Source organism: Pseudopodoces humilis, chromosome 3 (assembly GCF_049639895.1).
Source record: "Pseudopodoces humilis isolate 2021_Gansu_Grassland_sample_001 chromosome 3, ASM4963989v1, whole genome shotgun sequence".
Taxonomy (NCBI): Eukaryota; Metazoa; Chordata; class Aves; order Passeriformes; family Paridae; genus Pseudopodoces; species Pseudopodoces humilis.
Genome location: NC_142202.1, coordinates 80,082,792 through 80,201,609, shown reverse-complemented (window position 1 = coordinate 80,201,609; position 118,818 = coordinate 80,082,792). Strand labels below are relative to the sequence as shown.

Genomic DNA, 118,818 nt, shown 5'->3' with positions numbered 1-118,818 from the left:
AAATAAATGAAATAATGCCCAAGCATTGCTGTGTAACAGGGAGCTTGGGTTACTGTTTAAGAGAAGCCACTTCAAGTTGCTATTAAAGTAACAGCTGCAAGCAGAGAATGAAAGGCAAAATCACTGAAAGCAAACCAGTGTTCATAGCTCTAAGACAACACATCAAATCTGGAGCTAGCCCTGGGAAATGCTTTTGTAAGCCTTGAATCAACGTAAACACAGGCTGCCAGCTGAAGGAACAATCTTGTGACATCCTTACAAAACAGCTCTGGGAAGCCCTGACAGCTCCTCCTGCCACAGATGCTGATGGAGAGAGAAGCCACGGGCTCTGGACCCGAGCAGCAGTCACAGGGTTTAATCTCTTAGGCACATCCTATTCTCCAGAGGAAACTGTATAAATTTCACAGCAAAAATAGCAATGATTTGAGGCTATTAATCAAGTTATACTAACTGGGCTGCAATTGGCTCCAATCACAAGATCCACTGTAATGACAGTTTCCAATAAAAGGCAAATGATCCCTGACGGGGAGATCTGCCTGTGTGGGATCCACATCTGCTCAACACCTGCAGAAATCTGGCAGAAACTTTGCCAGTAGCTGGCTGTGGGTGATGTTTATTACGCCAGTTATTTGAGCCTACTGCTAAGGTAGTGTCTTGTTGCAGCAGCACAGCCTTCTAGGGCTAATCCAAGGACAAAGCCTGGAAAAGGGCAGTTACAGATGTTTCAGATGGGTCTTGCAGCATTTCTTTGCATACCATTTGTGGAAGAGAACATCACAACTCTACAGAAAGGGCAGAATCTTCATACTCCAGTATGTACAATGCACCTGGCTTCCCTCCCCTTCTCCCCAGCACAATTAAACAGCACAAATTAAAAGCACTGAAAGTACTGGAAAGAACTTAAGAAATGCCATGCTTCATCATATCCCTATTCCAAGCCCTTTCTTTAACACTCAAGGTGAAGCCAGGGCAGTAAGCACAGCCTGCTTGCCAAAGCCAGGCTGGCCCTCATGTGCTCATCCCTTGCCACAGCTGTCAGAGCCCACAGGCAGAGCCAAAATTACACAGCCCTGGGACAGAGGGGTGCAACCACCTACTTTTCAAGGCCACAATGTAATTTTCTTTTTTAATTTGGCAAAGACTAGGCTCCCAGGTAAGTATTTTTAGACACATAAGAATTCAAATTTCTAGATCCAGAAGCCAGCTCCCTCTTTGTAATTTGAAAGCAAAATTTTTGTAAATTTTTAGGCTCGTCTGGTAGCATCACTGTGGAACCAGCTCCTGGTAGAAACATGATAAAGATAGAGCTCAGAGATACAAGACTGGTGGGAAACAAAAATACCTATGGAGCAGATAATTGCTAAAATAATTGCTAAAATAAAATAACAGCCATTCTTAAAATTATTTGACAGGATTTTTTTTTTCTCCTACCTATTGACTCTGTGCATGGAGAAAAATTGGTTTGTTTTATTTTGTTTTGTTTTTATTCTAGTGAGATTCCAATATTGTCTCTTAGCAGAGAGCTTTTAAGGCAACTCTACCAATTACAGAATTAAGATTTCAGCAGATATTGTTACATGCCCTGGGGCAATCCAAAGTCAGTAGGGATGGTGATGATGATCAACCTACTGATGAGAATGGGTTTTGGGAAAAAAACAAACAAAAAAACCCAAAACCAAAACCAACAAAAACCATTCCAGATATTATGGCCATTAGTACCCATGAAACTTTGTATGAGAAGAGAGCAGTTTGGACTTGTGTCCTGCCTCTCACTATTGTTCCTCCCATATTCACAGCTGGGATGGTTTGAAATAGCTTGGTTTTTGGTGAGGATGGTTCTTTTCCTTGCACAGGTTTCTTTTCCTTGCTACCTGTGTCACATACACATGCCATGAAAGAGTGTAACTAGCAAGGGAAAGAAACTTGTGCTCTCAACCTGTTAATGCTACCACCATCCTTATCTGAGGCATCTAAAACATGCTGGGTCCTATCTCTTCCCTCACCTCTCCCATCATTCTCCAGAGACCTGCAGCTGCTTCTTGTTTCTGTCCCTTTTGCCAGGTGCATGAGCAAGCCACGTGCTGGAGAAACAGAGTCTGAGGATCCTGCGTTTGAGGGTCTGAGGAGGATGGATAGTCCCATCTCCCCCAGAGCCCCTCTGCCCTACCCTCTTTGCAGTGTGATGAATTCTCCCAGGACAGTTCCTGATGCAAAAAGGAATACAACCACGTGAAAAGCAGGATGTGGAGAGACATTCAGCCCACAGCTTTCCTCTTCCTTCACAAATTTCTTCTTATTTTATAAAGATTAAGCAGTGTTCTGAGTCTTACTAATGTCACAAAGAGTCCAACAGTAATGGTCTATACTAATATTATTTAAGCAGTCAAATTTCTCCCTTTTAAAGTTTTTAAAAATTATTTCCTTTTAGAATTTTTATTTCTGTTCTTCTTTTCTCTTTCTTTTTTTTTTTTTTTTTTTTTTTCCAAAATGGCTACACACTATGAACCAAAGTATCCTGAAGGGCAATTGCTAAAAATACAGTTCTTCAGGAAGGTCTTTAAGAGCACAGAGGAGCATAGGCTGACCATAACCCAACAGTACAATCCTTATGGGGAAGGCACAGGTGCCACAGTTGAACAGAGTGCAGAGAATACCAGATTGAACCTAGAAAATTTGATCAGCAAGAAAAGTTTGAGGACAAAGGGCATAAGCCAAAAGCATGATCATGATAACTGTCCAAATACCATCACTGCTACTGAAAAGAATTAAGAGGGTATCCCTGTGGACAGAAGAAATAACAATTCAATGTACAGCAAGGAATGGTCAGGTAATACAGCAAAGAAACCCCAGCAGCTCTCTCAGGGTGAAGGTGATGATGTTCTTCAGCGGTGTTTGGAAAGGCTGTGGAAAGATGGAAGTCTTCTAGAAAAATCTGCTTTGTATTACCCAATTTTGGTTTTATAGCAGGGAACTAGAGTAGATATATGTGATTCCTATCTTATCACCCTGCCTAACAGTCCCAAAGTGGAAACTTCACATGCTCTGAATGCATTGCCTTCGCAGTGGAATGCAGAAAGCTGCGTTGGTCTTATTTATCTGTAGCAGGAAGCCAAATTTTAAATGAAACAGTATGGATAGTTATACTGATCTTTTATATCGGCAATCAAATGCTTTGGCTAAGAGAAAAATATTGTATCTCACACCAGAGTCTGTCCCAGGAAAGCACAGACTGGATCAGCTTAGATCTTTAGTTCAGCTAGGGAAAAATGATCTCGTTTCAGTTGCACCTCTCCTCATCTCTGACAGATCTATCAAAATATTGGATTTGCCAGTTCAAGTCTCCAGCCACTGTAGGTTCAGTTTTGAATGGAAAAGTGTGGCTGGAATACTGAACTCTACTAGAAAAATAATATTCTCAAAGCCTGCTAGCTATTTTAAAGTTCATTAAATGACAGAAGCACATCCATGACAGGTTCTTCATGCAAACTGCGCTGAACTTCATTTTAAGATTTCCAGAGCAACCACTTGCAATACTGTAGTGGTTACTAAAGTTAAATTGGTTAAAATATAAGTTAGGACTATTCCTACAGTAGCCTTGAAAGGGTAAAGGTACATCAAAGACAGCATTGCTGGTTTGGGATGGGGGATTTTCCTTGCTAATGACAAAAGAAGTTCATGGGATATAGCCTGGCTTAGGTGTTACTGCTTCCAGGGCTTGCAACCCTTTTGCAGCTCTCTGTTTCTCTAAAATATGCAGTTGAATGGAATGTAGATGATTTGCCCATTTCTCAGTACACACGCCTCATCTAAAGAGAGATGGAGCTTGTTAGTGATATGTTTGCAAATTCTTGGAGGTATTTCTAAAAGCTGTTAAAAGCACAAACCACCCAAATCCAGCCTGCAACATCTGTTGGGGGAAAAGAAAAAAAGAACCTGTCTGAAAAATCCACAGGCTAAACGACATAGTAGGATTAGAGTCAATCTTGATGATCAGTCATGAAGTCAAATGTCTAAAGAAAGAAAATATTTTAACAGATACATAAGCCACTTTATTAGAGTAAATAATTTCCAGGATTCTAAAATCCCAGGGAAATCAATCCTAGATACAAAATACTATATTTTGGGTGGACAGAGCACTTAACACTTCTCTAAATTACATTTTTCTTCACTGAATATATATATGTAAGACATATATATCAAGACCTAATATTACATCTTAGTAATCATCAGGAATGTAATCTGTCAGGTTATGTTTTAAAACCTCCAGAAAACAACTCTTCACTTAGGAACCACAAGATGCACTTTTTTTGAGATACTGGATATTTTTTGAAATACTGGAGAAACCAGGTAGTAAGTATCTGTCATCCAGCAACATGGTCAAAGAGCTGCTCATGAGAAATAGATTTACTTGGTATCTCAGACTAAAGAGTGTGGGGAGCATTAGAGAATTACACACACACACGTTGGTTTTATAATTGCTACTTACAATCCTAAAAAATATATGGGCATTTAAATAGAAAAATCTGTTTACTACGTAATCTTTTTATGTTATATTGAAAAAAACCAGCATTTTTTGGTATGATTTCTCTTAGTGGGAATCAGCACTCTTGTCTGCACACGGACTATGGTAAACAGGTGTTTTCATCTGCATATTTTGGATTTTAAAATATAAAGTTCAAAAGAGAAAAAAAATATTCAAATAAGTAGCCTCATTTAATTTAAAAAAAGTTTAGGAAGATGCTTAAAAACTGTCCATGCACAAGCCCAGATGCACTGCTAGGTGATGTGTATACAACTGGAATTAATGGAACTGTGATTTCAAAATTAGGTTCAGTGTGTTGAATGCTGCCTTACTTCTCTCCTTGTCTGGGCCTCCACCCTGCCTTAGAGAGTAAAACATTTCAGCCATCCTACAGAGTCACAGGCAGACAAATATTTTGAGAGAGAAGCACATTTCCAGTACAATTTGCCTTGGAGCCTAAGGTTCTTACGGCAAATTCTGCACACTCAAATCTTGAAGAAAACAAAAAGAGGCAAGCAGCTGGATTTCCATCAATTACATTTTTGAAATGAGAGTGACAGGAAAGTAACTCAGGCACAACACTGCAAACTTTCACAAAGAGAACTACAATATTTGGGACCCAGGCAGCAAGGAAGTCACCAGCTACCTGTAATCTTAAATGTATTTAATTATCTATATTTATTTTATATTTCAATATATATTCAAAATCAGGACAGCTGACATCCCATAAAACACAGAGCTGGGAAAGCTCAGTGTGTGTGCTCACCCCTGAGCAGCAAGGATGCTAGACAGGTGCTCCATACTGTGATGATGGGAGAGGTGAGCTGGGAAGTGGGGATTTAACACACTGCTGGAAACCTCTCTTTTCAAGCACAAAGGGGATGATGTGCTCTATCTCCCAAAGGCTTGCCCACAGAAATAGATCCTAAACCATAATCTCAAAGTGGCTGTGAGCTTTCGTGCAAAGGAAGATTCAAAGATGCTCTATCACCTAAACAAGATTTGTATAGTAAGACAATCTTATTTATGCAGTACACTGGTTTCAGTGTTACTATTTCCCCCCTCTCTTTCTTCCTTTGTTAAAAACGTAAGTTTTTCTGTGTTTCAAAAGAGAAGCGCTCTATTTTCTGTCTTGATGTTTTTCAAAACAAATTCAATACTGCTCTTTCAGTTGGCTGGAGACAGTGTGGGATTATTAAAGAAAGGAAGAATCACAAAAAACCCTCTTGATTGATCAACTCAGACTGACAGGGTGTAATTACAGACACATCGTAGACACATAAGGCATAATCTTAAAATTAACTTCAGAATTTAACTTGTCCTACACTTGCATTTCAGTGGGATTTTAAAAAAATCCCTTTTATTTATATGCAGTCACACTTAGAGTATGAAAGACTATTTCTTTTAAAGCTTGGTGCCTGCTTGCAGCTGTAAATTGTTCTTGTACACAAAATCTTTTTGTTGACATTTAATACCCACACTGCAGTCCTGCAGCAGCTTACAAGGCTGAGGGCACAGAGCTGCCCCTCCCTGGTACCCACAATGTACCCTGTATCCTGTACCTCTGTACCCACAATGTTCCAGTGCCCATCTCCTTCCTCAGTTACAGACAGCCAGCAGCCCCAAGAGCAAGAACACACCATCTATCCCCCACAGCATTCCCTAGTGCATCCATCTTCTCCTTCCCCTCCTTAACACAATACTATCCCCTCTCCCACACTGTCAGCCTCTTTCTAGGCTTGGGTAGGCAAATTACAGACAAAGACTACGGAAAGGTGATGTTCTTGGGAGGGCAGGGGAGGATTCCTCCTACCCTGGTGTGTCACCAGATCTCATCAGTCCCTGCACTTTCCTGGAAAACAACTAACCTGTCTCCAACTACAAGTTTAAGTCTGAAAGATTGGCTCAGATTGTGCAGGATGTGCCTCCACTGGTGCACTCAGTGGTACCAAATCTCTGCTTCCAACAGAGCGGGATAGTGCTTTGGCAGGACCTGCAGGACCTCTAAAAATAGATGGCTACTTTAGAATTTGAGGTAAATGGAGAAATCTCTCCCAGCATAATAAACTATATTTTGAACATATTTTAAAAATATGTTCAACCATGAGCATTTTAACGTAGGTGCTTTACCGTGCTGGGCAGGGTGGACATTCACCAACCCTTCCACAGGTTCTCCAACACCATCAGAGAACAGGTTTGCCCTCTTTAGTTATTGCAGTGGATGTCACAACCAGACACATTTCTTCACTTGTTTCAGTTTCTGTTTCTGGTCTACCACCTTTGCTAACTCTCAAAGGCTACTATTCTTACACCTCTAATTGCATGCAGAGATGTCTTGGACAATGAAACAAGCATTGGGCTTCTGCTGCCCATATCACTTGCAGAGTTTAATTAAGGGTAGGGAAGAGGTGGTGATGATTTAGGAGCCAAGATCTGGAGCAGAAAAAATAGCAGTGTTGTCTGCTTTAAAATATGTATAGCCTCTCCTTCTGCAGTCCCATTTCTGAAATTCTTATTTCAACCCCTTGTTACCACTCTGTGTCTGCCACTTCCCACACTGCTCACAGCACTAGCAGTGTATAACACATGGAAAAAAGATTTTCTATTTTATTAAAATTTCTGATATATTTCAGGTCCTGGAATATCTGAATCACTAACTCAGTGTATTATCTTTGTGTCACTGCCACTACTCCTACAACAGCAAGTTTCACTTGGCTTGGCATTAAGAATTATTGGGATTTTTTTCCTTCCCCATGCAGAATAAGTTATCTGAGAATGCAGCTCTTATTCTGGGATGAGAGATGGGGAAGGAGGGGTAGGAAAAAATGTTCATATCACAAAGACAAAACAATGTCAGCTGTGGCTACAGGACATTTCATGAACTAGATGCACTCTGCTCCTAGTAAGTAGTACCCCATAATATCAAAGCAAATTGGAAGCAAATCTTCCTTTCTTCCCCTTACCCCAGAACAGCTTTTGCTCTTGACTTTCCTACTTGTTTTTAGGGCAAGTCACTAACCTTTGCAGCTGCCTTACTAAATTTTAAGAATGGAAGTTCAGGTAGCAGCCGGATTGTGCAACCAGCCTGAAAGGCTAAGGATCTTAGAAGGCAACTTAGAGATTTAGTTCTCACCATCCAAGCTTTCATCTGTAGAAACACATCAGTCTAGATCAGCATCAATCTAGAAGCCACCAATTCAAGCTACAGTATATTTACAGCTAAAACTTTCAAATAAAGCCAATTACAAGTAATGAACAAATCAGCAGTGAAGTGCAATAGGAGGAAATGCTAGCTCCAAACATTCAAAAAATATGAGATCGTTCTTCAGAATGAATTTGATTTTTTTTCAAATCTTTACAGTCCTCTGAATGCAGGTTCTCCAGATGTTTACCACTATTTAAGGCACTCTTTAGCTTAAGGGGGAAGCTACAAAAGCCTCATGTGGTCAGAGGTGCCAGCTTTTAAAGAAGTCAGCACACAGGTCAGAAAGAACTTGGATAAAGGACATATCAGCTGTCTGAAATCTGTCCTCCCCTCATGAAAAATGCAGGGGAAGGAGACAGTTTCTTCTTTCCACAGATGGGAGCACTCCTTTCCTCCCACTCTTCCCCACAGCTTGTATTGAAAAGTGGTTAGTCATAGCAGGACACAGACACGTTCGTGCCTGGATGATGAAACTCAGATGATAACAAGAACATGTTCTTGTCTACAGTCCAGGAGACAACCACGTGGTTCCCTTGCAAGCCAGATTTTACAATTCCTTTGTGCCAGGGAGAGCAAGTCACTTTTGTTTAGCCTTAGTCAGCATTCAGGGAAATACACCAGTTTTACTTCCCACAGTGAGCAAACTTCTCGATGCTTTTCCTCCAAGTTTCCTTTTTGGCCAGGCTTCTATTTGCTCGCAGGGTAATAAATCACACACACACACACAGACACAGCTGTTGGCCATGACATCTACAGAAAACTAACCAAAATCAGGATCAAGGGCTGTGGACATTGATGAAGCTGATGCAGAAAGTCAATTACTCTGCAGCAGGGGCATGTACCTGGCAAGGAGAAATCCCTCACCCTGAGGTCTGGCCCCTTGAAATATGTGACATTGTAAACATTCATTTGCAATTCAGTGAGTAGTAGCTCATCATCTGAATTTGAGTAAGATACTAATGAACTGCTCTAAATATATTTACTTGTTTGGTTAAGATTCTCCCCTGAAAATGCTGTCCTCACTTTGAGGAGACATGCACAACACAGTGGTAAGAAGTTGAGCGTTGTCTGCATTTGGCAAGACACAGGACACAGGCAGGGTAGGAAAAACCATGGTGAGCCCTTCTGGGGGCATTTACTGACTTTGTGCAGGTCCTCAGGCTCAAATAATGAGGAAACACAGCGATTTCTGAACCTTACCCATTTTTAGTCCAGAAAATTGGGATGCAACTGAGAGCTCATCATAAGGCTGATGTAAAATCAATGCCCCCTTCATCCTGCCCCAGGGCACTGTGAGTGCAGCAGTGCTAGGTGGTGGCACTGTGACACGAGGGTTCTGGGGTCCCTCAAGTGCAGCCCCCCAGGCACCATTCCACCCAGCACCCTTCCAAGGAAGGCCTTCATGGTTCTGGGACAGTCCCTGTGTCCAGGAGGCTCAGGGGCTGTTCCTACCTGAGGCTGCCACACACTGGGCACGGCTGAAAACAGCTGGGAATGGTAGCGAGATGAAATTACTTTTGGGGTTACTCAGATACATAAAGGAAACTACAAAAAACAATCCTCTAGCACACACTTGGAAATTACTTGGCTGCAAAACTGGTGCAATGAGTGCAGAAAGCTGTAGATGTGGCACTTAGGGACATGGATGAGTGGTGGAGGTGGCAGTGTTAGTGTAACTGTTGGACTCTACGATCTTTGATATCTTTTCCAATCTAAATGATTTTATGATTCTATAAAAATCATTCCCATATGCAGCAGACTCATCAATCAGTATCAGGACCTAAACACATTTTCCCCCTCTCAAAGTATGTTATTGTGCTCAACATCTTAATGAGTATGAAACTGGCAACAAGATAGTTACTTTGATCAAGGTGTTTATTGCATCTCAGAGGGCACACATGCACTGGGGTTTTTTGTTTTGTGGGTTTTTGTTTGGGAATTTTTTAACTGAAATACAAAGAAAAGCCATTTTGAAATTAACTTTTTATAGAACTTTCCCATTACAGTGTATGTTATCCCCACAGCAAATTCAGATACAACCACTTTTAATGGTACCATACATTGATTAAATAGTTCATTTGAAAGACTTTAGGTGAATATCTTTCCAACCCAATATGCTTTTACAGAGAACTGCCAAGCCACTTGTAACACTGATCAACAGTGACCTCATTGAAGAGTCAAGATCTTACACCAAGCCATCAGCAGAAACAGTATGAGAACAAATAAAAATTAAAGAAACACAGTATGTACAGTAAAGGGCATGGATCTCTGGATCAGAATTAAATCTAATCACCAATAGTACAAAAGCTACTCACAGCGCATTCGGGGCAATGAGAAAACACTATCCTAAGGCATACACAGGTAAGCACTAAATTAAGAGATGTACGGAAGAACTCAACAGAGATGAATAACATCACTTGTAATGTTTTGACTACAGATATACCAAAAAGTGCTCTCGTATTTGAAATCCCTTGATGCCAGCACAACTATGGTTGCTTTTTCCCAACTACATGGAGAGAAACTGACCCTTTACTTATTTTCAGTGCATTTAGCAAGAACTGATAAATATGCCAATTACAAATGCAAAAAATTAAACAATTAAAATAGGTTTAAAAATAAAACCAGCAATAAATATGGTATTTTTTCAGATATGATTTTTCATTCTTGGTAAATAATTGGAAAAGTATTTGTTATGGAAATTTTCCTTTATATTACTTTAAATTATTTTAACATATACAGTGCCACAAAAATAAAACATTTTTTTTCACGACAATTGAGATTCCTGTGACTGGAAAAAAAAAGTATTCTGCACAATTTCATAAGTATTTTCTTTACTATCTGGTATTATCACACACTGTTTTGTAACAGATAAAGGAGAAATTGAGTCCTAGGGAAACTTTGGGTGTCCTCAAAAAGTTATATACATTGAAACCTTCAAAAACCACAGACATTGCTCCAAATGGCTCACCAAACAACAGCTGCATAATCTGCCCCTGTGGGATAGGTTCAGAAAAGCACTAGAAGGCATCAGAAACATACATCCATTGTTTAAATTGTAAAACACAAATAACCCAAGTACACAAATTTCGAGAGAGTAGGGATAACAGCTAAGGTAGTACACATTCCTAATGTTCACTTTCACAGCTGTGCTACACGTTTCAGGAGGAAGAGAAAGTCTGAGTAAGCACTGGGTTTGGTACTGGTGGCTCACTGAGAAACTCTGAGCATCCATTTGTAGACTCCAAACTCATGTTTTTAGCATCCAGTCAGAAAAACCGCAGCTGTGGATATAGAAAAGTATTAGATGAAAACTGATAGAATGCATTATTACTAAAGCACTTTCTACAAAGAGCACCAAATCTGCTCATCTCTTCACACCTCAAAGGATTTGCTATCAGATTCTGGTGAAGTAGCAGTCTTCCCACAGCCAGTTATGAATCTCTCTATTATAAATACAAGTTGAAAGCAGTGAGTCCCAGCAGTGAGGGTGTCTCCACTCCTGGCTGTCTCTGCCAAGTGCCAGGTACACCTCCCTGGGGCAGGGATTTGGAGAAGGGTGAAGTGGGACTGGAAGATGCCTGCTAAGAGCAGCCTGAATCACTGCTGCCAGCTCCAGTGCAGAGTGGGCTCAGAACACATTTTAGAATTAAGCTCTAGGAAGGAAGAAAAGTGACTCATGAAGAAGGCTTTAAAGTTATGTAATGATTGTCCTCTCCTCACCTTACTCTAGGCACATTATTCTAGTCCTAATTGCAAAATGCGTACCTTATTTCTGCATTATTATTTTTTAATTGGCTTCAGTGTTTAATTCAATTTTATATTCCTACTTGGCCCTCCAGAACCATCAGAAAAATGTTTTGGCCTTTATTTCCTTCCATGCAGTATTTCTTTTTAGCTTCTCCTCTACTTTTCTTTGCATTTACTCCTCTGCTCTTCCCCATTGCTGCTCTACACAGTGCTGCTCAGGACCCCACAGCCTTAGCATTCAGAAAAGCAGTTCCTTGAAAAATTGCATGGCAGGGGAGAACATCAGCTGGCAGCAGTAAAGAGCTGCAAACAACCTTACCTTGATGACAAGAATACATAAGTTTTTCTCCTTTTGATACATTCATACCTATGATACCAAATGTGTTTCAACACCCACAAGACTGGAACAAACCTCTTTGGCACCATTTCCCCCCACCAGTATTTGTACCTTGTTATCATTCCATGTGTTTAAGTAACAATTTTGAGAAAAAAAACAAACATGAGTGTTGGACTGAATGGAAACATGGCAAAAATGGAAGTTATACAGTGAAGATACTTTTTTTTTGTTTGTTTTGCCAAAAGCAACTGTCAGGAAAAGTTATCTGTGAGTCAAGATTTCAGGCTAAAGATGAGAGTGTGGACAGAGAATTTGGTTTTCATTACAGTGCATGTTTCTATCTCTGCAGCTGTGATTTTATCTGTCAAATTCAACCTAAACAACATCTGTGTGCCAGACATGTACCGCAGTGTGACATGCTGGAGCAGACAGCCACAGAATACCTTATCGTTTACAAGAAATCCTTGATGTTAAGATCCGCTAATGGGTCCTTTGTTGGAGGTTTCTTGGGGCTCTGAGTAGCAGGAGTTGGGCTTGGAGAAAGCTGACAAGATGCCAGCCAGGAAGGCAGGAAAAAAACAAAGCAGACAAGAATACACAAGCATTAGATAGACATAGGCAGTTCTCACACAAGCACATTGCAAGCATATAAAGTTCTCATTTGTCCATGAGTTCAGTGTGGTGCCATTTTGCCCAAGCATTGTCTGGATTCCATCCTTACTACAGGGTTAACAATGTTTGGCAGATTTAATGGACAGGGCTATAGACACTGCAGATCCTAATTACCATAGCTTCAGATCACTCCCTCCCTGCAAGACAGAATAAACCCAGACAGAAGACACAATTGTTAGATGTTAAAAACCAAGGTTCAGAGCAAGCAGAGTGCATCCTGCAGAGTACAACTGAAAATCCCTGTGATTGGCAGTTAAGTACAAATAATTTTACATTGAAATAAGGGTCCAAAACAAACTGGAAACATGACTAGGTCATACTAGGTTCCTCCTTTGATAGGTGTAAAAATTGACAGTTACTCCATAGAAAACGTCAGTTTTGACGTTCCCCACATTTCTGACTATGGTGGTCAAATGATTCTCCCATTCCATCCTTATTCCTCCCCATTCCTATAACTCAGGGTACATGAGGTATTTTATATGTAGCCCTGACACCTTGATGACCACTCTTTACGAAAAAATTCTCTGTGTCCCATCATAGTATTCTTGGTAAGTTCAGAGATATTTGGAAGTGGGAAGAAAAGCAAGACTAAGTATATTCTTAGAGCGCTTTCAAGTTCTTTCCATTTCTACACAGAAAACCTTGACAAGGTTCATTGGGAATTTAGTTCCCTACTTTACAAGTGTATTTTGTTATATGTTAATTGCTTAGTATTTGCAAAACAAGGGAGGGAGCGTGGTTTCCAGGGTTACCAGTGAGATTTACAGCTGCAGCATCAACTTCCATCTCTCTCCTTACTTGAAAGGCAAGATGGACTTCTGGCTCACAAAAATCAAAACACTACAGCTAAATAATTTCCTGCCTCTCCTCTGGAAATTCTTTTTCAGTGTTATTACAAACCAAACTCTACTTGAAGTAATAGCCTGGGACAGGTGTTACAGCTTATTCTGCATCACCTGCTGAGTGTAGCTATAGTAAATTTTGGTAGGCTGTAAACAGAATAGCAATGCCTGAGAGTTCCACTTGGAGCTTTACTCAAACATCCCCCCAAAACCAGATCTTGGATGTAGTTTGCTGTAGGAGACTTTTCAAACCTGTTCCACTGGCCTCATACAAAGCAACTGAAAAAAAAAAATCCAGGTAGTTCATGTGATCTGCTGCAAGGCAGGCAGCTGATCCTTTACAACATCTTATTTACAGACCCAGAGCTAGAGATGAGCTGAGCTAATGCACCCACAGGAGCTGCTTTCTGGAGATGTGGAGAGCAGTTAAACATTCGTGTAGCAGTACAGCTCACCTGTACACCAGGGCCAGTGGCGGCTCCAAACGGGGGCCTCATCATCGGCTGCCCGTACATCACCGGCTGCTGGGGCATCATGGGCACCCCTGCACCTGCTGGGGGCTGCAAACCAACACCGAGTCAGCAGGGGCTGGCTGAGGGAAGGAGAGCAGTGTAGCAAAAGAAACTCACCATCCCAAATGCTGCTCCTGGCTGTGGGACAGGTGGAGTACCTCCTGCGGCAGGAACAGCACTTGCTGGAGGCACAGCTCCCGCCTAAAAAATAAATTAAAAAAAAGCAAAAAAAAAAGCAAAAAAAAAAAAAAAAAGCAAAAATCGAACAGCAACCATCTGGAAACCACACAGAGTTTCCAGCATTCTCAAAGCTGTTCTGGAAAGTGGGACTGTTATGCAGCACATATGCAGCCCCAAAACCACAATGCTTCAAAGAATGAGAGCTGAATGAGTCCTTATGCTCAGTTTTCTCCATAAGAAAGCAATGGTGACAGACTCCATTCTTTCTCTCCATGAACAGAGTCCATTTACTGACTACAACTCAAAATAGGCCCAAGAAAACACAGTTTTCCTCCCCTTTTACGAGTGTAAGAGAGCATCCCAGTTTCATAACAGCTTACACACTGTGGCACTTATTGTATCACTGTATTTTAGTTAAAGCTTAAGTAAATTGTAAAGCTAAAGGAAATAGCTGCTATAACTAGTTTACAGTGAAGAAGAAATAATTATACACCAAGATTCATCGACATTAAAGGCTAAGTTCACACAATTAAACCACATTCAGAACCATTACATACTAGGGACAGTTTAGTTTATTTTGCTATGATTTTCATTCATATGCTTGACTTGTTATGATTTTCATTCAAATAATAAAAGGCAAAGAAAAAGTTTATATTCCACTAGAATTCAGGAAGACAGAACTGTTAATTTTATAGTCTGACTGGATATACAGCACAAGAGCATCCCACAAGGCCATCCCACCTCGCTTATCTAGCGCAGCCTACACATTATCCCTTTTGGCTCCCTTCTCTGTAACTTCCCATGCACAGTCTCCTTACAGACTTGAAGGCATCTAAACCTTTCTTTTTCGCAGATATATATGCAATCCAAATTATTAACAACTCTGAAGAGAGGCAGAAAGCATTCAAGGGAGGGATGTAAAAATGGCAGTAGGATTTCATTACTGCTCTTGTATGGCCTAAGCATTCAGGCACAATTTCTCAAGATGTTACAGGAGCTGTATGGTCGTGCCTGTGCCTCCACATCCTTACCACCCACCCAGAGTCAGTAACATCCCGCAACACTTGGAGAGCAGCTAGCACACTCACAGTTCAAAGTAGAGTGTGTCTCTGGACACTTCTGTGAATGCTGCATGAGTGCCCTCGGTTGAGCTTTGCTTCCAGACTAAAATATGCCAGTTTCTTAAGAAGCTGGAGACAAGTCAAGATAACCTGTCCCAGATTCGTAAATCAAAACCACTGCATTTTCTGGCTAAGAATTTATGAACTCTGTTCCAGTCTGAAAGATTTCTGGGGAGCATTTCAGTTAAAAACTGTACTGTGCTAACACAGTCCCCCAAACTAAAACCAAGATCTGAACACTCAGGTATGAAAAGCAAGAAATTAAACCACACAGGTCAACGACATTAGATGCAGTGATCTGACTGCTTTTACAAGAACATATTGTAGCTCAACATCCAGCTAGGCAGATGCCAAGAAAATGGCCATACAAACTGAACCTTCTTTTGCCTCTAAGCAGTAGGTCATTGGAGGGAATGGGCTTTGATATGATTCTGCCGATTTTAATCCTGGATTTGAAAGATCAGAAGAAAGGGAAGAAGTGTCCAAAACTTAAGTGGGTCAACACTGACATGAAGAAAAGCTTTATTTTTGTCTTCATATTTATTTTGCCTGTAGACCTGGGTTTCTTTGATTTCAAAAAGTAGCTAAGGGCATGAGTTTTAAGAAATATACACAACACATATGTTTCATGAAATGCTATGAAAACTACCCAGATTCCCAGAAAAACTAGTTCCTTATCAGATGGTAAAATCAGTAAAAAATCAGACTGATGCTGCAGAAGCTTGAAGTTTCAGGCAGTACAAGTTATCAGGTAGTTCACATCCAAGTTAAGCAGCAAAGAGATCGTTTTCAAGGTTACAGCACAAAAATGGTTAATCACTACTGCCATACTCAACCCACTGGCTGAGAATTGTCTGCTGGACAGACAGTCCAAGAGGAGCCATGTTAGAAGCTTCTAGCTAATTTTAAGCCAGCAGTAGTAACTGTAGTGCAGATGAGGTGCTGTTAGTATCTTCATGTTTAGTAAGTGCAGTAAGAGATGAAAAGAAAAAAAAAAATTCACTTACACTGTACAGTATTGCCCAGCCTTTCTATCAAGAAAAAAATTTGATGTTACAACTAACACATTACTGAAGTACAGAGAATTAGTGTATCTTCCATAATGTTATGGAACATTCTGAGAGTCATGTTAACACCTGGCTGTGGCTGCATGGAACTGAACTGGCCACAGAACCCCTTCAGAATTCTTTCTTTCCTTTGCTAACCCAACCTTGTTCAAATGGAGGCTGTTTGGAACCTTGTGATACATTTGATGAGATGTATAACCCCTCTTCAGATTACTTTTTGTAGATTACTCCTGATCAAGCTGCTCATGTGCCAAGTTTAGATTTTTAGCTCAACTCGACCCTCTTCTCTCAAAATAAATGCTGTCTGATACTATTTACAGGGTAATCTTAACTTTTCCGACTGCTTTACCCTGCTAAATAAGCTACTCACTCCTGATCTAACATCAGTTACCTGATCAGTATGAATACTGCGCAGTCTTTTGATCTACTTCATTCAGTAAATCTTGAGGAAAACCTATTTATTTTCTTTCCTTATAGTTCATCAGCTTTGGATCAATACTGTTTTATTTTGGGCACATGACCTTGGCCTGATCCTGGGCAGACCTATGTGGCTAATCACACACTTAGAAATGCCCACAGGTATTAAATGTACAGGAAGGGAAATTTCTTGACACATATGCCAGTATATTTTTCATTCACTACTCGATGGTTTATTTATACCAGCTGTAAATCTGTTCTTAAAAAATGTGACTTGAAATACTCATATCATTTACACAGAAGCAAACTCTTCAGCCTCAGTAGAGTGGAACAGACCCTAGAGGTATGCTTGCACAGTCTCATCAAATATTGGAAGTCCAATACCAGTGTTATCTATGGATTAACCACCTACCAATGGACCACCTGGGACACCACCAGTTGACCATGTTGCAGGTGCTACTTTTGGCTGCCAGTTCGCTCCTCCTGTTAACTTTTTCTCTCCAGCATTCCACTGAAGGTCTCCCCTAACAGAGAGGGAGAGAGGCAGGCTATTATTTGCATACTTCCACAGTGGAAATGAAAACCAGTTGCAGCATACGTTATTATTAGACGTGCAGCTACATTAGCTTATGGTGTATGCAGTTATTAACAGAAAGATATACTTTTAGTGACACTCAGTTTCAAGGGCTGTTAGCAGTAGACACCAGAACACTCTAAGCTGAAGTCAGTTACATGATTATGGCCTTTGTGGTGAGAATTAAAGAGAAGTTTTACTTAGTATTGACTGAAGGTAAGATATTGCATATACCCTTGCAAAGTAGGAAGAGGGACTGCTACTGCCTATTCTACTGGGGCCAGGCAGGAGAGCTGCCTGCTAGATGTCTCTGAAAGGCCATTTCAGTGCTGGAAATCTTGCTCAGACAGCTGAAGAAGGAAAGCATTCAGTTCTGCAAAAAGTTGATAGATACAAGAGAAACAAATCATTCATAGAATAAAAGAAGGGCTGCTGCAAAACCAGGTTTTGTTAGTGGCTGCTCTACCCAGAATAAAATACACCATTTGAACAAAGTAGATCGAAGGAAACTACATTTTGGGGCTAAACCTCATGATGTGTTTGTACATATCCCTCCTATCGTCTCCACAGAGGCACAAAACATTTTGAAGTCGTGCATACAGAGGAAGACTCAGGGCAGAAGCAAGAAATTAGGTTAGGAGGATGCAAAAATAAATCCAATGCTGTAAGTATTTCTTTTTGCAAAAAGAAGCTTATCGCTGCATGGAATGAATCTCTTTTCTATTTTGGAAGTATTTCAATGCCTACACAATAAGTACATCCAGCATCTGTAAAAATATAACAAAACTATTACATATTAGCATAAATTACTGAGGGGAGCTGCACAAATAAATATTATCTGGACTATTTGTTCATTATAAACTGTTTGGAAATCAGCTATCCAACAGGAAGACAGTAATTTGCAGGGAAAAAAAAAATATTTCTAACACTCAGATGAAAGACAGCAAGTTCATAAACTGTATCAGGAACATTGAACCTTAATTATTCAGGGAGCCTGTACAGAAGAGAATACTTGCTTCAGAATTTTTCTGGACTGGGAGACTGGGGTATAGAACCAATTCATTATCTCTTAATAAACAGTGAAATAGATGTAGTGCTATACAGAAGAGGAGAAAACTTCCTTTTATCTTTAAGCACAGTTGAACTTACTTTTTAGAAGTAGTACCAGAAATTCCAAGATCTGAAAATTGTAAGCAAAAAAAGGAAATAAAAAAGAAGCCATATGTTCAGTAAATTGCAGCATGTCAAAGCAACAGCTTACATTTCATTGCACCTGGGCTTATCAAGAGCAAAGAAGTTTTGGCTGTCTTCGTTTGGACAGCAGAGGACTGGCTACATCTACCTATTCTTTAGAACAAACATCTAAAAACCTTGGAGATGTTTTTTGCACTTGAGAAAGTAATTTTTGCTTCATAAGCAAACCAAAGTAACTGTATTTAAGTCTACAAAATGTTAAGTTATTTAAGAGCACCAAACTATTTACCATGAATGACAACACTAGTTTCTGTTCCTCATTACACATATGGAAATAAAAAGCTGTATTCCACATACACATAAATGTATTGCCTGTAAGTTTTACACTGTTTTATCTGTTCTACCATACATGGAAATTCCAAATAGTTTCCTTAATTACCCTTTGGAAGAAGTCTTAAGTTAAATTTTGAAGAGTACACTTCTCACAGGACCAAAGTAAGTCCTGTAAGTCATAAACTTCTGTTTGATTTTCTCCTCCAAACTTGGATATAGCCGATGACTTGCAGAAGATGTTTGAAGGGATTAAGAGTCTTGCTAACTTCTAAGCACAGTATTTTCCCCCACATCTAACAGCCATGTCTGCATCATATGTATTTGTTGTGGTGTGCTTACATATACAAAGGGAGTATTCCTTTTATACAGCTCTCCAAAATACAGCTTCAGCAGGATTACACCTTAGCCTAGGTGGGCTTCCGTTAGATTTTTTGAGGGGGTTGCAGCTACTCATCTCTAATTACAAAGGCCTTTCCCTACTACAGGAAAGTGCTTACTTTAGTTTTGCATTTCAAGAAGATGTTTGGTAAGTTCTCTGCCTAAGAAAAGCTCTGTTCTTGAGTGCACACATCTCCTCACTGCAACTCTTTCTCTCATTAAACATGCAGTCAGCTATTTTTGTCCACCAGCTTTGCTGCTTAAACTGCCATCAGACACTTTGGACAATTTTCACCTTTCCATCTATTACAGAGGGGCACATCCATTTAGAGTCTGATGTGCCTCTGGCATGTACCTGGGACAGTCACACACTATGAATCATACCTACCAGACAAATGACATTATTTGACTCAAATCCTGGGCTCCAAGAAGGACAAACCCAGACTAAGTGAATCAGCTATCTGAACCAAGCCTTATTCCTGCTGATAGCTTCCCCAGTTTCCACAGCAGAACAGGAGGATACTGAAGCAAGCTTAAACAGACACCTATTTGGCTCCACGGAAAAGCAACACGCATGCCACACCACTTAAAACCAAAATTTGTCACTTACTGCCTACTAAGTTTGCAAGAGATGAATCAAGATCACTTCCAAGGCCTTTGCTTGCTGCTGCAGCAGGGACTGTTGCTGTGGCTGTAGGTGCTACAGGTTGACCAGAAGGAACCATAGTTGGCATAAGAAGATCACCTAAGCCATCAAACACTGGAAGTGAAAGAAAAGTGAGTTAGAACAGCAGCTGTGATCAAAAATGCACTGCCTGCTACTCTGCTGTTGCTCAACAAATACAGCACAGACAACCACATCACAAATCTTACCGAAACACCATTTGACATTAAAAGTAATGCCAACAAGGGCATGCATGTCATTTTACTAGACACTGAATGTACAGTAAATCTCAAAAAGCTTTACCAATGAAAACTAGTACGAGAAGACATGCCTAAAAGGGATTTAATTAGAGAGTTGAATCTACATAGATACAGCACCACTTCCACATGACACTATTTTTCTTACAACCATCCTTACAGAGATGTCAGATACACACACATTTGTCAGGAGATATTCATTTAAAGGTTTTTAAAATGAACATCTTGCTGCAAACACCAGTCAGAGTTACTGGGGCAAAGGCAGTCTTATACCTTGACATCTCACAGCAACAGGATTGGCAGTCTCTATTCACTTGCAAGCAGCGGGGAATTGGGAAAACCTACTAACATCTTAGGAGATCAGAAGGAACCAGAACCATCTACACAGACAGTGCTATTCTCCTTAGTCCAGTCATCTAACTCAGAAGTTCAGTTTTTTAGATCCCTTGAAGTCAAACTGCTTGGTACATCTCATGCCTGAGTTCTATCTTCTGATCTGTATTTCAGGTACATGCTAATGTTAAGTCAACAGGGAGGGATAGCATGTGCACTGGCAAGCAACCAAATAACCAAGCAGCAGTACTATTTCCATCTTTTTTTCTTGTACGGATGTAGAACTCACCAATTTTAAGTTTGTAGCAAGGACCCAGCATGAAAAATATAGAATGGAAGAGATGCAAACAAAATGATAGCAGTGATAAAAGTTTAAGCTTATAGTCAGGCAAAAAACTCTAGGCCAGTTTCTGTTGTGTGTACCCTCAGGTGCCATGCAGGCTCCAGAGCACCATCAGCAGCAGTGGCAAGATGACTTGCCTGTCTACTTGATTTACAGAGTAGTGCTTTCCTTGTGCAATTCCTGATTCATGCTATCAAGCACATGCAAGGATGATGTATACGCTAGTTTGGTTTTTACTGGCATGGTCAAAAATGCCAAAAAAATGGTTACAGAATACCAGTGGGTACAAATACCCAAAAATGGATACAGAAAGTTCTTGGGCACACACCAGCCTTATCACCACCCTGAGTCCTTCCAGTAAGAAAGAAAAAAGAGGTCACTGATATTGCTTGTACTCAGAGCCTTAATATGGTGTCATTAATTCATCTACCACACAGTATCCATGTGAAAATTAGAAAATTCACAGGATGTAACCCTGTGGCTCACCTGATGCATCAAATGAACTGCCAGTTGTTGGAGCTGTTGTCCCAAAAGCTGCATCAAAGTTAGGCTGTAGTAATCCAGTTTGAGCTGGAGTAACTGGGGATGGTGATGGAGAGGGAGCAATAAAAGAACCCCCAAAGCCTTTAAAAAAAACACATAAGAGAGGTGAGGACATTAGAGTCTGCCCTGTGTTTACCAAAACCTCAATCTGTAGAGGGCAGAATGATAAAGACAATTCTTACTAGACCGTTTTAAAATAAAGAACATTTCAGCAGCCTAGGTGAGCTTGCCTGTGTTTATTAGACTTACTTCAGTAAAATGGAACCAAGAAGCCCTTATAACCCAAATCCTAGCCCACAGCAAGTCTCATGCTCACAGTTGCTAACCCTGAATATGGAAAAATTCACTGGCATCAGAGATCTGCCCTCATCTCTCCATGGTCCGTTCTTGACACGAGCTTGTCATGGAATAATGTAGGTTGGAAGGGATCTCTGGGGGTCAGCCAGCCCCACACCTTGTTTAAAGTCAGTCTAATAAAATCAAGTTGCCCAGAGATTTGCCTTGGCACCTACAAGAGGAGATTTTACTGGCTTTATGGGTGGCCTGTTGTCATATCAGACCATTACAGTATTTAATGAGTTTCACACACACATTGCTGTTTTTCACTATCTTTGTGCACCTCCAAGAAGAGCCTGGCTAGTCTTCTCTGCATACTCCTGTGAGTTTAGATATCTCTAAGGATTCCCTTTGGCCCTCTCAAGGCTGAATGAGCCCAGTTCAGCCTCTCTGCACATGTCATATGCACAAGTCACCATCACTTTGTCTCTCCATGGAACTCACTCTGGTATGCCTTGATCCACATCAAGAGATTCTCTAATACATTCCAGACTACCCATGCCCAGCTGCATTCCCTATCTCCCTTCCAGCACATACTATGGTGGTTCCAGTTGCCCTAGTGCCAAAGCTTGTGATAGTGATGCTTTCTCCAGCTGCCTAAAAAAGTCTTCCTGCACTCGCCTCTTCTTGAGGAGGTGGTCTGCAGCAGATACCTGCTAAAACATGACTGATGCCAGATCATCAGCTGCCTAGGGCAAAGCTCCATGCATTCAACCACCTGCACAGAAGTACTAATCTCCACAGAACCAGACCAGAAGCAGGTTGACAGATCCAGGGATGACAAAGGTGGTTCACTGCAGCAATCCCTAAAGCACAGGAGCCATCTAAAGAGCCTGTCTCTCCATTTCCTGAGTGAGAACAAGGAGCCTGGCAGAAGGGTGTGATCCAATACCTATTAATAAGATTCTGTTTAGAAAGTTCTGTAACCTTTTGCAAAGCCCCATAAAGTGTCTGTTTTTCCAGCTACAGAAGAGACTGCTCCCCAGCTTCTGGTGAAAATTTGTTTAATGACTGACCTTAATTCCATAGCTTTTAGCCTTGCACAATTTAAGAGGAATACCTGGCAGAGAAGCCATAAAAATTCTTTAACAAACCAAGTTCCTAGTTGTCTAGAGATTTCACAAGATGCCAAGAAAGTCTGCAGAAACAGCGGCAACTGAGTTAGATGTGTTGTCTGGACACTCTCAACTGCTTGATTTTGGGGTTGCTTTTACACAGTCAAATAAGATGCTATTAAAGTACATACCAGGACACATAAGCACACAGTTTAATTGGATAGAAAGATCTAGAAGGGAAAATGGCTAGACTGTTGTATTTATCAGCATAGTTCTAGTTTTGTCTGTTGAAAGGCTTGGAGTAGGAAAACATTTCTTCCAAATTTCCTAAGCAAGCCAAGAGCAGGAACTTATTTGACAGCAGAACACTTAAGACAATTATGAGTAGTAAGTATACTCATAATGTTATGCATATAAACACTTAGTACCACCAAACACTCATAAACCATGAAGGACAAGCCTTCAGCCACCATACAAACTCCAGACACTCTTAAATTTAAAACTGAATTACACTGCAGGCTATACATCTGCCATTATCTAGAGTGAACAAATGCTTAGCAATATGCTGCAATGTTTATAGACTCCCTCCATCAGCCAAAAAAAAAAAAAAATCATCTACTTAGAGCCCTTTGGAATGTATATTCAAAGAACAAATAAAATAAATTTTAGAAAACATCATCTACTCACCCCAACTGCTTCAGGTCTGTTTGAGTATTTAGACTTAAAGCATCTCTTTTATAATTTACGTTTTGATTTAATGCAACTCATCACATTCAGTGAGCACATTGCTGAAGTTTAAAGCCATCTGGAGCACAGTTCCTACTTGCATTATTACAGTAGTTCCTACTTAGTTATGGATAACAACATAAAATATTTTATATTGTAATATTTGCATAAGCAGAATTAGCTTCTAGTCCAACAACCGCATTGCACCCAGTCTTCTGATAACACGTCACTGCAAAAGACTGTCATGTTCCAGAATCTATTAGTTAAAAAACTGATCTATGGCCTTAAGCCATCCATAAACTAATACAAAGACCTACTGAAGCAATATGAAAAAAAAAGGTAGTCTTCTACCTTAAAATCTGAAGCAGTCTGTCGTAAAGCTTTACAATGCATTTACACATTATGTCCCAATTTAAGAATCTGGCTTGCTGATTGAAAATAGATGTATATCTTATTGTTATCTTTATTATATATTATTATTATCAACTTCTTCCTTCCTGTTGCACAACTAGACAATGTCCACACTCTAAGCAGGTATTTGAAAATGTGGAGATAATTACCCACCAATTCTACAAACTGCGCTGGTTTTGGCTGGGGTAGCATTAACTTAAACCATGCCACAAATTCCTCTTTCAGAAACATGAGACAATTTAAGACAACTCTTCTACAAACCAGAAGTGCATGTGTTGGGATTTTGCTCTCTACAAACTTCAAACTGGAATGGGGATGAGTCACAGCTGTTTAGCACAATCACTACAATACATGGTATAGCACGAAATCTGTACACACAGAATTCAGCTGAAGCTGCTTATCCCTAGAGTGCAGACTAAAATAATAATTATTCAACCTTTGATACAGGGTGTAACAGTGATGCCACATTCAGCACAAGCAGAGACCTCATCTCACCCAGCAAAAGGAGAGGGTCTCTACCACTTCTCTGCCCTTGCACTCCGAAAAGCGTGCTTTTACTGTCCCACTCTCCTAGGCTAAATGCAAGACTGCTATCAAGTCAGTCATTCAAGCTAACATTTAAGCGTTCAATTTGCCCCAATTAAAGCAACCAAACTGAATTAACTCAAAGTTTAATTAGCAGTAAGGAACAAGAAGCACAGCCTGAAATATTGCTTAACTTTAGTACTGTTACAGACAACCAAAGAAACTTTATGCAGACACTCATACTCAGTGAACAGTACAGAAAAATAAGGCTTTGTGGGAGGTAGGAAAACAAAGAATATGGAAAGATCATCTAGGAAGATAGCTTGTACTTCAGTATATTGCCTCTATTAGAAGTTACTCTAGCTTTAATTAAAACATCTAAAGTACTAAGAAATCTTGTGAATAAGTATTTTATTTCACTATCTACACCCAAGGAACATAAAATATTTCAGACACCATTTCTGAGTATTGCTCTAAAATAACAAGTTTTTAGAAGTTCTTTATTACCAGCAAGTAGGTCTGCAGAAGCTGAGGAACTAGAAGCAGCCTGGGTTGTGGGCTGGGGTTCAGAAGCACTACTTCCAAAAGCATCTAAAGGGAATTCCAGAAAGCATCAAGAAAAAGTGAGGAGTTCAATATTAAATACATCAATTCATCGCTTATCGTAAACAAAAGATGACGAAATAACCACTTCATACATCAGAAGAAGAAAATGAAACTGCCTGGCCATCCTTATTGCATAGCAGTACCATGGATGCAAAGTTCAGGTGGAAAAAAAGGATGTACAACAAACCAGCACTTGAAAAAATCTCTTTTATTTGGGCCTCTTCTCAGATACAAATCACAGCATTCAAGACAACAGAGGTTTGGAGATGAATGCATTAGCTGAAAGACTGGAGTAATTCCAGCCAGAAGCCAGTGGCTCACATGAAATCATTTCAGAGGAATATCTCACTAATGCCTGAAATCCACTGCTTCTAAGCACCATTTCTGTTCTTCAACATGCTTATGGTTGGTTGTGCATCCTAATTTCCACCTTGTCAAATCCTGTGATTCAGATATACCCAGTTTGAGACAAGTCACCCTCAAAACTTCAGCTGCTTTGAGAAACGGAACTGAGAGAAAACAGCATGACCATGGAGATTGGCAAAGAAGAAAAAGGACAGAGGAGAATTTCACTGGACATCTGAGGGAGAGCCACACATGCACTGACTGGGGACAGAATGGCAAATGTCAGGACAACAGAACGACTGACAGCTTATTTGCAGTTCGTTATGGTGCAGTTTTAAGAACCAGACATGCCAGACTCAGCTCTTAAGGCCACACAAAAAAGTTGTGAGAGGGGGAAACCCGCAGCTTTAGCAAAGCGCAAAGGTAATTGAAATGAAGTGATTCAACTCTGAAGTGGTGAGGAAATAAAAAATACCCACCACCAAATAGGTCAATCACACCTGAAGAATCCACCTTTGCTGGAGAGGCAGTGGGTAGAGGAGAGGGGGCTGCAAATGCATCCACTGCAGTAAGCATAGGATAAATAATATTTAGTATCAGCAAGACAAAAATGATAGCTAAATATTTCAAAGCCACATGGGCTCCAACAGATAGAACCACAGGTTTGGTAAATTTGGGTAATAGTCTCCAGAACTGCAAACACAAAGTGTTACATTTCTCACACAGCAACTGAAAACCACAGTACTTTAAAGAAAACATTACTTATTGAGCATTTTCTTATGCTTAGAGGAGGATTTCCTCTCTCAATAGCCACATCACTTACTTACTGAACTTCAGCGTCAGACACCTCATGATTTGCATCTTCAGCAAGTGCACATCTTGTGACCAAAGCAGCAAACCCAAAACTTAATATTTCTTGATATTTCAGTTTAAAGATGTAAACTGGCAGTTAGTTAATTTTTTTTTAACTTTTGGAAAAAAAAATTCAAACCCAGGAAGTCTGTGGAATGGCCTGTGAAAACAAGCACTCACCAGATAAAAGATCACCAGTGAGAGAACTCTCAGGCACAGGAGAAGCTCCAGGTTGTGGAGATGAAAATGTATCTTCCAGAAATAAAAGAAAAAACGAGAAGTAAGTATCACTGAAATCAGTTTACACCATTGCACAGCCTCAAAGCAGCAGAGTATTGGAAGAATTCTCTCTTTTACCTGTACCAAAGAGATCTATGCTAGGAGTAGCATCTGGTTTAGGTGCTGCAGGTGCATCAGGAGCAGACTCAAATAAATCTAAGGCCAAGAACATAACACATCTTTAACTCGTTTTTGAAAGGCAGGACTGAAAAAAGAAGTTTCCAATTTTGCACATCATATTTGAAATTAATAGGCTCTCTGGTCTGAAAGCCTAGCACACAACACGCATGCAACAACGAATTGTTCATTTGGTACTCCTGACAGATCAATCCACCAGAATCAAAGAGTTAAAAACAAAATTACCACCAAATATATCTAGAGCAGGAGGAGCGGAGGTGGTGGCGGTAGCAGAAGTGGTGGCAGTAGTGGTGGTAGTGGCAGTAGCTGTAGTAGCAGTAGCAGCAGCAGCAACAGCAGCAGCTGGAGAAGGAGTTGTTGCAGGAACTGGAGTGGCTGCACTAGTTGTAGGGGTAACTACAGGAACAGCAGTCTCTGTTGGCTTCATAGCAAAGAGGTCCAGCTCAGGAGCAGCCTCTGCACTACCTTCGGATGGGGCAAAGGGGTCTTGTAAAAAGGAGAGGGGAAATATATGTGTATGCATACTTAGGATCAGTGAGGGAGGAAGTCAAGAACAAAGCAACTATAGGCAATGCACATACTGCAAATACACTCACGCACACAGAGGAGGTCGCTCTAACATCTAGCTTACTTATCCAGACATGTTACTTAAGTTTTTCTACAACAAAGGCTGTCTGAAAGGCTGAGTAGTCTAGTTACTAGAGGGCAAAACTTTCAAAGGCTCTTTGACGAGGCCAAAGAACCAAATATGACAAAGGACTATCCAGGCTACTGCTTACAACTCAGCACTGATAGAACTGTTCATTAGCACTACCAAATAAACACAAAGTCACTGGGACTCGGAAACAGGCAGTTTCATTAGGCATGCTCTTCAGTTTAAGGTTTGTTTTTACCAATTCCAAACGCTATGAAATTTTCAGAAAAAACACACTGCCATGTAGTTTAAACAACAAAAAAACCCAAACAAAAACCAGCAAAACAAGAGACTATCTAATGACATAAAACCCACCATTTCCTGAACATGCATCAAGAGCTGCTGCTACGGGGGTTGGGGTAGCTGGTGCTGCTGCCCCTTCAGCTGCTGCAGGGGCTTCCCCAGGAGAAGCTGCAAAGGCATCTTGGGTGCAGTTTAGGAACGGAAATTAAAAAAAAAAGAATAAAGAGAAGAAAAATATAGGAAAAGAACCAAGTTAAATTGCATAGGTAGATCCCCTTATACAACATGAATGTAATTACTCCAACAGCAAGACAACTCATGCAGCGCAAAACGCTTTGTCTCTCCCCCAACCCCACACAAGCAGGTTCTAGAAAGGGTTTGCAGATGGAGCTTCTAGGGTTGCTCACAATAAGCACAGTGAGTGTAAAAGAAGGCATTATTCTCATTGTATAAGGGTTCAGAGCAGCATGCTCATGTACTACCCAAAATCAAGTAATTAACAAAATTAACTTAAGAGCAGATATTACCAACTTGCATGCTCAAAGCCTGTATTACATGTGATCAATCTGCAACTGTGAGTTTACTTGCATAGTGCTTTTCACTGCTATGAATAACAATCCAATTACTCTGGTAGATATCTGCATCTACCATTTCTAGTCTTTGAGCCAAGTCAGTCATGCAACATCTGAAAAATTGAACTTACTTGTTTCTTAACAGTATTCCAACTGGATCTTTCTGAAGCCATAACCTGATGCATAGGTTATATTTACTCAGCTTGCTTCAAACAGATCAAGATTGTTCATTTTAAGCGATGGTTGGTGAGCCATAACCTGTCTGTCCTTTTAGGATCACTTCTAGGCCAACCAGCCAAGTTAGGGAAAGCAACTAGTTTGGGTTTTTGGAATGACTTGCTCATCAGGTTTTTTTTGAATTTTTTTTTTTTTTGTTTGCCACTTGCTCTTTGTCCGTTTTTTTCTTTTTGTTTGCCAGTTCCTAAGTGGCATGCTTAAATTTCAAGCTATGAACAGCGTTATTTCTAGGCTTAAACCAGCATTTGGACTCTTAATTCTATGAAGTAGTCCTAATGGACAGTGCCATTTGGACTATCCTCATAGGCAAGCATTTTCTTCACAAAAAAAAAACGACTGCACAATGAGGACTAAATACTTCAAGATGCTTGTAAAGGACATTTTTCTAATGCTACAAAAATTAGCAAGTTTAAAAAAATCTGTTGGGGAACACTGCAATTGCACTGTCAAATTAGCACAGGAAAAAGCTTGACATGCTTTAACTTGAATGTCAATTTTAAAATGAAAACAACCATTTTAAAAACAAATTCGTGCCAGGTAATCTAAAAAGCTCTAAAGAACATGCATCAAAACTTCAACAGAAGAGAAGAAAGCCCACTAATCTCGTACAATAGAATTAAAATGAGTTAGTAGCAAAAAAGACCTGCTAATAAGCCATTTCAAATATAATTCTATTTTTCAAGTAACAGGGTTGTTCAACAACAAAACTGGATGGCAGTTGTCCAAGTAAAAACATCAGAATGAGTCAAACATCCCAGTGTTGTGTGTGTACCAGACACTGGCGTGCACCATGTAGAAGGAATTCAGCACAGAACTGAACTGAAGAGTTTTGCATCACCCTGCTTGAGAAGATGTTTTGTGTAACATCACATGTGCTCAGTTTAGCACTACAGGGACAGCTTTCAGATGGAGGGGCACCCTGGGCTCTTTCAAAAAAACATAATTGTGCCCACACAATCTTGTAGGCCAACAGCACAGGCACTGGTCAACCCTACCTACAATTATTTTTTACTGACACTTCTGAGTAAGGTTCTTGCCAAGCACTAACTTTTTTTAGCATCAGACTTGGGTTAAATGGCAAGTGGAATAAACACCTAAGTTCATACAGGAATCTAAATGAAAAATGTCATAGTAAGAACTCCTAATATTAATTACTCTGATTAGTTCAAGAAACCTATACGAACATAGAGACAAACCAACCTGAACAGGTGACCCTATAACTCACAGCTTAAACCAAGGGTTTGCCATTGGGTTTTACTTAAGTTAGTGCTGATTAAGTTCTTTCCAAAAGTCTCTGCTGCTCCTGCACAGTTGCCCTCTGCTAAAATCTAGCATAACATGCAAAAATTGATACAATTAAATCTGCATATTTTATTATTAAAGAAAAGGACAGTTTATTTTCTTTTTTGTTCCTTCATATTGGTGTAGTAAAGCTATATTTGCACATTCAGCAGTGTAAGAGATTCTCTCCCTTTAAAGTAGCTACTGAATTCTTTATGTTCTTGCATCTTCTGTTTAAAAAGTGAATTTAGCTTTTGACTTCTAGAATCAAGTAACATATGGTCCTCACTTGATTTTCTTGACATCCTGAAAACTTAGAGATGTTGCTGAAACCTTTGCAAGTTCACACTGCATGGAACATCTACCAGGAGTGACAGGTATGTATTATGTACTGCATTACACCTGAATTCATTAAATCTAGTTCTTACTGAAATAATGTGCAAACAAGGGGTTTTCAAAGTTGTTAAACACTGAAGTGCTTCAATACATCTTGTCTGCAGCAAAATAAGTGTTCCTGCAGAGTGATCTCTTTAATCTCATAAATTTGGGCTTTATTTGATGCCATGGCATCAATACATGACAAACTTACTCACACAGATGATACAACTGACTTATAATCATTAATGCATTATGAAATATGTGAAACAATCCCATGGAAGTCATGAGTAGGGGAAAGATCATAGAACTGAAGTGTACACAAGAAACTGTTTCCAGAGATTTTTCCCTCTTCAGTCACCCTTCATTACTTTTTGACATAGAAAACCTGACCCAAGTTATAATGAAATATTTCACTATGCCCAAAGCTAGGAAATAATAATTATGCAAAGTGTTTGTTGTTTGTTTGGTATTTATCAGTGAAGTGGTAGCTTGCTATACCAGCCTGTACCAGCATAAGGGACATTCATCAACCCTTAACTGCCAAGAGTCTTCATCACTTTGCCTGTAGTTTCTTTACAGGAAGGCCATAGTTCTGCCCTCTTACAACTCAAGTTATCTTAATGCCTAATAACTAACATTTGCACAGTGCCTGCCATGACTTGTTACTTGCACTGACTACTGAGTAATCCCACAACAAAATGTAACTCAAGAGCACATTACACATGTCCAAAAATACTGTGCCCAAATTCTGTTTCTGGGTGACATATCAAGTTATTTTGCCTTTATTCTTCCTTTGCATTTCTCTTTCACAGGAATGATTCCAGCTGCACTTTGAAAACAGCCTCCTCTTGTTTATCTTTGAAACACAATTAGGAGCTCCTCAAGTTGGCCCAGGTATCTGAAAGCTTGCCTATTAATCAGACAGAGTTCTTTAAAAAAGCTGTGCTGGATCAATTCTGCATTTCTCATCTGCTTTCCAATACCATATCAGCAATGAACACATAATTCAGAGCTTATCTCTCAAAGCCCAGTCTTAGGCAGCAGGCAGGCTTCCCATCAGCTGAAATATCAGCCATAGAGTGTAGTCAACAGTTATTCCAGAGCCTCCTCTACTGCTTCTTCCTTCAGCTTGGCTACCTTTTCCCTGCAGCTTTCAGCCTCTTTCCTACACAGACACTCCCTCAAGAACCTTTACATTCTTTCTCCTGAGATCACTGCTCCCACCTTCTCCCACCATTACTGACCACAAGAAATTGTGTGAAACAACAAAGCACTGGCAAACTGAAAGAAGTTAATGTGCCCTTGAAGACTGTACCTCCAGCAGACCTCAAAGGTGAAATACCTACTTAATAGGATTAAGTGTAAGCATGTCTAGCACCACAAAAACTAGAGAGCAGCAGTGTCTGCACAAAAACAGTCTTAAGGCAACAAGGAATGTTAGTATATGATGCTAGAATATACTTACAGCACAGCCTTCAGGAGAAAAAAACACAAAGAATCAAAAAAACTCAAACCATGAGCAGAGATGGAAGTTCAACATAGACTCATGGATCTTAAAAGGGTCTGTCCAAAGTGTCTTGAAGGCACTGCAAAAGTATCTTTACTGCTTGGTGCGTTTTGAGCTTTTTCTTATTGAGAACTAGAGGTTTTCTGCTGTCATAAATAACAGAACCTTGCTTCATTCTGAAGTGTTCCAGGAAAAAAAAAAAACCCAAACTGTATGCATCTAATATATAATCCACTGGAGATTTATCACATTTGAGTGACAAAATACATTCTCTTTAAAGGAAGAGATCAAGTCACAGAAGAAGTGTGGAATTTTTTCCACATTGAAGGGTGAAGCTCCACTGCGTCACTAAGTTATCTAGTGATCAGTTAAATCCCTAGAAACTAAACACATCCAGGTCTTTGCCTGACAAGCCTGGAAGCAGGCACATGACTTGGCAGTAGCTGTTTTTCCAGGCACAGAATAATGGAAAAGATAGAAAAAAAAATTGCATCTTGTTACTGTAGTAATGGAAGAACAAGAATAGTTAGATGTTTTTCTAATCCTGTTTTAAGTTCACAGTGATTTCTATCAATTTAAATATCCTTTCATTTTTCATAAAGTCCTATACCTATTACTAAATTAATTACTAAATTACTAAGTTAATGAATTAATCATGCAATTTGAAGGTGCAGTATCGCAGACTGGCTCGACCTCACTACTTACATACCGTAAATTTCACACTCTATGCATCTGCAGGGTTGTTAATGAGCACAGGCCCTGGCTTCTGCAACAGGCTCCTGAGAGCAACCAACATCAGACTCTCTCTTGCTCCTAGTGGCATCCAGAACCTTTTTGGACAACAATTTTTCATGTTCAACCATTTGGAAGATGCTTCTCAACTGGCTGATCTTGTGGCACTTGGATTATTATCAATCTCTGTAAAAGGAGGGGTAAGCAGGAAGTAGCAGTTGTATTCCTTTCTTACAGCTTTTCATCACTTTACTGGGGGATATTTTGGTGCTCTCTGTTGAACTCAGCCATAAAAAAACCTTCTAACTAGGAATTTTCAGTCTTAAGGAAACACCTTTGTAGTCAAACTGCTTATACATAAGACCACTCTGGCACTCCTATCAGTACAAGTGGCAGATAAACACACCCCATAGAGAAGACGCTGGAATTCAGTCTTGGTAACAAATAAGTCATTACTTATTCCTGACATCCCCTGTCATGCTGGAAATACGCATGAGATAAGAGAAAACTAAAAAAACACAGTGGTCAGGTGATCTTAAACAGTTTGTAAACAAGAAGGTTTCTCCATTACTGGGCTTGTACATTGTTCAAAAGAAATTAATTTCTGGCATGCTCTTGGGAAGCCTCCTGCACCACCGAAGTACCAAGAAACTGACAACATACAGTGGGAAATGTATTCTTACTCAGGTGGATAGCAGATAACATTAGAAACTGAGTGAGCATAATTAAACTCTGCGAATATTTTTCCCATTTTTTCCCTTTACATATTATTATTTGCATAGTTGGCATGTAGAACAAGTTCATCACTCCTTCAATTCACTGCAAATATTTCTGAAATAAAGCCCAGATTCAAGATTGCTGAAATACAGTAATTTCAGCTGTCTCGATACTCTGTTTGCAGGAAATACCCAAAAGAAACACAACACAGTAAAAGCGTGACAAGGGGCAGACACTGTCACATCCATCCTCTTCAACTACAAAAGCACAGCTGCTCTTCTCAGAAACTCTGGTAGAGTGCATAGTTATTGAATAATATGGAAACAGTTCCTGCTTACCCCCATGTGGACTGGAGAACTACTGTTCTTAGCTGTTCAATTATAAGGTAACTCAGCCTTAAGGTTTACAATTTTCCATATACTTTTCCATGTATAGGCAGAGGAGTCTATTAGCTAAAAGCACAGCAAACAGAGGTAGTTGGGCAGTTCATATTTCCTGTTCCATCTAGCATCCAACACACAGGCATTTCTGGTGCAGCTGCTTAAACCAGAGGCCTCGTTACACAGCTGAGCTCAATTACTGCTTCCACTGCGTCATGAACTGGTGTAGAGCACTACAGCAACCAGACTAACCTCCAAAGAGATCCACTTCGGCAGTGGCAGCAGTGACAGTGGTGGCTGTGGCGGCAGCAGCCGTAGTAGTTGTAGTATCAGTAGTTGGAGCAGTAGCTGCAGTAGGCTCTGGGGCAAATGGATCTGAAATCTGTGGCTCAGAGGTAACACCGGAAAGCGCAGCCAGATTATCTATATGCAACCATGTAATGAAGATCAAACAGGAAAGGTAAGGGGAAAGGCAAAGACCACAGTTGCTCAGCTCCAGAAAGCTGGAGCTTTTAGTAAGGAGTCTTAACATACACAGGTCTTAGAAATCAAAAATACTACTCACCCTCTCCCAAGAGATCTAGTGATTGTCCATTAAAATGACAGCAAAATAAAAAAATAGAGTAATTAGTAGAACTGCGAGATTGAAGATGTCCATTAGCCAAATGTTCACTAAATCACATGTCTAGGTTATGTCTGGAACATAATTTCTACACTTGCATTTCTAACATTCAATAAGTTATTCTGACACGACAAAGCACATTCTGTTTAATAACTCCTCAAAACAGAATCAGTCCATCCCTAGAACCCTTCACAGAATAGGCACTAAAGCAAGGGTACTTTAGCAGTGAGCAGCTTGCAAATAGTGCTACTTCAGGATATGATACATGGCATTCCTAGTCCCCAAATATAGTTTGAGAGACAGCCAGGTGGCGGTTCTTGGACTTGGGACAACTGTTAAGTGCAAAATAAATAAATAAATAAATCAACAGAGCAGCTCCTCTTCAAAGGCTTTTTCTGCATTTATGTTAGAGCAAACATGCTCTGCAGGAACAACTAACTCTGTTAACACTTGCTATGAGGAGTATGAATGTTGACAGCCTAAGCATAAGCACACTGGCTCTGCTCCAAGTCTGGCTCTGCAGTCAACGGTTTCTGGAAGCCAATGAAGCATCTTTAATGACACACTTTCCTACTATTTGATGGCCTCTAAGATCAGTCAGATTGAGCTCAAACACAGAAGTTTTGCCTACATAAAAATAAACTATGAGATATAAAAACATGTGAAAACTAATGAGTTTTTCCTATTAAATTTTTATTCTGTAGTTAGGATAGTCTGAGCTCAGCAAACACCTATTTATTAACCAGTATCTCAGTGATGCTCCTAGATTCTTTGTACACATGACAGGGTCATGGGTTCATCTGATCCACAACGAACAGCAAGCAGAGTCCTGATGCTTTACTGTGAGTCAGCATTTGGAAGCAAAATGATTTAAGCAGGCGCAGCCCTATCTTCACAAATTTGTCTTTATTTTACACTTGTAAAACACTTGCAAAAAAAGGCAGAGAAACCCTACATTTAGCTTTTTACAATTTTCAATTTTCTTAATTGGTTCCTTGGGCGAGCTCTTACTTGAGACTGATGGCACAAGCTGAACTAAGTCAAAATACCATTCTGAAAGAGCAGAACAGTACATTAAAAATGCAGCACTCTGCTATCCCATTACCGCACACCAGGTGACTGTCTCACAGCTAGACTTGAAATAAACAACTGTTGGCAAACTTTTAAGTTCCATGACCTTAGTCTTCAATGCCTTTTTGTTATCCAGTTATGTTATAGAACTCAATGCAGTGAAATTACAATTATTCAGCACAGCAATCTACACTTAGTCTTAATATGGGAATGATTGAAAACAGTGGATTTTTGTACATTAATATTAAAGTAACTGTTAGCAAATCCATGTTTTAAGGCACACTGTAAGGTAGTTCAGAGCAAAAATTCAAGTCAGTTTGCTTTTATATCAAAGAGTAAAAACCTCACAAAGATGCAGACTTTGACCTACTGTATTTTTTTGTAATACTATAGTCTACTTGCTAAATGGCTATCTATTCTCCTTGCAGTATCCTGCAGGCACCATATTACCCTATCTTGATGGTCTCTTGATAGCACAGAAGGGTAAATTTTCACAAGTTCTAGGTCATTTGCCAGGTGACATATTGTGTACTCAGAAACACAGTAGGTATACAACAAAATATACAGTGTACTCTACATAACCCCAAATATAATCCACTAGACTAAATATACAGCATATTCCAAAATACATAGAATCTACACTGCCAGTGAGACTGAGAAAAACAGGATTGCTTATTGTTGATATGTACTGATGCTGCAACATGAAGTATTTGATATTCAGATTTTTCCTGGCTATTCTGAACTGCAGCACTCCTTCCAGCTTCATCCCTCTAGTACTATTTTCTCATGAGTTACCACATTAACCTGCTGAAGCCCAGAAGAAAAAGCAGCTCAAGTAGCAGGGAGGCATGGTTACACAGCCTCCCAAAAGTCCTGGCTGGAAGGAAGGTCATCTTGTTCAGCCTTTTGTTCAGAACAGTGCTCCCAACACCAGAACAGGTCAGCCATGGCTCAGACTAGTCAGGTCTTGAAAAATCTCCAGGAATGGAGAGTTTACTAGTTCACATTCAGGGATCTACTTCAGTACTGCCCTACCCTCCAGGTGAAATATTTTCAATCTTTCAGAGAGAAAAAAACCAAAAAACAAAACCAACAAGATTCCAGTGCACTAAGTATTCTGAAAGATATGACTGAGGTATACTTGATGAGGGTAGTGACAATTCTGTCTGTTGGAAAATAGTTAGCTATCCTTTTCTGTCATGGAATAACACTGAGTGCATTACTAGTCAATTTTAAATTTTTTAGTAATTTGGAAAATAAAAACACCTAAGTTCCAAACTATGGTATTTTGTCCAAAAAGAAAAAAATCCACAACAAATCAGCTTTCAATTTCTAAGCAAATCAATACTTTACAATATTACTGGCTACTTATTTGTATTTCTACTGTTGCAGGAATGAGCAATTGCTTTAAAAAGTTAGCTCTTTCAAACATCTCACAAGTTTGTATTCCAGTTCTTGGCAATGACAAAGTAAGACAGATAGGATGCAATCAAAATACTGCAGAATAATTAGTCACAGGCACCCTAGAATAGATGACTCTGGTCTTGCTGTCTGGGTAAGATTATATTTCTGTTAATAAAATTGACATTTGTGGGAAAAAAAAAAAGAAATTAATTCAACAGATTAAACTGGAATATGCAATACAACGTCTACATCACTGCCCTAGCTATCCTCTCATAATGAAGTGGCTGAAATACAGTGTCATCTTTAATGACCTACAACTAAGAAACAGGGACTGCAGAAGCCACCAGCAGCCAGGATGAGCACTGAGAGCAGAGTCAGCATGACTCAGTGTTGCATTCCTGCCGGGAGAGGGCTGACGAGTTCATTAAGCTGCCACACAGGATCTCTGAAGATTACACCACAATGGGTTTACAACTGTGTAAATTAAATCACATTTACTGGCGTAATTCCTTGTTTTAACAGGACAAGAGTGAGCACTGCCCACATTTACTGTGGCCCTCCAGATCACCAGCTGCTACTGCTGCCTGGAACAACAGGGTCAGATTTCAGAGAGCTGGTTAGTTATTCCTGCTTGAAAGCAGTTAGCCCTCTACTTCTATTTCCATATTAATATTCTAAGCACACAAGCGAGATACTTTATTAAAATATGTTAAGGCTTGTCAGAGGTAATCACACTTGCAGCAGAACTAAATTGCCACCATTTGCTTTACATGCATTTTTGTTTTAAAAGCTATTTTTGTTCCTCCTATTGATCTGTGGGCTTTGCTCCAGGAACAGAAGAGCTGGTTTCTGCCCCCACCTTGCCAATAAGCACATAAGCAGTTCTGGTTCTTCTGTTTTGAAGTGCCTACCCTACCTGCTCACCTTCATGCATCCCCTTCCTGCTCACTTTTAGTCACATAATCCTGGCTCCCTCAGCTTTGCAGTCAGACCCTTATAAGCAGCTTATACTATTATGCATATCCCTGGAAAGAAGAAGTAGCCTTGTGCTGCAGAGGGATGCCTGACTTTCAGGTCAGCAGGAGCCTGGGAGTGAGCTGGGAACATCCTGTGCTAGCAGAGAAAGAGGCAGATTTCAGTTCAGCCAGGCAAGGAGATGGAGACTGCAAGAAGGGATGCTGATAGTGAGGTTTCTCTACCTCCCCATGAAGTGCCTCCAGCAGCAGCAGCAGCAGCAGTAGCAGCAGCAGCGCCCGCAGGAGCAGGGGCTGGAGCTGCCTGCCCAGTACCAGCGAAATCTGGCTGAAGATCCAAAAGATCACTGGATGGTTTGGAAGAGCTGCCAAGAAAAGGAAGAAAGACATTAAATACTGGAGGAATTTTTCCATTTTAATAATTTTTTTTTTTAAACATCATGACTGGATTAAGGAATCAGCCTTAGTTTGGATGAAATAGAGACATTTTGTCAGGCTTTATGATTAGAGCAGTGACCGTAAGCACCTCTAGTATAGTGAATCCCAAAAATATGCTACAACCCAGGATGGGAACTTAACTCACTTCCAATTCCTGATAATGGCATTGCAACAGATCTACAAGACTTCAAATCCTTAAAAAAAACCCCAAATAACAAAACAAAAAAAAACAAATAACAAAACAAAAAAACCCAAAAAAACCAAAACAAAACCCAAAAAACCCCCAAACCCCAATCCAAGCCAAACTAACCAAACCAAAAGAAACCCCACCACAACACACAAAACAGAAAATGCAAAATTCCGGGTGGTCCCTAAAAACAGAGAAAATAACTGTTGTGACTGAAACCACCACCTTGAAACCATATTTCATCATGCCATGTCAGAAAGCAAGAAACCTGCATTTCCAGGCAATGAACTGGCTTTAGGTAGAAGAGAATTGGCAAACCTTCTGTGTATTCAATTAGAAAATTAGGTATTTACTTAGGAAACCAGATTTTATTCATCTAGAACGTTCAAATAACAAACAACAGAAGCTCTTTTTTTCAGTGAAGTGCTTCACTTGACACTTAAATTAGTGACATCTTACAGACAAGAGTCTGTCTCTAAGCTTGAAGCTTAGAGTTTTTACATCTCTAGAGTTCAATCACTTCTCCACTTTACAATGAGCAACAGCACTTTGTTCTGGCTTTGACTTGAAAGTAAGGTTCAGATTTTCTCACAGACAAAATGTTTGTTTTTTATTTTAACCTTCAGAAGTTCATTATCTTTGTGCTTCATTAACTGATTTGAAAAGAAAGAAAAGGAAATTAATTCAGCAGTTTTAGAAAGAATTCTGAAGATCAGCGAAGATTACTGTGGACTTGCACATTACTTCAGTCTATTCAATTAGAAGTTTTTATTTTTGTGATTAAGTAGAAGTATTTTTGTGGTTTTTTTGAGTGGGGTTTTTTGTTTATTTGTGTTTTTTGTGGTTTTTTTTGGTTACAGTTTATTTGTGATCTATAGTGGTAGAATAATGTATCCCATTGAAAACTGATATACACTACTTGTAAAATAAGCAAAGCCTCTCATGCAAGCCTCCTCTTACAAGTATGACTTTGGTAGCTACAACAAGCTCAGTAACTCAAACACACTTTTTAGCTTACCTGACTGGAGCAGCTGTAGATGAAGTTGCAAAAAGATCAACTGGAGGAGATGTATCAATAGTTTTTGCTGGAGTAGAACTAGGAGATGTAACAGTCGTGGCTGGAGAAGACTAGAGAAATATTTTAAATATACATTCAATATACCAGCATTTCTCCCCAACCAACTCATGCACAGATTCACCTACTTCAAAACCAAATTTTGACATCAGGTCTTTTTATTGTGAGCTGTTTTCTCCTCTGAATGAATTTAAGGAAGACTGGGCTATGTTTTCAGATGGTAGTAGAGCTGAGAAACACCAAGGTGACTCCAAAGAAGGAAAAAAAGTTTCTACAACTCCTTTATTCTAAAGGAGTTGTTTCTGTAATTGTAAGACTCTTCATTTTGTCTATGGAATGAAATAGCTGTTTGTCCAGAACAGCACCTCAGTACTCTAACCACAGAAATGGTGAGAGAAGAGAAATGGTTAGCAACTAATTAAAAGTGTTTTTTGTAAACCTTCAGAAGAGAGTTTAAAGAGCCATCAACAGCACTCAAGGTTAAGTCCTTAGGAAGATACAAAAGACAGCTCATCCTATGACTTTGCTTCATTAGCTGCACCAATTCTGGATAAAGATACTTCAAGTATGGCAAGGACAGACACCCAGGAGAGTATATTGCAACTCCTCTGTGAACTTGAAGACTCAAGTTACCTTGTGGAGTGTCAATTTAATTCTAAAAGACACTGTAAGCTTTGGTACAGCATCTCACATGCTAGAGAGATTCTTTTCTTAACAACTGAAAACAAGTCCTAATTTTAGAACTTTTTGCCATTCTGACCACTTCCAAGAAGGAAAAAGAATGGCAAATTTGAAGGGATTTTCTTCTGAGTCCTTCTACTGCCATCCCATCATCATAACTCTACCAGATGGGTGAAAGCTTTCTACTCTCTCCTCAAAGCTTTAGTAAGGTTTGAGGCTATCATGGTCTCAATCCCTCATGTGCAACAAGGAAGATGTGGCTGAAGCTGTAAGAACACTTTCTGAGCTGTCATGTAGGTCTCACCAACTGCTCTCATATTAAACAGCAGAGTTGGGGGGGTTACATTTTGTTGTTTTCATTTGGTTTTGTTGTGGGCTTTTTTTGTAAAGGGCCTTTCAGAAAGAAATTTAAGAGCTTTCTCTAGAATCAAATATTGAACCCCCTGCATTAGAGTCAGAAGATTTCATTGAGTTTTTCCTCCATAACACCTATTATGAGACACAGCTATGGTACCTGGCAATGCTCCAGGGATACCAGGAGCTATCACTAACACCATAAAGCTCATTAGTTTATTTGACACTCAATTCAAGGCATTTTCAACTTGGCAACTCTTGCTTTAAATTAAGGTCAGCAGCCTCACTAATGAAGGTCAATTCTGAAAATAGATATATTGGATGAAAATTTTCTTCCCTTCTTCCTGGTTTTTGGTTATGAATGTGGTTTTGAAAGAGTCAGAACTTCCTCCTAAAAAGCCATGGAGGGAGTGAAGGAGTGAAGGATTTGGAGGAGAAATACCCTGGAGCAAGTTTCTTGGTGACATGAGAATTAAGGGGAGTGAAAGGAAAAAAAAAAAAAAAAATGAGATAAAAATACATGTATCTTTTATGCTTTCACAAGGAGCAATCATCACATCCAGGTAAAGTTCCTTAACATCCTGACTGGTACAAGCACTGCAGCCCTTCAGATCACTGACATGCTCTTATGGAGCCACTATTTATAAAGCCATTGAAAGATAAAATTTTGTCTCTTAGGAGGCAAAGTCTAAAAAGTAGATTAAGAGATGGAAATTTAACTCCTTACAATGTTCTAAACCATATCACCTGAACAAGAATTATCTAGTACAGCAACTGGCAGTATTTACCTTGCTCAGAGGAGAAGGAGCCCCAGATCTAGGAAAAAAAAGGGGGTTTTCAGATAAGTACAGCTTTGAAACTATGTTTCTGGTCAGCAAAACTCTTGCAAAAAGACCAAAACCTAAGCATGAAAGCTTTCTGAAGATCTCTTCAATTGCATGCCCTCCACATTTCTCAAACTTTCATGTGCCACTTTAGACAAGGAATGTAAATTTTACTTTAAATCTTAAATTAATCTTTTAAGCAAACTGTCATCGCAGGATTATTCTGCCTTTTAAATAAGCTCTACTAAATGGAGGAAATGCAGAGATGCATGCAAACATCTTGCTTTGGAGCTTACAGGACCCAGCAGGAAAGAGTTACTGGGGCAAGATGTCACCATATTAGAAAACCATGCAACAACAGCAAAGAACCACCAATACTGAAGCAGTTATCTAACATAAGCCTTCTGAGGATGTGTCAGCAAGTTTTCAAAGTCTACTTTTAAAGAAAGTCTGAGTTACTTGAAAATAACTACATTTAAAAGTATGAAAACAGTGAGTTGGAAAGTTCAAGCTGAAAGTTCTCCCACATGCACAAAAATCACACTGACAGAGCCTTAATCATAACTTAAAATGCACGTCAGTGCATTTGTTTGCTTTCATTATGAGGTATGAAAATGCTGCTACATATTTTTAGAGCTGCTTTGATCTAAGAGATGAAAGGAGGAGTTGAAGATAAAGCTGCACCAGTATTGAACTAGCATCCATCCCGTAAGTTACTTGAATTGGATAAGTCCTAGGAGCTGTAGAACAGATTAGAAGATTTCCAGATCTTTTAATCACAGAAATGACAAAAAAATAACTTAATGACTATATACAAAAGCAAAGAACAGTTTAGCTCAACTCAAAGAAAATATCTAAGTGTCCGAGAAAATCTTTTAAAAACACACATGACCATGCCTGCAAGCAAGTGATATGTAAAGGTATGTACTTACCCTTCACTAAATTGCAAGGATAGCAACAGTAAAAGAGAAAAACAGAGGTTTAGCTTAATCCTTCCTACACTTAGCCATGGCAAGCATCTAGTATGAAGATGTAAAACCATTAGAAATTAAATAAATTTTGATGACAGAAGCCTCAGCAGCATGCAAACTCCCAGTTCCTTCTAGTTTTCTTCAAATAATTTTAGTTCATTTTGGAAAGCGTCTAGTTTCTCTGTGTGCTTCCCCCACCACCATTAACTAAGATTAAACCAGCCATTAAGATGACTTTGTAAACAAAAGGAAAAGCCTTGTCTCATTTTCTAAGTGACAAAAGAAGGTTGGGGAGGCAAACCTAAACTTCAACTAATCTCACACTGTCTATTATGATACATGGTACAACATATATACCTACTTGTTGCCAGGTTTTTTTCCTTCCAGTGAGTTTAGATGTTGCTCAAGGGTCTCCATGAGACTGCTGGGAGCCTTGAAAGGGAAGAGAAAGATACACACCTCAGTGTATTGCAGTGATCTAACCAGACTTTGAAATCCAGCACCAACTTCCCTGAAGTCCATTATGTGCGCGCTCATGCAGTTACTTTATTTACACCAGCGTGGAAACAGTGGATTTCTATGCTAGAAGTATTCAGGCAAAGCCAGTTTTCAAAAATGTATTACTTCACCCAGATTTGCAGAGAGAAAACGTTAACCTCCACTATACAGCACCTGAAGCCTAAATCCAGGATGTGCTGCTCATCATGGTGTAAATCAGTATTAAACACTGACAACAGCACAGGCACCCACAGGGTTGATTTTAAGACTCAAAGGTTCAAACCTTCAGTTTGGCTTGAAGTCAGACCCTCCAACACCTCTTTCATGACCAGAGGGTTAGAAAGCATTTGCAGCCTAAACAAAACAAAGTCCTTTTCAACGCCCCCCAGAAGGAGCTACCTTTGGCTCAAGACTCCCAACATCACAAAACCTTACAGCTGTTCTCAAAATGGTACCCTGGCACAGGTTACTAGCTTGAAGTGAAGAAAGACTGCTATTTCAGACATCTATAAAAAACTAGGCTTTTTCAGACATCCCTGATCTTAGGCTTTATTTTAAGCAACCGTTTTGTGGTCATCAGCCAATACCCACAGGCACTTGCTGTTACAATGGCAGATAGAAAAAGTAGTCATAAATGCACACTGGGCTTAGTTATTCCAGTATAAAAATAGAATCTGGATAAGTAGACTCCTAGAAGACCAACAAGCAGGGAAGAAATCCTTGAGAGACACAGTAGCATATAATAACTGAATATTTCATCAGGGTTACAAGTTCATCAGTCTCTAAACAGGGAATTCTCTTTATCAGTCTCTTTCAGATCAACCACGATTCCTGACAGCAATACCTATGATGTTTTTCATAAATAACTTCTTTAATTTCAGGGCAGACGTAATTACCAAACAAGTCAGTGTGTGATGCTCGGAAACAGCCTCTCCACTGCTCCTGTACTGGAAAACCAGCTAGCTGGCTGCATCAGATATTTCAGGATGCATAGCACCTGCTAGTACCAATGCACAGCTGGGTACTTGCAGTACACATTGATTTGCAATGCATATTGATTTCAGCATTAAACCCAGTAACTTAACACATCCAGAAATTTAAAATGCTCAAAATAATCTCAAATGACAGATTGAGTTTAAATACATCCTACGTATATAAGCAATGAAGAGACACCTTGACCTTGCTTCTTTTACAGGCATATTTATTAACTTTTAATTCATTTGGGCATAATAAGAATTGGTTAAACACAAGTGACCTAGTTATAATAACTCTTCAGCAGGAAGTAAGGCAAAGAAAAAATAAACTAAAAAATCCAGAGAGATTCAGACTTTTACACACTCAAAAAGGCTTTATTTTAAGATACACATTGTGAGACTTTAACATGCAAGTAAATGCTATATTTTTTAAAAAAAAAAAATTTAAAAAAAGATTGCGTGATTTACTGTAACCAGTTACCTTTAGACATTTTAGATAGCTTTCCAACATATACTAATATGAAGATTTCTTAAAAACCAGCAGGGCAATATAAAACTTATCTATCAAACAGAACTCAGAGAAGCAGCTTCAGAAAATTTCTACCCAGATGCAACAATTTGGAAAGGCAATACTATCTGGTACCCAATTTGCAACAGTGGACATCACTTAATTTCTTCTAAATACTGCTTTGACATTAGATAATCTATCAGTGCTGGAACTTCAGATACGGGTTCCCCACCAGCTAATAGCAGCAAAACTGTCATACTTTAGGAAATGGTAGTAAATAAAAATGAGCCAAAATTTTTAGCTGCTAAGATGCCTTCTCATCCTCCAAACCTTTGCAGCCAAACTATGAAGTCCAAAGATGACAACTATCAACTTGAATTACACAACTGGGACTGCTTGTCTAGATTTACGGAGTATGTACACACGGAGTGTCAGCACAACCAACTTCTTGCAGAATATTATTGGCTATTGCCACGGCTTGCTACAGGAACTTGGGTATACCATTGATACTACATAGAATTATGTACTAATTGCTAGATGAAATTCAGTTTTATTATCCACCTTTTACTTATTTCTCTCTGGAATACGCTGCTGAGATCTTATATATAGGCTATACAACATGTTTCAGGCTAGCCTTAGCAAGTGAGTCCCAAGCAGCCTTTGGGAGAATAGAGCTGCGAGGGACTACCTGAGCAGAGACTGAAGTGGTCGGGAAGTTGGATGAGATGGTCATTGTAGACCCCTTCTTTCCAAAAGAACTGATCTATTTTAAAGTGTTGGCTCATGGAGTGGAAGGGACCGTCTGGTAATGGTAACTAAGGTGCTGCTGAGCAAGTGCAGCACTGACTGATGATGCAGAACAGGCTGGAGCAACAAAAGCAGAAGCACATAAAAGTGCCACAGAAATCTATAAAGTAAATTTCATTTACTGGGTTCCAGGTGATTTCTCCTGGTTTAAGGACTTAGTTCATCACTGACTGCATTGTGTTAAAAAAGAGCCCCTGAGGTGCAGAGTTAAGGGAAGATACTAAGTCAGCTCTTTCAAGATTAGTTCTGGTATTGCACATGCTGTTTTTGTCTGCTGAAAGAGTGGCCAGGCTTTATAGCCCTGTTGTATTGGAAATCCACAAAGATTGATTATCTCCACCTTCTCACAATGTCTCACTTTGCAGAATTTTTAAGCGGCATTTAACTAAAAAACTATTCTGATGTTAATTTAAACCAGGCTTTTAAGATGTTACCAAAAATTGCATGAACAAAAACTATATGAACAGTTGGGGTTTGCAGCTGCTAAGTAGTTTGGGTTGCTCTTCTGTTCCCATTTTACTGACATCAAAACTGCCACAGGTAAACTCTTCAGCATGTATCTCCTCCTCTAAGTAAATATCCTCTTCACATTAAACACAAAGCCAGACACCCAGGCCAATTTGCAAGTGATACTTAAAATAGACCAGCAGCTACAGCATGTTTGGTGGTATGACTTCACCCACATTCACATTCCTGGTGTGCTTTCCTAATTACAGAACTTTTATTTATTACACAAATCCAAGAAGACTACAAGAGAAGCTTACCTGTGTAAGATCAGGGATATCACCTTTGTCAATTCCAACTTGCTGTGGAGATAAAATAGTAAAGGTAAAATCTAAGTGCATCATTCCACTGCAGCAGGCATTAATTTTGAGTAGAACTGCTCTTCAAGCTATAATGCACCCTGTCTTTAGAAAAATACTACAAGGTTAGAAAGGACATTTCCATCCTTCCAGTAGCTACCTTCAACAGCCTGCAGCAGTCTTTTTTTCCCCAAAAAAATTAAATATCCATTTAAAATAAAAGGATAAGAAAATGGAGCTTGATTTCACATGCATGAAACTCATACTCCACTGAAATACACTGGTCATATATACCATTGTCTCAGAGGACAGCAAATTAAGGTCTAAGTCTGCAATCTTCTATTAGTAGCCTATTAATATTAATTAATATTCTGTTGCTTCACACTATGGCTCTTTAGAGTGACTGCTAGCTCAACTTTTTCAGAAGAGCAGCAAGCTCCACTGCACCTTGTAAATCTGAAGCAGAGTCACTATAACCCCTGTCCAAAAAGTTGACCTGTGTCTCTGAAGTACTTTGCTCCCTCAAATTCAATATTCATATCTGACATTACAAGTCATTAAAGAGCTTATCAAGCTTCTCCGTAGATAAGTGAATTAGCAAAGAAACAAACTTTTTATTCAGCTCATTACTACTGTCCATTATAATAAAGTATGAAACACAGAAAATGTGCACCCTGTGCCAAAGAGCCAACTTCCACAAACGAGAATCCAGCAAAGGAGTTAATTAACCATGTAATATTCCAATTATCCACATAAGAGGATGATAACAAGGAACAAAGCCAGGAAAATCTCACATATACAGTTAACTTAATGTTGGCTGCACAGACTAAAAAAACAGACTTAAAATATCTGCAAGTTTCTATTCCCAATTGCTGTATCTTCCTCTAATGTTCAACTCTGTCCTAGAAGTATGCATTTATCACAGCAGTTCTCAAAAATATTGGAACATTTGAAGTCATGTCATCTGTTAGTTTAACCAGGAAAGTTTGGGTTTGGCTGCACCATAGAGACATGTAGAAGTCCTACGTGGGCTTAACTACAAGACCTGAAGAAGCAGATCCAAGATCCAGATCCACTTGGATGTATCCAGTGGATCCAAGAGCCCTTAGGACAGATGCTTAACAAGTGCAATTAATATTTTACATTGGTGCTAAAAAACCAACAACAACAAACCCCAAACAAAGAAAATCACAAAACACTTAAGTGCCAACCTCCAAAAGACCAAAAGCCACTTACCTCTGCAACTTTAAGAAACTCTGATACTCTGGTCATTCGAGTTAGAAATCGTTTGTAGATTTCAAGAGCATCTTTACATTGTCCCTTTTTCATTTCAAAAAATTTCTCTGAAGAAATAATATGGTAAATGTCAGTTGTCTTTCATTAGATGTTGTACCAGCAAGTCTCATTTTCAGAAAAATCTTGTGTCAAGAATATGACACTACATTAACATTTACTACTTGGACATTAATCTAGTGGCATCTCTTGCCTAGTATAGTTTAGAAGGTGGGCTTGCTGAGCTGCTAAAGAATTACATAGACCATAAAATTGAACCCCAGCTAGCCATAGCATTGTGTGTGACGTCAACTACTTTCTTAAAAACGTTTTTTAAAAGTAAAAACTTTTTACTTTTTTAAAAACTGTAAAACTTTGTAAAAAAACTTTCCTTTTTTTAAAGTAAGAATAACTACTCAACTTAAAGTTTAAAATAATTGAGGATACTTAAACACATATTAGTATATGTCCTCTCCAAATTATCTTCACTCCAAAGAACTCTGTTTTTTCCACTTAAGTAAGTCTCTAAAGTCCATTTATGTCCATTATTAAACACAGCTGCCACATATTTAAACCCAAACTTACGCTTTATGTAGCAGTAGACAGTGAAATTTCAACTGAATTTTTATGCCCAACCCATTGTGTCGTGATCACACCAGGCTGCCTGAGCTTCAGAACATGCTCACAGCCTCCTTTACACTTTGGAGGTTGATGGTAGGTAGGGTTGCAGATGAGGAATGTTATTCAGGAGTATATTACTTCATACAAGGCTATCACATAACATTATCACCCTCAACAACTACCTGAAAGGAGGTTATAGCCAGGCGAGGGCTGGTCTCTTCTCCCAGGCAACTAGCAAGAGGACACAGTCAGACATAAGCTGTGCCAGGAAGGTTTAGGCTGGACATTAGGAAGAAATCCTTCACAGAAATGGTGATCAGACATTGGAATGGGCTGCCCAGGGAGGTGGTGGAGTCACCATCCCTAGGGATGTTTAAGGAGAGACTGATGTGGCACTCAGTGCCATGGTCTAAGTGTAAGGTGGTTTTCAGTCACAGGTTGAACTCAATGATCTCAGAGGTCTTTTCCAACCCAATTGATTCTGTGATATATAACAGAAGAATGTGAGCATCTTAAAAATGCAAAGGCTTCTAACTTTGCAGGACATATTACACATGCTCACACAGCACTGTACGTTTTTTTAGCACAGAGATGGCCACTGTCCAAAGTATCCATCTACACACTTTTAATGACATGTGATGATCCAGCCTCAGATAAACACTAATGTAAGAGGATACAGCTTAAAATTTTCCCTCATTTCAGAATACAAGGATCAAGAAAAATGTAGCTTTAATGAAAGTTAAGTAAAAAAGAGCAGATCTGAAACTGACACTTCAGTCACGTATGGTATGTGAGATAACAGCCAGGTTACTCACCTAGTAAGTTAATAACCCCATCATTGTAGCAAGCAAAAAGTTTGATGAGATCTTTAAAGAGAAGCATGAATGCAGCATTTATGACACCATTTGTCAGTTCATTTGGATGAACCTACAAATAAAACATCAGTTATATACAAAACAAGCGTCAAATGCAATCAAACATTTTGGCTTGTACCAATTATTTGATGCTGTTATAGACAGAATCAAGCACTGAAGCACTAAGACACTAAACAAAAGCTTTGGTTAGCAGATCAAGGATTGCTTTCTTCACCACTCCAAAACAATCCCCTACATCAGAGGAGCATCCACATCAACAGTAAACGTCTTAGTCTTGTCTCCTTCGCCTACCATGAAGAAGAGGAAGGCAGGGATGCTGTTTACAGTTTTAATGAAATGGACAAAAGATGTCAGTTTACAGCAGAGCTCAACAAAAACTTAATAGTCTATGAGACAATGTATTTGAACTAATGATGTCAAGATCCTTTCTCACATTAACTTGGAAAGAAAATATGTACTCATTAAAAGTTCTTTCTTTTATTAAAAATATCTCCTCTTCTGAAAGAACTATCACAATTCTTATGCCATTTAAGGAATGGAAAGCAAAATGAGACATGCATTTCAAAGCCTTTCCTCTGAGAGCTGTAGTAGGCTCTGCCTTCCACCTCAAAGTGTACCTTGCTGGCCACCAACAACAGAAGAACCAATTCCTTCAAAAACCTCTTTGAAATGTTACGCTGTGGCTCCACAATTGTTGTGGCTACAACAATTGATTCCTGGTTTTATCCTTAGGTCAGATAAACAATCCCACCAGCATTTATTACAGGGTACACAGTAATTTCTATGAACAACCCATATTAAACTTCAGCCGATTCAGTCCACAGTTGAAAACCAGATGAAGATTTTGAGGAAGCCAAACAATGTATATGTGGTATTTTAATGGGGTTTTCCCCCCCCACCAAAAGAAGTTGGATGCCAAGAGACAGAAAATAGTGTTCATCCTCCTTGCTTTGTCCATTTCTTCCCCCTCACTGATGCAGAAGATGAAACTCCAAGTTCTCTCTCTCTACAAAACCAAAAGTGCAATCTTTACATTTCATACATATGGGCAAAGGCCATCCATATCTCAGTGGGACACTGAAAAGGGGATTTTTTGGCCCTCACTTAGGGATGATGAGTAAAAGCATTACCTACAAGGTGAAATGTGTTCATTATAATGCATCATTTATAAGTCACTACCCAGTGTTAATAGCAGGTCAGCTTCAATACATACATCAAATTCAAGTAGTGCATCAATTTGTTCCTGTAATATTGGCATACTCTTCAGCAGCTTTTCAGGAGCCATTGTTCTCATTACACCTTCAGCTCTGCAAGAGGGAATACAGATCAGAAGCTATGCTCTTTCCTCTCTCCTTTTCCCCAAACTGATCTATGGTCTAAAATTTATGCTTGAAGCACCTATAACTCATTTCAAACCATCTCAAAAGCACAGTCTGATTCTCCTGCTTCTCATGCCATCATGAGAACACGAAAAATCCTTTATCCAGCCACCCTTCCTAACAGCAAGTGAGGAAAGGTTTTGTGTTAGAGTGATGAATGCAGGAGATTGATCTCTTTATGGAATGATGACACTGGGAGCTTAAATGACAAACTAGAAATACTGCCACGGAAGTACTTAGAGAACTGATCTACTTTGTGCACAGTTTGTTATGAATAACCAATGACAACTCACAGCTGACATGTCCATGGATGTGTAGCATTTCTTAAGTGTCATCCACAGTCTTATAGCAGTCTTCAAGCATGGTCACTTTTATCTCTGATTATGACAAACCTGCACAACCATCATTATGTATTGCCCCGTTCTTGCTGCAGACAGGTATAGGTATATTTGTGCAGACTGGAAATGCATACCACTATTCTTACTTATTTTATGCTACATTCTGAGGCAGCACCTTGTTCTGAGCACCAGAAATAACAGGTAGAGAAAACCTTTCCAGGAATTCAGAGCAAGGCAGGAACAGTAGGATCCCCAGCAGCCCAAACTTAAATTTGTTTAACATCAATTGTTCAAGAGCAAACTTGTATGGTCCTCACTAAGGGAATAGCATCCAGCTACACAGCAAAGCTGCCATGGTACACCCTTACACTTTCTGGCTGTTTCAGAAGCAGGAGAGAACAGCCTGGTTTGCAGTGATGCCTGCATTAACAGGTCAGAATCCCAAGCTGCAGAACACACCAGAACTGCCAGAAGGATCCTGTATGCAACTCATGATGAGCAGGAGCATCTTTAGTATGCACTCAATCGAGCTGCACCTTCATTAAGCCACTTGCTGTGTCAACTGTGCTTCAAGAGAGCATCTAGAGCCCTTAAAGTCCCAGTTAGAGGAGTCAGAGACCAGAAAAATGCTCTCAAAAATACCAGCACACTACTCTGGGCTGGGCCAACTGTTTTTTTAACACAGCTCTTGTGAGAAATAAAACCAGCAGTTTGCAAACTTATTCTGTTCAGTTTATAACTGTTTGCTCTGCTGCCTGCTAAGAACTTCAGGTGTTCACTTCAGGCTTTGTTTGCAATCAGCCACCTTTCTTAGGGAAAGTGTCTGGAGAGTAAGGAAACATCCTAAACATAGTTTCAGAGTGTTTCCTTCTCCAAATCCTAAATGCAGCCTCACTGCAGCCAAATTTAATTAGGGCAAGATTTAAAACTAGCAGTAAAAGCCCCCAGTTTTGCAAGGCACCTTACTTCAGTCTTTAATATTTGTCTTACTACCCAGTCTTTCCTCTCTTCTTTAACCAATTACAAGTACTTTAAAAATCAGATTTTTCATTGTAGCTACACAAAGCATATAACAACAAAGTCACTGAGAAACTAAAACTAAGTGTAATGCCACAAATAAGATTTTCATGGTTCAGACAACCTTATTAATTTACATATCTAAACTTTGCTTACCCTTTCTTCACTCTTGCAAAGTCAAATGCCATTTGTCTGTAGGAAAATGCTTTTTCATTCAAGTATCTACTATAACGCCTTATAAAGGTGGACATGTCATAACCTGCAAAAAACAGTTTCACATTTTACATTTCATTTTCATGCTTGTTCAGAAGTTCTTTAGTAAATGTTAATATACAGCCAACAGACCCCAAGATTATGTGATTTCTGTTACACTATGAAATTTCACATACAGAACAGGCATCACAAGACATCTTTCAGCTTCTGAAGAAAGATCAGTAGTGGTACACCAAAACAATCTACCACTGTCCTCTGTTTCCAACTGATTCATGCAATGCACCAGTGGCATGGTTCTGGGGGAAACCTGACAGAGGCCCCTACATAGTTATGGGGTAACACTACTTGATGGCCAAAAAGTTACCCCTCTATTAGCAAGGAAAAATACCAACTTAACAGAAAGTTTTTACTTAACTGGCACATGACTTCCAGGACAAAGCTCAAGTTCAACTTGAACACTCTTGATGTTTCATGTATGTTAGCCACTCTGACTCTTACAAGGACCTTCAAGATTCCCCTGACTTGGGTTTACCAGAATGAAGAAATCATGATGACATCATCAGAGATTATTGCCTTCCTTGAACCGTTACACCAGAAATACTCAAGACACATAATATTGTACAAGGCACCTCAAACTTCAGTGATTTTCAAGCCTATGACATCTGAGCAGTTAGTATTACAGCCTATCCTCCCAAGTTTCTTCCTCTAAGCCACAGAAACGTGTGTAGAAGGCAACTCCTCTTCAGTTCAGGTCCCTTTTTGCTACCTTTCTAAAAATCCACACCCCTCAATTTAGTCATTGACTGTATTTTCCCTTAATATCTCCCATCATTCAGTATCCCTGCCAACTCAAGCATAGCACTACCAAATCTCATGCCTCATTATCTATGATACACTGTGTATTATCTATAAAATGGCAATTTAAGTTTAAAGAAAGTGGTGAAGAACACAAATGCATGCATTTAACAGAATTGTTGCCAAACACCAGTGTCTTTGAGTATACATATATGAATGACATATATATATATGTCATTTGTATATACACATATATCATGTTTAGCTTAGATGAACACACTCTTAGTATTTGTTTAGCTTTGTTCCATCTGTTACCACATCTAAAAGATGCTGAAAGTGTTTTTGGTGTCACATGTCTACATCAAGAGATGAAATAATGTGGCATTGCTTCGAATTTGCCCATTATTGTAGCATGTCTGTAGACTGCATACAATTTACAAATATTCTCTGACAGCTGAGGAGTTATATTTTCTCTTTTTTCTGGTAGAGCTACCATGAAACAAGCTTTTCCTCTATTAATTGAGGACACAGGAAAATTCACTAATAACTCCAGAGGGAAAAGTAGAAAAGCTTTTTAAGATTCAGAGGGAACAAGTCCTTAGCTTCTGCCTAGACCTTTCTAAATTCATTTACTCAAATCAAATCAAATCCAACCGGTTCTTTTGGTGCCAAGAGCCCTACCATTAAGAAGTCACAGATAATGCCTAAAAAGCACAGTGTCCCCAAGCAAACGAATTACCATTTAAGACTGAGTAAAACCCAAAAAAACTAAACAAAAAGTTCTCCATTTCAACATTTACCACCCATAAGAGCTAAGGAGATAGCTGACCCAGCCCAGATTTCAACCAGCACTTAAAGAATTTGTACAGTTCCACCTTCTGTGTAAAAATATTGCAGGAGATGAGAAATATTATTCTGAAGTTATCTAGCAGTTCACTTGCATTCCTGTATTTGCTAAGTACTTATAAAAAGGCTTCAGTAGCACATTTTTATATTATTTATATCTTATGAATGAAGGAGCAAATTAACAATAGTATCTTATTTAAAATCTTGTTAAGATTCTAGATATAAGTAGGCTTACCATGAGATCCACTTTTGTCCAGAAAATTGCTGAGATTGAACAATGTGTTTCTAGAGGCCAGGTACTGAATAAATCTCTGCAACACAAAGCAATTTTTCTTATCACAGGTTGTATCTGAAGGCTTTGTACCTTCTAGCAGCAAGATCACCAGTCTACTTTCAGCATACAACATGAAACCACTCATTTTTTTCTTAGCCTGCAATATCGTCCCCAAAACATCCTGTCCATTCAGATTAACTACTTTTAGTCAGAATCCCTAGTAAATATTCTACTGTACATATATATATATAAAGATTATGTGCAAAACACAAAGAATATTGTGAAAGGAGCAATAAAAATGTTTAATTATCAGGGATCTGAGGGAGCTCAAGACTTAACTACTTAAAAAGCACATATCCAGGCTATTCCCAGGCTTCTCAACCCAGCAGCCCTCAGTTTCAGCCAAGCTGAGGGCCTGCTTTAACAACAAGCAAAGCCCCTCATCAAATAAAAGGACTTACAGCTTGAAACAGGTAGAGAAATCAGATGAGAACATTGAACAAAACTTGGAATGGAAAAAATAGGAGTAAGAATTTACACTGTGAGAAGTTCATTGCATGAAAACACTTTATATACAGACAGGGAGGAACTGTTTCACAGTCATACTGAAGTTGTTTCACAGTCACACTGAAGTTCCTTAAATGTGCTGTCACTTTTTATGCAGACATATCTGCTGTCTATACAGATCAATAAGAAGCAAGGATAAGGAGAAATTGATCTAAAAGGCTATCAAGTTAAATTTATACCTCTAGGAAGATTTTAACATTCATGCAGAGAAGGCAACTATTTGGATGGCAGAATACATGTGCCAGTACATCAACTTTGCCCTTAGTCAAAAAAATCCCAGGTAGTGTTTAATCCTGTGTAGCTGTTTTCAAATTCAGTGCATAAATTGTCAGCATCCTGGCACAGGCTGCATCTGGGTCTTAGGGTTTTATAAATGGAGAGACAAACAAGCAGTCCAGCTCTTTGTTAACAGTAAGTTTTCCCTTAATCAAGAATCATTCTTGCCCCAGCTCCTTTCTGGTTCAGACAAGATGCCTCTGCACTACTAATGCTTTTGGTTTGGAGTGTGTTCAGTGCCAATGTGGCCTTGAGAGAGCTGTTCACACTTACCTCATTGCCATGGACCATTAGATGATGTGTGGTGACTAAGGCTTTAAATACGACCACCCAGCTACTATTCGTTGCTCGCTCAAAAAGCGTATCAGCCATCTGAGGGATATTCACGTTTGTTTCATTAGTTGCTTGGATCAAGTCTGTAGGAGAGAGAAAAGGAAGGTGTTAGGTGCTACAAGTATGATAAAAAGTTTGCAGCATGGCCAGGTTCTCAGACCACCAGGCTGCAGGCCATGGTTGTGACAAACAGGAAGTTCAGTGTTAACATTCCACACTAAAAAAAAATAAACAAAAACAACAACAAACTCAAACTGAGATTGTATTAGTACATTCTGACAGCAAGACTGGTCTAACTCTTTCATTGAAAAATAATAGTTTTCCAACAATTCTGTCCCAAGCTATGACCAAACATTTCTCCGTCTTTATCCCAGATGAAATTAGGGCGCTCAACATCATATGACTTTACTGCTTGCGGGTTTTTAAGTTAATTGTCTCAGTTCATTACCTCTGGGTTAGAGAAATAAGGACCACTGAATTCTTCACTTACAGGTAACATGTCAAGCACACTGAACCCACTCCCACCAGCAAAAAGAGGCATCGCCAGAAACAGATACTCTGTCTTCCCAGAGGTTGTTTTAATCAGCAAGCTCCACTGACCTCCTAGAGTTTCTACAGACCCAGAAAGCAGAAAAGTGCATTCAGGCATGCATTAAGCTCTCTTCAACAATGAGAAAGAACACAAGGAACGACATCAGTTTATACTGAAGCAACTGCACCTTACATAGAAGAAATAAGACATTAGACTGTCTCAGGGAAAAATGATAACATACAGCTTGGTGCCCTGTACATTAAGAACATGTAAACTTGCACAGAAGAGTGCAAGAAATTAAGGTAAGCAGTTAAATCATAAACAGTAGGGCAGCAAGCTTTCCACTATCCTCTACATCCCACAGGATCTAAGATTTATTACATCCCCTTTTACCTACTGACTCCAATTAGCAGCCAGCAATTATCTTCTACTTGCTATCACCTATTTTTAAGACACAACTGGAAACTGCACACTGCAACTGCATGCCCAGAACATGTGTGATTCCAGACACAGCCCTAGCAAGACTCAAGAAGACAACTTCATGCAACACAAAGAGCACAAAACACAGATCTAATTGTAGGGCTGAGGCTTAAAATTTGAAGACCTAAGAAGAAAAAAAAATAAAAGTTTAACTACTAGACTAAGCATTATCTGAAATTAAAATAAAAATCTGTTATTTTCCCTCAGATTAATAATTGTTAATTATTTCTTCCCCACCTCCAGACTAGAAGTTTTCCTCCAACTATTCAAGTCATTTCATGATGACAGGTATTTACCTCAAAAGCAGACAGGATATTTTGTGACTGATCCTTGCACACTCAAAGGTATACAGGAGTTCAGTTCACTTGGGCAGTAGGGTCACCACTTGGCAGACTTCCTTTCCCTCCCCTACATAATCCCAAGCAATGGAGAGCATTAGTGTTGCTAAGAGTGGAAAGTCAAGGCTCAGCACTAAACTACTGATTCTGCCTTTGCATGACACGAAAAGTCCAGAGGACAAATCTCTCTAAATCAATCAATGAGTCAGTCACATCAGCAACTGAGACCCACCTGGTGTGTATAGAAACCCAGACTGCTGGACCAGAAGCATTCAAAAGTTCAGGTTTTGTCTGGTTGGTTGGTTGGTTTATGTCTTTTTTTTAAATACCTGGCACGTAATCTTTATGGGTTTTTTACCTTCTATTACAAAGACTTATTTTATTTAAGATCCAAAAAATCTCTAGCTCAGAGTCAGAAGCTTGGGAAAACTGTTGTACTTGCTTGCATATGAAATTGTCTATTTTATGGGCATAAAAGGTGCAAGTTGTCCTCAGTTTCAGGCCAGGGGAATGCTTTTCTGGGATGATACAGGAGACAAAAATTATGTCATCCATTTGCCAGGTTTGAATTGAAAATGTATACTGTCATGGCATTTTGTTGTCTTGGTTATGGAAGTTGGGTTTGAAGTTTTTTGCAAAACACCTTCTGAAATGTGTTTAATTCTACAACCTCAGTAATACTACCCTTGAAGGAGGCAGTTCTGCAGACAAAGTATTATAGCAGCAAAGCCACGCTATTGAATGACAGCAATTCAAGATCAGAGCTCCAAGAATTCTCCTTGATCTTGTGGTACACAAACAGGCCAATGATCTTTTATTCTGTACTGCTGATTAATGCAATACAGAAGACAGTGGTTTGTAAAAGCCTAGAAGCAAGTCACAAGTGGCTTACTCACTGTTTACCCCACTCAGAGATTTTACTGCAGGCGACAGCTTTTGTCTTATTTATATGAGGAAATATGTCAAACTTGTAAGATTTCAGTCTTGGGCTTCAGTATGTTGATTTCTGTGAAAGAAGGACACTATAAATTGTGTATTCCATCACTGCAGTTTAGATAATGAAACCCCAGAGAAGTCCAGCCTCAGACGTGCTGGCAATGGAGGCAACAAGGCACTGCTATATGATACCACAGAATTGCTTCTTAAATCACTCAGTCATTTCTGTCTCCTCTCCATCTGCTGGAGGGTACAGCATCTCAGTCTGCAGCTTTGAATGTTTTAGGACATGAGTAATTATACTGTGCAAAACAGAGGCATGATTAAAATTAAGGCTACTACTTTCAGTGCACAGAAAAGAATTAAACCATGCATGAAGATGTCACTTGTCATCTGAGGCCAGAAAAAGGAGATTGGGGGTGGGGGGATAATTCTCACAGAGCTGTTTCCCATTTAGTCACACCACGAAGATAAGGTATTCAAATTTCCTGGGTTTCTTTTCCCAGTGCCAAAGAGTCTCAGCTTAACCAGCAACCATCAGCGTCTGGAATGAAGCACCAGCACAGCTAACTTTAAGAAACTGAGCAGAAGAGCTTGGTGGCTAAGCTAAATTTTAAAATAAGAGTTGGAAAAATCAATTTTACTTTAATGTGGTAAGGAAGAACAGATACTAGGGAAAAGAAATCGTATACAGGGAAAAAAATCTAGAAATTCTATTTCCAAAATATACAGATTCAGACATTTGCTGGGCGGACAAAAGACAGAAAAGTTTAGTCTTCCAAGGAAGTCACAGGTACATTTGCTAATACAAAATAGGTAATATTAAGAAGTAATTAAAGAAGTAAGATGAAGAACAAGCCAACAGAAACCATAGGAAGGAATCTTTCAAAGTTGATTCCATTTGGGGCACGCACAAGTAGGGCAAACAAGGATTAAAGGTACCTTTCTGCAGAAGTTTCTGCTACTGCAGGCATCCAGTACACTGACAGCTAATCCCCAAACCCAGACACTGAGCTCAAGTACAAATTACAAGCACAGTCAGAAATCAGAATTGTACTGCAATAGCAGCAAGTGCTTTTACCACAAATTTCACAGAAGCAAAGTAATTGGAGAATGAAGATCTATATAGGCCTTATTTAAATTCATTTACTAAATCACAATTGCCAAATCACAGTACGTGATTTCTCCTACTTCCTCTCTTTACATTTTTGTAGTTGCTATTTTAAAGACTTCTTCAATTAAAGATACTTTTAAAAATTATAATTTTATTTGAATACACTTTTTCTAGTTAAGCTTTGAGATGGAAAAATCAATGCAATAGAAGAAATGAATGGTTATCAGTTCTCTGACGCTGTAACTTAAATTTAAACAGCAGTTTTTAAGCTGTTGGACAGGCCAATTTTTCCACCCAGACTTAAGACAACTGTAACTTAGTCATACCCTAGGTTTACTTCTCTTCTCTAATTAATACCTCCATTAATAAAAAAGCAAACTTTCCAAATAGAGGAAGAGTGGTAGAGGGCTCACTGAGGCAGACTGAAATAAGTTAAGAGACCTTGGCTCTCTCTTCATGACATTTTGAAGAGTCCACTGAAAGATGGGACTAGCGTCAATGTTTGTTAAACTCATAAGGTAAAAAAGGGAACAATAAGAACATTTTAAAGGTTTCAGAATTTCAGACTCTTAAACTAGTTTAGAAACTAGTTTCTAGTTTGTTTTCTGTTTGATTTTTTCCTTAATGAGAGAGATTATACAATACTGCAAAGAATCTCTTAGTCCTTTACCTATTACAGATGGTATTCTGAATCTGGGCAGGGATTTTTCCCTATTTTGTTTTGCTCACACCCCCCGCCCCCCCCCCCCAAATTCTTTAATAAGCAGACCTGGGATTTCCCAGTTCATGATTAATTATTCACAATTTACATTTCAGTATGCAGAGAAACAGCAGCAGAACATGAGACCTCTCTGCTCAGAGGAATATCAGTGCCAACTTAAAAGCAGCTGTCATTCCAGACTGAATTAACACACAAGCTGCCTCAGCATCTGAGCTGTGTCATACATTCAGTTCCTAAACTTTGCCAAATCTCTCCAGCAGTCACCCCCTTACAGATCTTCCTCACAACTACTCAAATGCTACAACAGTCTTCAGAAGTTTTTTTTTCACTTATAAGTATTTAAATAATGCCTCGAACCTATTGAAAATTAAATGCATGATTGTTCCAAATCTAGGCTAGTCAAGAACAGAAAGAAGCAGCTCAGAGTAAGAGTTTACAAGCCTCAACCAAGAAAGTTAAATAGGCAAGAGTACAGACCCTCCCCTGCAAGACAGAACTGTATTAGGAAGCTACTAGAGCATTGTGCTAACAAACACAAGAGCTGAACTTCCCTGAACAGAAACCTGACCACAAAACAGTACTGGAAAGCAGAACAAAGTTACCAGCTTCTGCTTCTACAACAATTGTTCATAAGAACATTAGATAATTTGAATGTTGTTTGACTATCAGGTAATTCCATGGAAAAGAATTTGGAATTCATTTCTGAGGTTATAATTTGTCATTTATTCTTTTCACTGTCTACACAAGCACACATTTTGATCTGGCTTGTAACAATCACCCTGACAGCAGTGATTGCTCTCTCTTCATTCCTCCCCAAAAGTCTGCCTAAGGCTTGCTGTATCTCACCTTGATGCCAGCAAGCCTACCCTTTATCCAAGTCCAGCCTCTTTCAGATACTGCCTTGGAACTTCCATGCCTATGCCAACTCAACAAACCTAAACACAACCTGCAACTGAGCATGTGCCCTCCAGGTACTTTAGACTCCCAATAATGCAGCTTTAGCTCTTGGGGGTGCTAACTCCTCTCTCCAGCCGTACTTCAAATATCTCCTTCCAAATTTAACCTCGGACTCTTGTGAGGACAAATACTTGCTGAAGTTTGAGAGGTCATGGCAATCAGTCTTTGAACCACACAACAGCACCCCTCACCAAGACAAGCTTTTATATACAATTTGTTCCTCTCTGCTTACTCACAGGCATATTGTACTACCCAAAGTATTAAGTGTTTGCAGAACCTATCAATCACATGAAGGATCTGCAGAGAGACAGGGTAAATGACTAAGTACTAGCAAATTTCTCTTGAAACATCCTCCAATTTCTCAACCTGAGGGTTTAGTTAGCCTTAGAATCATCTTATTACCTCACTACTCTTTTTTAAATATAACAGTGCACCACTTCCTATATTATCAAACACCTCTTTAGAAACAAAGTGAAAAATCTACTGCCCATACATACTGCTGGATTTTATTCCAACATACTTCCATATCGTTTGTACCCCTCCATAGCCAACATATCAAGGCAAGATATTTGGCTTTAAGTCATCTGCAAAAATCACCCTAGATCATTAGCAGTGTTACATCAGTTATGCTGCACTTAATTATTTATATGTATGGTTTTTCCTTCTGAGAGGTTCAGGTTCAGCTCTCTTGGAAACAGGAAATAAAAGCCAACCATCAGATGGTCTTCTACCATCTTTTAGATCTGACGGATCTAAAAGGCTGCAGCTACAGCAGCTGTCTCTCTAAGTACGAATTATAGGGGGAAAGCGTGTTAAAAAAAATTGATCTTGCTTTAAGAAATTTCTTCAAATTTCATGAACTATGAATATTTTTTACATACAAGAAAAGTTCCTAGAACTTTGAGCTCCACTGCCTCTGGGGGAGAACAGTGTGCACTACCTTTAATGTTTACACTGGAGCTCCTTCAAGGGGAGTAGTAGAACTGAAAGATATTCAGGCCAGCTGCAGAAGCTCAGTGTTAAGGAGCAGTCATTTAAGTGTAGTCTTTAAGACTGCAAATTAATTAGCAATTAAGATATTTTATGAATGAAGTCTGAGACCTTGCTGACACCCGTGATCCAAACAGTCAGAAGAATAAAAGTTTCATTTTTACTCATGAATTACCTATCTGGAATAACAGAAGATAGGCTACACAAACTTTCTAGTACCAACACCCTACAGAAAGCACCCTTTTAGACTCATGCATATAAAGCCAGAACACCAAAGGGGGAAAGGCCCCAAGAATTCTGCCTGCTTTCTTCCCCACTACAGCTACCACAGCTTTTTTAAACATCTTCACTATAGGAAAAGTAATTCAGAGCTAAATGTGCCACTTCTCTGTTTTATTGATTTACTGGAAGTAAGAGCTGAGCCACAAATCATTATTGCAGTGCCTTTTTTGCTTGACTCTTAATAGTTTAAGATACGCAAAATTCCGTTCCCATTTGGTGGACACCAACCAATGATTATAAGGTCAAAATTAAACAGCAGTTGTCTTGGAGAAATGCTATTTCCCATTGTATTGTATATATGGCATCTTAAATGCCAAACTCTAGGGGAAGAAGAGACATGGAAAAAGCCCAGCTAATGTTAAAAATAGCTTTTGACCAATAACTTCACAGGAAAATGAACTTTTATCCTGCATGGCAAATCTCAGACCTCATTCTACAAGACATTTCCTTCAGCACTTCAAACTTGGAAGCCTTGACCAAAATACACATTAATTTAGAGACTCAACTACAACCACTAGCCAATCTTCTGCCAAGCCTTCAAAGCATTTATTCAATTTCCTCTAAGGGAATTGTTCTCTCCATCCATGCAAGCATTAAAGTGACAGTTCTCTTGCATCTTACCTCTTGCTGCAAACAACAAAGCAATTTTAAAGGCATTATAGAGTTGCAAGATTACTGCTTAGAAGGATAACAGTCAATAAAATCTACTTAAATGACTATTGTCAATTACCTGCTGACATTAGGCACATCCATAACCTGATACCAGGATTCTAGCTGTGGCCTGTTATTATCCTTCCATGAAAGTGACCAACCCCTAACATTACCTGTTGGTTGTGTCAATTGATAACTCTTATCACTTGGGTGCTTGCTGGAATATCAATAACAGGATCAGCTGCAGCTTTTAGGTAGAGAGTACAGCTAGACCAGAAACACAAGGATTTCACATTTTCCACAATAGCACTGGGCCATTTGCTGTAATCTCTGCACTACAGCATTCTCTAATCCTAATCAGCCTTTACATGCCGGGCTGATCTTACACTTCAAACACATCTGGCAGAAAGTGGTAATCAGCTGAGGCATGATACCTGGGCTCTTTCAGTTGCCACGCTGCAGTCTGAGAAGAATTCTGCCCCCAAATTATCTCCTTTCCTCAGAAAACCATTTGTTTTCAATAAATTTGTAGAAATGAAGCTATCACTAAATTATCAACTGTGCCCAGAACAGCAATTTGTAATCCACTAAAAAGCTGAACAAGACTGAAAATACATTGCAAGAAGCCTGATGTTCCAGCTCCAGTACTTAGCTGTTACATTTTGGGAATACATTAACAAAAAAAAAAAAAAAATCAGGTGGAGTTAAGACAACATGCCAACAACTTCAGTGACATGATAATCAGCTACAGCCTTTGTGCTGGAAAGAGACAGGTTGAGTAGGCAGCCTCAGAAGCTGACACATCTGACTCAATATCCAGACCATGGTCCATGCTTTTACTACTCCCTCAGCAAGACTATTCTAAGAGTTCAATTTTTTTCATCAGTGGATGCCACATAATGACACATAATCCTTTAACTAGGAAGGAAATCCCCACAAGCATGAAAGCAGCCCTGCCAAAAACATGAGCACACCTGTAGGAAAAAGAAACCAAGTGTATTGCAAACCTCTGCACGAGCCAGTGCAACAGTATGACCTCCTGGAAGCACACTGAAGCAGCTCCAACCAAGCAGCAAGTCCTTTCTAACATGACTGCTCTCATTTCAATCCATTCTCTTGTATCTACGCATCTACCATAAAGCAGAGTTCATAAAACCAGATGGCTGCCTCATATGTGAATGCTGTGCCTTAGAACAGTCTTTTTAACAAAATGACGATATCCTTCACAGTTAGACACAGCTTTACTCTCTCTGTGCTAAGAAAAACAAACAAACAAAGGGTAAAATACAAGACTGCACAATTCCTTTATGTCCATTCCCTTGTATTACATCAGCTAAACTATAATCTTTTTCTTCTGTCACACAGGCAGGTGAGTTTAAGTCTCAAAAATCATGAAAAAATTGAAGTCTACTTCCAATAGACTTGACTCTTCAACATGAGGGGGCAGCCTTTCACATACTGCAGATTTCTTGATGCTGCAAAAACCCTCCAAAATGTTAAATTCAATGGAACATCCACCTGAGAGATAGAAGATGCAGTAAGGGCTACTAACATTTTAAAAAACCTGACAGTACTAAGTTGCTATCAACAGTTTGAAGTCACCAATGCCTCTGGATGATGTATTTGCCATTGGCAGAAGAAGTCTCCTATCAAGCTACTGATGAGTGAGGAACTTGGAATCCATCACACCAGCTCATACCCAGGCAGCACAGCTTTGTGAAGAGTCAGATCTCTAGACTGGAACACCCAGAAGTGTCAATTTAACTCTTGATATGGAGCGTGATATTTGAAAGGTAGTTTCTCATAATAGTGTCTAAGCAGTTTCCAGCTTTCTGATGAACAAGAAGCAGCTCTTTAAACTCACCTACTACAAATATAGCAAACCTTGTCTGTTAACACTCTTGCCATTCACCACCAACAAAGCAATCTGAAGTTTAAATCAACTTAACAAAACCAGAAAAACACTAATGTAGAGTATTTCACAGACATTTCATAGAACGAAAGATCAGATCAGAAAATCGCAGGTAAGACTCACATATTAAAATAACGTTGTTTCACTCGTCAGCAACAAAGCATCACTGATAATAAAATGTACATGTCTTCAAAACACTGGCATACTCAGTATGTTGAGTTGCTTCTGGCTTGCTGTCTCTTAGCAAAATGTACATTCTCCCATAAATACATTTAGATGAAGCTATAAAACTTAGATCAGGAGCTACAAGCACAATAAACATACTCTGGATTCCAGAGTCACGCAACATGATCCAAACCCAAGTCTCCATTTTAAAAGGTTGGATTTGAAAACTCCAGGGCTGCTAAAGGACTGATACAATGATAAGTTAAAGTTTTCATCTATATTTGACCTATATGTAGCCTTCAGAGGCAGGAAACAGGCCAGCTGGCTTGCCCCTTTCACACAAGTCCTACACTCCCTGAAGCAAGAAGTGAAAGGAAGAGTCCTGTGAAAAGCAGTTTGAGCTCCCACTGAAGTGCATCTAGGTCAGCTCCTCGATTATGTCAAGGATGTGCCGGCCCCCTCCTAGTGCTGTCCTGCACTGTGGCAGAATCACTGATCACTGCCTTACTCTGAGGACCTTCCTCTAAACTTGTAAACTTGCATATATTTAAACAAGGTGGGTGACAAGTCCATGTTTTATTCATGCTTCAAGCAGTCATGTCTTTCTCTCACTTCTGTGGAGGACCATTTTAGAACATTCTGTAAAGTATCAGAGGGATTTAAGATATATAACAAAACTACACCAAAGGCACCAGGAGCCTGCCAGGCTCTGCAGGCTAACCCCTGACCATCTGCTATGGGAGCACCCGCTGCCATCATGTCATCTGCGCTCGCGCCAAGCCAAAAGGCAGTTTCAAGTGAAGCACCGTACTGTCAGCAGTCAGATACAAGCCACAGCCTTGTATCACTTCCTAGGACAGAAAAGTTTAAGACATTTTCTTAAAAAGACATGTCCTTCGGTCCTTTAATTGTATGGTAGAACAATCTCAGCTCAAGTGGACACCAAACTCTCCAATCTACCCTTACCAGCCTTTTGCATCTCAGCCATAACCTAGACTCCTAAACACTTAAAAACAATGAGCAATTCTTTTTCATTCCTTCTTTGAGTCAGTAAAGCAACCTTGTCAAAGCGTATGGCTCAACTGTTTTGTCAGAATTCTGCAGCCCAATTGCAACACAGGAGTTCCTGCCAATTTGCTTTTTACCTGTGGCAATTTTGCATATTGGCTTAAGACCAAAAGGAGTTGATTACCACAAGTCAGACCCAAGCTGCAGACACATCCTGTCAGCAGCCTGCAGCTCTCAGTACACATGAGAGGCAAAGTTTTGTGGTTCTCAAGCATGATCATGTCTACCTACTCACAAAATCCCCTCTACAAAAAACATCATCACACACTTGAGTTTTATCAATAGCTAGAAAAAATAGACTAGGAAAGGCAACCAACTGACATGCTGCCTCTGCTCAGATGGCTAGAGTACATAAAGACACATTAGCATAACATCAGGACCTTTTAGCATCCAGCCTCTTTCATTAAACTAAGTTAAGATACAGATATAATCTACAACAAAGCATGAGATCACATTATCCTGGGCAGAAAAGAGAAACAGAAAGGTATTTAGACTTTGCTGGTCCAGAAGTCAGTGGTAATATTGTGCACTGTCATTTCTTGTGACTACAACTAAGCCGTGAGCCTCAGATGCCCAATGAATGCCCCATTTGCCAGCAGCCTAGAAAATACTGTTCTAGTATTCCACCTACATTCCTTTCAAGGCTGATGTCCAATATCTCTTGTGATGCTAGTGCAGATGGATATTATATTCCCTCTCTTAGTGAACTACAGCTCTCAACTGCTTCAGTAAATGTGTTTCACAACCTAAAGAGAAGATTTTATGACCACAAACAAAACAAGTTTTGTATTGATTTTAAGTACTTTCAGCCAGCTCTGAAGTAAACATGATCAAAATAGCAAGATTAAAAGCATTAAAAACACTTTTAAGGGTCTAGCATATGGTTTGCAAGATTCCAGAAAGAGCAGACCTTACTATAGTCTGCAAAGTGAAAAGCTAGCCTCTGCCAAGTATTCCAATTGCCTTCCAGCAATTGCCAACATCTGGTTTATTCAGGTTAATTTAAGCCACCAGCTCTCCTCCAAGCAAAATTTTGGACAAAAGGAAAATCAAGCAGCCATGCTGAATCTGATGGGGCAGGATACTCTTAATATCAGCTTACCAGCAAGGCTTTGCACTGCAATCCTGCTGATACTGCTGACTCAGAGGAAAAAGAGTACTGCTGCAAACCCTGCGCTACAGATCACTGCCTGCAAGACTACCAAGAAGGCTTCTTCTATCCTCTCATTTAGTCTGAATTCAGTGTTCAGTCCTGTGCCTGATGACCCATCCTTTTCTTTATGTCCTGCAATGAGATTCAGACCCTGACTTCCTGGCTTGCTTTACTCCTTGCTTTTTCATTTTCACAGTATTTGAAAGCCCTCTCTCCCAACCAGCCAGAATACTATTCCTAATCTGCACACCATGTGTGGTTATCACTCACTGGTGAGACTCCAGTATTTACCCAAGGCACACAACAGACCCTGTGCTTTTCCACCCATACCAGCATCCCAATCTGTGATCCAAAAAAGGAACAGGGCATGATAACTGAAGGATACTATTTAGTACTGTTTAGACTCACCTTTACGCTATAGTAAGGCTCAGGTAAGGGATATAATGCCATCACTCCACCCCAATTTTTCCCCAACCTCAGAAATACTGGAGTTAGCTCCTTCAGCAAACAGTATGTCCACAGCTGACTGAGGAAGGTCTATCCCTTTGTTTTCTTCAATGGCAGGGAGTGAACTGGACACACATGGCAAGGTTTTGGTAGCACTGAGAAATGCTGCAGCTGTGACTTCTGAGAACCCGAGTCTCTTCCAGAGGTTGCAGAGGATACCTGCTCTGGCACCATGGAGTGCACCCTGTACCTCCTGCCCCATTTCTAACCTTGGTGTTCTCTCTGCCATTTCTTTTTCCCCACTTCCCCTGTCTGTCTCGTATTTTCTGCTTTTTCTTAAGGTTTTCCTTGAGGTGTCACAGTCTTGGTGGATGGACTCAGCTGTGTGTTGCAGCAGATCCACCGTGGAGCTGGCTGTGTCTCGCACAGAGCATGTCCTGGTCTCCTCTCCTGGAGGCCAGCCCTGCAGCCAGAAACTTGTCATGGACACCCAGCACTGGGGGAAGGTAAGCAGGGAAGGAAGAGCAAAGCAGTCTCAAAAATCTTGAGCAGCAGTAGAAAAATACTAAAAGCAGTGTGGCTCTAGTACACTACCTTTTCTTCAAATGTGGGAGCTGCAAGAGCAGGAAATTCTCCTCTTTGGCTACCAATTTCTCAGTCCAGCAAGAAGCAGACAAAATGTGTGGCCTTCATGCCCTTCAAACTTTTCAGAGGGTCCTTCACATGGCAGAGACACAGAAGCATGGACTGACCTCACCTACAGAGCATTTTCTTGGAAACTTCACAGAATTCCTCAATAGTGTGACAGGCCCATATAAGGCATGCACAGAAGATGAAGGGTTTAAGAGTGAGGCTGGGAAATCAGAGACACATATGAAATCAAAACACAAAAATCAATCAAACCTGCAGATTTTTGTTATCATTTAGAAGATGTTCAATTGCTGCCAAGATCTAAGGGAGCAACACTATGAGACTATTATGAAATATACTCAACTACTAAAGAGAAGTGATTAAAATCATGCTTTGGTCACTGTCATCCTGACCATCTCATAAATAGCTACTCCATTATCAAGGCCTACAGCGGAAGTCAGTACAACAGAAAGATCTGACTCGTCCCAGAATTTGTCATCCATGACCTTGACAAAGCATGTTTAAGAGAAGGTTCTTGCTTACTTTTGAAAAAGACTAAGAATATCTGCCTTCAGGGCTAGTCAATCTTTATCAAGTTACACTGCTTACATGAAAAAAAAAGTTTAATATTACAGTGCCTACTCATTTTCTTGTTCCCTCATCTTCCCTCCTCCTTTTCTTAGGCATTGCACCATAAGACAACTTACACACAGAACAGTTGAAATGCACAGGATCAAGTGATCCGGCCCATATTTCAACATTTGGATCTTAATGTGAATTCAAACTTCTACCCTGATTCAAACATATTTTGAAGAACTGGCCAAGTCATAACTTGATTAGAAGGGCAGCCTTCTCTCGGTATTACACATACCTTAAAAACAGTGTGGGGCGGGGCGGGGGGGGAATTGAAAATTAATGCCACATAAATATTCAAGAACAAGTAATCTAAAAAGCATGCTTATTACCTCCCCTTACCCATGACAGACATTTATTTCTACTCCTATTCAGAGATCTGCATGTGTCCAAATGAAGTGTGTCCTCAATACCCTTTTGAGAAAGGACATGATAGAAGCCCACAGAAACAGCCATTCAACATAAAAACTGATGATGTGTCCTTACACTCAATAAATGTGCTAATCCATCATCCAATAAAGAATTAAAGAAAATAACTGCTTGCTTAGATATTTTTTTTCTTTTCAGGTATGACAGCAATTCATTGGGTGACAGAGGAGTTTACACGGTAAAATTCACACCATCTATGACAAGAACCGAGACACAGTATTCCAGCTGATCTTCAGTGGTAACATTTAAACAAAGTCAGTTCTCTCACACCTAGAAACTGTGACAAATTACTGCAATACAAGATACAATGAGACATAAAAGCAGTTTCATTAGAAAGGTGTGAAGGATTAAGCCCAGTGTGTACAGGGACTCCATTCTTGGTGATTTTCTTGAAGATACTCCTACAGCTGTAGAGACTGAGTGTCACCTGGACTGCAGAGCAATGCAGTACATCTGCACTGCTCCCTCTAGGAAAGGGCCACAAGTGCCAACAGTCTTGGAACACTCCCCAAACCACTTCAGGAGCAAACAACTTCTGAAATATAAACACCCTAGTTAACCTGATCCTTTAACCCACTGAGTCAATAGACACTGAAGTCTAGGGATTCAAGGTAGTTCCACTGACCCCCAACTTTTCCCAAAAAGCAGAGACAGACATATTCCTCAGGAGTAAGACAGAGGTTCTTAAGACTAACCTGTGGGAGCCAGCACATCACCTTTACTGAGCCTAGGCAAAAAAGTTTAACACATTGCTTTTGGTCAACAGAAACTTCTGTTTCAACACTAAAGACCACAGGGATTCAAGCTTGTTAGGTCAACACCAGAGACTTCAGAAGAAAGGTTGAACACTGCAGGAAAGAAGTGTCTGTACAAGCAAAATACCAACACCAGCCCTGCAGTTCAGTTACCACCATGAATAAAACTATAAACTTATTTTTAGAGCCCCCCACTTGCCAGGTACATGCAAATGGTCAAAATTAGACCTGGGATGATAACAAGTTATAGCAGATACACAGGTCATCTCCACAGCCATAGAAAATCAAATCCTGATATTCATCTGCTTTGTTTTGACTTTTTGCAAACATCCCCCAGTTCTTGATCAGGCTTCTGGGAACATCCTCTACCTTATGAGAATTACTTTGAAGAAGTAAGGAGACACATGTGGTCTTTTCAGAATACACATTGCAGAACTTCCTCCTGCTGCAAAGCAATTCACTCAGCAAAATAAGTCAAGAAAAATCCCAGACATTTCTATCATTTTCAGAAACAGGAACTTGTTACAACCATCTGCAGATGCAACAACCTCACTAGTTTTCAATTCACTTCCCTAAATGAAAGCTTGAAGGTCTGTTTCTGAGTGAGATCCTATAAAAAGAGCTAAGTTGAGATCACATTTTCATTTCACATTTGGAAGTCATGTTATTTCCCTTCTCCAAAAGCATCTCCCTGTTGATACCATCAGTCATTCCCATTTGAGACTGGAAGCAGCCTTTTACTTGGCCCACACAATTAAGCCCTCAGTGAAGCCTTAATACATCTTTCAGAACAATTCTAAGACTCAAACTCCTATGCTGTGCACAGTATTGCCTTCCCACTGGAATTATCAGTTTATATATCCCTAATGTAGCCCATATGCCTCATTCACACACTCTGCAATGGCCCTTCCCACTGCATCAAAATAAAGTTACTAATTCCCCACTTCTTCACAGGAACAAAAATGTAGCTAACAAACATTGGTTAGCTGAGGGATAGGAATCCATATCATTGTGGTGATTTTTAGACAACTTTTGGATAACAATAGTTTTGTAATTCTGAAATGGTCAGAGCTCTACTGTCCCAAACCATCAGAGCATCCTAGATTTACATTCCTTCTCCCACGACAGGGACCTGAGCATCTCATTTAATGCCATCTGGCACTACTTCCAGCAGTTGTTGAAATTCACTAGTAGAAGATCTGGAGTTCAAGCAAATGGTAAATCCCATTAACAAGCATAAGATAGCAACTGAATGATACTTTAGTACTCCTTCAAGTGACCAGCCTGTCTAGAACCAAGAGCCCATGCTGAAACACAGCAGCAACTATATTACAGTCTGCATTTGAAAGCTATAGTAAGTACAGAAAACCAGATGAAAGTAAACACTTAGCAACTCAGCTTTCCAACACTGAAGACAATAATTCTGTTCTTTTCTCCCTTCCTCACACACCACCTTTCACCTTGTCACCTATGATCTCCCTACAACCCTCTGGAATTATTACCTTCTGCAGAAAACACAAGAGTGCAGGCACCATTGTATCCTACACTTACAGGACTACTTAACCCATGTTCAATAGTTGATGTCTGAATTTAATTTACAAAGCCCAGTTGTTAAGTAGGGCAGTAGAAGAGAGGTTGTGTGACTTGACACCTGGCCACTAAAACACTAAATAAAATTATGGAGTTTGCTAAGGACACAGAACCCCAACATCAATACCAGAATTACAGCTCTTCATAAGGCATCACTCTCTCGCTCTGGAACCTGAATTTTTCATCTTCTAAATCCTTTATACCTTGTTATAAAACTTATTGTAAGGAACTGGGAAGTTTTACATTTCATTCTTCACATCTTCAAATGCTACTTATCCAATTTGAAATGCACCCAGACAATTAAACTCTGAACTGTTATTTAAAGCTTGTAAAATAGAAAAGAAAAAAAAAAGAAAAAAAAAAAAGAAAATTAGCAGTCTTCCCAGGAAATTATAAATTCTTTTCCTCTTTTATATGTGATATGCAGGTAGATAGAAAATTCTGTGGAATTTACTGCCTTCTGCCTCCAATGCACCCAGTTTCTTAAGTAGTAATGTTAGCACCAATATCCAAACACAAACCCTTTACAGTCCTTACTCTAAACCAGTAGATTACTTCTACCTCACTTTAATCCTGCCTATTCCAGATAGTACTTTTATTTATATATGTATATACACACAGAAACACACAGACACACAGACACACCATGCTTTCAAATACATGAGCTATGCTTTTTTTAAGCTAAAGCTTCTAGTAACAGATATGTTCGGTATAGGACAGTCCAGACTCAGCCTACAGATTAAAAGGTGTTGACAGCTACCAAACAACAACATAGAAGAGACATCAATAACCAAGATAATTTTTTTTTAACTGTACAAGAAAACATGACAGAATACATGATATCAAGACAAATTATCTACTTAAACAACAGTTTAAACACTACTGAGTCTTCAATCAGTGCTGCTTACATCAGCATTTCTTGAGCATTTATGAAAGAGCATTTAGATGTATCGAAAGACCAGCCTACTGTTTGTCACTTGGAGGGTAAGCTACAAAGTCATTAGAAGTGAAATCTGCAATTATTTTCCAGAAGTAATGGTATCTCCTTTTAACAAATACTGTATCATCAGAACTGTACTTACAAACACCTGCACCAGCATTACTTAGTAATGGCCAGCAGCCAGGAGACTGCCTGGTATAAAACCTGCTGATCTTTACTTGAATGTACTTCTAACCATATCCAAAAAAAAAAAAAACCATGGGAAACCCACTTAGTTTTAGACATTAACACCTGCTGTTGATCTGCCAAGTTCAATGCTGGGCAGAGACACTACTGGTAAACAAGGCCAGTTAACATCACATGACCAAATTCTTTCACAGTTCTACTACCTGGTGTCTCCAAGCAGTGGCTGACAGCTGAAATGAAACTGTCAGGGTGAAACATGACTAGCTCATCATTTTCCAATAAATGTTTTGCCTCAGCCTTGTTTCATGCCTTAACTAGCTAATGTCAGTCCAGAACACATCAAAAATCTACGATAAAGCCAACAGCCATCTTCAATAAAACATGAGGCAAACTACTGGACAGCTCACAAAGCTGCTGTCAGATATTTGGGACCTCAGCAACTGCCCTTAAACTCTCCAAAGGTTGTCCTAGTCTACAGCACGGCATTATCCCAGTGCCTTGCCATTTAAGCACACCATCATCCAAACCTCTTCAGAACTGGAGATGCAGCACTGTGGAGATGGCCCCACTCGTACTGGTGCTTGGCCAGCTCTGGAAATATCATTTATGTATATCTCATCCTAGCTTAATCCTGACCGAAGTAGGCAGTGACCATTTTGCCCTGTGTCCGATTCTCTCCCCTCTTCCCAAGCCCCTGCTCCATAAGGTGCTCCTTCCACTGTCTTCCTGGATAAAAGGCAAGAGGTCAAGAGAAGAAAAAATGGCCGAAAGAGCTGTATTATGCAATAAGAGAAGAAATGCTATAATAACTCATCCTCTCCTGGAGATTTCCCATCACCCTCATGCTCTGCAAGCTGGATTAGAGCAAGCGTGACAGCCAGCCGGCTCAAAGGCCCACTAAAGTGCCCTGCGGGCAGGCTCCTCAGCCCCGGGCCTTCGCTGGGGAAACAAAAAGGGATGCTCACAGTCCAGGTGCTTTTTCTTGGGCCCCATCACTTCATGCGTGGTGGCTTTGCAGACGGCTCTGGCTACGGCCGATCCCGTAACGCTGTACTGAGCAGCTGCGATGCGATCTGTCAGCGTCTGACCCGACATCTTCGAACGGCGTGCTGGCTGCTGCCTGCTCTGCAGGGGCGAAACACACGGGAGGCGAGGGGGAGATGCCGGGTCTGTGGCCGGGGGGAGGCACGGCAGGGACACACTCACACGGGCACTCACACAGCCCCTCCGCACGCACAATGGTCCCCCGGGCAGCCCGGCCCCTCCCGAGGCGCAGCCCCCCCGCCCCGTTGTGTAAGCCTCTGCCTCGCTAGAAGCCGCCTGGGGCAGGAAGAAGGGTATTTTAGGCGTCGCGAGGAACGGATGAAGGGGAAATAATGACGGCAGCTGAAGGAGGCTGCACACAGACAGGCTGCGAGCCGCCGGGATGGGGACAAGGCGGCCCTCCCGCACCTGCCTCGGCAGCGCCCGCCCCACGAGCCGACCCGCGGAGGAGCCTCCGCCGCGCCCCGGCCCCGCTGCGGCGCCCGCGCCGCCGCCTCCCCGATGGCAGATTATGGCACCGTTGCGCCATGTTCTGCCCTCCCGGTGCCTCCCCCACCGCCACCCCCGGCCCCGACAGGGACCCCCCCCCGCGCCGGGATGCTGCGGGGCGCCGCTGGATGCGGCGGCGCCCGGCGCCATGCAGCATCCCGGCGCGGGGGGACAGCGGGACGGACCGAGCGCCAGCGGCCGACCTGTCAGCGCGTCCTTCCCTCCCGTCCTCCTGCCGCCGCTCCGGGGAGGGCACTGCCGGCCCCCGCCGCCACCGCTGCCCGGCCCGGCCCGCTGGCGAGGCGCCCCGCGGAGCAGCAGCCCCCCCCCCGTCCCCCCGGCCCCGGTAGCCCCAGGTGCCGGGCGGGCTGTCCCCTCCCGCCGCCGCCGGGGATGCGCTGGGCGTCCACGCCCGGGAGCCGACGCTGCTATTTCCAGCCGGCGGCTTAATCCTCCCGCAGCCTAATCCCCGCGCTACTGCCGCAGCAGCGCCGCCCCCTAGCCCGGTGCAGAGGGCGGGACGGAGCGGAGCCGAGCGGCGCTGCCGCCGCCGCAGATCGGTGGCCCGGCGCAGTCAGGTGACCCCGGCCCCCCACCCGCATCCCGCTTCCCGGAGCTGGCGGCGGGCACGGCCGGAGCTGCTCCCACGCGGGGGCTGGCCCGGTGCGGCTCCGCGACTGGGGGGAGCCGAAGGCACCGGTGCTTCCCCGGCCCGCATCATGGTCCTGTCGTGAACGCTTAAAATAGTGCCTTGAGGGATCCCAAAACCGCACGTAGACTAGATTTTGCCAGAATGTTGTTATGATGTTATCGTTATCAAAAACATCTGAAATACGTCCCCAGGAGGGTTTTCTCTCTGTTATCTAAGGTACCCTGAGGGTCTTGGTTACAACCCAGCCACGCTCGGGAGGATGTATTGCTACAGTTTTATTGTATAATTGAAGCCTACCGGAGGGATCCGTGGAGTATTGGGAAATGTGGCGTACATATATTACCATAAATTGGCTGAACTTAGTTTTGGAGTAAAGTGATTTAAGTGGGTGGGGTCTAAACGAAATGGCATTGGTAGCAATTACTTCGAGCTGCCGGTAGAACAAATTTCAGAAGACAATGTCAGCGCGTGTTTTAATTAGCTGGAGAAAACACTGTGTACAGTCAGTATTGAAGAGTTGTGCACACCAAGTGATAATTGGACTGTGTTGCTTACAAAGACATGCGGCACCATTTTCACTTGTTATTCCAGGAGCAGAACACTGACAAGGGATGGTGGTCTGTGACAGTATGAAACAGCAGGTTTTTTACTACTTCATTCTTCCTTTTCTGACTTTCTTTTTTAATTTTATTTTTATTTATTTATTTATTTATACTTTCTCTTTTTTTTTATTTTTCTGTTTTGTTTTGGTTTTGATTTGTTTTTACCTAGCAACACAGAGTTTTTAAAATCCTAGGTAGCCTAAAAGCTTGGGAATGCTGTTAAAATAATGCTCAAAAGTTCAAGGTATCTTTTCTGTGGGAAATCTCTTCCAAAATAGCTGTAAAATGGTGCCTTGGACGACTGAAGACAGGTGTTCAGATTTGCACGTTTTCAGTATTGGTTAAATCTCCTTCATTTTTGCAGAGCAGATAGGGATTTTTGGATTTCAAAATTGAAAGGTTTTCTCAAAATATAGTGTTTGGCTATGGAGCACAATTTAATTTCAGAAAAAGATGTAAAGTGTTTATCACTGTAAGCAATCAGCATTAGGAGTCTGCAAACTTAAGATATTCCCATAAGAGACATTCTCATATTACAATAGTGAGAATGTTCTCAGCTCTATTCCATAATGAATACCAAATAAATAAACCCTGGAGCTGCGCAGAGAGATAATTCTGTGCCCTTCAGCATTACTAGAGTTCACTGTTCAAGTACGGACAAATTTAAGTAGTATTTAGAAATTGTTTCTGTTACCACAGAAATGTTAACTTCAATGCCTAGGAATTTGACATTAATGGAGTGATTTGTGGCAGCTAGAACTATGTCCTAGCAGAGGCACACAAACAATTTTTTCTCTGCACTTCAAAATCATTTATTGGGGTCATACTCCCAATTGATTTCAGTGGAAAGAAACAGCTGGGATCTACTTCATGTTCCATTAAGAGTGACTCTGAATTTTTCTTGGTAATACTGACAGGAGTTTAGAACGACTTGACTTTAAAAGTGAAACTTCCTTTTTAACGGGTATATTACAGAAAAAAAAAAACCAAAACAACTACACAAACTGTTTTGGCATTTGTTGACTCCACACAGCAGAAATTTAGAATGGTTCAATTTCCGGCAAGAAGGATAGTTTTCAACTTTATGCTAGCCAAAGTATTTAATTAGTGATGCAACTTTTATTAACATCTAGTGTACATCTTCAGTGTAAAAGTCTGAATACTTTCTGAACTAGTCCATATTGTTATCAACAGTTACTGTCACTGAGATTCTCATCTGTGTCACCAAAAATTGTGATTGTTAATACTCATCTAATTTTGTATTTTCCTACTGTCAAAATATTGAAGCAAAAGATAAGTCAGATAATCTGTACTATTGCCTTAAAATGTATGTGGTATCTTAATGAAAATCTAAGGTGCTTGAAGAAGGTAAGACAAGAAGACATTAGTACTCTTTAAATTCAGAGTGAAAGGATGTGATCTACTGAAGCTGTACTGCTTTTGGATTTACAAGAACCACTACTCCCCCCAGAATAACCCAACCCCACAAAACAGGAGCTCACGTTTGTAATGAAAGCCACACGGGAAATAGGAACCGTCTTGAATAAGGGTACACCACTCCTGGGAGGGACCTGCCCAGGACAAAATAGATGGAGAGCTGGGGTTGCCATTTCACAGGGTAATTTTAGATTAAGTCCCAAGAAGTTTCCTGGTATGCTGGCTCTGTGAAACCCAGGTGCACAGCTTGGCTGGTGGAGGTCAAGATCAAGACCATATAAGCAGAAGAAAAGGGTTCTTGCTGTCAAAAATAACACTGAATCAGTGATTTCTTTCTTGGCTCTTTGTAACTGTGCTTTTAACTTAATAATTAAAGCCTTAAAGAAGAGGAGCTATATTAATGACAAATTGAATAGCCATTTGGAGGCACAAAGATAATTCTTAACTGAATTTGAAGTGAGAAAAATAGAGCTGGTCTATGTTACTCTCACATTCAAGCACATGTGGAGGGAGGGAGGCATGGGTAAGGGCTGATATATCATACCTCATACATGAATTCTGCCCCAGAGATGCCCAAGTCTTGGGTGATGTAAAGCATGTAGACTCTACTTTCATGCACTGAGGTGCACTGAAAATCTGGGGGTTTGTCACCATAATTCTGCTTTTTTTCTATTAGTTTTCCAGTTTTTCCTGTCAAGTTTCCTCTTGCCTTCACAGGCCAGGCAGAGATTTAGACCCCACCGTCTGTGCCTGAGCCTGCATCAGGCCCAGTGCTGTTGTTCTGCTTCTCCCTCTTACTCTTAGGGCCAGTGGTACAAACAGAGCTCCTGGAGAGGCTGACTGTAACCATAGTGATAGCAGCAGTCCTGAACAGATTTGTTTAGCTCTGGGGAGGGGGAAAAAAAAAAGACTTTTCAAAGGAGAAGCATCCTCCTGACTTTGTATCAGGTTGATGGAGCCAAGTAGTTTGCGTTGTGCTTTCTCTACAGCACGTGCAACAGAAGATATAAAACAGCAGTAGGTACTCAAATCATGCAATACTCAGGAGTTTCTGTGCTTGTGCTATTAAATATAACCTCATTGTTTGGTCTTGTGTGTGTTCTGTCTACAACTGTTTGTTCAGCCTCTGTACTCACCCTCCTTAATGACATTTGTTTCAGTAGTTCCTTTGGTTGCTGTGATATAAAGCAGCAGTGAGAAATTAAAGCAGTTTGTCAATTTTCCAGTCAAAATGATGGTCTGAGAAGGGTGTAGCCTGAATGTGTTTGTACATCCCAGGCAGAAGATTCATTACATTCTGGAGAACTACTTGAGCTACTGAATAAGTGAACAGCCATGCACAGTGGTAAGGGTACAGGCTTGGTGGCAAGAGTATATACTCTACATCCGATAGGAAATGCCTTTTTTGTGTCTTTGAAGAGCTTTGAAAATTAAACAGTTAATTTAGATAAGAGAGAGAATTAATAGAAGGGATAAGTTCCACAAAGAATAGCTAACGAGCTCTTCTACTGCTTTTTAAGCTATGTCAGAGTGAGGTCATGTTCTGCAGAATATAGAGTGTCTGCGTTTTACAGACCTGATGGTTACAGAAAGGTGGTAATTGGCACGTTCTGTACAGATGAAAAAAGTGTGTTCCTTCCCCTTACCCACCATGCTGGTTCTCACAAGAACAATCTTAAAATCTGTATTATCTTAGAGACCTCTGTTGACTGATGCATTAATGGACCCCATCACCCACATCACAAGAAGAGCTTTTGCTGCTGGAGTAGCTTTTGGCTTATGTCTGGCAATAACTCTGAGGTTAATAGACCAGAAAGGGGACAGATGGACATATGTACCAGAAAAGGAGCAAAAGTCCTTTAAAAGTAATCATTAAAGTCAGTGTCTGTGAAATTCCTTACTATTTATTACTGATTTTTGGTCCTTAATTTTGTAATCCTTCCAATGCAAATGTCTGGAGGTGTGAAGTGTATTGCACTTCCACACACCGGAACAGATTCAGACTAGGCTTAAATGTGTCTTTTTTTTCATGGTGGTTTTTTTGTGTGTGTGTTTTTTGTTTTGTTTTTTTTGTTTTTGTTTATTTATAACCTTTTCTTTTTCACAGAGCACTAATCTTTTACAGATTTATTTTAATAGATCTGTGTACCAAAAGCTACCTAACTTACTGCTTCTATAGGTAATATGTATTTTAATATAGTCAATGTGGAAATAGCAGCTTTTTATTGATATTAGAGGGGATAATTTATTTAAGAAAGTTGCAAGTCAAACTTCAATACAAATATTTTGTATTCCATTGAAAATGCTGAGATTAGAAAGGGGAGCATTCATCAAAAAATTTAGGTGAAGTCATACTGAGCTTCACAGACATCATGAAACAGATTCGCAGAAGTATACAGAAAAAGACAGTTTAGTACTAATTGACATTTAACATTTATTACTCACTGACTAATTGACAGTCCTGTCTTTGAATACAAAGTAACTCTGAAGGCATTGATCCCAACTGCATTATTTCCTCAAAGAGGACAGGATGCTGCCTGAAATAACATCCAAATTTCATGTGCTGTAGAAATTTTGATCCATGGAAAGACAACAAGCTTTTAAGTTACCTTGGCTTTGAGGACATTCCATTTTCCTTTTCAAGAAAAATCAACTTTTTTTGGTAAAGGTGTGTTATTTTGGTATTCATACTTTCGAAGTGGCAGCATAGTGTTTTAAATGGTGAATTCTGGTATTAATAATAGCAGTAATTGTACCGCCGTAATAATTTCATTTTGATACAATAGTTGCTGTATTCTGGCTACAACCATCATGTATAGGACATGAGATCCTTCACTGAATTCTGTCTGGTCTGCCATGGAAACATTAAATACTGTATCTTACATTGAGCACAGCTGGTACAAACTGGGCCTGAGAAGCAGCTAGAAATTATTTTCAAGGGAGAAAGCCTCTCTATATTCTTCCAAAAAGAAAAGGCTTTCAAGAGAAGGAAATTCTATTTCTTTGCTCTGCTAAATCAGTAAAGGCTGCCATTCTGAAGCCTAAGCCTGGTCTCTCACCTGCTGCTTTTAAATAGTAATTGTTGACATGCTGAATATTCCTTTGCAAATGATGTGCATTTACAGCAATTTTTTTATTTTACATGTTGGCTGGTATCTGCAGGAGCTGCTGGACAGAGAGTGTTAGGCAAAAGCTGTCCAGGAAGGGTGACCCACCTTCTCTTTAAGAGCTCTGCCAGGTGATGTTAACTGTTTATTTGAGCTTTTTGACATCCTAGAAGCAGGTTTTAACCAAAAAAGAACTTGGTCTTAGAACGAAGCTCACCTTAAAGAAGGAGGCTGTAGGGATTTTTCCATTTCCTCATGGTCCATGGAAGTGCGGTACCATCTGAACTTTAGGACTGAGCTTTAAAGCACTTGCTGCCTGCCCTGTCTGCTGCTGCTCTAGGCTCAAAAATTCTCAGCTGTATAGTAAAGTGACAGTCAAAGTCTTCTAGCAAATTTCTGAAGTTATAATTTCAGTGACAGATTTGTTCAGCAGAAGTTCAATAGATGCCAGATATATGTCAAATAAGAGTACAACTTTCAACCCAGAGGGTAAAATAAATTTTAAGCAAAAAAAGATAAAGATCTATTTAATAGGGAAGGGAGAATGTGAATTATGATACCTTATGATCAAATATGACCTCTGCTCACTTGAAAAAAAAGCTGATTTATGCAATTAGATATATGAACATATGCTAAGACTTACATATGCAAATGTGTTTATCACAGTAATGTTTTTAGCAATACTTAATTCCTAATCTTTTAATAGTTTCGGTATTTTCAGATCACATCATAGTTTTTCTAAGGGCTGTGAGCCTAAAACTCAGTCTACTAATGTTAGATCAAGTTCTTCAGCTATTATGCTTTTGAAGTGGTAGTGTGACTGGTACAGCTTAGTGAGTTCTCACTTCCTACTCTTCCAGGCTTGAAGTTGCTCTTTAACTGAATCTGTACACCCACAGGAGGACATTTTTGATTGTACTGGCCTCCAGTGGCAACCTAAGAACCATTTTGTTTGTGAGAAGTAGTCAATCAACTCCTTCACGCCTTCTTCTTGACTTTATGACTCTCAAATTTAATTGCACAATATTGACTGTGTCACAACTGTGTAGAAGACTAAGCCCTTCTGATTTTGGATTGCTTGATAAACTAGGATCATTAACAATGCTTTAATGCAGTCAAGTACATATATCTCAAAGCAATCCTGTAAGATTACTTGCTGGAAAGCTTTTACTCTGAAAAAGGATTAGGGGTCATTGCAGGCAAACAACATATTTGAACTATTCAGTGTGAAGCTGTGTGGAAGACCATGTCAGGCTTAAGACTTTTTAAACACATACCCCCAACAGAACTGGGGTGTCATTTCCATTTCTATATATGACTAGAATGACACTGGCACTACAAGACTGCTTAAATTCCTATTTTCATGTCCTCTTTATAGAATTTTGAGAAAATGCATTAGAGTTTTAGAAGGCTCTTTCTGTCTTTGTAGAGAGATCCATGCATACCCTCATGATAGATGTATACCATGACTGTAGGATGCTTTGTCTAAAGGAGAAGGATTCTTCTACTACTCTAAATTGACTAAATTATTTGATATAAGCAGAAGAGGACAAATAATCTTTGTCAGGAGCACCTGTAAGAGGTGCTTTATTTTTGACACTTTTTTTTCTGCCCAGGTGTAGATGTTGCTACTAGTCCTGTGGAACTTGATATTCATCCTTTTGCACAGAGTGGTTGGTCAAACTATGTCCAAGCCAAGCTCTCACAGGGTCAGGACTGTACTCAGGCTTTTTGCAATGTCCAAACACAGACAACTCTAATGAACAGTGTTAAATGTTAAAAGTTCCCATTCTTTAGGCCACTGTGCAGTCAGATAATGACCACCTAATTGGAAAAAACATATTCCAGCACAGGTGGAAAACTGGCCACTGCTATGTCTGCACACATGCAGGTATTTGGCATAGGCTATGCCAGTACAATCCTGATGCTCATAGCTGCTCTTCCTTCAGCACTTCTATCTAGAGCACATAATGAGACCCTTCCTTCTTGCCCATGGGGTATTCCTCATTTCTTTCCATGTATCTTCTTGTAGCGCAATGATTTACTAGTTTCATCACAACTGCTTATATTTAAAGAGAAATTCAGAAAAGCTCTCCTCAACATCTTGAACAAAACCAGGATCATAGATGAGGAGATGAGCTCATTTTATTCTCAGGACTATGGTAGGAATATTTCCTCACGTGCTACACAGTTAGGAGAGACACTAAAAAGCATAATTTCTACTGGAGGTGCAACACCTGACCTTAGTGAACTAAATTACTACTTACAGAATATTCATCAAAGTTGATTTCTTCTTGAATTTAGTGCAATTGGGTGAGCGTATTGTGGAGTGCTCAAAATATTAAATAAAAACTAATTGTCATAAGGACTACTTAAGCATCATCCTTAACAAAGCTAAACAGCGTTTATCCTGCTGCTGTAGAATACTCAGTGTAGGAGGAAAACAATTACCTCTTAATTAGTTTGAGTTCAGAAAAAGAGACAAATATGTCCTGATGCCATATTGAGTTCATCCTGTGAGAAGAATAAACCAAATATTATTGACATTTTTCAATTTTTATTTAGCTATCTGATGAGACAGTTTTCTGAAAAAACTCTCCTTGAAAGTGATGGTACTCTGAGTATCTTGCAGCTCTAGAAAGTGTTGTTTTCTTTAAAGATCCAGAGATTGACAGGAGCAAGTTATTGACCCTACCTCAGATTAGAAATTACATGTGTGAGAGCTAATACTGTGCTAAATTTGGGGTGGCTTAAAGAATTCAAGGCTATTACTAGAAAAATGCAATGCTTTTTTAGCATGCACACTTGTATATGTAGCCTGTGTGGTTTGATCAAGAAACGTTGCTCCCAGTGGGCAGAATGGTGAAAATGATCTCCAGGAACTGTGATAAAGGAAGTGATAATCAGTACTCCCAGAGTGGAGCCACGTAAAAGGAAGCATAGCAGAGCTTGCAAGAGCAGGAGGCAAAGGATAACTCCAAATATTTATGTTTGAAAGAGAGGAACGACCTCCAGAAGCAAACATGGATTGAGATCAATATGTTGACAGACATTGCCTAATGGATCATGTCTACTGGGCTACTTATCTATATCCCTGTGTAAACAATTAAGTGCCTATATGGAAAATTTCAGTCTAAAATAATAACTGATCCACATCTAGCAGGAGCCTCATTTCTACGTGTTGCTAATAGAAAAATTACGGCTGTTATTGAATAATATTGATTGTTGACATTTCTGCTTTGCAGTGTAATTTGCTTTAGCCTTCATTTCTATGATGTCTTCAATTCAAAGAGCTCCAAGTACATCACAAATGCTAATTTAACCTCCCAGCTTCTCTGTATGGAACATAAGTATTATGGCAGGCACTGCCTTCTCTTTGTGTCAGGGAAGCACATTGCTGGTGTTGCTAGAGACCTTCCATAATAAGCTGTTTGCAGCACGGGAGACTTAAGGAGTAGAACCAATAAAATACTGTCTTTGTTCAACATGGAACAATTCTGATAATAAATCTCTAGGCACTAAGTATAAAAACAGTCAGGAAAATGCAGCTGAATGAAAAAAAAAATTTAAAATGCAGCAAGGGTGCAATATAGAAAATATGTATATTGTGTTATGCTCCATTTATATTTTGGTGTACAAATAGCATGGATAAGCACATGGCTAAACATACATGTAGCTTTCAGGTGTAAATTACAGTCAGTAAGTCTTACTGCTGTATTTAGCAATTGAGAGTTTGGAAATTCATCCTTCTTTTGCATCTTTTTTTTTCTTTTGCATTTACAGTGTTAGACTTGGCAGATCAGGGCAGAACACTCAGTATTTGTGGGTGTTTCATCTTGATGAGTTTGAGTGGGACTACTGTAGAGGGAGGCTAGCTCACTGCATAATGCTAATATATTTACATGTCTTTTCAAATAATTGATCATATGCACTTATGTCCCTTCAGTCAGCATTCATAGAATAAACAGATTTTTCTCTATAACATGAAGATACTGCTTTTTACTTACACAGAATTTCACCTGGATTGTAAAGCTATTTGATAACTACTCATGAAAAGACAGAATGTGTGTACCTTTCATTCAGTAATGCGTACATTTTATGTAGATCAATAGTAGAGTCATCATTAAATAAATTAATTTTTCAATAGGGGTGAACTGGTCCTTCTCTCTCAAGGCTGACACTGGAGACTTCAGCAAATCCAATATGCAGGTTTCATATCCAGAATGCTTGATATTCATTCTAATTACCAATATTGACTTTGGAATAGATGTAATAAAGTGGAATAACTTATTTACGTTGCATCTTGCCACTTCACTATTAATTTTAGCCATCCATTTTTGAAGATTAAAGGTAGTTTTTGAGGATCTGGATTGGCAAACAAATAACTGAGCAGAATAATTGAGTTGCCAATGCTCTTTCATGCCACTCCTGCCCTATAAATGATCTGGAAACCTACCCACAAGTATTTTTAGTGGAATAAAAACAACATTTGGATATCCTGCTGTCTCTTTCCAGGTCCTCAGCAGAAAAGACGGCTGATCATAACCATGAATAGCAATAATGGGGATGCTACAGACCTACATCAGGGTTTACCTAAACTGTATCAGCCAGAGAGAATCTTAGTGGTCACTGCAACACATCAAATAGACCCCAGCTCAGCTGTAGTGTTCAAGTTAGGCCTAAATTATGTGGTAAGCCCTTATTTAAAATGCCAGAGTGGTTTGTAGAGCTAATTCAAACTTTAGAGGTTACCTCAGTGTTTAGACTGTTTGGATGATGCAAGGCAATGCAGGAGTATCCCTGCACACTCTGCTTTTTAGTGTGCTGGTTCTTCACTGCACTCAGAAATCCTTGAAATGTTATTGAACTGCCTCAAAAAAAACATGAAGGGAAAAATAAGGTTTCTTCTGTATATCACTGCTCACAAACTGGGAAAAACAAAGTCTGAACTCTTTAAACTTTCTTTTCCATTTTACAGTAGTAGTAAAGGATAATGAGGTAACACCTTTTTGCCCAAATAAATCAGATGCAGGCAATCTTGCCCACACATCCCTCACACATTTACATTCTCTGCACTACTTACCTTGGAGGGTTAATGTCTGATTGCATTGTTTTGCAATTCAGCCATGTTCTGGTCCACTATTCATGTAGAAAGTTTTCATATAGATGATTTATAAGACCACAGACTATAAGAGAAGAGCATATAAAAGTACAGAATACAAATTGGTAACTTTAGACTGGTTTTCCTTTTTTGTGTTTGATGCAGATGTAAAGTAAGAACCTGGGTCTTATGGGCTTCGTTACAGTAAGTTTAAAACCTAGCACAAAGTCTCTGTAAGAATGACAGGATTCTTGTGAGACAGTGTGGGGTTAAGAAAGGCAGAATTCTCCAGGAAAATCAAGCATAAGTGCAGGAATCCAGATGAACCAGATACAGTAATGTTGGAGGTGGTGGGGGAGGAGGGTTATTACCATTTTGTTGTTTGCATTGCTTAGAGGTTTATGGAAATTTTCAGAAATGTCTGCATTCACAGGTCTGGAAGTCAGGTTTAATTATAACCTTTGCTGTCAATCCTGACACACAAAGCTGTAAACAAATAAGAATTCCCTCTGAAACTCACTGAGCCATCTTGACGTTTGCACTGGATTTGCTGATTTTAAGCAGTTGGAGGAGTGGATTCTTCATGATCTCTCAGCACTGTGAGTCTGTAAAGTTGCTTCTGGCTCATGTCCAATTCAAGGCAACAATAAATTGTTTTAGTCTTTTACAGGAAAATACATAGCCAAGATATCTGTTCAAGTGCATATGCATCTTCAGATTGTGATTTGCTTGGGTATTTTAAGCATGGATAGTTAAACTTTTTTTGTTCTCCAAGCAACATAAGTAGCAAATAAAGAATCAGATAATATTTCTGAGTGCATTTAGATATATTTCAGCTTGGGTCATTATATTTCTGTTTTCCCAAAAGGACAAGTCTAAGTAACATAAGGTTCATAGCAAAGAAATCTAAATTAAAACAATAACAAAAACTGCAGTCAATCTGCTTCAAGCACCCTCTTAAAACAATAATGAAAACTGCAGTGAATCTGCTTTAAGCACCCACTCAAGGAACAAGTGAAAAACCAGTCACTTAACATTTGATGATCTAAAAATTATGTGTTGACATATACTCAGCTTGAAATCAGTTGAAGATGCTTTGGAGATAATATTTTAAAAGGAGGTTTCCTAAACAGATAATACCATGATGCTTTTTACAGTACCTAACATGTAAGTATTGTCTTGGAATAGTAAAAAAATGTAACATTTTCCTAGAAAAATAATTTCTGGAGATAAGAAAGGGTAAAAAAATGTCCCACTGCAACTGGTGAAACACAAGGTCATTGCAGAAGCATTGGTCTCCAGTTCTAAACCAGAATGGGTGAAGTCTTTGTCTTTGGCTGTATTTTCTGTATCCTATAATCTTCAAAGTGACATGTGGTTCTAGTTCTCATTTACACACTGGTCACTGTTATGACAGAGTACATGTTGCTAGCAATGCCAAAAGTGTGAAGAGATGGAGATTTGCCTCTAGGAATGCAATTCTTTTGTTGAAATTTGGGCACTGAGCTAAGCTATTTATCTGCTTTCCAGCCAAGAAGTGGCAATTCTGAGCTACACTCCATCTTACCATAAAATAGATATCTTCATAAAGATTAGATGAATCCTGCAGGTATCCTTGACAATAAAAGAAAGACAAGTAATGAATTCTCACACTAATATCCATGGTGTGGGCACCTAAAATGACCTAAAATTAATGTTAGTCCTAGCCTCACCAATTTAATTTAAATTCTGTGGCCTTTACTTCCCCATTAATACTGTTGTTTTCCCTGAATGAATCCTGCAAAGCAGAGACAATGGGCTAGGATACGTGACAAGTATTAGCTCTGCAAACTACATAACATGTAGGAATCTGTCTGGTGTCTTTGTACAGTGTTTTTATATCCATCTACCAGGGGTTTCAAGAGTGTCAGTAATTCCTTATCTCTGACAGTTTCAAAGGCTTCTCAAGTGCAGGATGAACACCTGGTCTTCACAATAATAAAGGCTCCAGGCTGTATCAGAGGTCAAAAAATCTGAGACCTGCTGAGCCACTGAAAATACTTCAGAACATCCTCCTTTGCAGCCCTCTTTTATGAGGAAAAAAAAAAAAGATTTTCGAGAGGGTGAATTTAGAGCTCTCCACAAATCCTGAGTAAATAGGCTTTAATATTCTTCCTTGAAATTGAGTGGGAGAGGTGGGGAAAGACAAGGGAAAGGAAATTCCTTCTGTTTTGCAGACACAGATGGAGAAGGAACAGGACATCTGCTCCTCCAGCAGGCTGCAGTAGTATCTGCTTCCATGGAAGAGACTGTCAGGAGGGTTTCTGACCTATTTGTGCCATGTGCTTATATCTCCTGTTACTTACAAGACCAGTAATACTAGAACAGAGAAAGTTATGATGTGCTGTCTGCATACATGTTTCAGGGGCTTCCCACTCACACAGCTGTGTGTCACACAGCTAATGCCCTCCCTGTAAATACAATTCCATAGGATGGGTAAAGAGTTTTATCTTGATATCACCATTCCATGCCCTCAGCAATTAAACATGACAGGTTTTTCTAGAAATATACAACTCTAAGCTCTTCATCCAATGTAAATGAGGGTTGTTTTACCTCAGGAGAAGAAACTGTCTTCAAAATTTAGGGAAGCCACTCTGTACTCTTGTACCCAGTTTGGTGACACTTAGACCCAGTGGCAGTGCTGTCCCTGTCAGCTGGCAAGGCTGGCAGAAGAGACACAGTGAGAGATTGTGTGTGTGCATGTGCATCAGTGTACAGACAAACACATATAACATGGTGGAAATTTTAAAGGTCATGATTGCACAGACTGAGAAGGCTCTACAAAACCTGGGAAGTATATGAAGATGTGCTCACACAGTAGCCCTCAGTGCTTTTTCTTAGCTTAGATGAATGGGTGAAAAAAAATCTTCCCTTGATGTAAAATAGAACTAATTTTCTTATGTGTAGGCACCAGGGAAGGAACTGGTAGGAAAGATGCAGGTCATTGTTTATATCTACTGACAAGACCCTTCTTGTGGAATGTGAGCACTGACTAAGGGGCTAAAAAGGTAATAAGCTATTCTTTGATGTGAATAAAAGTTTTGGAATTTGAATTTAAGAGTGCATCCTGAATATGTTTAGATTTCCTGTCCCCAGTTTCTGAACTTATCTAGGAGTGCCAGACATAGTTCATCACAACATAGGTTGTTCCAACCCTCTCACAATCAAGAGCCAATACAAAATATTTCAGAACTGAAAATTATTGTAATTTCATTTAATGTTTCTCTCTATGGTTCAGTACCTTCTGTGGCTTTGAGATGCATTTGATTGGTGGAAAATAGACATATATTTCTTGCATTTAGTTCTTTAAGAAAACAGGGTGTTTTCACTGTCAGTGTGTAAATTTTAATATATATTCTACCTTCTGAAAATGTTATATTTTTTTAGTTCTAACCTTTGACTAATAAAGTACATATTTCAGTCCATGTTTCTATAATAAAACTAACTGGTATTTGATCACCAGCTAGCCAACATTCTTGCCACAGATTTTGAAGCCACAACTAGACATAGCACTAATTCTACTATCAAAATCAATTACGGAACAATCCACCACCCTAAGCCTTTAACTCAGCCCAATCTGTGCACAAATGGGAGAAGTTAATCTTTTTTTTCCTTCTTTTTTTTTAAATTACAAATCTGTAAGACCAAGGACCACAGTTAAATATGACACTGATTTTATATTCTTGCTCTCTTGCTCAGAGCATGCCAGGCAATATTTCTTTAACATGATTCACATGTTGCTATTTTCTTTCTGTAAAATCCAACTCATTCTGTCATTGGTGGGACCAAATATCAAAAATATAAATCAGTGCAGTAGTTAAGGGTATTTTATATTTAAAGAGTTTTAAAATAAGCTATAATTTAATTCAGCAAGCTAACAATCAGTAAAGGCTAAGTCTTATTTTCTTACTTATGCAAGTTACTACATTGCAATGAGATTAGTCACCTAACATAAGTAGGAGTTGGTTCTGTAATAAATCTGCAAACACACACAAAGAAAATGAGTTAATCCTAAAATACCATTTTAGCTTGCTCTCATTGTGTCTCTTTAATATTGTAGAGGTCTCCTAGTAGTGACAGTTTTAACCTTGGCTCTCCTGCTTTTTGAGAGATGAAGTCACCCCTTCATCTGAATGTTTTTTTCATAGTTTAATATCCTCATCCGTTTTACTTGAAAGCTGGGCTAAAAAAAATGAATAATAAATTTGATGAGAGCTGGTTAAAGAAAGCATTGCATTGAATCTGGATTGCTCCCAGCCATCTTAATTGAACAAAGGGAAATTTTCCAAATACACCTTCTATATTGGCTGACTGCCTTGGAAGTTCTCTGAAGCTAGGAAAAAAGTCCTTCCTCTCCAAATTAAAACACATACTGTAAAAAAAAAAATCCTGAACTATTAAAATCTGTGGTATGAAGTTACACCAGAAGTAATATAAACCAGATTATTTCATTACAAGCTGGCACTAGAATTAAGCTGTCTGGTTTGTTGCTAGAATAGATAACAGGATTCTAGTTTTTAAGATTGTGGAATTTTGTGTATTGATAAAAACAAATAAATGGTTTTTAAAAGAAAAAAGTTCTCATTATATTTGGATAGGTATAAACTGTTAAAAGTACCAGCACTATTCCCTAGCAATGTGGAAGTTGGCCTGCAAGGTCTGACCCCAAACTGAGGCTGGGGCTGTCAGTACCTAAAAGCAGTTGAAGAGAGACAGCTGGTGGCACCAGAAGAATCAAGTGGAGCTTGGGTTGTTTGAAGATTAACCCAAAATGTAGTTTTTCCTCAGACACATCATCCCTTCAGTATATTACTCCATGGTCTGTTGTGGCTGTTGTGGCAGGAGCCTGATTTTCCAGCAGCAGTTGGAGGGCAGTGGGTAAGTTGATGACTACCAGTGAAGAAAATTCCAACCTTGTAATATTGGTGCATTCTGACAGTGGGATGGGGTTTCTCCAACATTAAGCTGCCAAGGAATTCCCTCTGGTGATGGGAAGGGATTGTAGGAGAGGCAAAATCATGGTGGTGGTGGCAAACATCACAAGGGCTTTTCCTAGGGTGGAGGAAGAGCAGCGCAGGGCTTGTGAGCTGTTGGCAGCATCCCCCCACCGTGTGCACTTTGAAATACAGCATCCATGCATCATTTTGCAAAAATCCCTTTTGAATTAGCAGGTCCTGTTTTTGCCTGTTATAGGACTCCCCATGTTTGCAAGCAAGGAGCTTACACCTTGCTCTGTAATGCAGTGTTACAAGGCAGCGCTTGTGGAATTGAAGGCAGTGGTTTGTATGTCATGCCTAACAACAGCCTGTGCTCCCACCATGAGACCAAAGGCTTTTTCCTTATGGAATGTATACCTGCTTCTCAGGAGCAGCAGGAGCATGTGTTTTTCATAGTAAAAAAAGCCTGAGCAGAGAAAGGCAGCAAAAATATACATGTTTAAAATAAAGGGGAGTTATTGATTATTATCTGTACGTGGTATTTCTGTCTGCTCACAACAGCAATCTGCCTTGTCTTGTCTAGATATTATTCCCTGTACTTGTCACATAAATTGCAAGTTCACAGAAGCTGCAATTTACCACTGGGTGTATGGCAATTACAGCCAAATTATACTGAAAAACTAGTATACATAGAATTTAGTTTGCAGAGGCATGTAATAAAAGGATGTTTTTAAAGAGCTATTCAGACTCTTAAAAGTTAGGGAGTGCCAAATTTCGAAGAACAGCCAGAATTCAGCTCAATTGTTGGTAATATTCCTAATGGCACAGTCACATCTGTTTCCCACAGTGCTCCTGCCTTGTTTGTCTGAAGGATGGACAGACCTCACTGAGGAGCAAGTAATCAAATATTCCACTTTCAGTAAGCAAACCTTACTTACACATTTTTTAACACAATTATTCAGATCCTCTGCTGAATTATTAATCTCCTCATGAGATTTACTGTGATGATCTCCTTGCAATATTATCACTGTTTACCAATGTTTTTTAATGTATTCTTACAACTCTGCTTTGAGGTTACTCTTCCCATAATTTTATGTCCAGGGACCTGAGACAGAGAGACCTGAAGAATAGATGTGAAACCCAAAATTGCCAAGTATTATCTAAATTCGAGAATGCCCAATTTTAGAATCTCAAAGCCTGATTTTTTTTTTTATCTGTTCAAATTGCAGCTAGCAATTTTAAGTGCAGCTGTGAATGTTCAGCCTTTTTCTAATTTAGACCCAGATGTCTCCAAATGGGCCACAAGAAAATGAAAAATGACATAGGCAGGGATAGCATCAATCTCTCCAGGGCAGCATTCAATTGCCTGCAGTCCCCTGCCTCATTTGTGCACATTTTATAACTTCTGGAGCTCATGAAGCAGGAGTCACGCTGACAATGAGAACAGATACATGACCCTGAAACCTTCTTTAATTATTTGATTGCAGGTCATTTTTTTTTCCAGCTTATTCAGAACAGAGAAAGAATAATTTCCACAAAAACACTGTAATGCAAACAGAGCAGGTTGCACATGCATTTCCCAACTATTAAGAGCCTCACTTTGCAAACTCTGCCTTCCCTAGTGCATCAATGGGAATATCTTCATGCAAAATATTGAAATAATTACTTAGTAAAAGGACTTTTTATCTTTTTCTTTTTTTTTCATTTTCTTATCACTGCTGTGTTCTTGAGAAGGATGGTCTTGTGGTGAAAGCCGAAGGCAAGAAATTAGGAAATTTATTTCCAGAATCAGTTCTTCCATAGACTTTTTTGGTGACCTTGGGCACTCCTTATCCTTGCTGTCATTCCCTTTCATCATCTTGAGGCTTGGACTAGCACAAGGGATGCTTCAGGGTAGTTTTCTGGAGCTCAACTCATTATTCTTGGTAGAGGGTCAGATTCTCAGGTGCTATGAAAGTGTGAAGTATTGTGCAACAGCATGCTACAACAGAAACATCAAACACAAAGTGTTGTTACGAAATACTAATAATGGCATAATTGTATTAGGAGAAAAGCCCTTAAAAATTGTTTGTACAAGGTATCTTTAATAATATCACTATTTTGCCTTGGCCTGAGTGTGATGATTAGGTACCAAGGCCCTGATGGCAAATATAAAATGTGCAGCATCACTGCCTGGCTTCAGAGCTGTACTACCCAGGAAAACAATACATACTGTAGGACTGGGCTGTCCTACACATTGGTCTGAGCTACTTGGTTACCTGCACCAAAATATATTTTGATATAGCCCAAAACAATCTTATACAAGGAACAAAAGTACTCCATCTTGAGAGCAAAGTTCTCAAGCTGTGTCTTTATGACAGCCATGTGTTTGGGACAAGCAGACAAGCAGCTCTCCAGGAGAGCCCAGCACCACACTGGATGTGCCTGAATGGGGTTGCAAGCAGCAGAAGTGTGGGAAGATAATGCTATAGGTGGAGCTGATGAGATGGACATTGAAATACCACAGAGTGCTTTGATTGTTTTGGAATACAGGGGAGGATGCAGGCAAAAAGCACAGAAACAAAATTTCTGGCAAAGGGTTGGAAATCACAGTTGTTAATTTGTGTAGATGTTAGAATTTTATAGAGAGATTAAATTACTCTAAATTGGTATCTTTCTGGAGAAAATAGGTGGGATAAGTCTCTTCAGTTTGAAAAGGAAAGCTATAAAAAGTCAGTGCCTGGAATTTTAAACTGGGTAAGCTTAATAGGATGAAATTCAGGGGATTTTTAGTGGGCTGGTAACTAATCATAGGAATATGTCACCACCAAGGATAGTGGTGGATTTTCTGTCCCTTAGGAGTCACAGCTTGGATGCCATCTGGAGAATAGGCAGTAGTCCAAGACAAAAACATCAATATCAATGATATACAGGACAATCTAATAATCCCTTTTGGCCTGACACTCAAGGAACTGAAGTTCACAGGAGTTCTGCCTCTGAGTTTAACAAAGGCAGGATTTCACCTTCTGTTCCCAAGGCTTTAATAATAGAAAAGGTATTAATTACCTCTGCTCAAATGAAAGGAGTTAGAGTGATGTGCAGTACCATGAAGAAAAGCTGCCAACAGAAAGCAGCAATGATGCAAATTGAAACCAACTTTTTCTTTTTTTTTTAAGTGAGTATTTTCTGCATTTCAGCTGCATAGTCTCTTGAAGCACATCTGTGTGGTCAGTTCTAATTATAGAACTCTTCTGGGACATAACCCTGTGTACAGTGGGAACCAGAGCTGCATCGGCGACTCTGAAAAGCAGCAGATGAGAGAGGGAGATCCTAGTGATCCAGATTTTGCAAAAAGAATGGATGCAATTTTGATAATTGAAGGCAAGGGAGGTTGTCAAAGATAGGTCAAATTGAAGGTCAACTGCTTTCTCAGTGAAGAGAAGCAGGATTAACAGCAGTGGATAATTCTGGACTCTGGAGATGACTACATCTCTGTCAAAGAGCCAAAAGAAAAGATAGATTCTTCTGCTTCAGTGGGGTTGACTATTGCTTCAACTTCAGAAACTGGCTTATTTGTATAGCTGCATTTAGGTGCCTTGCCAGAAGTGAGGCTGCCGGCTGTGTACTAGTTTCTGTTGATAAGACACGTTTGGATGTTACAAATCTTCACATTTTCTATTTCTTTCTGTCTCTGTTGAGGGGGTGGGGGGGAAGCACCATGACAGCAGCATACTCTACTCATTAATGGCTGATGAGATATTTACCTTCTTCCATCAGAAGAAGAGCTGGAAAACTTTCTATAAAAAAAAATACGTCTAAAAATATATATATATTAAAGGTTAGATACAGGAAATACTCTGATGATACTGAAGGAATACTTTTGAGTTTCCTGTTTTCACTTAGATTTGCATTTTGAGGCACTGGTTAATGACATGCAAGAGGTCCCTCTAAGGTATGAACAGAATCCAGTGAAGTATGGATGTATATCCAAGGTGAGTGCACACCTACAGACAAAAAAGACAATTGATCAAAATGGCTGTGAAGTATCCTGTAAAAGTATTTCAACATCAACGATTTCTGATAGTGAGTATATACAATGAAGCCATCAGAACAGTCAAACAATAATGATTAATGCTATGCTTTTGATCTTTGAAAATGGAGAGAAAAAAAAAGCATAAATAAATGGGTTCCTGTTACCGACTCTGCCTTTCCCATTCAGAAAACCCTGAAATTCCAAACTGAGTTTGTAACAACCTCATTCTGGAACAAAGATTATGTGATCACTCCACTGACAGGCAATCAGTGATTCACTGTCACATTTTATTTGCATGAAGTTGCGCTGTTTTTTCATGATAGTTAGAACTGGGACATATGAATTTTGCCTCGCTCTTTTCTGGCATGACCTAAGATCTAAAGAATTCACATAGTCTCAGTGCTTCGTGATCTTCTTATCCAAAAATATAATGCCAGTTGAGCCATACCAAAATTCACTTCAATGGAAATATTTGTATTTTTAAAATTCTTTTCACCTTTCTTTTCCTTCTTCTGCTTTTTTTTTCTTTCTGTCAGGTGTTAGGAGAATGACAGCATGTCAGAGAGGTCTGTCTGGTCCAGCTGTACTTCTGCCTCTGGGCTAAATTGGAAAATAAGAAGATAATTGAGTAAAAGTCTTCTTAAGAAATGTCTATGATTACTAGATTATTAGGGGATAGTTTTACCATCACTGACAAAATTCAGACACTCAAGACACCTCCATATCCAATCCTATTTTCTGTACTTTTGATATTACAAAAACCATCAAAGTCTTTATAGGTGCTGCTGTAATGTTACATCTACTCACCTTGAGAAGAAAAGGTCCCAGTACTACAATGTTTTTTGTCATTTGACAGCTTCATTGCATTGAACTCTCTCTTTCAGTGTCCCTGCACCCAGTTTTGGTATATTCACAGTTGGCTTTTATTTCTCTTTAATATTCTATATATTTTTCTTATATGGTGTGTTGTGGATATACATCCCTTTTTTTTTAATTTCCTTTTTATTTCCCTTTTTTTATTTTTTTTTATTCCTACTCCCGATCTACATTTATTACTTTCTATTACACAAATATCTCTTACACAGTTTAGGCAACTAACATTGTTTCATTGCATTTGGTTCATTCTTATCCTGGAATACTTGAAAGCCATACCTCTTTCTAAGTATCATAATTCTCTAAAATCCAGGGAAGTAATTTAGGGCTTATTTGCAAAGCAAATGTCATGAATAGTGAGGGGCTTTCAAATTCTGAAGGCCCTGGCTAGTAATATTCTAGCTCATGTGAAGTCTAAAGCAGTGTAACTATCAACGTGACACAGCTGATCCTACTCAAAACACAGGAATGCATCTTCCATGCCCTTTCTCTGCTTCACATACAATATGCAGATGCACAACACCTTCACTTGAGTATTGCATTAGAAACCTCACTATGTTGTCAGGAGATGAGCTGCATGGGTAAACATCACATGTGTGAAACTATAGATACAAATCTGTAGACAATTTTTGAATCATTAGGCCATTTAAATAACCAGTTAAAATACCCTTCTTTTAAATTCAGTAGCAATTCCCACAACCTAAACTGGCTAACCATCATTGCAGCCATTAGTCATATCAGTAGAAATTACTGGGGCAATATTACGAGTAACTGGAGGAAATTCTGAAATCTGTTTAGTGTAGACTGCACCAGCTGTTTGTGGTTGCTCAGAGAAGATGGCAATGCTGTCACTGGGGTCCAGCTCAGGACAACACATCTGAATTCAAGCACCTGCTTGAATTGCCCATACACAGACATCTAGAGCCTTTTGAACATCTCTTGGGCATCCTGCTGGGCCCTCAGCTCCTGCTGCAGAAGAGTTTGTATCTCCTGCAGGTCTAGCAGTCGCATGTGGCAGCTCTGTGTGGATAAGTGATATACACAGGGACATCTTGAATAGCACAAGCTGCTGGAGTGTGGATGCTGCCTCCCACTCCTGCCCTCCCTCACTGGCTGTGGGTGTTTGGCCAATTGTTTCACATGTAGACTTTGATATGCAGACTTCTATCTGCAGGTGTTTACATCCTTCCCTGTATGCCTTTGAGGGAGAGAGATTAATTTCAAGAGGTTGTTTAGACATACCTAGGGCTGGTCCTAGCTGTGATGTGCTCTGCAGAGCACATTTCTCCACAGGTACTTTAGGAGGTCTCACATCTGCTGACGAATTCATAGTCAGACCCTGGGACTGAACCAAGGGGGAGGAGAGAGAAGACACAGACCTCTGCCTTGGGATGGGCAAGGTCCCCAGGCAGTGCTGGGCTTGTGCACATGCCCTTGCCAGCAGCACTGAGTGTTCTCCTCAGAGGAACTGCTGCTGGGGTAGGAGTCAATAGGGAGCACTGCCAGCAGTGCCTGCCAAGAGACCACACAGATCATAGACACTGCAGCACAACTGGGGATGGGCTTGTCCACTCAGTGGTTTCTACATCTGAGAGCTGTCTTTGCAAAGCCATGGGCATGGCCAGACAGCACTCCTAAAACAACACAGTGGTCTCTGGCTGTGGCGCTGAAGGCTGGCTGTCCTTGAGTATGCATGGGAGGAAAAAGGGGAAGACACGGCAACTGACATCTATAATGAATGTATCATTTGTGTTGAAAAACAAACGCTGTATCTTCTCTAGCACTGTGCTTCCTCTTTTCAGTAAAAAAGAAACTAACTTACTAACTTCCTATGAAGTTTCCTAACTCCATACCCCAAATTAATATTCTGTGCTTTGCATATAAAGGCTTAAATACTCTGAAAAGTATTTAACCGTTCCAGAAGGTACTAACAGCCTTTAGGAGCTCAAATGTAGCATCAAACATCTGGCAGAGAATTAACACATTAATATGCATGGACAGATATAAAAGTAAATTGTGCATCAGTGTCGTTGCTGATCTCATGAAACTCATCCATACGCATGCTTGTCTTCCTAAAATGATCCTAGGGTGTGGGAGCCAGTCTCTGGCCATAGATGGCACCAAACAACCACGAGCGAAGCATTTCCTTCTTACAGATGGAGCAGCCGGCTGAGGCTGCGGCCGGGGCAGCCCCAGCAAACAAACTGACTGCCGTGAGGTGCCAGAAATGTCACAACTTCTTCTCCCAAGAGAGGATTCTGTATGTCCTCCAAATCAAATAACCTTTCTTTCACACTTATTTTTTCCTGTTCAATTCTCCTCCCTACCCTAGCGTTATTCCTTTTTAAATACAGCAGCATATAGAAAGTCCTACTACAGTCACTGATAGAGAATATTGACACTGAAAAAGTGTGGCACCAGTGCTACCTTGAAGACCTAGCAGTCTGAATAAGTTTTTTGCATAGGGTTGTATGCCATGAAGCCTAATTTTTATATTTTCATATATAATTATGAATTAGGTAAATTCAATTAGGTAAAGTAATCCTATTCATAAAATGATAAAGCTGTATTTTTAAACCAAATTACTGGTTTTTATTCCAACAATAGTTACTTGGATGTGTAACCTGTGTTCCTCCTGTGCCTCTCTGAAACTTAGAGAGTTTTTAATTTCCAGCCCAAATTAATTTGTAGTTGTGTTATTCTTTTTCATTTCTGTGCCAACTTTGTATTTTAGTTTAAATAGCTCTTCTCTCTACCCAGTAGTTCCTACTCAACAGAGCTGCCCACCATTAGACAGTGTAACTTGCAGCCACACAGCCAGAGGCTTATGAGAAAGACATTTTCTCTTCTAGCCTTCACTTCTGTATCCTGAAGATATGTCCAGAGGTTTTCCCTTCTTATCTCCCAACAAAATATCCATCTGCCACTGTGGCTAGAGCATCATGGAGTGAGTAAAGGCCCTATAAAGACATCAGCTTGATGAGGCCATCTGGAGGGCAGGAGTCAGGTAAGGTCAGGGGAGAGATGAGTAAGGAATTAACAGGAAAGGGAAGAATTGAGGGCATGGGATCTCTAAAGAAGAGGTGATGGGGTTGAATAGTGTTGCAGATAGCTTGAGGCAGATTCTCTTGACTAGCTTTGGTGGCTTCTGTCATTACCTGCTGCAGGCATACCAGGGAGACTAGAAAACAGACATTTTGGGTAATATGTCAGGTCAAGGCCTTCTCAACTCACTTCATTCATATTACCTGTGCTCTGGAGCGTTGCATTTTAGGGTCATCAGTCTCCTGCAGCTCATAGCCTGATGGTGCCCTGACCTGCTGGTGTCTCACAGCTCTGCACCTTGGAGCCCACCCATTCCCCGAGCCTTGTCACTAAACTGGATCCTGGTGCTGATCCTTCATTTTTTTCTCAGAATACACTCTAATCATTTGCTTGCCTTCCATCACAGTATGCCATTATTCTCCATCCCTCCTTCTCCTTCCTTCCTCCTCAGTCCTGGCCACTTGAAAATCCCCTCACCATGCCTTCCTTGCACAGTTGAGCTAACAGTTTTTTTCCATTTGGAAGGCTTATTACAAACTTTGCAGATGTAGAGTCAGGTTTCTCTCCTCTCTGAAATAAGTAATTTATTTTTAAATTAGATAAGTTAGACTAAAATTAAACAACAACTTGATGAACAAGCAAAACTGGGGATTCATTTACAATACTTACCCAGAACTGGGCAATTTGTACCAAAGCATAACCACTATATTTTGGTCCAGCTTTGCTACTCTCTTTGAAAACTTAATTGCACACACTGAGTGAAGTTTTTTTGTTTCCTTAGTTAAGAAGGGGGCTAGAAAGATTGTATATTGTTAGGTCTGAATGTCTGCTTTCATAATCCTCAACTCAGATGCACAGTATTATATTTGGGAAGACTCCTTTCATTACATGTCCATTTCATTTTAGTCAATTAGTATTGACTGATACTGATTGATTGCTACTGGGACTAAAACTGGGGAAAGTACTCTATAGCAGGATAAGCAAATTTATTTTGCAAACACAAACTTTAAAGCTTCTTTTGGTATGTCATTAAACAATAGATAATAAGTTCCAGAGATCAAGGGGTTTATGTATATTCTTTGGAGCACTTTAGCTATGAAATCAATTATAGTTGTATTGTGAGTTTTGCCTTGCTAAAGGTGGAACACAAAGTGCAGAAGTAGAATATTAAAAATGTTCAATTGGCATAGCCCAAAAATTGTATTAACAGTGACTCCCTCTGAATAAGGACAATATTTTCAGCTTTAGTTTGGAATTCATTTTCTGTAAATTCCTTCACAGAAATTAAGTCCAAATCAGAGTACCAGATAAATTCACCTGCAGATCCCAGGACACCTGGTATCAAAATTCTGCCTTTTAGATAGGCTGAATATTACCTGCTTTCCAAAACCCAGCAGTATGTTTTGTATGACCTCAGGCAGTAAAACCATCTCCACATGAACAGACAGGTAGAGCGTTCCCAATGTCCTCAACATGCCCGAGCTCATAGAAGATGAAAAGACTCCCCTGTCAGGCCCCTAAGGTATTTGGAGCATGTACTGATGGTGGCATGGAGGGTGTTATTTTTTCCTGACCCTGAAGCCTTGAAGCATGAAATTTGATTATAATCATTGTCCCATTGCAGAGCTGCAGAGAGTTTATAAGTATTAAGAGCATGGCAGAAAATTTCCTTTTCTCTGTAGAGTACCACCAGTGGGTATATAGGGTGATCCTAAAGATTTCAAGTGCACACACACAGACACACACAGCTTTCCCTACCACACCCACAGGCAAGAGGGGGACAGCTAATTCACCTGAAAGTATGTAAGCAGCATCTCTTTCTCTCCTGGATGGAGCATTCAGGCATTCACTTCTCTCTCTGTTCAGCTAAGTTCAGAGGGAAATTCCTGAACCACATTTTGCTTCTAGTTCCCGGGGTGAAACCACTGTGGCTTCTCCCTGTGAGACATGGTTTTCCAATCACCTCACACCTTACTTTTGTGAAAGTTTTTTCCTAATCTCTGAATTACTTGTGGATCTCTTCCCAAGGCTGGTGCAGTGTGGGCTGTGTGGAGGGCAGGTTTGCACCCTCACTTGCCACCTTCATCCTGACATGACTTCTCCTTCCTTACAGCACCATGATTTGTCTTTCTTATTTTCCCATTTCCTCTCCATGGAACTGCTAACTTCCAGCATATTCTCTTACACTGAAAATGTGTAGAAGTACACCTTTCCCCCCAACAACTGGATCTGTCTTTTGCAGATGTTAGAGCAAACCCTGCTGCATGTACACAGCAGATCCGGAGAGCTAAGTAGCTGGTTCCTGGTACACATTACCAATGCAATCTTCTGAGATCCAAAATCTTGCCAGCAAAGTCTTTGTGACTTATCCTGTGAGCCATCAACATAAATGCTGAATAGCCTTGGACCAGAAACTGAGTATTGGAAGACGTATCAAAACCTGCCAAATTCATTGGAGATCTCCATTCTCATCTACCTTGGGATCTGTCTGTAAACTTCTGGGTTTAGCACTTGCCTTCTTTCACCAGATAAAAACATTTAGATCTAAACATATAAATAAATAATATAAATGAAATATGTTAATATATATCAATATATATCAATATACTAAATATGCATCTATATATACTTAGCCAAAACCCAAGCAGATACTATTGACATACTGTCACTATTGTCCAAACTGTAGTTAAGTCAAAGACAGTGAAATCTGATTTAAGAAGATCTACCTGCTATGAAACCATGGCATTGATTACTTGCATTTTTCACAGAATCGTAGAATCACTGAGGTTGGAAGAGATCATCCAGTCCAACCATTCACCTAGCAATGCCACTGTAAGCCCTAAACCACTAAATCACATCACCCAGGAGATGCAGACACATCTTGAACATGTTTCTACCCTTACCTCTTTGCTGTTACATCCTTATAGAAACCATTCCAGTGTTTTGCCTATCAGGTTCTATATATTTTTCCCATTTTTTTAATACTGCAAATGAATAGACATTTAAATATTAGTGCTAGTAATGAAAAAATCTCTTCAGTTATTTCCTTTAAAATCCTAGGTGTGACAATTCTATGCTGATATATTTGAAAAGGTATAAATTTGATAGACATTGCTTTGAATTTTCCCACGTTATAAAATTTTTGCATTTTATAAAAATGAAAAAGAAAATTTCTATGCCAGCTGAAAATTTGTTGTTGTGGTTTATATTTTTCTTTTTGCCTACACAGTCTGAGTAGAGAACTGGTCCTTTTATACCACTAAAGTATGCAGAGGAATTCTGAGCTTCATTCGGAGGTTTTTAGTAAGCAGGTTTGAGGACTCTCTGTGCCGCTGTGGTGGTGGGTGCCTGGAGCTGCCAATTCCTCTGTGCCTGCCACACTCCCCAACACCCAGAGCACATCCCTGGCTATTTCATTTTCAGCTTCCTCTTGAGAAGACAATGTAAATTAAATACATTTCAGCTACATGATTTGCAGGTTTTGTGTTTGCATCCTGATCTCATGTGAGTCAACAGATGATTTTTCTAAGCATTTAAAGAGCTTCAAAAAAAGCAACATTTCTGGGTTTAGTATAATCACTGTTTAATGATGCACTGTGACCTTACTGCTTCCTTGCTCCACAGTTTTTCTTCCCCAGCACTTATTTCTGATCTTCAGGGTGAATTAAACATTACAAAATTTAGCAGATTGCAAAGCACTTACTATGTATCTTGGCACTAATTGCATTACTAGTCTTGTTATATCTCCACAGTTATTACTTTTGATACCTATATGAGGCCTTCCCCCAGATATCTTAATTGATGTTGATGTTATTGATGACTGTGATTTGAGAACTCTTTCCTCTGTTGCTGCAGGGCATTTTGCTCTCAGATTGCACCAAATACTAATTATCTTTTTTACTGTATTGGATTTTAAACCACACAGATGTTAGTGGATTATTTAAATAACTTTTCCTTCAGTGTGGAAATAGGCTTCCTACAGCTAGTTTGAACTAATCACTAAAGAGAAGTTTGAGGAGATATCACAGTATGGCCACAGGAGACTGCTGGGGAGGCCCAGGATTGCTCTGTGCACTCTGACATTTACTACAGGAGCTACAACCACCTTTGGTTGTTTCTTGTCATGTCACACAATGACAATCAGCAAGCAGGTTTTTTCCTCTTAACTACAATAACTAACGAAAAATTACAACAAAAAGCTTGCTGCTTCATAGAGTCATGTAAAAATTTGTGTTAGAAGGGACTTTTAAGGGTAGTCTAGTCTAACCCCCCTTCAATGAGCAGGAACAACTTCAACTAGATCAAGTTTCTGAGAACCCAGTCCAACTCAACCTTGAATGTTTCCAGGGATGGAGCATCCACAACTCTCTGGGTAACCTGTTCCAGAAGCTGGAGAAAGCATCACTTAACCTGATGAACAAAAGTCATAGCATGATATAAAAGTTCGCAGAATTATTTTGGTTTTGTTCTAAACTAAGCAGCAATTCCTTCAACTGAATTATTAAAATAAATCCTACAGTCCTTCTACAGTTTGTTTCGTGAAACACTTCTGATGCTTTACCAAAATTGTCCACAAGAGCTAAACATGTAGAAAAATTCATCTCCAGCTGAGATATTCTCAGATATGCTTAAATATTGCATTATATTATTTTGGACTTTGGTTGCCTGACAACATCTTTCTAAGACAACAGAGCTTTGAAGGCATTTGTGTGTGAGCTTAACTCATTCTTACTATGTTAGAACTCTCGTGTATAATCTCTTACTGCTGTTAATTGAGACAATCAATTCTCAGGGTTACATAATACTAACTGGAAAAACTAAAATAAACAAAACGTGTCCCCAGTAGAGATGAGAAATGCTAAAATATGTTGATTAAATGCTGGTATATGTGAGCCAAGCATGCAAATCAGGTGAAGAACAATAAAAGCACAAACATGTAACTAAAGGTGAATTCTTTGTCCTAGAGGAACCAAGCCAGCCCTTCAAGAAACTGTAAAATCTGAGAAGTATCCCCCAACACTGGAGCCATGCATGAGTTGAGAACTGATCCTCCATGAGAAACAATGACTTGAGAATTACTCCTCAGTGGCAGTTGAGGAATTAATCTGAATTAATGATTTGGTTTTAGTAAGTTTGAAAAAATATGTTAATTTCTAACATGTCTAAGCTAGCTGAGCAGGAAAATAGAATAAACATTAAAGCACAGGACATACTCAAATGAAACACTATCACTAGAAAGCTTTTTAAATCAAGAGCCCAGTGTAAATAAGTCTGCAGTGGAACAAGCTGAATGGGCATTTCTGAGACTTTCTGCATGGCTGAGAAGGTAAAAATATGACTCCTGATTTGTGACGTTACGGAGCTCCAGCTTCAGTTTTTGTTGCCTTAGATGCTCCAATATCCCTGTGAGTACTGGTCTTCACTGAAGTTAACTAGAGGAGATGTATAGGGGTGACTTAATTACAGGTCTAAGGCCTGTATTTTTTTTACTTCTGCCTTAGATTCAGTTAACTAAATTTCCATTTTTTGGGTTTCTTATTTCTGCTTATTGATATAATAAAATAAAAAAAATTAAAATATTTTAAAAAAAATATAAAAATGTAACACAGATAGTTGTATTGACACAGCCTGCAAACCACAACTTTGATGCTTGAGTGATTGTAACAAATATGAAAAAAAAAAAATTAGGAAAAAATGCCTGTCAGGTGTGCCTCAAATTGAAGTTCTCATGACTTTGCTTTATTTTTTGGCTGCTAAAATTAGCTGTAAGAAAACAGGATCTCTGTTTCTTAAGACTTTTTTCCTTCCACTATTTCTTTCCTATCCTAAGCCACAGATTGTAATCCTGTTGTCATCACAGTCTGTCGTGGGAATATGATATGATGCTGTTCTCACTGATGGCAAAGTGTGTTTTGACTTAGAAACACAGGGAACCACATTGTATAATCTCTTTCCTCAGTTTATATGACATGGAGTTGAGTCAGCCCTCAAGTATCAAATGGGTAATGAGTAAAAAGTTGAGATAAGGAAAATAATTAGAAAGCATAATGTTCTGGGTGTATGAGAAATAATCTCAAATTATTTTTTTCATGAGTGCCGGTACCTCTTACTTAAAGCTAGTTTGTGCACCAGGTTCAATGTGTTCAAATACCTTTCATAAGTCTCTTCTGGCTTGAGACACAAAGTCAGAGATGATGAACAAAACTTTCATCCTAGGCTCTACGCTTTCTGCATAAAACTTTGCAAACTGTCTTGCAGAAGAAGCACATGATGTGCAGTAGCAGGATCCCCCAGTCAGAAGGATACCAGCACTGCACAGCATAGCATGGTTCACAGCAATGCAAAGGGATGCTCTGGAAAATGAATAAATCCTCAGGACCAGCCTTATGTCATTTTCTCTCTTGCCAGGGTGTGACTCCAGGTTTTGTATTATTTCATCACAAAGAAGTCGCGACCTCTTTCAATCCCAGCTGCTGTTTTCCTTCAGTTCCCTCTTGTTAATTCAATACCGGCACAGGAAGTGAAATTTGGCTCATGAATGTTCATACCTAATCTTAATCTGTTAAAAAATTGAAAAGAAAGAAATAAAGATATCAATTAACTGTACAGATTTTTTTTTATTAGACACAAGGCTCTTTATCAGAAAAGAAAGGCTATATGAGAAACAACATACAGGATTTGGATGTGCCACAATGATCTGCAGATTTCCTACTCAGCTTTTTGTGCACCTGGAATAAGGAATGTACTTAGAATCTATTTTTATTTTTCGTTATGGAAATATGAAGCCTAAGAAGAAAGTTACACAAAATCTCAACGGGTTAGGAGAGAACATAAAGATCAGCCTCTAAAGAACTGCTCACCTTGAATTTCTCCATAGGTTCTGAAAGACAAGAAGTCTCTATACTTACAAGCAATCATAGCTGCAAACTCTATATATTTGCTTGCCTCATTTTTTGCACTGAGTTGATTGAAGGTACAGCAAGATCTGCTCAGAGGATTGTTGAGGTTATCAAAATACACTCCCGAAGTTTACAGCAAGGTTTACAGTAAGGAAGGAAAATAATGGAAGATTTCATACTACCAGCACAGTTAATGAGGGAAGAGGTGCAGACAGCACACATTCAGCTTCTTTTCTCTGTCGATCTCTGAAGAAAAGGCAGGTCATTCTCATCTTTGTGAAATGCTGGAGCTAATATTGGAACTTCAGGAAGAAACAAGACATTGTTGGAAATAGGTCTGCACAAGGAAGTCTTGAAAGCCAAGGAAAAATAGACATATACACTTGAGTTACAAAGTACATTTTAACTACCCAATCTGCAAATGAAGATCTTGAGAACAGTGTGACTTTCCTACTCCCAGGATAACCCTCCCCCACCAGCATGGCCTGGTGCTTCTTGATAGGCCATTTTCTGGGGAAGTTGAAAACCTGAGCTTTAGTCCTTTCAGTCTAAGATAACAGTCAAACAGACATGTCCAGGTGCAAAACACAGCTGAGACCTGCCACGTGGTTTATAAGGATCAATAATCCCTTTTCAGATTATCACGATGGCAGATAAAATGGACATATCCCAGAGCAGATCACAGTCCACCCTGCCTTGTCCCTGAATTTAGCACTCCAAAGGCAGTGACTTGTTTGTTTGCTCAGTTCAAAATGCACAGCTCTGTGAATATGAATAGGAAGTTCCTGTGTGCATTACATCTAGAGCATTTCTAATTGTAATATGATTTTGAGTTTCAGGAAGGCTGGTCAGATGTGGAAATGTAAAGGGAACTGATCCTGATGATAACGATAAGGGCAAAGGGACGTTTGGTGTTTAGCTCATGTTCTGTTAGAGCACGGCCTGATAATAAAAGGGAACAAAAGAAACGTGATGAATGAGAATGGGGCTCCTAAGAGGAAACAAAACACAGTTGCAAACAAAGATAGTGAAATAATAGGGATCCTTTAAACCAGCTGGCGCTTTCCCGCAGAACCTAAAAGACGCAAAATTCACATAGGCCAAAAAGGCTTATTGCTGAACATGTATATGTTTGTAAACAAGGCGTAGTTTGGAGTCAGGAAGAGTCAGGGCTGGATGATGTGCTGACTGAATGGAACATTAATTCCGTCAGTTGAGCCTTCAATGCTCCTGAGACTTCAAAGACTTATTTAAATAACATAACTATCCTATATTTCATATGAAAAATAACCTTGGACACAAGCATTTCCCTGTTTTCAGATTTTGCAAAATTAAATTTGGCACTTAGCAGTAGAACACAAAATGGCAAGCATAAAAACTCAGCAAGTAAATCTGCATTTTTTGGCATCCAATTCAGATGAAATAGAACTAATAAAATGTAGCAATGAAAGTAACCAATTCAAGGCCTGATGTCTTCCAGTGCAAAAGATGCAGGTGCTTTGGTTTCCTTTTACAGAAATACTGACAATATAGAAACCTCTTCAGCTTTCTTTGTCTCCATTGTAATCAAAGGCATAAGAAACAACAGCAGAAATCACGTTACTCAGTGAACTGCTGAGTTTAAACATGGATTAATTAAAAAGCAAAAATTGCTGCTTTTGTGATGCATCACTGGGCCAATGCGCAATGCAGTCATCCCCACAGTGCTCCAAAGATCCCTGGCCTAAAATCCCTAGGAAAGAACCTCAGACACTCCAGCAGGTCCCCAGGACCTGAGCTGTGCTGCCACTGGTCAGGTGACACTTTACCACATTGTAGCTCCCAAATGCTCTTGCTGTGAATGAGTTCATGGCTGTGATACTTTCCTCTCTGAGCATGGCCTGAGCAGAGCCATTCTTCCCCAAGAGACCCAGGAGTTCCAAACATGTAAGATATGTGGCACTTCCAGCATGAGGGTGGATAATTCCTGTGCAGTTCCTCCTAGACCCCCACCTCAAACAGCAGTCAGCAGTTAAAAGAACTACAAGATGAAGGGAATTCTGAAGAGTGGAGTGTTACACAGCCCGTCAGATGGAGAGGAGGGTCTGCTGGGGCAGAGTGAGCAAGTGGCTAGACTGGCACAGAGATGCAGCCAATGCTCAGGTGTGGATGTTGGCCCTTATTGATCAATAAACAAACTTACATATAACCATGTGCATCTGTATACACGTGCCTTTTACTTCTCTGTGTAAAATGTAGATTGGGCTTATACAGACTTGGACAAAAGTAACTCTAGCCCCTCCAGACTGTGGTAGTGGGGCTGTGAAAATCTGACCTTCGTCTTGCAGTGGGGAATAACTACAGATATAATTCTAATTACTTGAGGGTTTGGGTTTTGTCCACTGGGGATTTTTTTGTTGTTGCTGTTTTTGTTTTTTTTTTTTTAAACTGTGGATGGACTACCTAGAGTCTACTTAGATCCTCTTCTCCTGATCCCAAAGAAATAGTTTCACTTATTGACACAAAAGATTCTGCTCATAAGATACAGAGTAAAGTTATCTTCTTAAGTGAGAAGTGTGATCAACACATGCTAGAAAACCTTTCAGGACCATTTGTAGAAATAGTTGTAGTTGTGTTGTTTGCATTAGCACCCTGAACTATTCCCAAGCCGAGACCAGATCTTTGTGTTTGCTCAGGCACAAGGGGAAGTGTTAATGTTTACTGAGACAGAATGCTGTTGTTCAAGGAGCTTAATTAAATTTATCCTTCTTTGCCCACAGTGTCTCACACACTGAGCACCAGAGAAAGGCAGATAAGGACAACCCTGTTGTCTGTGTTTTTCAAGTAACTGTGACAAGTGGAAACATCAGTCTGAAAATGACCCTATTCTATTAAGTTTTTCTTACCAAATCCTCATTATAAAAGAAGGTGGAAGTAGAAATAATCAAATTTTACATTGAAAGAGACATTTCATATGAATTAAAGATACTTATCTTCATTAAAACAACCTGACAGAGAGCTGCTGCACCTCACTCAGTTAGAAAGACTTGGTATTCATATTCATTTTCCATTTACAAATGAGAACCCCTGGGATATGATAACTTAGCTGGAGCTGTTCATCCTGAAATTTTTACTTGTAACCCAGCCTGGCTTGCAATAATCAAAGGTTATTATTTGATAGGTAGAGGTAGAAAGAATAATATCTTGGGTTTTTTCCTTGCAATTTAAAAATTGCTTTGCTTAGAATGTGAGAACAGCAACCCCCAAATAGGCAGGGCACTGGTCCAGCTCAGTCTCTGACACTGTATACTGAGAAGGATGTGATGGATCTGCCTTATCTATGTCTCATAGTTTTTTTAATTTTTCTATGCTTTTGGTCTCCGTGACACACTCTAGCAATGAGTTTGTAATTTTAATCACACATATTATATGAAAAAGTATCTTCTGATAATTTTAAGCTTGCGATACCCCACAGCTATGTAAAAATAACTGTTTACATTCTATATCATTAATGATTTACAGATATCCAATAAAATTCTTAAAGCCACCTTTTTTTTTTTTCTATGCTGAAGAATAATATAAAAGAAAATAATCTGTAATATTTCCTCCCTTGTCTTGTGTTGCTTCCATTCTCTGCTCTTCTTCTAGTTATACTGTATCAGTGGAGCCAAAGTCCATGCAATACTCAGATACAGTTTCACCAGTGGCTCAGAGGCTGGTACAATCATGGTTTCTGTTTCATTTTGATACATGCCATTAATGAGCTTCTGATAAACAATGTTTGGTTCATTAGTGAAGAGTGACTTCAGCCTTTACAAGCCATGCTTACTCCCTCACATATAAAGCCATGTAGCTTCACCTTTAATTAATTTTTTATGACTCTTGTCATTTATCTTTGACTAAGTTCACCATTTGCAAGCAGGTCCCTTCTTGAATTTGGGGTGTTGGTGCCTTTTCCATTTTTGCAGGGATACTGTATTTGAATACTTTAGACTACTACAGAACTAGTCCTCCATAGTCATATGTAGAAACACTTCCTTTAAACTGCTCAGGATTAAATCTAGAATGGTTTTTCTTCTTGTGGATCATCTGAGTAGTTGGGCCAAGAACTGAAACTACCAAACTGCTTGTCTCTGAATAATATCATGCTCTGAACTTTTCCTAATCCCCCTGCAGACAGCTGAAGTCTCCCCTTGCACCTATCTGACCCTTGCAGCCTTTAATCTGAGGATGCTTTGCAGCTGTTGTCACCTTCTGTGTGAGTCACCAGAAACACAGCCTCGATCATGAGGTGGATTTATCATGCTGAACTTTACCCACTGAACAGGTAAATATTTTGTCAGAGTTTGCCAGGCAGCCTCCCACGCTTGTCATCAACAGAAAGGGACAGGCATGCACAGAGGGTTGCTGGTTCTACCGGCTTTGGGATGCGGGGGCTATCCTCTGGATTATCCAGGCTGACTTCCCAGTGCAGGACAGCTGTTTTTTTAACTATTGTTCCTTCCTGAATAGGAAATTTCAACCCAAATTAATTTTACAGCATATATTCTGTCTGTTACCAATGTGAAGCTGAGCTTTCTTTTAACAAACACTGCTGCTCCTCTAATGGTGTAATATTCTCTCTTATTCAGATGTGTTTGAATTTCACTGTATTACACTATCACACTAATTATTTTCTATCAGATGCTTACTACTATAGACATTAAAAATCAAATATTCCTGTCCACTAACTTCCATCCTCAGACTCCCAGCAGTCACACAGAGCACTTTCATGTGCAGTACTGATCTAACCCTCGTTTTTATGTCTGACTTCTTTTGAGTGTTTGCACCAATCTTTGTTGTCTGCTTTTTGGATTTTGTCATCTTCTCTCAGGCATACAGAGTGTTTTCAGTTTTGTCCTTTCAATAATAAGTCACTCCAACTGGCATGCTCCCCTGCATCTGTCACCTTGTCCTCAATCCTCCATTTTAAAGCATTCCTACTTTATTTTTTTTTTCTTTTAATCCTGAATGCTAGCAGACCCTTTCCTTTCTATACTGAAAGCTGGGGTTTTCACACATTCTGCATTTGCCTCTATTATATTTTTCTGGAATGATAGTTTATGGAAATAAAGACTCTTAAACGCAATACTTGAGCTGTTCAGGGAATAGAAATCTTAAATGATAAATATGAATCTGTGTAATGTGCTCATGGGACACTCAATCATAGCAGCCCAGTTCAACAAGAAAGCAGAGAGATGTGGTGAGTCTGTTGATCTTGCTGACAGAGTTCCTCAGTACACATCAGTTTGGTTAGAAGGAACAGCAAACACATTTTGTGCATAATTTATCAAAATGGAGATTTGTGTTTTTAAATCAGGAAAAAAAATTCAATAATTTCTCGACCTGTACACAGTTATACAACAGAAATAAACAGACATAAGCAGAAATAAAGAAATATTTGCAAACACAGAGATGAACCTTTTGTAGTAAATGATTTATTAAAAATTGTATCCTTGGCTCAGGTGCTCACTGAGGCGTGCTATTAGGCTGAGCTAATTTCTTGTGTCTGCCTTGGAAAGCCATTACCCCAACTGTCACTGTGGTTTGCGTGTGCAGCACAGAAGACGACACAAAACCTGTGTCCTCTCACTCCAGGGAGTGCTCCCAGAAAGCTTTCCAGCCTTGAGTTCCTTTACAGATTTATCCTGCTACTTGGCCTGTAGGGAATCCCATGTCCATGTTAAAGCCCATGGAAATAACTCAGCCTTGTGTTGCACGTGCTTCTTCTCCACAGTCAGCCTCATGTGCATACTTAAAGGGTGTGCTGGGGAGGCTGAGGCTGATGCCACTCATAAATCCAAGCCTTTGCAAAATATTCACTGTGATTCCTCTCATTACACTATACCAAGAGCACCTTGAATAAAAGGAGGATTAGGCTTGGTCAAGCCAATACTTTCAGGGGCATCCCACTCCTGACATCCCCCCTCAAACCCCTTCATTTCCATAAATATGGAATTCTCCAGAAAATTAAAGGTATTTGTATTTATGACTATGAGCAAGAAACTGAACACTCCATGTGGAACTTCCTGTATCTGTTGTGCATGGATAAACCCTTGGGTATTTTACACAGAAATGTTGATTATAATTATAGTACTAGAACATTTCTATCTGCCAAAGCATCTGCCTCACACCTGCTCTCCTACCATGGAAAGAGAGCAATAAGAGAGAAAAGAAGCTGCATCAGGAAAGGGAAGAAAAATAGCAACCTTTTTAGAAAACCTGAATCAGTTTTTATTCAAACAAATGTTTTCTTGGCTTCATTGTGGAGAAAAAACAAGCATGGATCTTCCACTCTTTCCCTGCTCATGCTATAAGCAAACTCATGAAGGGCATCTCAGCTCTACAGTTCTTTGAAGAATTGAAATGAAAGGATGGATCCTCAGAAGCTGGTATTTTCTCTTTGTCTGATTGAACAGTAATAGGTCTCGCAGTATCAAGACAGATTTTCTTTTCCTCCCTCCGAATGGAACATGTTTATTGGCACTGTGACATTGCCTGAGAATTCATACAGCTCCCTTGCAGGTCAAAGTAAAGTCACTGCAGGTTTCAGAGGGAGCCAGGGCAGGATTTAAAATGGCATTTCCTTTTGAGGCTATTGAATCCTTTCTAGATTTCCAGTGTCCTGCCAGCCAACCTAAGATTTTTCCTGATAAAAGCAAAATGTGCACTTGGAAATGAAGCCCTCAGCTATTCTGCAGTTAATACATAGCCCTGGGCTTCATACATAATGAAAATGATATACTAATACGCATACTCACATATGTTCAAATGCAAAAAAAACCCAACTTTGTCTCAACAAAGTGCTTAAGAATGCTCATGCATAAAAGTTGCTTTAACAAAGCATTCACTGAATATTTTTTAAAATTATGCCTAGTGCTCCATATTCACGTCCTCTTAATCCTTTCTATGTAGCTCAGTAAAAAGATAAATTAATAAACCCACAATTAAATATACATGTTTCAGTGAATTTAAGGTCTTTATTTTAGACAGAAAGGTACTTGGTGTGCATGTGAAACCATATTTTATTATGGATTATTTGCCAACAATATGAGAGATCTCTTGCAATGCTAAGAAAATGAATACCCAAGGTAATAATTTCCAGGATTAGCTCTCCATTTCAGGTGGAAAACACTCTTAAAATTTGTTGTGTTTTACATTTCCTCTTAACAGCAGCACCATTTTAAAAAATACATGTTTTTCAAAATTTTTATTTAGGAAGATACATCTGACAAAGTTTAGATTTCCTATTTGTCAGTTTCCAACTAGGCCATATATCTTCAGGTGAAAGTTAATTTAATATATACTTCATACATATGTAAAAATTATATATATATATATTAATGGTACATAAAAATATATTAAAAAATATATATAAAATATAAGTATGTATTTTGATAATATATATATATTATCCCATATAATGCATATTTTATATGCAATATATTTTATGGTATTAATATACATATAGTTAGAGATAAATATATATTCTGTGAAGGTGAAAAAAAAAGAAACAACAAGAATTTACAATGTCTTTTTTAGCCAGAAAGTATTTCAGTAACAAAAAACAAAAAAAACCCAACCAACCAACCAACCAAAAAAAAAAAAACCCACCAAAATTTTTATATGATATGAACTATTATTTTGAAGAAAGAATCAGTTTAGGAAGATGGGAGGTAAATGTAATGGAAAAATGTCAGATTCTTTTTTTATACTCATGCTGCAGTAATGCCTGGAGGCCAGAGAGATACTTGGCTGACTAACAAAATGCTAATTATCCAGAGACTTCTGTTTCACTGAGTAAAGCCACATCAGTAACTTGGAAAGTGGGATCTGTGGAATTCTTAAAGCATACGAATGAAAAAAATACCAGCAGAAAATTAAAAAGATGACACAGTAAAAAATTTCAATAATGTGATATCACACTTATTTTCTATCCTATATTGTGAATACTAGGATGTGCAGGAATGCAATGTCTCATAATGAGACTGTGGCTGTATCTCAAACAGGAAAGAAGTCAATAAAAATGTGAGCAGAGGAAGGAAATTAAAACATTTAGGATGCAGCTTTAAAAACATTGTGATAGTGTTCTTCAAGGTCTTAAAAAATGACAAATATATGACTACCAGAGAAAATTTTCAATCATCTACTTTGAAACATTTACCTGTGTATGATACCTGTATCTGAGTATCTACATTCATGTCAAAACCATAGTTTTTTGCTTGATATAAAATATATTTAATTTTGATAAATTTGATAATAAATAATATCTGGAATATTATGTTTGGGCATATAAAGACATGCATAAAGGCTTTTGAGGGAAATTAAAAAGGGGAAGATCTTAGGCAAAATCTCCAGATGGAATACACCACAGATACATATGTCTTACACTCACAGACAATTGTGTGTCAAAACAACACTATAAAGACTGTGAGAGTGAGCACCAGAAAGTCAGAATTATGGTTGTCTACACAAATTCAGCTTGCATGTGTATATGCATTATGGCAGTCAATGGCACCATCACCTGTTTTACACAAGTCCCCTCCCTCTCTCAGCGCTCGGAATAGGTGATGAGAAGGTATTGATTGGCTTTTCAGCACATCATTTGTTCTCTGCTCAGCCTGCACACTCTGATGGCTTTCTTCCATAGCAAAAACAAGACAAGATTCCAAAATGCTGCTCTGATGGCCAGGGAAATTGGATCTAGATTATTTTTTTTTTAAAGAAGTCCCTTCCTTCCCAAACCATTCCTGTGAATTCTACTAAGATTCTGACAGTAACCATGGTGGCTGCAGGAATTAAACAGACTTCACAGAGCCTTTAGGGACTACTGCTGCCATTTTATACCAGGTGGCTAATGTTAAAAAGGCTCTTTCAGCCTAGATGGCCAGTTTTAGATAATGAGGACTTGATTTTCCCATATACTTAAATTATATAGTAGTGCATTTAAGGCATGATTCTTCTTAATTTAAAATGTAGTCCTGAGCCTCAGATCCATAGTGTTGAAATCCTAGTGTTGAGGCTATTTAGGACACAAAAATGCAAGAGGGAATTTGTACTTGCAAATCCTGGGAGGGATAGACTTAAACACATCTAAAATATTACTGCAGTCCCTTGTATCAGACAAATAAATACAGAAACATGACATTTGGATTCACAATACCTAGCACGAGACGTCTAAAAGCTATTGTCAAGCTAAAATAGGCACTTCTAAGTTAAACTGGTCATCTTTCAGAGGCAGTAGAGACAGATTGTGCCAGAGAACTTGTCATCTTACCTGCCCTGTGCATTTTAGGCATTTTAGGACATTTTTAGAAGACATCCTCTTCTTCTAGGACACAATCATTTTTCTGAAGGTTTCTATCAAACAGCAGCCTGAATTCATCATGTTAGATGAATAACTGTTAAACACTTTTATTTGACGAGCTATAACTCACATGTGAACCTCGCAGAATTTTTTTTAAGTTTCTCCTTTTTTGAGTGACCGACTGCAGCATTAAAATTGTTCCACATTACAGTCTAGAGGTGAATTGCTATGTTATATGAATACAAATGGAACAACTACGAGGGAAAAAATCGTCAGGTCATGCAATAATAGGGCCTGGATAGAAAACTTCAGTTCTATGATGCAGGATTTCATTCTTTGAGCTAAAAGAGTAACTGTTAGTGGTACTAACTTGGAGCCTCTCTAGAAGACGATGGGACCTTGGCAGCAGGTTTCTCAGGCTTTGCTGGAATAGGGTCTCCTGAGGTCCACACAAGCTTTGGAAAGGTGTACACAGGGGTTACAACTCCTATACCTATTTTATTCCCAACTCAATTCCCCTCTCCCTTCCCCTCAATGACTTAGGTCATGTGTCTTCCCAATTTTGGCTTTTCATCTTCTTATTAACCAGTCCCAGGTTCTAGCTATCAGACCTCTCTTTAGATCATGTCTGGGAAACAAGACATCCAGGCTCAATGTCTTTCACTAAGAAGGACCTGTCTCATGTCTTTTGACTGTTTCCCCAGTATTTTCCCATTTATAAGCACTTGGAAGTCTTCCTGTCCTCAGTCCTTCACTTCAATCTTCTTACCTGTTCTGACATCACCAAGTCATTTTTTTCCAGTTCAGACTGTCCTTCCCATGCTTTCTTTTGCCAGCTCCTGTTCTAGTCACTCTTGCTTTGCTTCTGCAACCTTACTCCTTGGTTACTGTCTTGCCCTTCTCTCTTGCTGTTCTCTGCTGCCTGTTTGGGACTTGGATCCAGTCTCATTGCTCAAATGCTGCCTGCTCTTCCCACATCCTCAAGCTGCCCTTCTCCATATCTACTGAAGCCTACTTCTCTACAAAAAAATGCACCGGAACTTTTTCCTATTGCAAGATGATCACCCAGTCCCCAGAAGTGTTCAAGGCCAGGTTGGATGGGGCCCAGTGCAATCTGATCTAATGAGTGGCATAGCTGCCCCTGGCAGGGGGGTTGGAACTAAGTGATATTTAAGGTCCCTTTCAATCCTATGATTCTTGAAAATGGCTCAGTGATTTGAGTTGTCTTATTTTGATTGCAGTCTCTTCCACACACACCTCCCCACCCCTCCCCTAATTCCTCTACCACAGGAAAAATTAGCCCAAATAAAATTTGGAAAATTATAAGCAACAGAAATTGTGATTTTAAGGGTACTGACAAGCAGTCTTAAAGGCAAGTGATATCAGTTTTTACCTTTGGTACCTTTGGCATTTATCTGCATCTTCATTAAAACAAACAGTCTAGCAGCCTATTCCTTGTGTTCAGTGCTACCATTAAGGATCCCTGGGATGTGAGCATGCTCAAAGAAATGCTGAAATGCTGACATGATGGAATTGGCAGCCTCATAACATCAGTCCCAAGAAGCCAGGGAGGAACTGCAGGCTTAGAAGGTCTCTGTCAGCACCTATCTGCAAGCACCTGTGTAAGAGCTCTGACATCCCTGCAGTGCGGTACAAGATACCGTGTGTACTCCTCTGGCTGGCACTGCTTATCTTTAGGAGCTACATTTTCCTTCTCAGGTGCTTGTTTGTCAGAGATACAGCTCTGTTTCTTGCAATTCATTCCTTCCTGACAGAGGTTAAATGCTCCTTTATATACATCAGGCTGCATTATATACATCAGGCTTAGTGGCATGCATCTTTTTGGAGAGTTGGTGCTCTGCTGGTAGCTTGGAGAGACAAGGGAAATTGCAAAACCACTCTGCCTCCATTGCTATCTTTGTAGCCAGGAAAGCAATATATCTGAAGAAACAGTTAATTGAATGGAACATTGTGAGAGAGGAGATGACATTGCTAGGGACTGTATCACCAGTGAGGTCAGATCAGGACATTCCAATAATTATCTTAATTTCTTCATCTCTTCTGTCAATAGCTGTTGACTTCATTTCATTTGGCTGCTTCTCACTTATTTCCAGAGGCAAGAGGGTAAATCCTGCCAGTGCCACACTGCAGCTCTGTGTGCTCCAACTGCAGCAAACACTGTGACATTATGCTGCATTATGCCGAGCCAGCCAGACACTTCTGCTGAGTCCTGGCATCAATGATGTATCAGTGTTTCACTGACTCCCATTCTATTAAAAGAGGTTAACAAGATTGGTGTTCAGCACTGATGTCTCTGTTTCTTATCTGCATGGAATTTAAAGTGCTCATAACTCAACAGCAAGTGATACTCCTATTTTTTAAAAGATCCCCATAACTGGTGGCTGATTCTATTACACATTCTCAGTCCCTTAATGTGCTGCTTTCCCATGTGGATACATTATCCTTTACCATTTGCCAGCCTAGGCCTGGGAGCAGAGTGCAGAGGGGGAGGGAAACGAGGAAGCCCAACCTGCTGTGTGCAGTCACACTTTGCCACTTGGACGTGTGGGGCTCTCACGTAGCCACACGTGTGCCACAAACACAACACATTGCTCATCCCCCAGCAGATTCCAACCATCGCCCCACCACAAAGTTCGTAACAGCATCAGCTCTGGGATAAACCTAAGAAAGTTGGAGGGTTTCAGTCTCACTGACAGAGTGAAATGTAGAGCTGTGCCCCTTCAAGTGAGGCCATTCACTCCAGAATTACCAGGAGCTGGTTCCCCATAGCAAAAAGAAGGTGAAAAGATATCCTTTATTGGAATTGCATCCCTCCTTTTCACAAAGTTTTCCTTCCAGTGTTTCAGTTAAATAGAGGAAGGGGAAGAATAATTTTCTCTATAAAATGAAAGAATTATATTTAATATTACTACAGCCTAGTCAAAATCCAGGGAAATGAGAAGTGTGATGGGTATGTCCATGAAAGAGGATTCCATCTTTAGACTTCCAACATAGACCTCTGCAGGAATCACCTGGCTCTTTGGTTTAAGTGGAATTGCAGTGTTGATTATATACTGCATTTTTGCATATAAATAGGATGGAAAAAATACACTCGAGCAATAGAACAGGTACAACCTTTATTAGCCCAGCAATCATTTTATAGCCACTGGTAACAACACTGGTAATGTGAATAGACTGGTCTGCTAGTTCTATTTTTTTTGTTTGTTTTTTTCTTAAAAGAAAAAAAAAAAGTTAATTTGTATCTTATTTTTTGGAATGTTGGAATGTCTTGGAATGTCTTGGAATATTGCTGGAATTTCCTTTCAGGAAAGGGAATGAAATCTTGGAATTTCAATGAGGATTAAATGGGCAAGCTTTGGTCCATTTCCTCGCACTACTTGGCATCCCATTCACTTTTATTGTATTCACTTGGTTTAGGAATTTTCCCTTTTGTTTTTTTAGCATTTAATTTCTTCAAATTCTTCTCCTGTCTCTTTACTTACATTTCTTCCCTGATTTTACTATTTAAATTGGAGTAGTTTTGGAAAGTTTGGGTCCTTTTCACTGCACTTAATGTCATCTCTGGCCATCTTGTTGTAATCACTCCAGTCCCAAATTTTCTGGTTTTTTCCAATTGCAATTTTTCTGGTCATATCTCCTTTCCAGAGAGTTTGTTAGACTTTGCTCTCTGATTTCAAGATTTCATTGTCTTTCCTGAAAGGAAGAATTTTCTTTCAGGAAAGGGAATGAAATCTTGCCATTTCAATGAGGATTTATTTTTGTCAGTAAATAATATCAGATCCAGTATGGATCTGATATTATTTACTGACAAAAAGAAATAATTTTGTGAAAATGCTGAATGATGCCCACTTTCAGGTATATTAGGTCTATTGAAAACACTGTATCAAATCCAAATATTTTCAAGAATAAAGGTTGGTGAACACATTTGTGATGGTCTTTTTTCTTTGCAAATTGATATTTTATTTTCAAACTATAGCAGAAAGAATGCTCTTTGTGTCATATCACAGCTAAAAAGTGCTGAATGCCCCATAAGACACTATTGCAAAGTTTTCAGTCAATTGTCATTGCACACAGATGAACTTCTATTAAAATTGTTCACAAATTTCCTGTGAAAAATTTGCTTTTAGTGTGAAAAAAAAGTGATCAATTTATGAGATAACATACCAAAGATGTAAATACATTATATGTGCATGTACAGTCAATACTTATATGCCAATATCAGGCATACACTTAATTTCAGAACCTGGTCCTAAAGTGCTGCTAAAAGTGGAAGCATCAAGATGAAGCTAGGTTATAAGATAATCAAGATCAAATTTTGTCTGTTAATCAGATTTCTCAGTTCAGTCACAGTAAGCAGAAGAACAGTTCCATATTTGACCTTGCTTTGCTCACTAAAAGAAATTCCTGACAAGATCAAGCCAGATCTCTCCCTATATCAACTCATGCAATAACTTTTATGCAATATCCCTGTTTTACTAACAAGTGAGAGGTATCTCTGCCTTAAGGGGGATGAATATGAAGCCAGCTGACTGTCCTCTGTCCAGATATTCCCATGTCCCAGAGTGATTAGCACTGTCTTGTCAAATTTAGCTCTAAGCCATTTGTGAACACCTTCTTTGTTTATAGTAGCACACTGAAATCTGCACTGATCTCTGTGTTTGCTTTTCTGTGTATCCTATTAACAGCGCACTACATTTCAAGATGTCATACTGCAGAAAGCCGCAAAAGAATTTTTTAGTCAATTTAAACCAAATTTTAAAAAATTACTTTCATTCTGGAAAAATACTGCCTGGTATAATTCTGAGAAAACAACATCAGGGTTTTGTTCCACTGTTATAAAATCAGGGTGACTCTATAAGAATTTTTGTACTGCATTTGAAATTCTTCAATTGCAATTCTGTACAAAAATCTCTATAAAAATCAAACTATGGCTAAGCAGGATTGAACCCTGTAAATGAGCAGCTATGATTTGCTTGAAAAGTGGTATAACAAAATTTTTTAAATCTATGACCTTGAGAGAAATTTTCAAAACTCTGAAAACTGATCAAAAGCCCAGATATTTTTATTATTGCAGAAGAGTAAATTAAACCATAAACCATAATATTTCAGGTTTTTTTCCAGTATAATAAAGCCCGGTGTATTAGATCCTGATTTCCAGCCTTCCTTTCCTAGAGGCAGTCTAGTTATACACATACAGCCAAGAACAACCTTTAACTCAGGACTTGTACTTTTTTTAGAAAACAGAAATACGAAAAAGCAGGAGCTAAGGCACAGAATGGGGAATATTGCTTTACTTAGATTAGTCAAGAATGCATGAGGGAACTGCCTCTACTGGACTTCATGTTAAATTCAGAGCTATGCATTCCACTGCTATAGTAAAAGAACCAGTTTTAAGTGTATTCCATGACTCCCATTTGACCAACTATTTGTTCAGCAGCTGTATGTAGCTCCTACCTGAAGAGACTTTAGCATAATGAAACCAATGCACTGTTACTGTGCACAAATTGCAGAAGACACAAACATGACAAAGCATCTTCTATCCCTGATTTACCAGTTTCCAGCCCATATTTCAAGGTCAATGGGAAGATAGCAAAATGTTAAGGGTTTTTTTTTTTTGCTTGTTTGGGTATTTTTTAATGATGTCAATGATAACAAGTTATTATTGCAACGACAGACTTCTGTATTTCTCTTGACAAACAGGACTGCACTACTGAACTATAAAGCCAGGAAGACTCATACAGTGTGAAAATATGCAGGGGAACAACAGCTGTTAGTCATTATTTTCTCCTTATCCTTTCAACACCTCTCTTTCAATTTGCTCTCTAATGGGTATATCACACTTTCTCCCTAGGATATTTTCTCATGTCAGGCAGGTACTAAAAGAATCCTGAGACAATTAAGAGTCATTGGTCAAAGACACCCCATCTTTTGTTGCTTTCACTGTAGACATTAGAACTAATTTTTTTGCTTTATCAGATAAATCTGATGATGTGTTCTCCTAGACCTTTGTCACTGCTAATGTGATGGAGGATGTTTCTGCTTTTCTTCTTTAGACAATGAACCTTGCCTCCTTT

The 118,818-nt window shown here is 39.5% G+C and overlaps 1 protein-coding gene across 23 annotated transcripts; it reads right to left on the bottom strand.

The window, feature by feature from the left end:
- Positions 1-9,584: 9,584 nt before the first annotated feature.
- On the bottom strand, positions 9,585-73,007 carry SNAP91 (synaptosome associated protein 91). 23 transcript variants are annotated; one of them, XM_088053586.1, is made up of 30 exons: positions 72,898-73,007; positions 72,127-72,286; positions 54,193-54,335; positions 53,038-53,113; positions 51,105-51,207; positions 49,428-49,521; positions 48,155-48,266; positions 46,683-46,789; positions 45,408-45,449; positions 42,218-42,288; positions 40,850-40,877; positions 38,970-39,079; positions 37,552-37,691; positions 33,821-33,835; positions 33,508-33,678; positions 27,524-27,631; positions 26,740-27,000; positions 26,455-26,532; positions 26,278-26,349; positions 25,725-25,808; positions 24,802-24,885; positions 21,185-21,322; positions 19,712-19,861; positions 18,346-18,376; positions 17,035-17,146; positions 16,146-16,169; positions 13,955-14,038; positions 13,781-13,885; positions 12,255-12,355; positions 9,585-11,008 (listed from the first exon to the last, which is right to left on the bottom strand). In XM_088053586.1, exons 2-29 carry the CDS (start codon positions 72,254-72,256, stop codon positions 12,263-12,265), a joined length of 2,766 nt encoding a protein of 921 aa, XP_087909712.1. In that variant the 5' UTR covers positions 72,257-72,286; positions 72,898-73,007; the 3' UTR covers positions 9,585-11,008; positions 12,255-12,262. The 23 variants fall into 23 exon arrangements, with proteins under 23 accessions (XP_087909712.1, XP_087909713.1, XP_087909714.1 ...); XM_088053587.1 differs by having other exon boundaries at positions 19,712-19,846; XM_088053588.1 differs by having other exon boundaries at positions 26,740-26,979.
- Between the last annotated feature and the right edge of the window lie 45,811 nt (positions 73,008-118,818).

Coding starts and splice junctions, on each gene's coding strand:
- SNAP91 (XM_088053586.1), bottom strand. CDS start 72,256: ATGTCGGGTCAGACGCTGACAGATCGCATCGCAGCTGCTCAGTACAGC. Junction 49,522..51,104: donor TTTGCAAGAGTGAAGAAAGG/GTAAGCAAAGTT, acceptor TCCCTCTTGCAG/AGCTGAAGGTGTAATGAGAA. Junction 19,862..21,184: donor CAGTTCATTTGATGCATCAG/GTGAGCCACAGG, acceptor TTTCACTTCCAG/TGTTTGATGGCTTAGGTGAT.